A 121,896-nucleotide genomic window follows, 5' to 3' on the forward strand; every position below is an offset into this window, starting at 1 on the left:
ATTTTTATTAAGTTTTTACACTTTTAAAAACAAATCATATATACAATTTTTGCAGTAATTTGTGGCATTGACTTTTCCATTTTCATTTACATACATACATACATACATACATACATACATACATATATATACATATATACATACATACATACATATAAAATTTATATTTACATTTTGCATTATCTTTTATTCCTATTATCTAACCAAACATACCATTTTTCCCAGACTGTATAATATACTTTGTCTTCCTTCTCCTGCAATTCCATTGTAAGTTTATTCATTTCTGCATAATCCATAATTTTCTTTATAATCATATTATCTGTGGGACTACTCTCTCATTTCCAGTTTTGGGCATACGTTATTCTAGCTGCTGTTAGTATATGTATTATTATATATTCAGTGTCTTTCTTATATTTGCTTCTGATTATCCCTAATAAGAACATTTCAGGCTTAAGCTCTATTTTTGAGCCAATTATTTCTTGCAACCAGATCCTTATTTTATTCCAGAATTTCTTTGCTTTAGAAGAGGACCACCACATATGAAACCTTCTGTGCATTTTTTCTAGGGTCTCAACATCTTTCTTATATCAGATTCCCTTTAAGAGGAGAAAATTCCCTTTTAATAGCAACATCAGTTGATGGTGGAGCCAAGGCAGGGGTGGGTTTCTACCGGTTCTGTCCACCTCTGTAGAACTGGTAGCTCTGAAGAACAGCAGACATAGAACCGGTTCTATGTCTGCTGACGTTTTTGCCCACCCGCCCAACTGGGCTCTTACCTGACCTTTATTTCCTGCTTTTTCAACTTCAGCTGCCGAACTTGCAGCAGGAAAAGAGGGCTGTTTCAAAGGCTGCGTCTCTGCACACAGCATGCTGATGATGATTTACAGGCATGCAGCTTACAGCGTGCAGGGATGCTCGTAAATTCCAAACTGGTAGTTAACCCTGTTGTATCCCACCCCTGAGCCAAGGACCAAGAAATAATGGGCAGTTCTCATCTGGGTGGGTTCAACTGAAGTTTGACACCATCAATCTGGGATGCTCAAAACTGGATTCCTGCTTAGTTAGACTTGATTACCTCCATGGCCCCTTTTGACTCTAAATAAAGGGGACTCTTAAACCCTTTCCCTCCCTCCACCCCATACAGACAGTACACAGTGAAAAGAAAAGAACCATTTTAATCATTCAATGGCCCAGGTGCCCTCTTCTAATGCTAGGATCCTACAAAAAATAATTTCTAATGGGACAATCAAGGGTTGAACTAAATGCAGCGCCATCTAGGTAATCCTCGACTTACAAGCACAATTGAGTCTCCCCCCCAAAAAAATTGGTTATAAAGCAAGACAGTTTTGCCCCATTGTTCCACATTTCATGCCCCAGCTGTTAAGTGAATCAATCCAATGGTTCAGTTAGCAACCCGGTTGTTAAATGAATCTGGCTCCTCCATAGACTTTGCTTGTCAGAAGGTCACTAAAGGGGGATCGACATGATGCTGAGATGCAGCAACGGTCATAAATATGAGCCAATTGCCGAGTGTCTGGATTTTGATCCTTCGACTACAGGGGATGCTGTAAACCAAGGTCCTTCCAACTTAACAGCTTTAAGACTTGTGGACTTCAACTCCCAGAATTCCTGAGCTAACATGACTGGAGGAGGAATTCTGGGAGTTGAAGTCCACAAGTCTTAAAGCTGTCAAGTTTGAAGGCCCCTGCTATAAACAGTCGTCACTGTGGAAATCGGTCATAAGTTACTTTTTTCAGTGCCGTAGTAATTTCGAACAGTCACTAAATATCACTAAATTCAAGGGTTTTCATTAAGGCTGCCCTAAGCCACTGACACTGCATTTAAGGAAGGGGCAGGAATGACAAGTCCAGGCTCCTTCCGATTCCTTCTTAGTTCTAGGTTGCTTCTCTCCTTGATTGGTTTCCACCCATTGCTTCTTGTCCTGCCTTCAGGTGCTTTGGAGAATAGTTTGACCTCCCCTCTTTTTTGTGGCAGCACCTCAAATATTGGAACACTGCTACCCTGTCACCCCTCATCCTTATTTTCATTAAACTAGATGTACCCAATTCCTGCAACCATTCTTCATAGGTTTTAACTCCAGTCCCCTAATCCTCTTTGTTGCTCTTCTTCTCTGCACTCTTTCCCAAGTCTGAACAACCTTTTTATATCGTGGAGACCAAAACCGGATGCAGTGTTCCAAGTGTGGCCTTCCCAAGGCATTATAAAGTAGTATTAACACTGCACGTAATCTAGATTCTATCTCTCTTTTAATGCAGCCTAGGACTGTGTTGGCTTTTTTGGCTGCTGCTGCACACTGCTGGCTCATATTCAAGTGATTGCTCACAAGGACTCCAAGATCCCTCTCACAGTTACTACTGTTGAGCCAGGTACCACCTATTCTATCCTTGGACATTTGGTTTTTCTTGCTTAAATGTAAAACTTTACGTTTCTCTCCATTGGATTTAATGGCTATTGTAATAACACAATTCCTGAGGGTTACATTGGACCTTTTGACTTCCCACAGCCTCTGCTTTCCTCTGAGCCGACTCACTATTTGGGAAAGAAATTCTGTGGTACTAATTGGGGAACCTTATGGAAGAGTCAGGAAATTTATCCTTAATTCTATGTTGGGTCTCTCTTCAATTAATGTCCATCCGTTGCTTTGTAACAGACTTAACAGATTAACAGAGTTGGAAGGGACCTTGTAGGTCATCCAGTCCAACCCCCACCCAAGCAGGAAGCCCTACACACCATTTCTGACAAATGGCAGTCTAATCTCTTCTTGAAAGCCTCCAGCGATGAAGCTCCCACAACTTCTGAAGGCCACTTCTGTTCCATTGGTTGATTGTTCTCACTGTCAGAAAATTTCTCCTTATTTCCAGGTTAAATCTCTCCTTGTTCAGTTTCCATCTATTATTCCTTGCATGGCCTACAGGTGCTTTAGAAAATGGCTTAACCCCTTCCTCTCTGTGGCAGCTCCTCAAATATTGGAAGATCACTATCATGTCTCCCCTGGTCCACCTCTTCACTAGACTAGCCAGGCCCAGTTCCTGCAACCATTCATTGTGTATCTTAGCCTCCAGTCCCCTCATCATCCTGGTTGCTCTTCTCTGTACTTTTTCTAGAGTCTCAACATCTTTTTGATAGTGTGGTGACCAAAACTGGATGCAGTACTCTAGCTGCTACTGCTATTGAGCCTGGTTTCACCCAGTCTATATGGCTCCTTTTGGTTTTTCTTGCCTAAGTGGAGGACTTTACTTTTCTCTACATTGAATTTCATTTTGTTAGATACGGCCCAGTGTTCTAGTCTGTCAAGATCCACCTGGATCTTGAGCCTATCTTCTTGGGTGTTAGCTATTCCTGCCAGCTTAGTATCATCTGCAAATTTGGTAAGTTCCCCTTCTATTCCCTCATCAAGGTTCCCTTAGATATTGGAACCCTGCTATCATGTCGTTGACTTCTTTTCATGAAATTAGACATACGCAATTCCAGCAAGATGCCAGGCTGCCAGTTTGCCATGGTTGCATAACGCTGAAAGGCGGGCCTGCCCCCCATGTTCACCAAGCCGGAGGTGGTGTGTGTGTGTGTATGTGGAGTTTACCCAGCCACAGAGTGCAGCAGCACTTTCTGTTCCTCTACAGGGAGAAAGAGATCTCGCCAGGCACACCACCAGCAGTTAGGTAATCGGAAACCTTTGTTTCCGCCAATTGCCACATTGGGGCACTATATAAGGGAACACATTGTTGTGGAGGTGACCAACGATCCAGCCGCAAAAGATGCAACGCTGACAAGAGAATTGATGTTTCTCTTTCTCTTGCACATGCACCACAAACACACACACACACACACATACACACTCACATACATACACACACTCCCATGCTTCATCACGAGGGACAGATCGTGGCTTGGTGGCTTTTGACCCCAGGTGCCTTTCACACGGAGAGGGGGTGGGGAGGTAACGATCTCCAGTTGGCACCCTCTCCCATCCGTGTCCAGAGCAGGCCAGAGGGAAATCTCTTCTCCTTCAAGATGAAAAGTTGAGATAGCCTTTTTTTTTTGGGGGGTGTTGCAGTCTTCCCTCCAGAATTGTAGAGCAGGGGTCCTCAGTGTTGGAATAACTCTCTCACCCTGGTACCTGGGGCTGCATGGGTGTCATGGCCTTTGCCACCACTGTCCACCCTTCAGGAATAATTAGATTTGTTTTCCTGTCCCTCTGCACAAATGTCACCTTGTTCTCCTGAGGAGAAAGCAAACTCCGCAAGGAAAGAAGGACATTGGGAATCTCTCTGCCTCTCTGTCTCTCTCTCTCACCCACCCACATACACACACACACATCTCCCCCCCATATCAATATCTATCATCTGTCTGTCTGTCTGTCTCTATTTCTCTATCTATCTGTATCTATCTATCTATCTATCTATCTATCTATCTATCTATCTAGCCATCCATCTAATTTATCTATCTCTATTTCTATATCTCTATCTGTATCTATATCTTTCATCTATCTGTCTGTCTGTCTATCTATCTATCTGTATCTATCTATCCATCTCTATAGGCTGTCTATCTATCATTTATGTATGTATGTATGTATGTATGTATGTATGTATGTATCTATCTATCTATCTATCTATCTATCTATCTATCCATCCATCCATCCATCCATCCATCCATCCATCCATCCATCCATCTATGTCTATAATCTATCTAGCCTGCCTGCCTGCCTGCCTGCCTGCCTGCCTATCTATCTATCTATCTATCTATCTATCTATCTATCTATCTATCTATCTATCTATCTATCTATCTATCTATCCATCCATCTAATTTATCTATCTCTATTTCTATATCTCTATCTGTATCTATATCTTTCATCTATCTGGCTGTCTATCTATCATGTATGTATGTATGTATGTATGTATCTATCTATCTATCTATCTATCTATCTATCTATCCATCGATCCATCGATCCATCCATCCATCCATCCATCCATCCATCTATCCATCCATGTCTATAATCTATCTTGCCTGCCTGCCTGCCTGCCTGCCTGCCTGCCTGCCTGCCTGCCTGCCTGCCTGCCTCTATCTATCTATCTATCTATCTATCTATCTATCTATCTATCTATCTATCTATCTATCTATCTATCTATCTAATTCAATTTCTATAGCTGTCCATCTGTCAAAGACTGTGGGTGGCTTACAATTCAAAAACTGTATATTACAATTAAAATACTGAAAGCATTTTAAAACAATAAAAAAATAGAAACATCCAAAATAAATATACCTAACAGGCAAGATGCTTGGCAATACAGTCAGGAAATGGGCCCATTGACACACTCAGCACCCCATCCATGGGAAGATAACCACATGCAAAAGGTCTTCACAGAGAAAAGGAATGAGGTGGATAACCTAGAGGGAGGGCAGGTTAGGGAGACTAGCAATAGACTACATTCCAATAAGATGTTGGCTCGATCATAGTTTCCTGAATCATGGTATTGGAAGGTGCCATCTGGGCTGTTGTATTCAACTCATGCAGGAATCCATATTAAAGCATGTTTTATATCAGGGGTCTTCAAACTTAACAGCTTTAAGACTTATGGACTTCAACTTGCAGAATTCTTCCTCCAGTCATGTTAGCTCAGGAATTCTGGGAGTTGAAGTCTGAAGACCCTTGTCTTATATAGATGTCCAGCAAAGGAGAAACCACTCTCCTTGGCCTCACCCCACACCACTCTCTCCATTTTACATCAAAACACAACAAATCAAATCTGATCTCCTTTCCCTCCCTGCAAAAAATATATAAACAGAAGTTTACTGAAAACAGCCCGCCTCTCCAACAAGTTGGCCTACCTACTGGCATGACCATTGTCCTACCCATCTCTCCTCCCTGAGATTGTATCAGGAAACTATTTATTTATTTATTTGATTTGTCAATCGCTTACAAGATAATAGGTATAAGTAAAAACATAGTTATGAATACATGAAATGGGTACATATAAGAAAAATAAAAGAAACAATAGGACAAGGACAGTAGGCACATTGGTGCGCTTATGCATGCCCCTGACAGGCCTCTTAGGAAAGGGGTGAGGTCAATAGTAGACAGCCTAAAGTTAAAGTTTTGGGGGTTTGGGGAAGAAACCACAGAGTCAGGTAGAGTATTCCAGATATTGATCACTCTGTTGCTGAAGTCGTATTTCCTGCAATCAAGTTTGGTGTGAATAACCTTGAGTTTGTATCTATTGTTTGCTCTAGTGTTGTTATGGTTGAAGCTGAAGTATTCATTGACAGGTAGGACATTGCGATGTATGATTTTATATATCATTCTTAGATCAGACCGAAGACAGCGTAATTCAAGGTTTTCTAGGTCTAGAATTTCAAGTCTGGTGACATAAGGTATTCTACAATGAGTAGAGGAGTGGAGAACTCTTCTTGTGAAATATTTCTGGACTTTCTCAACTGTGCTAATATCAGATACGTAATGCGGGTTCCAGACTGATGAGCTGTATTCGAGCATTGGTCTAGCAAATGTTTTATATAACTAGGAAATGGGAGATGTAGAGCAAATTACAGAGGAAGAAATAGCCACTTCTGCGGTGCCACCAATGGCAGAAACAGGAAGATGGGACCCAAGCAGTGGTAGCATTCTACTGGTTCGGCCCAGTTCACATGAACCGGTCGTAAATAATGTTACCAGTTTGGGTGAATCAGTAGTAACGAAATGCTATTGGTTTGGTCAAACTGGTATTTCCAATTATCAGCTTTGCTGCGTGATTTAGATTAGCTAGAAAGCAGGAAATCATCTAATTTCTTGCTTTCTAGCTAATCTAAATCGCACACCGCAGCTAATCTCCTTCTCGCTGTTGTACTTTCCTTGCCTGGGGGCTTCCCTGAGGCCCAGTAGGCAAAAAAAAAACAACAGGGACTGGAGGGGGGGTGTGCTGTGAAAGCGGGGAGAAAACCCACATAGCCATGCCCACCCAGTCACATGACCACTTGGCCATGCCCACATAGCCACGCCCACAGACCCAGGGGTAAAAAAAATTGAATCCCACCAATGGACCAAAGGTATTGGCAAACACCTAGCAACAATGCCAACTGAATATGGAGAACCTAAATCTGGTTTGTGAGTGGAGAGGAACTCACACATGGGAATTGCCCCTATTCTCCATTGTCTGAAAAACATAACATACAGGTAATCCTTGACTTAACGACTGGATGCTTACTGACCATTAGAAGTTACAATGGACCCCCCCCCCCCTCAAAAGCTACTTAAGGTTTGAAAGTTATGGCCACTCCAGTGCCCCTGCAGTCATTCAGCCTTATGACTGACTGCAGGGGTGCAGCAGTGGGCTCCCCCACCTATCTTCCCCCCACCCCACCCCACTCTGCCAGATCCTGGCAAACCTTGGATCCAGTGGTGGGATTCTAATTTTTTTTTACCAATGGTTCTGTGGGCATGGTTTGGTGGGCTTGGCTTGGTGGGCCTGGCAGGGGAAGGTTATTGCAAAATCCCCATTCCCTCCCCACCCCACTAACCTGCTTTCCAGCTCCGTTCTCCTGTGCAGGACAACAAAAAAAGACTCAGCCGATCACCTGGCACTCAATGGGAGGCAGAGAATAGATGGGGGCGGGGCCAGTCAGAGGTGGTATTTGCTGGTTCTATGAACTACTCAAAATTTCCGCTACCGGTTCTCCAGAACCGGTCAGAACCTGCTGAGGTTCTGCTTGGGTCTACTTGTAGGTCAAGAACTCTTCACCAGCTCCGCCTGGGGACCAGCAGAGAATTGGATGGTTATGTGAAATGCTATTTTTCTGGCTCATGGATATGAGATAAGTGTCCAAAGGAGAAAGCTGGGGATACTTAAAGGTCATATATGGCAGTCACTTTTTGTTCTAATGGCTAGGGCATGGGACTAGAAACCAAGAAAGTGTGAGTTCCAGTTCTGCCTTAGATACAAAACCAGCTGTGGAACCATGGGCCAGTCCCTTTCTCTCAGCCCTAAGAAGGAGGCAATGGCAAATCCCTTCTGAAAAACCTTGCTAAGAAAACCGCAGGGACTTCTTCAGGCAGTCTCCATGAATTGGGTACAATTGAAGAGAAGTGGGGGGGGGGGCAAGATCATATATATTGTAAAACGCTTCACTTGGAAACTATTTGGATTAGATTAGATTAGATTAAATCAGATTAGATTGGATTCTTGCCAACAAAAGTGCTTATAGTCAAGGCTATGGTTTTCCCAGTTGCAATGTATGGCTGTGAAAGTTGGACCATAAGAAAGGTTGAGCGCCAAAGACTGGAGGCCTTTAAACTCTGGTGCTGGAGAAGACTCCTGCGAGTCCCTTGGACTGCAAGGCGATCCAACCGGTCCATCCTGGAGGAGATCAACCCTGGCTGCTCTTTAGAAGGCCAGATCCTGAAGATGAAACTCAAAGGCTTTGGCCACCTCATGAGAAGGAAGGACTCCCTGGAGAAGAGCCTAATGCTGGGAACGATTGAGGGCAAAAGAAGAAGGGGACGACAGAGAATGAGGTGGCTGGGTGGAGTCACTGAAGCAGTCAGCGTGAGCTTAAATGGACTCTGGAGGATGGTAGAGGACAGAAAGGCCTGGAGGAACGTTGTCTATGGGGTCGCGATGGGTTGGGCATGACTAACAACAATATTAGATTAGATTAGATTGCTCTTTTTCCTTGAAAATATATATAGTTAGTCCTTGACTTATGACCCATGACCTGGATTTGAAGTTCTGATAGTTCCCCGCCCCCCCCCAAACTTCTGGTTGCTTAGCAAATGACCTGCATTTTATGATGGTTTTGCTGAAAACCAGAAGTTACATCGGGTTTTTGGCAAACCGCAACCATAGCAAACTATTGGCTTAATGACAGTGAATTTGCTTAAAAAGCACAGTGATTTGCTTAGTGAGCACTGCAAAAGATGTCGTAAAATTGGGTCAGTCACCGACCAACTCGCTTTATGGCTACCACCAGTTATGACTATGGTGGGGCAGGCTTCCTTATGGTCGTAACTCAAGGATTATCTGTATACACTGCATCTGATTAGTAATTGAATTCTGGTTAGTAACTGATACCCTCACACTTCTCCCATGACAAACTTGACAAAAGATGAGCCATGGTAATCCCACCGTCACTGTCTGAAACCCCCTCCCACTACACTCCAACAGGCTGAGGTAACTATCAGAGGGGTTCCTTGATGTTAAAACCAGCGCTGAAATCAACAGAGCTTTTCCCCCTTACCACCATTTCAGCCTCTTCAATTTGCTGGTTTCTGCTGCCATCTACTGCCTCTCTTGTTTTCCAGAGACTAATGTGTGAACACATTAAACACCCCGAATTTCTATGTAATATTGCATATCTGGATTGCAGAAAGCTGATCATCCCCTAGGTGGCAGCAAGGACAAACAGAAAGCTCTAGCTTGTGGTTGCCACCTGTTGGACATCTGGATTTTTGCAGGCTAGATGCATTTATTTATTTAAATAGAGATGTTATTGCTATTGTTAATGTTTGAATAATATTGTCAATGATACCTCCTTCCCTGCTGCACGATGCTATTCCCGGCCGAGATATTTAGCCTCATCTCCGGATGGACATTTTTAGTGGTTAGAGTAAGTTCAGGATGCTTTTGGGGAGGAAGGGGTCAGGCACACCTTGGGAATTTGTGACCACTATGACAATCATGGGCTTATCCCCAAGACATCAGGGGCCCACTCTCCTAATCTAGGAATGGCAGTTCTTGTTCATCAGACAGAGTTTCGTAAAGCTTGTTCCACAAGCAATCGCTGTGAGTCAAGAAGATTTTGAAGTCATAAGAGTAGCTCTGCTGATGGTCATTCATGACTTGGTCACCTCTCAACTGGACAATTGCAATGTGTTCCAAATGGTCACTGACCTTGGAGATCTCTTGGAAGCTGCAAATAATTCATCATGCAGAATCCTGAACTGTTCTAGGTGCCTCTTTCCTTTCATATTGACCCATATACATTCTAGAGGGGTTTTCTCTTTGATCATGTACAATTCTGTAGATATGTCATGGAGTTACATATGGTGCAACTCCACCTTCTCTTTTTGTAGATCTGTTTCTTCTTGAACAATTTGTATCCATCCATCAATACATTCCAGTCATGGGGTTTCATCCCACCAGGTTTCCGTAATGACAACTATGTCATACCTACCCCCATGTACTATTGCTTCTAGTACACCCTGTTTGTTCCCCAAGCTTTGAACACTTGTATATAAGTACTTAAGATTGTTATGCCTGTCGCTGGGCATGTTTTGTGTATCTCCTTCTAGTTGTTGAGTTTTCCCAAAGCACCTGAGAGCAAGACAAGAAGTAAGGGTGGAAACTAATCAAGGAGAGAAGCAACCTAGAACTAAGGAGAAATTTCCTTACAATTAGAACAATTAACCAGTGGAACAACTTGCCTCCAGAAGTTGTGAATGCTCCAACGCTGGAAGTTTTAAAGAAGAGATTGGACAACCATTTGTCTGAAAAGATATTGGTTTCCTGCCTAAGCAGCGGGTTGGACTAGAAGACCTCCAAGGTCCCTTCCAACTCTTGTTATTCTATTCTATTCCATTATTTTTCCTCATCTCTCCCTACCTCATTGTTAGATATGTTGTCTTGGGATTTATGATTGGTTTTGTGTTCTAAAGATTCTAAAGGTTGGTCATCTTCCCCCACCCCTCTCAATTTTAGTTTAAAATCCTTCTGATGAGTTGAACCAGTCTTTTTCCAGGTACATTGTCCCATGTTTTCATGAGGTACAACCCAAGTCTTGCCAAGAGTCCTTCGTGGAGTCCATGGTTCCTCTTGTTGGGATAATGTACATCTTAGGAATTGCACTGGTTATCAGTTGACTTCCAGGTGCAATTCAAGATGTTCCTTCTGTTCCTTTTAGAACTCTACTGGGTAACTTTGGGATCTCCTGCTCCCAATAGTATCTGCCTGTCCAATGAGATCTAAAAGGAAGATCCCCATCAAGGATCATTAAAGTTGGCCTTTGCCATAACTGCCATGGAAAAAGTCTCTCATGTTCGCACCAATCCTCTTGACGTTTAAAAAATACTCTGAGGCCTAACTTATAGGTAGCTTTTAGGATCTCGTTAAAGAGTTGACATCCATTCATTACATTAAGTGATGATTAGCTTTTTAGTATAAATATTATATTCCTTAACATAATGTAATGTGATTGGGTAATTTACACTGTAATATTGTAACACCCAGTGTTGTTGTCCTTTTAAGCTATTTATTGGATTGGAGTGTATTCAGCTTAGAGAAGCTGTAACTGAGGCATTCCACAATAAACCTGAGTAATAAATAATAAACACCAAATCCAGATTCACACACTTTACTGAAATTTCACATGATTGGTCTGATTTTGGCTTAAGGGCTTTGTGAATCTAGATCCATGTTTCAAAACCTTGGCAACTTTTAAGTTATGCAGATTTCGACTCCTAGAAATCTTCAGCCAGCTGGAACATGCTAGATTAGGACTTAAAGAACCTGCAACCCAGTGGTGGTGTTCAGCCGGTTCACACTGGTTTGGGCAATCCGGTTGTTAAATTACCCATCCCCTGCTATCCAAGTGGATCCTGGGTGCTGCCCTGCACTGCAATGGAGAAACGGGCAATAGAGCAACCAGCGTGAGGGAAAGAGACGGCCACTTTATTTCTTTCTTCTCCTTGTTCCTCCTCCTCCCCTCATGCTGACCACTCCATTGCCCATTGCTCCATTGCAGCGCAGTGCCCAGGATCCACTTTGATAGCAGGAAGGGTGTGTGGTAATTTAACAACCGGTTCACCCAGGGCCAGATTGGCCATCACAAACCAGTGGTTAAATTATTTGAATCCCACCACTGCTGCAACCCAGCCTATGGAGTTTGTTGAACAAACTGTGGTTAAGGAAAACTTGGTTTCTTTGAGCTTGTCTATTCACAGGGATCAAAAGAAAAGTTTTATTTCTGTGTTGTGTTAGGTTTTTCTGTAGGATCTCCTAACCACCAATGGGAATAGCCAGTTTCTTTCTATGCTGAGTCTCATTTAGGTCACGTCATGCGAAGGAATTCACTGGAGAGAAAAATATATGCTTAGAAGAGTTAGTGGTAAATGGAAACCTGGCCATCAAAGTACACAGTAGCTGGGTGCCATCAAAGCTGACACCAGCCAGAGCACAGTGCAAGATATGGAGAGACCTGGTCCATAGAATCACCAAGAGTTGGGACAACTAAATGGATAACTTCAACCTCTTTTTTTTCCAGCAAAGAAAAGCTGGTTTCATACAACCCATTACTTCTTAATCCAAGTTAAGTGAACACAGTTTCTGAGTTTTGGCCAACATACATTGCCGAAAACCCATATATTCTATGATGTCTTAATCAGGGATGGACTGCTAGGGGTTCACAGAGGTTTGCGAGAGCCCCTAGCTAAGATTCTGTGCAGTTCAGAAACCCACCAAATCCCACTCCTGGCTGGCCCCACCCACTTTCCCCTCTCTTCCCAGGAGGCCCCACACAGCCCATTTTGGATGCAGGTAAGTGCAGGGTGCACACAGAGGTTTAAGGAGGGTGAAAAACAGGCCTCTCAGAAATTCAGGAAGGCTGGAAATGGGCCCGTTTCCAGCTTCCAGAGTCCCTATGGAGCTTGGGGAGGCCGTTTTCACCCTCCCAGAGGCTCAAGGAAAGCCTCCGGAGTCTGGGGAAGGCAAAAAGCGCCCCCAAACCATGGTGCAGGAGGCCGACTAGGCCACACCCACCATGGCCACGCCCACCCAGAAACCAGTCAGAGAACCCTTTGCTAAAAAAAATTTGAAGCCCACCTCTGCTCTTAATGTGATGAGTTTCCAAGAAAACAACTGGTGTTTCCCACAATACATGATATTGCTTAATGCCATTTCAGTCTAGCTTGGCATTTGATGTGCTGTTGCTTTGTGTACAATGCTTCTTTCTCTGGTTTTCTTCTAGTTTAACTTTAATTATACGTGCTCGTTGTAAATTTACTTGGAGGGAATTCTTCTTCCGCTCACCACTTGTAAAGTGAATTTATTTATCCTATTCACAAGATTTTTTTTTAATTCCCTTCTTCATGCCCAGCTGCTGCTTTAAACTTCTGCTGGGGAGGCTGTTGAATGTGCTCTTTCCTTAGCCAAAAATGACAAGGATCTTCCTGTGCACATGACAAAGATCGAAAGTTATGGAGGAAGCTGTTCCGTGTTTAAAATCCTTAAAAGTTTAAAAAAAAATGGATGCAGGGTAAAGGGATAATAAAAAAAGGAATGTGGGTTCATTTAAAACAAAATTCAAAGGGGCCCCTTAACAGCAAATAGCCATATAATTGTCGTATGTATTCTATTAACTGTGTATAGCTCTTCTTATCTCCAAAGGTCATACACTCATTCCACAAAATGATAAAGGAACACGGTGAGCGCCATCTAGTGTATTTATCTAATACTTTGGCAGAGTTGGGATTAAGAAAGCCACACAAACTTCATTTTTAATGACTTTTTTTTTTTAAAGTACTGATGGATAACACCAGTGTTCTAAGAAACAATGGCATTATAAGTAAAAGAACATGGTAGAGAGATGCATCCTAGAGACTTCTGAACACTATGCCAGGTGGTATATGTAGCTACTGATCCAGTTCTACAGAGGAATTATTGAGTCTGTCATTTGCACCTTTGTAACTGTCTGGTTGGGTCCTGCAACCCAACAGGACAGACACAAACTCCAGAGAGTAATTAGGACTACAGAAAAAACAATTACTATCCACCTGCCTTCAATCAAGGACCTGTCTACTGCACAAGTCAAAAAGAGGGCTGTGAAAATATTTATAGACCCCTCACATCCCGGACATCAACTGTTTCAACTCCTTCCCTCAAAACAACGCTATAGAGCACTGCACACCAGAACAACTAGACACAAGGACAGTTTTTCCAGAAAGCCATCACTCTGCTAAACAAGTAATTCCCTCAACACTGTCTAACTGTTAATCTTCTCATTGCTCCTTATCACCCATCCCCTCTCACTTGTGACTGTAGGACTGTAACTTGTCGCTTGCATCTTTACGATCTATATTGACTGTTTCCTAGTATGATTTGATTGCTTATTGAACTGTATGACTATCATTAAGTGTTGTACCTTATGATTCTTAACTTTTGATGAATGTATCATTTTCTGTTACCTATACTGAGAGCATTTGCATTAAGACAAATTCCTTCTGTGTCCAATCGCACTTGGCCAAGAAAGAATTCTATTCTATTCTATTCTATTCTATTCTATTCTATTCTATTCTATTCTATTCTATTCTATTCTGTTCTGTTCTGTTCTGTTCTGTTCTGTTTTGTTCTACTCTACTCTACTCTACTCTACTCTACTCTACTCTACTCTACTCTACTCTATTTTATTCTATATGCATCTAAAATGTATAGGGTTATCCCTAAGAAGCATGATAGTCTGTAGAGATTCTCAGTCATCCAGGTCATGGTTGTCCCAAAGGTGCTTTTTCAGGAGGCAATTGGACTTTCTTTTTTTTTCTTTGAAAACATTTTGCTTTTCATCCAAGAAGCTTCTTCAGCTGTGACAGGACAGTGGATCAATCCTTCCATTCCCCACAATCCTGTGAGAGCTGAAGAAACTTCTTGGATGAGAAGCAAAACGTCTTCAAAGAAAAAACAAGGAAGTCCAGTTACCTCTTGAAAAAAGCAGCTTTGGGAAAAGAGTCGTGATAATTAAATGTTCTCAGAAGAATTCTGAAGAATATTCAAGTTGACTGTGAGGAATTAATGAAGAATATCCCAAAGGTGCTTTTTCAAGAGGCTACTGGACTTTCTGGTTTTTCTTTGAAGACATTTCGCTTCTCAGTCAAGAAGCTTCTTCAGCTCTGAGAAGCCAAACGTCTTCAAGAAAAACCAGAAAGTCCATTTGCCTCTTGAAAAAGTATCTTTGGGACATCCATGACCTGGATGATTGAGAATCCCCTGAACTGAAGAATATGAAGAATTCTGAAGAATAAAAGAGTTGACCATGATTTTCATACCAGCTTCTGAAATCCAGAAAGGAATCTCCAGCAGAGGTGGTATTCAGCAGGCTCTGACCAGTTCTGGAGAACCAGTAGCGGAAATTTTGAGTAGTTCAGAGAACCGACAAATACCACCTCTGACTGGCCCCGCCCCCATCTATTCTCTGCCTCCCAAGTCCCAGCTGATCATCTGGGTCTTCTTTGGTTGCCCTGCACAGAAGAACGGAGCTGGAAAGCAGGTTAGTGGGGTGGGGAGGGAATGGGGATTTTGCAGTATCCTTCCCTCAGGAGTAGGGAAGGAATGGAGATTTTACAGTATCCTTCCCCTGTCATGCCCACAAAGCCATGCCACGCTCACAAAGTCATGCCCAGAGAATTGGTAATAACAAAAAAATAATCCCACCGCTGATCTACAGTAGCTAACTTAGATCATAAGATAAAGAGTTGATAGAGCTTGATATGTCTAGCTTCTCAGAGAGGAATCAAAGGGGACATAATAGCCATATTCTGGTGCTTGAGGGGATGTCACGGAGAGGCATTGACTTATTCTCTAGAGGACCAGAGGACAGGACAAGAAGTAATGGATGGAAGCTTGTTAAAGAGAGATCCAGCTTAGAAGGGAGGAGTAATTTTCTGACAATGAGAACAATTAATCCATGAAACCTTGCCTCCTGGAATGCTCCATCGCTGGAAGTTTTCAAGAAAAAAAAATGGACTTCCATTTGTCTGGGATGGTATAAGGACTCCTGCCTTGTGGAATCACAGGAAATCAAAATTAGTTACATGGTGGTGAGAACTGTAAAACTTCAGCCAAAAGTATCACACACACACACACACACACACAGTTCCCTGCAGATATGGAATTCCCACCCTCCAACAAATGTTCTCTGAAAGCCGAATGCCTGGGGATCATCAGCCATGAATGGAGGTGAAGTCTACATGTCCCAGGCAGGAGAATGGTGACATTTTACATGCTAGAGAAATCTAACAGCCTGTAATACCGGAAGTGACAAAATGAGCCTATAATCCGACCTGAAAAGCCCTGCAGAGGCTTTTTCCAAGTCTCTGGGAGGCCAAAAAGGCCTCGAACCAGCCGAAAAATCGGTTGTGAGGTGCAGTGAAGGTAAGGGGGGGGATTGCATGTGTATGTGCAGGGGGCATTGCATTCTGGGTGCAGGCATGCAAGTGCATGCATGCCGGCGCACGCAATTTTTGGCACAGGAGCCCAAAAAGGTTAGCCATCACTGTCCTAGGTCCTTGACAGAGTGAGGGTCTATGAGGTCATTTCCGCCCAACTTGTGTTTGGTGTTCTGATTTTTGTTGCCAATGTGTAAGACAGAGCATTTGTGGGTTGAGATTTGAAGTTGCCAATTTTTCAACCCTTCTGACACGTAGTCAAGGTTGCTTTGTAAGGCAGCAGTATTGTCAGTGGTGTTAAATAGTTTTACATCATCCGCAAAGAGGACACAGTTGCTTATAATATGATGTATATTTGTACTTGCCCAATATCAGGGCAGAGTCCCAACCAGGAGGTGCATCTGTGCTTGTCCACAACCAGGATATGCATCTATAGAGGTTGTCCTCAACTTACGGCCACAATGGAGCCCCAAATTTATGGCGTTGGGTGAAAGAACCTTGTTAAGTGAGTTTTGCTCTGTTTTACCACCTTTCTTGTCATGGTTGTTAAGTGAATCAGCCTTCCAGCAATCCTCCATTCCAACCAGTAACTCCGAGACAGACATCTTTCAAAAGTTCCTTTATTTGAATAGTAACTGGCACATCTGTGGAATCCTGAATCTGAAAGTTTTGGGCTTCCTTGCAAAAGTCAAAACGACAAATCCATCCCCCATTAGCCATCACCACATCACATGGCTCAATCACCATCCGTCCTAAAGTAAGATTCCCAGTTCATTAGGCGCCACACTCAGTGACCTTGAACCAAACAAAAGAATTTTATTTTGTCTAACTAGATATACACAAATGAATTCCCCCCCTCCCACTTTCTCAGGCTCAATGGTGGCAGCGAGGGAGCATCGAAGCTATTGAGACTTCCAAGACTGACGCACTATAATCGTTAAATCAGTCACACATGGTTGTTAAATGAATCTGGCTCCCCCATTGGCTTTGCTTGTTAGGAAGTCGCAAAAGGGAATCACGAGATTCTCCCGGGACACTGCAATGGTCGTAAATACATGCTAGTTGCTGAGCCTCTGAATTTTGATCATGTGACCATGGGGATGCTTCAACGGTTGTGTGAACAATGGTTCTAAATCACTTTTTTTTTTGCAGTGAACATTGTGACTTTGAACGGTCTAAATGAATGTAAGTCGAGGACTACCTGTCGTTGCCCAGCAGGGTGGCTACCTGTTACTTTTTGCACCAAAATACCGTGTGGCTGTTGGAATTTGAAGAGTCCCGTTCTCCAACAGTCCCCTTCGGAAGGTACCTTTGACAAGTTGGAAAAACTCAGAAACCCTTGCAGATGATACTATAATTAAAAAAAAACATTCTGGAATGTGCAGAGATGGATAGGTCACCCCTAAAAATTAAAGGAAAAGAAGATTCGGACTATTCCATAACATGTGAACTATTCTATAAGTGGTTAAATGTCAGGTATTGAGGTTAGAGGAGTGGAATTAGGTGAAATATGGTTTATAGGAGAAAGAAAACCAGACGAGTAAATATTTCTGATGGTTATATATAATCGATACTATAATGGAAGATAATATATGTTATAATATGATTGATGCTATTGCATATTAATTTATGTATTACTGCATATTTGTTTATATATACATATAGAGAGAGATGATCATAATGACTATGATGATGTTTGTATGTTAACACCTTGGACACCTAGAGAGCACACTGCTCAACATAGAAAGGAAATGTATGATATAAAATAATAAAAAATATTTTTTTTAAAAAGATTGAGCTGTTGATTTTCTGCTGGATGAAGCAGCAAAAAAGATATTGGAGGGCAACCTTTTTTCTAAACATAGAATAGAATTCTTTCTTTGTCAAGTGTGATTAGACACAAAAGGAATTTGTCTTTGGTGCAAATGCTCTCAGTGTACATAAAAGAAAAGACACATTTGTCAGGAGTCAAGAATCATAAGGTACAACACTTAATAATAAGGTACACTAAGCTATCAAATCATACTAGGAAACAGTCAATAAAAACTGTTAAGATACAAGCAACACAGTTACAGTCATACAGTCATAAGTGGGAGGAGATGGGTGAGAGGAAGGATGGGAGTATTAATAGTTATAATAATATTACTGCAGACTTAGTAAATAGTTGCATATTTACTATCCAATAATTTAGTAGAGTGATGGTGTTTGGGGAAAAAACTGTCCTTGTGTCTAGTTGTTCTGGTGTGCGGTGCTCTATAGCATCGTTTTGAGGGAAGAAGTTGAAATAGTTTATGTCCAGGATGTGAGGGGTCTGTAGATATTTCCACAGCCCTCTTTTTGACTCATGGAGTACAGGGGTCCTCAAAGGAAGACAGGTTGGTATCAATTGTTTTTTCTGCGGTCCTAATTATCCTCTGAAGTGTTGGGTTGCAGAACCAAACCAGACAGTTATAGAGGTGCAGATGACAGACTCAATAATTCCTCTGCAGAACTGGATCAGCAGCTCCTTGGGCAGTTTGAGTTTTCTGAGTTGGCGCAGAAAGAACATTCTTCGTTGTGCTTTTTTGATGACGTTTTTGAAGTTAGGTGTCCATTTTAGGTCTTGTGATATGAAAGAACCTAGAAACTTAAAGGTCTCTACTGTTTTTTCTAAACATGAGTTTTCAAAAAGGAGCAGTATAAAGGAAAATCAGGAGTAGCGGCAACCTACTCTTGGCCCCTAACCAAAAATGGACAATCCCTTCTGTCTTCTAAAGATAATGGCTTCTTCCAAGAACCACATTCTTATCAGGGAGTATCTTGGGTTGACACAATAGGGAAGGGGACAGGGCAGTGTCATCAACTTCAGCATCGGGGCAGATTTGGTGGGGGTTTGCAAGAAGCCAGCCCTGGAGTCCTGCTAGGAAGTGCCAGACCCTCCCTTAACCCTTCCCAGCACTGACGGTGTTAGCTAGTTCAAGGAAGGAAAGGTCTGCAAGAAAACAACCAAGTTCAGACAGCATCAAATGTCAGAGCATTTGCAGTGTGACCACCATTATGAGCAAAACACAGCACACAGAGACTTAGACTTTTAACAGCGGTGCTTTATTTACAACAGTGTTACATACAGAAATGTACGTGGTAGGCAAAATACCTTTACAAGCAAGCTTTCTTCTTAACTCTGCTTGGAGAACTTCTGCAATGAATACTGGACACTGGACACAAGAAGAGAGAACCACTCCCTCTAATGCAATATATAACCACCTCTTCTTAAAGGGATAGAATCCATCTCCAGCCTTAAAGTGAAATATCCATGCTATGTTGAATCATTCTTATTACATCAGCCACATCTGGCAGCTCTTCACTGCTGGTTGGCTCTTAAATCCCAAGACCTTAACGTCAAGGACTCTTCATTTCAACTCCGAGCTATAAATATTCTCTTTTATTGGTAACTCCCTTTAACAGCTCTACTTTCTGCAACTAGGAAGTGGCCTTGCTAAACTAGGTGAAGAGGACAATGTATGGGCTGTAAAAGCTTGAGGAAACCCAGTTCAAGTCCAGACTGAGCCACAGAAGCTCACTGGACACCATGGGACCATTTGTCTGGCCCTCTCCAAGCCCATTCTACCTTAGAGAGTGGTTATTCTGGGGGTAACATGGAGAGGTACCTCAAATGAATGTTAGGAATGTAAATGCAAAGAAAGGACTTTTTGCCATCTATGGTGGACGTGTGATAAAGTAAAGAAATATTGGCGTAGGATTCATATCTTAATACAGAAAATTCTTCAAGTGAATATAGAAAGAAAACTTTTCTTTGGGTTTTAATGGAACAAGACTTGGGGGGAAAAAAACCAGAACTCTTGATGTTGCGTATCAGAGGTGGTATTCAGCAGGTTCTGACCAGTTCTGGAGAACCAGTAGTGGAAATTTTGAGTAGTTCAGAGAACCAGCAAATACCACCACTGACTGGCCCCACCCCCATCTATTCCCTGCTTCCCGAGTCCCAGCTGATTGGTTGGGTCTTCTTTGGTTGCCCTGCACAGGAGAAAGGAGCTGGAAAGCAGGTTAGCGGGGTGGGGAGGAAATGGGGATTTTGCAGTGCCCTTCCCCTGCCACGCCCACCAAGCCTACCAAGCACAGAACCGGTAGTAAAAAAAATTTGAATCCCCTCACTGCCTCCAATCCTTTGGCCACCAGGGACCGGTTCCATGGAGAGAGGTTTTACCGCAGACTAGAGAGGACGCGGCTTCACATGTTGCCGGCATCCCAAGGATGGGGCTTCGCTTATTGGCATGGCCCAGTTTCTGGCAGGTTGCGGCCCGGTGCCGATCTCCGTGAACCAGGAGTTGGGGACCCCTGCTCTAAATCTCTCAGGAAAAGTGGGACTTTATGCTTATGGAAGTCTATATGTCACTTAGGTGAGATGACCAGGATAGGAAGGGAGGGAGGGAGAGAGGGGTAGGGAAGGGATTTATTATGTATTTATGTGTTAAATTTATTTGCCGCCCATCTCGTTTCAGACAACTCTAGGTGGCAAATACATTTAATAAATAAATAAATAAGCCTATATGTCACTTAGGTGAGATGAACAGGATAGGGAGGGAGGGGAAGGGATTTATTATGTATTTATGTATTAAATTTATTTGCCCCCCATCTCGTTTCAATCAACTCTGGGTGGCAAAAAAAAATGTAATAAACAAATAAGAAATTCACTCATTCATTTATGCATTCATTCATTTATTTGATCAATCATTCCTTCATTGAATATAGATCTTGACTTACAACTATTCATTTTAGTGACCATTCCAAATTAGAAAGGCACTTGAAAAAGGTGGCTTATGATCGGACCTTGCACCATCGTAGCAACGTTTTATTCTGTCCCTCCTTTTTGCTTCCTTTCTTTCACGATTCTATTCTACCATTTCTTTGAGATTAATGTAACTCTTGTCCTGCAGCGAGTTATCCTGAGGCGAGATGGCCGTGGGGAGTTGTCCTGCAGCAAATGGGTCATGGCGAGTTGGCTGTGGTGAATTGCCATAGATCACAGATGTCAAAATCAAGACCCCCTCAGGCTGGATCCGGCCCATTGGGTGCTTAGATCTGACCCGCAGAGGCATCCTGGAAACAGCAAAGGATCGGTCCCTGGTGCCTCAGCCGGCAGTGGCCTCCTTCAGCCCTCTGCCAACAAAAATGGAGCTCGGGAGACCGTGTGCGATTCCCCCAGGCCCTATTTTCCACCACGGCAGCCTCTTGCAGCACTCTGCCAGCGAAAATGGGCCCTCTTTTCTCTGGCAGAGGGCTACAGGAGGCCACCACAGCCAAAAATGGGCCCAGGAGGCCACAAGCGCCACCCCCGCAGCTCCATTTTGGTTGGCAGAGGGCTGCAGGAGAGAGTCACGGACAAACTCAGGGCTCCCATTTGGACTGGCAGAGGGCTAGCAAAACAAACTAAAAAGAAAACAAAAGGAGTAACATGTCCTTCTTTTGCAAGTGAGCCTGCAAGAAGGGACAGGAAAGTAGAAAGGGAAAGAGGAAAGACAAAGAGAAAGAAGGGGAAGTTGGGAAGAGAGCAAGGAAGGAAAAATAAGGGAAGAGGGAAGAAAGGAGAACACAGAGGGAAAGGGAAGGAAGGAAGGAAGGAAGGAAGGAAGGAAGGAAGGAAGGAAGGAAGGAAGGAAGGAAGGAAGGAAGATTATAAGGAGAGCGAAGGAGGGTCTGAGGGAAATCCTGTCTTAACACTTGGCCACCACAGGTGCCCCCGACATGAATGACATCGAGCTGGCCACGCCCACCCTGGTCACACCCACCCTAGACACACCCCAGCCACACCCACCCCAGCCCCCTGAAGTGAAACACAACCCTGAGGCGGTCCTCAATGAAAGAGTTTGACACCCCTGCTACAGACCCTCCCAGGAATGGGCTAAAGTGAGTTGTCCTTTAATGCGCAAAATGGACGAACGCCATGATTTCTGTATTGTTTGCAGGAAGGACCTTGGGGGGTCCTCAAAGAATTGACCTTTTTAAAGGTTAGGGAAAAATAGAAACGAGAGGTCTGGAGGGAGGGGAAAGAGAAGTTGTTGCTCTCAGGACTCGGGAGAACATTTATTAATTCGTCTGGGCAAAATTTTCAAAGGCTGCTGTTCACGTCTCCGAAAATGGATGGAGGACCAAACAAACAAAAAAAAAAAGGTGGTTGATGTAAGGAAAGGCTAATCTGGAGCAAGGGAGGAGGGAGGAGAAGCGGGCAGGCGAAACCCCCTCGCAATTCTGCCTGGCAACATTCATCGCACACACACACACACACACACACACACATCTCGAGGGTCTGCCTTTTCAAAGCTGGCAGCCTTTCAGCGTTTTCGTGTGCCAAATCTCCAGGCGATACCATTAGCCTACTTTCAAAACTGCCACAGCCTTCAAAATCCCTGGAAACAGCCTTTGCGTCAAAGCTTTCTAGGAGACTCAGCAGTTCAACGACTCGGAAAGCAGGCGAGGGGCAGCGAGGGTAGCGGAGCAGGATGGCTGCTGTTTCAGCACAAAAAAAACTTACTTGCGGGTGGGGAGGAGGGTTTAGGTTGCTTTTTTTGGGGGGGGGGGGGTGTCCCAATCCGCCCTTTAAATAAAAGAGGACACCCCGGGCATTATCTGAATGGTGTCAAATGCTTCTGTGCACAGAAAGGAGATCAAATGAGTATTGTAACTAGCTCACAGCTCCCGCCGTTTAAGACACTGCAATGCTGCTGCTGGAACCATGGTTAAATCGTGGGTGACTGAATGGGGAACATATTAAGCTACTTTGCCAGTGGCCGGATGGCCCTTAACAAGCCACATTCTATCCCTGATGATCTCGGGAAACACCTTCAAACTTTGTCATAATAGAAGTCTTGATATGTACAACTATTTGACGGTCTGGATATCTTCTGGAACAGATGGGGATTGAAATGCAAAATCTCTTTAGGTAGTCCTCACCTTACAACAGTGATTGGAGCCAGAATTTCGGGTGCTAAGCAAGTTAAGTAGTCATGGCTGATTTTTACGACCTTTTTTTTTTTGCTACAGTTGTTAAAAGCAACTCACTGTAGTTCTTGAGTGAATCTTGTGGCTTTAAAGCAAATCTGGTTTTCCCTATTGATTCGATTTGCCTGAATTGGATCCTATGACTGTGGGGATCCTGTAATGGTTAGAAGTGTGAGGAGCAGTCCTAAGTTTCCCTTTTTTCTGTATTGTTGTAACCTTAACAGTCACTAAATGAATGGTTGTAAATCAACCTATAAGGACTACCTATTACAAACTCCCCTTTTGAGACCCTGTCATCCCTTAAAGTAGGGCCGATTGGACAGAGCTGAGAGTTGACTGGCCGAATGCCCTTCCTGATGCCTCTATGGAGTTCACAGTAGATTGTTTGTTTTTTTTTTACATTACGCCCTAGGAGAGAAATATCTGTTCTCTAGGATTGAACACTCACTCATCCAAGAGGGAGGAGTGTCTTGTCCACTAGCCCAGCACACCGCTCCTATAAAGACCACCTAAAAAGGGCGCTAAACTTTGCTTTAGAGTATCATCCCTGAACAAAAGCCCACTTTTCCTGCTGAGTCAAAAACTGGCCAGTTGTTGCAAGTTACAAATAACCTGTTGCATGTCTACGATGGTTTTCTCCAAGTTGACGAAATGTAGGCATGTCCAGCAGATACACTCCCCAGCCAGTAAAGGGTGGGGTAGATGGCTTTAAGGCGATTGTGTCATGCAACAAATTCAGGATTTCTTCCTGCGAAAGGACTTGCAAAAAACATTGGATTTCTCTCCCACATATCCACACAAAACCTGTTTCAATTGAATTCCAACCACCCACTTCATTCCTCACATGAATGCCTTTTCTTTATTTTTATTTTTAAAACCTTCCTTGGAAGGAGCAAGTTAACAAAGGTTACTTTCCTAGGGAGATTCATGCAAAATGCAGTTAATTCCACCATTTGACCAAGCAAAATATATTCTTAGGAGAGGGAAGCAAAACTATTTTACTACTTAGGAGAAAGGGTGAGCATGAACTGATAGCCTAGAGGGGACATGTTTAGTAACTTCTCACTAGTGACATTCCATAAAGAATTGATCATATGGAGTCGGTGTTAATCACAACTGTTTCAGAGGTGGTATTCAGGAGGTACAGACCAGTTCTGGAGAACCAGTAGCGGCCATTTTGAGTAGTTCAGAGAACCGGCAAATCCCACCTCTGACTGGCCCTGCCCCCATCTATTCTCCGCCTCCCGAGTCCCAGCTGATTGGCTGGATCTTCTTTGGTTGCCCTGCATAGGAGAACGGAGCTGGAAAGCAGGTTAGTGGGGTGGGGAGGGAATGGGGATTTTACTGTATCCTTCCCCTGCCACACCCACAGAACTGGTAGTAAAAATGTTTGAATTCCACCACACACACACACACACACACACACAGAGAGAGAGAGAGAGAGTAGAGTGGGCAGAAAGCGAAATCTTGTGTCAGGAAGTTGCTCAGGCCTACCTGGAATCTTAAAAAATGGGATGGTTGTTTTAAAATTGACTGGTCAATTTAGGGCAAGGTTTGCTATTTTGTACACACAGCACGGAAACCAAAACATGTTGCCTGTAACCAGAGCACCTCTTTCCAGAGCAACAGCCTAAACCAAACCTAAAAGCCACACGATGACTTGTTTTTTGTTTTTGTTTAAATCCTTCTTCAATAACAAAAACAGGGTGATTCTTGTGGGAAAACAGAACTCGGGGGAAAAATTAAGTCAAAATTCCATAAATTCCACCTTAAAGCTAACCAGGCTGCCTCTGGAAAGAGAATTTATTACCGTACGTAACTGTTTCTCAGGAAGTGGATTAAAAGCGTCTTAATCGGATGAAGTTATGCCGGTATTGACTCATGACTTATGGTCGAGAGAGGTTAAAATTGGTTTTTCTCTAGCCAAGGGAACAACTAAAATTAATCTTGCTAAAATACTATTAAAATGAAACAAACATAATGTTCTTCTTCTTCTTTTTCTTCAGCGTTTGTCTCGCGCTCGGGCGAGGTCCGCTAATGTCCTTGAGTACTGCTTCCACACCTCTCTGTCTGCCACGTGTGTCGGGTCTGCCTTCGCGATCTCTAGATCGGCCTTGATCGTGTCCATCCAGCGTTGTTTAGGTCTACCACGCGGTCTCACTCCTCCGACAGTCACCTTCATTACAGATTTGATGATGGATTCTTCCTTGGGCGGCTCACGTGGCGAACCATCGTAGCCGGGACTGCCTCATGACCGTGGGGATGGGCACGACGTTGAACCGTCTCACGCACTTCTTCGTTCCTGACGCGATCGAGTAGGGTGAGGCCTACCGACCATCGGAGCATTCGCATCTCCATTATCTGGAGTCTGCTTTCGACTTCTTTAGTCGTCGGCCAGCACTCTGCGCCGTATATGGCCACGGGGCGCACCACAGAGTTATAGATTTTCGCCTTCAGGCGCATCGGCATCTTCTTGTCACAGAGGACGCCCGTGACGGACTTCCATTTGCCCCACGCTGCATTGATCCTGGCTGCCACCTCAGTTTGTAGTAGGCCTTCTTCCCCAAGAGTAGTTCCCAGGTACTTGAAGGTGGAGGCGCGTGGTAGCTCCTGCCCGTTCACGTGGATGGAGCCTGTCATTTCATTGTCAGTGGTCAGGTATTCGGACTTCTTTAGGTTCAGCCGGAGCCCAAACTGCTCGAGGCGGTCGTGCCACTGTTGGACTCGGTGCTCTAGTTCAGCCTTGCACAGGTTGGCCAGGAACACAAACATAATGTTAAAAAGTTATATTTATGGAGTTACTTACCGAGCATGAATCAAATGGAATAGAATATGAATGACCTGGAAGGGACTTTGGAGGTCTTCTACTCCAGCCCGCTGGTCTGGCAGGAGACCTCATACCGTTCCAAAGTGACTGTCCAGTCTCTTAAAAACCTCCAGTGATGAAGCACCCACAACTTCTGGAGGCAAGCTGTCCCGTGCTTAATTGTCCTCCCTGTGATGAAGTTTCTCCTTAATTCCAGGTTGCTTTTCTCCTTGATTAATTTCCAACCACTGTTTCTTGATCTGCCCTCCGGTGCTTTGGAAAAATAAATTGACTCCCTCCTCTTTGGGGCAACCCTTCAAATACTGGAATATTGCTATCGTGTCACCCCTAATTCTTCTTTTCTCTAGATTAGCCAAATCCAAATCCTGCAGCCCTTCTTCATACTTTTTTAGTCTCCAGGCCTTGGATCATCTTAGTTACTCTTCTCTGAACTTTTTCCAAAGTCTCAATATCTTTTGGGTAGCATGGTGACCACAAATTGGTTGATCTAAATTATATCGAAGTAACCAAAATAACTTCACAATCCCCAAAGCATGTCACAATGTTTGGAAGTTGAAAAGCTGAAAAATTTGACACGCTCCATAAAGAAAAAGAGCTGGTTAATTAAGACTAACTCAGTCCTTTGGTTTCAGGGGAATGTAGCTACGCTTAACTTAAGTTTGATCAAAAGTAGGAAGGAAGTCAGACAAAGCATACTGATCTGAGAGCAATTGGAAAAGTGCGAAGGAACTAAGAATTAAAATCACCTGAAGTCTTTATATACTTGCTTTATAAAATTTTAGTAAGCCCACACCTGGAATACTGTGAGTCCTTGGCTTACAACAGTATATTTAACGACTGTTCAAAGTTACCACAGCACTGAAAAAGGTGTCATATGACTGTATTTCCACAGGTACAACCGTTGCAGCAACCCCACGATCAAAATTTCAGTTGCTTGGCAATTGGTTCACATTTATGACGGTTGCAGAGTCCCCAAACCATCTTTTGCAACCTTCTGACAAGCAAAGTCCATGGGGAAGCCAGATTCACTTAACAACCGGGTGACTAATTTTTCAACTGCAGTGATTCGCTTAACAACTGGGGCAAGAAAGGTCGGAAAAATGGGGCAAAACTCACTTAACAAATGTCTCACACTTAGCAACAGAGGCTTTGGGGTCTTAAGTCCAGCGCTACCTGTATTCTTTTTTAACCCATTTTCTCCAGGCACCGATTAATTATAGGCCCCTCTTCAATGACTGAAACAAACCACGCTTAGAAAAACGAAAGCTGATTTTTATTGTTTCCACAGCCAATCCTTTGACACAAACATGCATACGTAATTTGGCTACGCACACACCAATTTTTTTTTTGAAAAACATTAGTTATTAAACATACAACGTACATCCTTACAAAAATGAGTCGAAATGCAAACTTAACTTTTTTAAAAAAAAAACAAATGAACGGTTTTTACTAGTTTCTTTCTTTTTTTAAAAAAAAAAATCTTTGTGTTGGGTACCATGTGTACAAACACAGTTAATTTAAACAAGTCTGCTCTTTTTTTTTTGTTTTTTTTAAAGTTTTCCTCCCGGTTGCACATAAGAAAAGCTGCAATAGAAAATGAAGTCACTGAGGATTTTTCTTTTTTCTTTCTTTTTCTTTTTTTTTAAATAGCAGTAATAGGCAGTTTTGCCATGCACGAGAAGCAATATTAAATATTAGTTTTTCAAAAACAAAAAGGAAAACAAAAAACCACGTTTAAAAATATTTAGTTCAAGTCACAGAACTTTCTCTCATACAGAGAAATCCATAACGCAATGCAGAAATTAGCTGCCACGTACAATGGCGACTCTGAAAAGTAAAAAACAAACAAAAACAAAACAAAAAATTTTTTACCTTCCAGAGATGATACATTTCATTGATTTTGGCACAGAAAAGAAGTTATCAGCTTACCCAAGGACAAGAACGTGAATTTTTTTTTTTTTAATGGAAGAGAGGACACGGGAAAAGAAAGTCAAAAGCAAGACTGAACAAGATAGTAGTTGCAATCACTTTTTTTTTCAAAAAAAATCTGTGCATCTCAGTCATTGCAGAATACTGTTTACAGCAGGAACACACCTTGCAGGTAACTGTTATTGCAACATAGATTTAATTTGCTTGGAGGTAGTCTCATCGTTCAAATGTTTTGTTGTGTACCTGTTGAGGAAAGAAGAACATGTTAAGTTGATGCATTGCATACTCAGATCAAGTATGGTTTATAGTGCCGAGACAGCTATAGCAACAGCAGTTAGATTTATATATGCTTCATAGTGTTTTACATCACTCTCTGAACAGTTGAACAGATAAATATCAGCCTATTACCCTCAACAATCTGGGTCCTTGTTTTTCAGACCTCGGGAGGATGGAAAGCTGAGCAATATTGCATTCTAACGCTATGTAACCACCATGATGCTAAATAGTGCACTGTCTGTCTATCCATCTCTCTTCTCTCTCTTTCTATCAATCATATTCTTCCTCTGTCTCTCTCATCAGCCCATCCCTCTCACCAAAGGGACTCTGGGCAGTGTACAAATAAGATTTTAAAACATAAAACTGTACATAAACTTTTAAAAAGAGGAAATTAAAATTCCACATTAAAAAGTTGATTAAAAGGCAGGAATTCTGGAACAACGTATATTAGAGAGAGAGAGAGAGAGAGAGAGAGAGAGAGAGAGAGAGAGAGAGAGAGAGAGAGAGAAAGAAAGAAAGAAAGAAAGAAAGAAAGAGGAAGGAAGGAAGGAAGGAAGGAAGGAAGGAAGGAAGGAAGGAAAGGAAGGAAGGAAGGAAGGAAGGAAGGAAGAAAGAAAGAAAGAAAGAAAGAAAGAAAGAAAGAAAGAAAGAAAGAAAGAAAGGGAGGGAGGGAGGGAGAAATGAGGAAAGAGGGAGAGAGGGAGAGAGAGAAAGAAAGAGAGAAAGAAAAGAAAAGAAAAGAAAAGAAAAGAAAAGAAAAGAAAAGAAAAGAAAAGAAAAGTGCTGGAACAGCCAAGTCAACACTCAGATCTAAAGCTCACTGAGGGGTTATTTAAAATGGGTTATAATGCAATAAACCCCTCAAACATTTTTTTCGCACAGCTGGGGGGGTGGGGAATGGGGGGTCTGGAGAAATGGGGCAAATTCTTTTTAGTTGACAGTTATAAGAAATGTCTACTTGAGATTACTTCTGTCCAAGGGGCAAAACCAGGTATTAGAGCTAGGGTAAATTTTTTCCCACAGACCAAAAAAATGTTATATAGGTAGTCCTTGATTTACAACCGTAGCTGAGCTTGCAATTTTGGTCATAAGTCATAATGGTCATAAGCCATGCTTGATTGTATAACCTTTTTTTGCAGTGATTGTTAAGTGAACATTGCAGCCATTAAACGAACACGATTCGTTAAGCAAATCCACTATCCACTATGGGGTGTTTTTTTGCCAGAAACCAGTATTATATGACCGTTTCTGGGGGGGAAACCCACCATTATAAATCGTAAAAAAAGCAGCTTTTCAGGTCCATCATAACTTTGAACTGTCACCTACAGTAGCATCGTAAGTCATGGACTACCTGTATCTATTAGTTTTGTTCTTTTTGTTGAATAAACGATGGCAAAGTGAATTTTTCATAGGATCTTTATCTTTCTATTTAAATGAATTGAAAAGATTGATATATTCACGTTTTAAAAGAAAAACCCCTTTACATGGCATGTGCTTGGAAACTTATCTTTTTCACATGACGGCATCGGATTAAATTAGCTTTTACTACACAAAATGCTCCTATCATATTAAAACTTGGGTCTTTCGCATTTGCGCAGTTTCAAGTTTTTAAGAGTGCTTTGTCCCTGAGCTTCAGGCGATGTGTTTGCGCTGTTCAGTGGTGCGTTTCAAACATTTTTACCACCGGTTCGGTGGGTGTGGCTTGGTGGGCGCACTTTGCATGCGCGCACACACACTTTGCGTGTGCACACGCACCAAAAACGCACTTTGCGCAGGCGCAGAGGCTTTCTGATTCATCTCCTGCAATCCTGCACTCTCTGTTTCTTCAGCAGCTGCCGCGTGGCAATCTGCTATGCCGCGCAAAGCAGCCACGCTCCAAAAGCAGGGGATAAAGGTGATCATCGCCACTACCGGCTCGGCAGAACCAGAATACCGCCACTGGCGCCGTTGCTTAAACCAGCAAATGAAAGAAGTTGGAGGACTTGCTAATTCTTACAAGCCTGTTTCTCCAAAGCAAGAGAGCCACAGCTAGCAACTCTGGGATTCAAACAGAAGAGGCATTCACTCTACGTTAAGATGATTTTTTTAAAAAAAAAACACACACACACACAACACCAAACACAGCAATTGTGCTTAATATGAGAGGGCTTGTGAGGTACCTGAGAGCATTTAGAAGACCTTCTACACTGTTGGGAGGCTGGTCTTTGAGGACTTTGATGCATCCTTTCATCTAGAGTGCCATAAAACAGGAGAAAAACAAAAGATAGTATTTCAACGAATGTCTAGACGTGATGCAGTAATTCCGTACCTATAAATTCAGCGAACTGATTCATGCAAAGACCTTTTTATTGGATATTTTAGGAAATATCCAAACTTGACGTCAGTGTAAGTCACCTAAATTCATAAAATGACAACTTAATAATAATTTTTTTAAAAAATCTGCCACCACAAAAAAAAAAAAAAATTCAAAGGAACTGTAGCATACATTTTCTCAAGCTCTATCTAGTTGTGAACTTGACGAGACCCATACGTGTAAACCAATCCCAAATTGTTCTATCTATTGTCTAAATTATTAATTTTTCTAAATTATCCCATCTGTTTTTTTAAAGCAGTATTTTGAATGCCACATCACCCATGTGTTGTTAGGAGAAAAAAAAAAATGAAGGACAGCAAAAAAGCCCAAATACAGTTACATAAAGAATTAAATTTTATGAAGACAGAGAGCAATAAAGAATACACAGAGGAAATAGGAAATAGCACACAAAGGAGAATCCAGACTAGTACCTTGAAACAGTAGAGACGGAGTTGTGAAAATAAAAACTCAAAATCATTTGAGGCCAGTACTGAACATTTAAGAATAACAGAAAGGGCTGTTTTGGTTATGTTCAAAGTAAAAGGGGGAAAAATCAATGTATCAACTTATTCAGTGAAGAAGGGTGGAAGAAACAGAGTTTATTTCCTGTTTTCATTCCGTCTTCTCTAACCAACTCTACCTGTTCCACCAGGAGATTGTGAAGAAAAGGAGGAAGGGATGAGAATAAAACTTGAGATTGATAAAATTATGGACATAGAATAACTCTTTGAGTGAGTTTAAATTTCCAGGGCCAGATAAATCACATTCCATAATACTGAAGAAACCACCTGATGGGCTGGCCAAATATTTGGGTATTATCATTATTATTATTATTAGACTCCCTGGAGAACGGAAATCTCCTTATCTCCAGACAGAGGAGAAAAGAAGACCAAAGAGGCAGAAAACTATAGATCTGTCATTCTGATACCAATGCCTTGGGGGATGCTACAGTAATAGATCTGTTTGTAAGCTCTTTTGAAAATAATGAAGCCACCATGGATTTGTCAAGAACAATTCTTGCCACATCATCCCCTTTTTTTAAAAAAAATCCCATTTTTGATCAAATAGCTTCCCTAATGAATTATGGGGAAGTTGCAGAGTAAATATTGATTAGCAACCCCACTTGGTTTCTGCCTCCAAGTTGATGAGGTGGGTATAATTATTGATCTAGCTACTACTCATCCATTTAATTAGAATGCTCTCCAGCCCACACTTAATTAGCTTGCTAAGCAGCCATGTTGTAGGAATTTGGACTGAAGTGGTGTACAGAATATGCCTCCCGTTTGCAGCCAATACAAAATTGGATGGGAGACTTAATATCATCTTAGGAGAGAGAAGTTAAGTTTAAAATGAGTTGATAGGCTGGAAAAAAATGACCTGAGTATAGTTCTGTGAAAAAAGTACAGATAGTCCTCAACTTACAACAGTTCATTTGGTGACCATTCAAAGTTATAACGGCACTGGGGAAAAAAGTGACTTATGACTGTTTTTCACACTTACAACCATTGCAGCATCCCCACAGTCACGTGATCAAAATTCAGGTGCCTGGTAATTGGCTAATATTTAAGATGGTTACAGTAAAACCATAAAGGTCGTAAAACGGGGCAAAACTCACTTAACAACTGTCTCGCTTAGCGACAGAAATTTTGGGCTCAACTGTTGATCATAAACCGAGGACTATTTGTACTTGCTTGACCCTTTCAGATTTTTTCTAAAGGTTCTCATTCAGTGGCAAAAATGTGCAAAGCTTCCCAAAATCTGAAAGGAAAGAAGTATTGTTTCACTCAAGTATAACAGAAACAGCTTCAGAATGGGAGAAAATATGGACTGTAAATTATCAGCTAACAATATCTTCGGCATATAAAGAAAGTCTGTACAAAATGTTTTACAGATGGTATCTGGCCCCAACAAGATTGGCAAAAATATACCCCAATGTAAGCCCAAAATATTGCAAATGCCAAAAAGTTGACGGGTACATTTTACCATATGTGGTGGCTATGTCCCCGAGACCGGGACATTCTGGACTCAAATTAAAAATTGGCTACAGGAGATCATTAGCTACCAAACTGAACTCAGATCAGAAACCCTTCTCTTAGGAATTATTAAAGATCGAATTCCAAAAAACCCAAAATATTTGATGTTACATATCTTAACAGCTACCAGAATAGCATATGCACAAGTATGGAAAACACCTAATATCCCTAGTGAGGAATTAATATTACAAAAAATAACGGAAAGTGCTGAAATGAATATGCACACATTGAAATTGAAAGGAAAAGAAGACTATTTCTTAATTTGGAATAAATGGTATGATTGGGTAACAAAACAGAAATAAGATAGGAAATTAATCTGTAAGAGACCTCAACAAAATGAACTGTAAATATGTAGAATATATAAGAATATAAGAATAATAATTGTGGATAAAGTTATTAATCAATGTTAGATAAATGTAAATATAATGTGTTAAGCTTTATAAGATAAGAACCTATATAGATGTCAAAAAATGCTGTTGAAATGATTATTTTGAATTGTAATAATGGAAACTTAATAAAAATATATTTTAAAAAAGATTGAAACAGCTTCAGAGAGGAAGCAAACTCCAAATGTACTAGGACGGGACATTTAGGGGAAAGATCATGGAGAAGTCCTAGGTTGCAAGCTGAATTTGTAACCGTAGCCTGGTGTTGCAATGAAAAACACTTATTAGGCTGACACAACAGAAACATCATTGCCAAATCACGGGAAGTAATTGTTCCCCTTTGTTCTGCTTCAGTCAGATCCTGCTGGGCTGGATGACCAGGGGAGGATAAATCTTAGAGAGAATGAAAGAAGCGTGCAGGGTTACTCTTCAGAAAAAAATATCTGAGGGCCACAGGACAGCTCTCTTCAGTTGAAGTCTTAAAGTTGTGAAGGTTGGATACCCTGGCCTAAATAGTCCTTCCAATGTAAGAATTAGCCCTTTTTGTTGGGTATAATACCAGAAAGCTATGACAAAGGGACTATATATTTAATATTACATGTATTGACTGCAGCGAGAATTGTGTATTTGCACAATATTGGAATTATATTTTCAGATGAAAACATAATTCGGAAAATATTGGATTGTGCAGAGATAGACAGACTGACATTGAAAATAAAAGATAAAGGAGATACAGTGTATTAACGTGAATAGGTTTTATCAATTGTTGGAGATAAGAGGTAGACATTAGATGAAGAAAGAGCATTGTCACGTTCAAGTAAAACATTGTTTATAGGCACGCTGATATAATCAATAGGATTACAAATAAGCTAATATCTTTATAAATATGGTTAGAATTATTTTGTTGTGCTATTAGTATTCCTATCAGTAAATATGTTACTATTTATTTATTTTTTCCTTTTGTAAAATGGTATGCCCGGACAATACACGGTATTCAAAATAGGTAAAGGTTCCCCTCGCATATACGTGCTAGTCGTTTCTGGGACTAAGGGGCAGTGCTCATCTCTGTTACAAAGCCGAAGAGCCAGCGCTGTCCGAAGACGTCTCCATGGTCATGTGGCCGGCATGACTAAATGCCGAAGGTGCACGGAACGCTGTTACCTTCCCTCCAATGTGGTCCCTATTTTTCTACTTGCATTTTACATGCTTTTGAACTGCTATATTGGCAGAAGCTGGGACAAGCAACGGAGCTTACTCCATTACGTGGCGCTAGGGATTCAAACCGCCAAACTGCCAACCTTTCTGATTGACAAGCTCAGCGGTCTTAGCCACCAAGCCACTGTGTCCCTCTATTCAAAATACTTATATATAAATAAAAAAAAACCTTGACATATCAATCTATAATTAACCCTTTGTGCTCTCCAATTGTTCCCTCCCCCCACCAAAAAAAAAAAAAAAAAAAATCCAGTCAGCAATGAAAAGGAATATTTCGACTATCCAAAGACAGAACTTACATCAATTTTCGAAGTTTTTGCAAAAGCACCCACTGGATGCACATGGTCGTAGAGGATTATAACACCCACCATTACCCTCAGGCAGAAGGACACGGTCTCCTCGTTTGTGAACCTGCTTCTGTACTCCCTGGAGCAACAACAGACGACATAAAGAGACACTGGATTACCAAAAGCTGAAGCAACGTACTTTTAGCAAACTTGCAAGTTCAGCTCAATAACTTCCCAAAATATGCCATGTGTGACTGTAAGATTGAAGAGTCTTAAATTAAGTTTATCAATTGTAAAATTCAACTACGGTCCTTCTTGGATGGATCCAGCAGTTCTTATGAAAGCCCTGACTCGACTCCTGAACTTTTATTTTTTTTAAATTTATTTAGTCATATATTGCCTCTTATTGTTTTTTTGAAAACAACTCAAAATGAGGAACATATCTAATATTCCTTCTTTCTCTTATTTTTTCCACAACAACCACCCTGTAAGATGGGTTAGGCTGAGAGAGAGTGGTTGGCTCAAAATCACCCATCTAATGTTGGCCTGGAACTCACGGTCTCTTGGGGATTGGCCCCAAATCAACCAGCTGGTTTTCATGCCTAAGGTGGGACTAGAACTCACAGTCTCCATAAGATTGGCCCAAAATCACCCAGCCAGCTTTCATGCCTAAGGTAGAACTAGAACTCACAGTCTCCCGGTAATTGGTGCAAAATCAACCAGCTGGCTTTCATGCCTAAAGCAAAAGTAGAACTCACGGTCTCCTGGTTTCTAGCCTGGTGCTTTAACCACTAGACAACTGTCTCTTCTTAATTTTGATATTGTTCTCAAAGGAGAAGGTTGCCTTTATATATATAACAGCTTTACACAGACTGTACTGTAGGCAAAATAGACAGCTCTCATACTTTTTTTTTTTAACTATGTAGGAGGTGAAAACATGTAGGAAACTACCGGACACCTTGGAACGCATCTCCAGTGTTGAAATATTTAACAGTATTCCCACAAGAAATAAACTGTAGAGTTTCCCTCAAAACGTAAGAGAATATTAAAACTGAAAGTGCCAAGATCTCTTGAAGAAGAACGTAATTCCACCTGCTCTTTAAGCGGAGTATGAGGTCTACTGTAAGAAGATGGGAAACAGTCCTTATTTCCCCCTATGGTCATCACCTGATGAGACAGGGCAGAGGCAAAAATGTATTTTATGGTTCTATTTTGTCACCTCTCAGGCCTCACCAGGATTCCCCTTTGCAGAACTGTTATAAGGGAGACTGAGACTGAGACTGAGGATAAGATTAAGAGGATATATCCCTGCTCCGTGCTAGGATTCCTGCCTCTGGCAAAACCTCCTGCGGAACGGTGTGCTTAGAGCTCAAAGCATTGTTAGAGACCCCACGCACCCACTTCATGGTCTGTTTCAGTTGCTCTCCTCTGGGAAGGGGTTTCAAAGTGTTTCTAGCAGGACTATCAGGTTCTAGAGCAGCTTTCTTCCCCGGGCCGTTCATCTGGGTAAACACGCAAGATTCGTTTCTCTCGCCACGTATGGACATGCATACATCCGAACTAAACTGTGCCGTTTCTCTGCGTCATATATGTGGGTGTATGCATAATTTTGTATTTATTTATTTATTTATTTTGTCGTTGTTTATGTAGGGTATATTGGAGGTGGTGACCCTTTGAGAGATATACGCAATGAAATTTCGTTTTATTGTAGGCCGATTAGTGTACATTTATAGTGAGTTATTCTACTCTATCCTAACCCCTGTCCTCTTAACACACTACTTGGATAAACAGGTCAAACTAAAAGAAGGAGCAACATGTCTGTGACCCAGCATTTTGGAAAATGTGAGGTTTATATAAAACCACGGGAGAAAGAGGCCCAAATACTGACAATATACCAAATACTATCGTTGTCGTCCCCCCGCCCTCATCTCTCTCTCTCTCTCACAATCACTAATCTCTTTCTCTCTCTCTCAATCTCAATCGCTCTCAATCTCTCTCTCTCCCACCCCCACCCTTCTCTCCTATGGCTGGGAAAAGATCTGCCACACAACTCCACCTCCACCACCACCCCATTCCTACCCTAAAAGCAACTTCTGAGCTGAAAGGACTTTTCTGGAGAGAAGAGGAAGTTAACTTAAGGAAAGTAGGTTCTCGGCCTTTGTTCTACATATGTTGCAATAACCTCAGCTGTTGGGAAAGGGATGGGGGGAGAAGGCCACTCTGCAATATTCTGTCATTTTAGAAAGGTTCTGGCTGGTTTAACATGAGTGCAGTGCTCTGTGTGTGTGTGTGTGTGTGTGTGTGTGTGTGTGTGTGTGTACCAGAATAAATTGATTGGCTGACTTCATTTCTTCCTTCCTATACCAATGTTAATTTCTTTCAGTCTTTTACAATTTTATTTGTACCAATAAATTAATCGTAATGAGGATGACCCTCACCTATTGAAAAAAAACCCCGTCATTTAGGTTAATTGAAAATGCACAAAATACTATTCTTTGTCAAGCAAGGAAGTTAAAATGGGGCAGGGAAGCAGGGGAGGTCCCCAGATGTGTATTTAAGGCTATAAAAGGTATTAATGTTAACTTTTGTCAAGAGATTCTTCTAAATCTTTCCAGGAATAAAAAGCCAACATGTTTCCACGTTTGTTAAAATCAAAGTTGGCTCTATCCTTTTGTGTAAGGTAGTCCTCGGGTTATGACCATCACAGTGATCTCTCGTGAGGGTCATACATGCGATCATACAACCAGTATACCAGTAGTCCTTGACTTGCAATCACAACGGAGCCCAACATTTCTGCTGCTAAGTGAATTTTGCCTCGTTTTATGACCTTTCCGGCCCCATTTGTAAAGTGAATGACTGGAGTTGTTAAGCGAGTCACACGGTTGTTACGTGAATACGGCTTCCCGGTTGACTTTTGCTTGTCATAAGGTCGCAAAAGGGGATCGCATGACCCCTGGGGACGCTTGCGACCGTCATAAATGTGAACCAGTTGCCCAGCGTCCAAATTTTGATCACGTGACTTCAGGGACATCGCGACGTGTGAAAAACAGTTGTCGGTCAACTTTTTTCCGAGTCGTCACTGAGTGGACTGCTGTAAGTTGAGGACAACCTGTATTTGACAATGAGGGTATCTGAAGGGGTGGTTCTACTCACGGGGTTTCCAGCATGACTCTGCAAACGCTGGCCATGGTGCTTAAGCAATCTGTGGTGTTTTCTATAGGCAAATTCTTGTTCTGTTGAACGGATGGATCAGGAAGAAAAAGTCAGTGAAATGTGATCGGGAGAGCATCGTTTTTTGTTCCCCCTTTCCTAATGGTGCCCTGTAATAATAGTACTTACGGTAAGGACGGCAGAGCAGTTATTTGAGCCATTTCTCCAAATTCTAAACCGTGCAAGGCACGTAGGGCGAATATTCAGAGATTCTGCAGCTTAACGGGTGTGTATTTTACCTGGAGCTGCCCTTAAAGAGCACCCCAAAAGCTTCCTGTGGCACAAAATGCATTGTGCCAGCAGAAAACGCACAGACAGTCGCACCTTGGCTCTGTCACACCTTGCAGTGGTTGGCAGTTGGCTGGTAGGTGCAGTTCAAGGCCTTACTGCTTTGACTTTTGAAAGCCCTATTAAAGCCATAGGACCTTATCTGAGAGACCCTGTCAACTGGCATATGCGGCAAACGAAAACTCCTGAGACATTATTTTATCAAGAGGATAACTTTGCTGAGAGATCCATATAGGCACAGTAGAAGCAAAGCCAGTTCGGAAGTTTTCACGCGAAAGACTGCATTGTGAAAATCCCCGTATTTCCCTCCCTCTGGGCCATTGTAGCTGCCCCCAATGCAGTGCAATCTCTTTGTTTTGCAAAACAGTCAGCTTGGCTCAGAATGCTCTCATCGTTCGACCTTGAAGTGTCGAGATTCTCCCAGGGCACAGATGGTGCACACGAATTCTTCAATTCTCCCCCTAGCCACTCTTACATACCAATCTTCCTTTGGGAAGCCATGGTGAACTTGCAAAGTCATGGTATCAGGCTAAATAAGGTTGAGGGCTTCTGGGTGCCTCTCTGGTTGTTTTCTTGAGGACATTTCATTGCTCAAATTAGGCAACATCATTAATGCTAGACTTAGCACTGATTATGTTCCTTAGCTGGGTAATGAAACGTCTGTAAGAAAACAACCAAGCTCGGAAAGCACCCTCATTCAATCCTGTTAATAGTATTCTCATTTATCGTTATCTTGAGGTTCTTTTTTATGTTTTCATTTCTGTTCTTATTTATTTTTGATGTTCTTTTAAAAATTGTGATATGGCTTTGTTGTTCTGCTTGTAAAGCCGCCCAGAGTAATTTTTATGAAATGGGCAGCTACACAAATTTGCGAAATAAATAAAATCCCCTGAACAACTTTACGCAGTTCTTGCTGTCCGGGAAGAACAATTCATAATACTGACAAGGCTTGACCCTTCCTCTCCATTGAAACCCCAAAATAAAATTTATGTGAATCTGTCACAAAAGGCACAATCGTTTTCCAGAACAATCTGTGTTAACAGTTAACGGAAATTAATTCATGCACATACCTCTGAAACAAATTTCGTTGTGGCATCACTTAAGGTTTTCAACATTGGTGTCGCTTCAGCGTAAAATAAGGACATTCTGTTGGCCAATTCATTGTTTACTTCGTTTTCCCCTTCTGCCTACCAAAAGTGAAAGTAAACGTTTGCATGATTAAATGGGTCAAGGAGAAAAGAACACAGGGAATCATTTTCTTCTATTCTATTTAGAAGTTCACCTACTGGGACATTGTTGATTCTCATACGACTTAAGGTTCTTCTGTAATAACTGAAATCATTCTGAATTGCAGGATTTGTCATCTTAAAAAAAAAAAAGAGAGAGATACAAGGTCAAGACACCAAGAACACCTCATGACAAAATTACATACAAGCCTGGGCAACTCAGTTTCTGATACCCCAAAAGGACACCCACAGAACCTCCATGAAATATTGAAAAAAAATTAATTGCCAAATCTTGTGAATCAGGATCTTCATTTGAAAATACATGACATTGGAGGGGAGAATATGCCAGTTCTTGAAGCAGAGGAATCCTAAAATCAAATTTAATATTTGGGGAACGCGTGAGATTTTCTACCCTTTTCTACTTTCTTACCTTCTTATAGATAATTTGTATCCCTATCCATCATGAACACTGTTAAGTACTGGTGACTCACAATCCAATTATCATGATTTTATTAGGTGAAATGTCAACTGCTGCCTTAATTTGTTCAAAAGAGGGCTGAATTTCTAAGTTGTAAAAGGCGGAGAAATTAAGACATATTTATTTGATTTTTAAAAAATCCTGCCTTTATTGCTTAATAGGTAACTCAAGGCAGTGAACATACGTGATGCTCTTTGCTCCTCCTATTTTCCCAACAATAACCACCCTATGAGATAGGCTGGACTGAAAGTGACCGACTCAAATTCCCCCACCCAGCTTTCAAGTCTAAGGCAGGGCTATAACTCACAGCCTTCTAGTTTGGCCCAAACTCCCCAGCCAGCCTATATGCCTAATTAATAGATATAAATAAAATGGCATTTCAAGGCCAAGCCACTTCAGTAGCATTGATGATCATGGTTCAGAACCTGATCACCTATAAATCTTAATCAACTGGACTATTAGAGATACTCCAAAATATAAATGAGCCAAAATAGTGAGTCTGTGACATAATAATCAGCATTACCAGATTTCTTCCTCTTCCTCTGAAGATTTTCCATAGATTGCACTGAAGTGAGGGACAGAATGGCAAAACTAGAATGGCTGATTCGGGTCTCTTATTTATATCCTTAAGGTTAGCTATTTATATTCTTAATGTGGATTAATAATCCGGCTCCTCTAACAAAAAGGTTGACCAGTAAACATGCATGGTTGAAAAGAATCTGTTAGAAATCTATTATTCCTGCAAAAGATGGAACTAGGAAGAAACACATCTCTAAGTACCTCCTTATTTGTTTTAAACACAGTCTGAAAGGAGACCAAACCTCAGTGTCAATAATGTGACTTGGTGATCCGCCAACTGTTCAGGAATTACTCCGTTGTATTTACCTTCAGTTCGTCAAACCGAAGCGTGAAATGAAGGATTTCTGCAAACTGTTTAGCAAGAGCCTGCTCTCGCTCCAGATGCTGTGTAGGAGAATACGGAGTGCTAGTCAGGGCCCCGAGGAGACCTCGTAAAGCAGATTCTATTTTGAGGGTGGAAAAAAGAAAGACAGGCATAGATCAAACGCTGGGGACGTGTTGGAATATCTTGGCATAATTCACAGTTACAAAAACAGGGTGCAGTTCAAGTGTGACAAAATCCTAGGTGTTGGTGTGTTGACTCTAAACAGTCGAGTTTAACCTGGCTCCGAAAGAAAAGAAAAGAAAAGAAAAAACAAACAAGTTCTTGCCTAACTACAGATCCATTGAAAATTTACAACTCAAAACACCACCAGCGGCAAGTTGCCAAAATCATGTAGGGGTGTGATATTGTTCTTAAAAGTCATCTCCATCTGTCATGCTAAAATGGATTGAGGGGTTTTGCAGTTGCTAATCTAAGCTTGTTGTGAAGTGGAAATACAGGAAGTTTGCTAATGGAATAAAATAAATACTCTGAACTATTGCGGGCATCAATGAGCCAACCGTCTTACCTAGCCTCTGAGAAAATTCATAGAATTTCTTTAGTTTGCCCACTAGGGGGACAACTGCACCCCACGCCTTCTCTTGCAGTCTCTCGTCGGTGGGATGCTGTATTGCCTGAAAAAAATTAAAACGTATATTTCATAAAAATAGGAGTTCCCCCCCTTTACCCCTACCCTTTCTGCAATATTATCTTTTTATTATTGATTGATTGATTGATTAGCCTTTAGGCCACAACATCGTACAAGGTTCAAACATGTATTACCAATAAAATCCTATACAAACAATTTAAAATCAGAGTAAGATAAAATACAATAATTTAATAAATATGTAAAATGGAGTAAAATGACATAAAATTATATTTCTGTATCCCGCCCTGCAATCTACCCCAATCTTTAATATTATCTAATGACAAAGTAGAGGCATCATTTTGTATGCTGTTTAACGTTCTGGGGAAAGACAGAGGCACAGGATCTAAACGTTTTCACTATATACCTTAGGCTATGAGGTCAATAGCAACACTATGAGGATCACCTTTTGTAACAAATGTGTGATGCAAAGACAAACTGGCAATCAGTGTGTGTTTACAATGGTTGCAGTGCTCCATGTTCATGTGATCTCCACTTTGCAACCTTCACAGCAGACTTCTGATTTGCAAAGCCGATGGGGAAGACCAGCAGGACATTGTCAGTTGCACTTAGGTGACATCATGCTTAATGACTACGGGCAACCTACTTAATGACCATAGCCAGAACTGATGGACTGCTGTTATTAAGTTGGGAATGGTCACATGATTCCTCACTTTACAATTGTACATGCCATATGGCCAGGAGTTTGATCCTGACCTGCTTAAGGTTGACTCAGCATTCCATTCTTCAGAGGTTGTTAAAATGAGGACCCAGGTTGTTGGGGGAAATGTGCTGACTCTGTAAACTGCTTAGAGATGGCTGAAAAGCACAGTGAAGCGGTATATAAGTCTAAGTGCTATTGCTACCATGTTTCCCCGAAAATAAGACCTAAACAGCAAATAAGCCCTAGCATTTTTCAGGATGCTGGTAATGTAAGCCGTACCCCAAAATAAGACCCAGTTAAGATCATCAGACAGATGGATGCATTTAATACCGTATTTCCCCCAAAGGCCTATCAGGAAAATAAGACTTAATGTGTCTTTTGGAGCAAAAATTAATAAGACCCGGTCTTATTTTCAGGGAAATACAGTATTAGTGACAGAATTGCCAGTCCCAAGGGCACTCTTTGATCCACATAATCATGGATCAAAAAGTGGGTGAAAGGAGATGCCTTAAATAAAAGATATCCTTCAAGGGAGCAGTGTGGGGGTAACACAACGAATGAGAAATAGATGTAATTTGTTTGTAAGCCATTGATTACTTACATGGAAAAGTATAAAGCAAACCCTCTGGATGATTTCTAAAGACATGCTTGATTAAGACCAGGGTTCTTTTTTTCAAACTTGGCAACTTTTAAGATGGGTGGATTCCAACTCCCCAAATTCCCCAGCCAGCATAAGGCTGGCTGAAGTCCACCCAGAGTTGCCAACACTGTATTGGAAAACATTAATCAAGACTCTTGACCCATTGAGTATACTTGTAAATATTATGTTACGGCTAGTTAAACAAACATTTTATACCATTTTCTCACTTAAGATATCAAGAGGCCTTCACGGATCAAAAGGAAGCTTGTGGGCGCTAGGCTTTTAGAACAGGATTCCTGAATTGAATATCTGATGAAGTTTTACCTCTCGTATTTCATGTCCAGCTCCTCTGTAGGACTGTAAGTCTTCCAGGATTCCTTCTGCATCCTTTAACACTACATTTACCTGATTGTAAATTTCCTTTTCTGATTCTGTAGGTTGAGCATCTACACATAGGAGAGAATATCAGGTTGCGTATGCAGTTATCCCCTTTACTAATAAAAATATTATGTCCACATTTTACTCCTAATTCTGTTACAACTTTAGTGGAATATTTTTACACTATGACATTTGATGAACATTTATTTGTCATAAAGATAATGTCTGCGTGGCTTAACTTTATTTATTTATATTTATCAATCAGTGGATCTTTTTTAACTGTTACATTGATAGTAGCCCTGTTTTATGTTTATTGGATCTGGTTTTATCAATTCAATTTCATATATCATTGCAAGAACCTCGCAGATTAAAGTAGTTCAACTTCATTTTCAGGCAGTATGTTCTTATGCTATGTCTCCACCACCAAATATAAAAATATTATCACTGTTCTAAAGGGATGTAGTTATATTATAGTTTCAAAATCAGCATCCTATGAAATTTTAGGTACCATTCTGAATGATTCTAAGAGGCTAATAAAAAGAGATACTACAACTATCATAAAGCCACGTAGGCATAGAACATATTCTAATTTTATTTATAAATTTTTTTACTCAAAATCAGGAACATTTAACACGTTTCTCTATGTTCTAGCATTGCTTTTGGAAAATTAGAAGGCACTGAACTGTATACGACTTTGGATGTGAAAGTGAGGGGAAAGCATTCTACAGTGAATGGGAATAACAATGAAGCACCTCATTAAAGTAGCTGCATCTTGTTCCAGTGTCACACGGCTGCCTTTGCAGTGTAATCTGATAAAGATGGATATAGTTTAAGGAAGCCTTAATGAGGAGAATTTCTAAATGGAAATGCTCATTATAGTCTTAATCAGGAGAGTTACACACAGACATTTTGTTTGCCCATCCAGAAAATGAAGTTGCTGCAAAGCACCTGGATGGGCAAGCAAAACAACTATGAGCTGTGGTGGCGCGGTGGCTAGAATGTAGTACTTTGCAGGCTACTTCTGCTGCCTGCCGGCTGCCTGCAATTTGGCAGTTCAAATCTGACCAGGCTCAGGGTTGACTCTCCTTCCATCCTTCCAAGGTCAGTAAAATGAGGACACAGATTATTGGGGGCAAGAGGCTGACTCTGTAAACTGCTTAGAGAGGACTGAAAAACACTATGAAATGGTATATAAATCTCTTGCTATCTGTGTGTAACTCTATTGATTAAGACTATAGTGAGCATTTCCACATAGAAGTTTTCTTTATTAAGGCTGTGCAGCCCTTCAAATTCAAAGGAGAAAAGACTCTTTGGAGCACGCAGTGGTACACTCCATCTCACAATCAGGAGGCTGTGAGTTTGATCCTAGGTAGAGGCAGATATTTTCTCTCTCTGGGCACAATGAGAATATATCTGCTGAACAAAACTCCACATTGGCAACAGGAAGGGCATCCGGCCATTAAACACACTACTAGCTCCATTCAGTTGCCCAAATTCCACCCTCAAGGGATTATGGAGTTGTTAAAAGATGATGCTAACAAAGTGGTACACTCATATCACTAAGTCAGGGGTCCCCAAAATTGGCAACTTTAAGACTTGTGCATTTCAACTCCCAGAATTAAGCATAGCTGGCTGAGGAATTATGGGAGTTGAAGTCCATAAGTCTTAAAGTTGCCAAGTTTGGAGACTTCTGAACTAGGCGATAACTCCTTAAACTACATCCATCTTTATCGGATTGCATGGCAAAGGCAGCTGTGTGGCCCTGGGGGAAAATGCAGCTACTTTAATGAGGTGTTTCATTGTTATTCCCATTCGCTGCAGAATACTTTTTTCCTTTCACGTGCAAAGTATTATACAGCTCAGCACCTTCTAATTTTCAAAAAGCACTGCTAGAGAAGCCTCTTAATCTTTTGTTTCATTCAAATTGGAAAACTGTGATTATTCAAAAGAAACCAGTTTCACAATAAGCTTTAGGGCCCTCTTTTCTTTTGAAGTTGGTTTCCCGGTTCTGATAAAATAGGACACAATGGAGACTTGCTAGCTTTGCAAGTTCCGCTCCGGTAGAGTTGAGTACAAGTGGCGGGCACCAACAAAATACTTAAAACATATTTATTATAACCTATAATTAATTTTACACTATAGCCCCTTTTTTCCTAAATGGATATTGTTGTCTCAAGTGAATATTCCTAACACGTGCTCATATTTTTTCATCCTTGTGTAACCCACTCTCATATAAATTAGCCAATAAAACGGACCTTAATTTATGGTTCAGGCATTGTCTAATAAGCTGCTTTTACAGAAATGCATAAAACAAACAGCCAGGGCTTATGATACGTAAGTTGAAAACAGTTCTCACTTTCAAAATCCAGGAAAAAGTTTGGTCCCTGTTCAAGGTCTGTGCATGTCAAAACTTTAAGAAGGTTCCCCATGTTAAGATGCCTGTTGAGACAAAAACACATGTTTTCTTTAGGAAAGCGCTGAAAAGTTAAGAGGTAGGGGGAGATGTATAGATCGATATAACTTGGGGAGCTTTCACTTCCTGTCAAGGATCAGCAGAGTGGACATATCCCTCCCAAATTCCCAATGTTCTATAAATGACAATTGGCTCTTCCATAACAAATGAAAGACACAAGACCCCCATTCTTTATCCACGAAAGCCACAGACCACACAGCTATCCAAGTACGATTATACAACTCTTTGTAGATTTAATGGATGCCTAGAATTGAAAGAGGCTCTTTGGACCACTGAATCCAGTCCCCTTGTCAGTAAGCAAATGTATATTTTCGCTCTGCCTACAGCTTATAGATTTGGCAGATCTGCATCCAGGTCTTCCTTTCTCTGCTGCTTTTACATCATATTAACAGCAAATTCTCATAATCCTTTAAAATAGGGCCGAGCAAGTTAATGCCCTTAAAATGCTTTGCAGTATGACTTCCCAAAGCAACTGATGGGAACTCTAATTCAGAGCATCCAAAAAGCAGAAAAGTTGCTTATTCCCCAATCTACATCATCACAGCATGTATTCAGCATAACTACACAGTTATAATTTTTCTTCAATGTTAAGCCTTTCTCATATTTGGCTTCTTTGAACTATCTATAGAAAGGGATATCAAGTTTATGATTACTTACTTACTTACATATTAATAACCAATATATACATTGAGGAGGAAAATATTTGTTTCTTTAATGCAGAGAAGTAAGGTATCTAATACAATATAAAGAAAAACCTATAACATTTCCAAAATGATGTTTCTCCAATCATTTTACCACTGAACCGGAGCTGAATGGCAATATTTCCTTCTCACCAACTGGCTTTAATAATGTTCTGCTGCCCAGAAAGTATTTATCATTTATTGAGAAATACTAAGTACAATCCAGTTTAGTCAGCAGCTCGTTGTACATTTCACTTCTGAAATTGCTTTCCTTCACCCACAAAAGGTAGGTTTATTTTTCACAGCAAGCTGTGCTAAGGAAAGCTATAGGATTAAGATGGATGACACCCCTGAAATGCTTCCTTTTAGGTCTAAAGAATCTTAAATGCCGACAATTTAACAAGATGTCAAGCCCATGCTTTAAGGTATCATGTTGAGACAAACGATATTCTGGGAAAATCGGCAGCCTGGAACTAGGATGGTGCAGGAAACCATCTGTTGAAAAAGCAATTATTGGTGCATGAATGAGGAAAATCTTGCTTCCCCACAGTTCTGGGGCAGTCTGCATGCATTAAGATTTAAAAAGCGGGAGGATGAGTCTCTAAAGCTTTCCTATATGAACTCTTAAGGTCAAAACAGACTTGGGTGATTAATAAACTAGTTGCTACCTGAAATTAAAATCTTTCAACATCATGGAGCAAGGATATAGAATTAAACCTCCGATTCATTAGAATTCCTTTTCTCTGAACTAACTACTCACCAGTTCCCACAGCTTATGATGCAACCACAGTAACCATAATGTGATATTGATTTATGGGGCAAAGGGAGAGAGAATCCCCAGTATAGCAATACACAAGCACTTCTAGCGGGCTTCTATATTAATAGAGCTCTCTATATTTATAAACTACGGTCAGACATAAATGCAAAGGGGAGGGAAACACATCTCCCCATCAGCCCTACAAAAAAAACTACCATCGCTGAATGTTACTTACTGCCTGCTATTATTGAGCAGCCATTCTTTCAAGCTGCAACAGGTGTAGCAACGGGAGGAGGAGGAATTCAGCAGCTCAACTGAGAAATCGATAATTGTACCTGCCTTCTGCCTTTCGGCTTTTACCATTCTAGCTGGCACTGAAAGGAAAACCAACCACTTCTGCCTGTTTTATAGTATTGTTAACTACTGCAGGAAGTTACAGAGAGCTACCGTGGTTCCCCCAAAATAAGAGCAGGTCTTATATTAATTTTTGCTCCAAAAGAAGCACTAGGGCTTATTTTCAGGTGAAGTCTTATTTGGGGGGAAATATGGTACTAAATGCATCTGTCTGGCTGGGACTTATTTTTGGGGTAGGGATTATGAGCATCCTGAAAAATCATGCTAGGGCTTATTTTCCAGTTGGCTCTTATTTTAGGGGAAACACGATGTATAATGCAGAAGTCCTTGACCCACAACCATTCATCCAGTGACCATTCAGGATTACAACAGCATTGCAAAAAGTGGCATAAATTATGACCATTGCAGACCATTCCCCCATGGTCATGGGATCATAATTTGGGTGCTTGGCATGTGGCATGTGTTTATAGCCGTTGAGGTGCCCTTGGGGGTTCGTGTGATTTTCTTCTGTGACTTTCTGACAAGCAAAGTCAATGGGGAAGACAACCATATATATTAACTTAACAACTGTAAATATTCACTTAACAACTGTGGCAAGAAAGATTGTAAAATGGGGCAAAACTCACTTAATAACAGTCTTGCTTAGCCATGGAAGTTTGGGACTCAATTGTGATCATTAATTTGAAGCCTACCTGTATTAGGAAAGCATACCAGAGAATTTTCACCTCCTCCAACCCTTTCCCATTTTTTTTTAGGCTGCATTGATAATTTAAAGCCAATTTTGGAAGGTTTCAAGTTAACAAAACTTGGAAGGGGAAGACATTAGGTTGAATGCTACAAGTACAAAAAGTGCTCCTTTGGACTCTAAAGTAAGAAGAGATAAATATAAATTCACTCTTGGCATTACATCATCTGGCAATGTCCACTAAATGTACAATTTAAAACTGAAATCTGTTAAAATGGATTTACTATAGGTTGCTGCCCCTCTAGAGTTAGGAATGTTTGCCCATATATCCAGAGGATTTGAAATGTTTTCAGTTTAGCGAAATAAAGTTATGATCCTTAGGGATCCTGAGTGTTCCAAATTTCTAGTCCTCTACACATGTAGGATTTAGATGGTAGTTCCTCCGTCCTATTTAAAAAAAAAAGGACTGGATGCCGAATCTGGTACTAGATGTCAGTGAATTGGAAGAATCGTGAGTGTGGGCCTTCTAGACAGAAAGGGAAGCCAGGGGTGCTCACTCTGAGAATTCGTCACAGTTTTGTTTGGCCTTACATACTTTCGCTCGCCCTCGCAACAGCAACGGGATAGAAATATATGATTGGCTTCAACTGGAAGTAACAATCTGCAGTCCTTCAGTGCCTTGGAGACACTCCCAGAGCCTCGCTGCAAAGGGCACGGAGGCAACATAACCTTGGAAAATCAGATTAAGAGAGTTGGAAGGGACCTTGTATTGTAGGTCATCTAGTCCAACCCCCTGCCCAAGCAGGAGGCCCTACATCATGTGTGACAACTGGCAGTCTAATCTCTTCTTAAAAGCTTCCAGTGATGAAGCTCCCACAACTTCCAACGGCAAGCTGTTCCATTGGTTGATGGCTCTCACTGCCAGAAAAAATTCTCCTTATTTCTAGGTTGTATCTCTCTCCTTGGTCAGTTTTGATCCATTGTTCCTTGTCTGGCCTTCAGATGCTTTGGAGAACAGCTTGACCCCCCCTTCCTCTCTGTGGCAGCCCCTCAAATATTAGAACACTGCTACTATACTCAGGGCAATGGTCATTGATTGACAGAAGGCAGAATATATGAACGCTGTAACTTTGGTTCGACAAAAATATAACAATTTTCCTCTTAAGAATGAGACAGTATTCATCTACTTTAATGCTTTCCAATTTATCTATTTTTAGGCACTAATTCTCATTATCAGATGCTGTCTGACGGGAGATATTTAGAGACCGAAATGCCAATGATTGTGTGATTCATACCATTGGTTGGTCCAGATTTATACACCAAGATATTAGCCAACTCTGCTTCCGGCCCCTATAAAAACAGACACCAGGAATCAGTGGGAAATACTATTTCCAGCTTGACCTACTTTTGCAAAATTAGACACACGGAACGCTGCATTTGATTACAATGACTCGGCCCATTATAGCCTTATGGGATTGTCTGATGCAAGGGGCCATGTCAAAATCAGACAGGCAGAAAGCTGGGGCACATTTTCTAAACAAGACTTGCACGCATGGCCTTCATGCTGGATGCATCTGACACATTTTAGTTTGGGCTTAATTCAGAGGAAAACGCAATGGAATTACAAGATGTAATACCAATTCTGAAGCATCAGAGATAACTCCCCTAGGGGCAAGAGTACATTAATAACTACTCTGTCCCCGATACGTGGCTTGGTGAATGATAACAACCCCTCCTCCAATTTCAATACTTTTGGGAAGAAAACCCCCCAAGATAAAGAATTCTTCTTCAAAGGCTCAAAAAATAACAAACTGCAAAGCTATTATACTTTTCATTTGGAGAACCACTATTGGAAGGTAGTAGGGCCGCTTTTCTATAAACCGAGCATATGCACACAGACCGCTCTATTTTTCCCTAAATGAAATTCAAAACACAAGAGATTGAAAGCTGACATTTGTATCCTGCAGGATATACAATAGGGATAATGAAGCTGAAGTTGCAATGTGGAAGGACTTAATACGAATGAACGGAAGAGCCTGCCAAATGTTTAAATCACAGAAACCAACCGTGATCATGCATCAGTTCCCGTAATTTCTGATAATGGGTAAACAATGCACACAATAAAACTATATACGTGTTTTGATGTATCAATGGCATCCATCCATACAACCAGCCAATCAGGGGTGGGTTTCTACTGGTTCTGTGTACCTCTATAGAACTGGTAGCTCTGAAGAGCAGCAGACATAGAACCGGTTCTAGGTCTGCTGATGTTTTTGCTCACCTGGGCTCTTACCTGACCTTTATTTCCTGATTTTTTTCAACTTCAGCTGCCACGCGAGTCACGGCTGCAGTTAAAAAAGCAGGAAAAAAGGCCTTTTTGAAAGGCTGCTTCTCTGCATGCAGCATGTTGGTGACGATTTACAGGCGTCCGCCCGGCAGCGTGCAGGGAAGCACATCGTAAATCACCGTGTAAATGACCGAACTGGTAGTTAACCCTGTCGGATCCCACCCCTGCAACCAATGGCATTGAATGCATGTAGCCCTTGATTTAGGACTACAATTGAATGTCAGATGTGAAGAAGCTTCTTGGATGAGAAGCAAAATGTCTTCACAAAGAAAAACAAGGAAGTCCCAGTTGCCTCCTGAAAAAGCCCCTTTGGGACACCCATGACCTGGATGACTGAGAATCTCCACAGACTTTTAGCTATACGGTTTGGGATAAACACCCTTGGAATGGTGTGTGAGTAGGAATGGATTTCCAGAGGGGGAAAAAAAAATTGCAGACTACAGGAACCATTTTCACTACTCAGGTGACCCTAAAGACACAGATAAAAGTGCTTCAATGAACCTGTAAAAGGATGCTGATGACCAGCTGTCTGCAAGGAATATAAATCCTTCCATTCCCCCACAGTCCTGTCAGAGCCGAAGAAGCTTCATGGATGAGAAGCAAAATGTCTTCCAAAGAAAAACAAGGAAGTCCAGTTGACTCCTGGAAATAGCACCTTTGGTACAATTGAATCCAAACTTTCCACTGCTAAGCAAGACAGTTGTTAGATGAGTTTTCCCTATAAAATGTATTGAGCATAATAAAGGAGAATATTTGTAGCTCGAGGTTGACATGAGGGGATCCTCAGTGCTCTATGAGCTCGCTTGTTTTCTTGCACATGTTTCATGACCCAAACTAGGTAACAACATTGGTGCTGGTAAGGAATGCAGTCTGTTGTCAGTTTATATTCTAGTGCAGTGCTGGCTAACCTTTTCAGCAACAAGGGCCCAAAGTGCGCGCACATCCCCAAAATGCAACGAGCCTGTGTGCCCCGCGCAGCCACCCCACTCACCATGCATGCGTGCACAACCCCCCCGCCCCATTGTACATTCATGCACGACGCTGTGTGCGCCCTGCCCCCTGTGTGTGTGCGTTTGCCCCCCGCATACCCCCATGCATGCGCAGCAGAGACCCCAAAACCAGCTGGCTATCGGGAGGTGCGCACGCACATGCACGGCGGAGCTGAGCTGGGGCGGCGGCTCACATGCCCAGAGTGCCACCTCTGACGTGCATGCCATAGGTTTGCCATCCTGGTTCTAGTGGCTTGCCCGTCACTGTTGGTGGGGGTGGACCTAGAGATGAAGCATTCAGATCGGCGTAGATCAGGGGTTTCGAACTCAAGGGCCGGAGACCAAATCTGGCTCACGGGGTGCTTAGATCTGCCTGGTTGGGCCACTGTAGAAACAGCAAAGGACCGGCCCGCGGTGCCTCTGCCAGCAAAAATGGAGCTCTGGAAGGCCGTGCACAGCTCTCCCAGACTCTGTTTGGGGCTGTGACGGCCTCCTGCATCCCTCTGCCAACGAAAAAGGAGACCGGGGGAAGCTGCCCACGGCCCGCCTAAGCTGTTTTCACTGGCAGAGGGCTGCGGGAGGCTGTCGCAGCCAAAAACAGAGCCTCGATGAGTGATGTCAAGCTGGGCATGCCCACCCCAGTCACACACACACCCCCTGCCCCACCCCCAAGGTCAAACACAACCCTGATGCGGCCTTCAATGAAATCGAGTTTGACACTCTTGGCGTAGATTAACTCCAAGGTTAACATCAGACCGACAATCAAGAAACCCCAACTAAGAAACTGCCAGAGAAGCCAACAGCAAACAGCCCAACCAAAGAATCTCTGAGACCATCCCCACCTACACTGACGGCCAAGCCAACTGAATATGAATTGACAGCAAACTGTGCTCTTTACTAGCACTGATGATGCTACCTAGTTTGGGTAATGAAATGTTTGCAAGAAAACGAACAAGCTCAGGGAGCACCCTCATCTATTGAGCATTTTGGAAGAAAATATTGTTTGCAAATATTGTTTGCTCAACTCCCTAAAGAATCTTCGTGCTCTTAATACTTCTTGAAAGGTTTAAAAGCCATACTCAACGTTTGGAGAGTATCAAAGAGGCGGGCTGATGCACTTCCTTTTCACTCACTTTTGAAACTAGTAACCAACCACAAACACAGGTGAGCATTTCCTCTTAGTGAACAGCACATAAAAACCTAACAGCCATTCTGCACCGTACAACCCTCCCTTGAAGAAGTCAGCCGTTAGAATTTGAATTGCAGACACACACACACACACACACACACACACACACAATGTGGAACCAGCCATTGGCCTGAAGCTACTTTGCCAGCTCTTGCAGAAATATGAATTCCAAAATCAAACACAACAATAGCCCACTGCCTACTGTGGAAGATGAATTTGCCAAATTCTTTCTGCCGCTACAGTCAGTCCTCGACTTACGATCCATAACTGAGCCCAGAATTACAGTGGTAAGTCACGGTGGCCGTTGAAGCAAATTACCACATGACTGGGAGCCGACTTTTAAGATTTTATCTGTGGCGGTTGTTTAAGCGAATGGGCCAGATAAGAGAATGTGGGGATCAAATCCTTTATATTCAGTGCGCTTTTTTTTTTTTTAACCAGAAACTAGACCCAATCACCCGAAATTGGCACAACTACATTGTCCCAAAAGTGCGTTTTTGAGGAGGCAACTGGACTTTCTTCAAAGAAAAAACAAGATAAGTACAATTGCCCCCTGAAAGAAAGCACCTTTGGGACAACCATGACCTGGATGACGGAGAATCTCTATATACTTTTAGCTATACCACTTGGGATGACCCCCTTTGAATGGTGTGGAAAAAAGGAATTGATTTCCAGAGAAAAATTGCAGACTGCAGGAACCAGGAGCACCACTCAGGTGACCCTGAGGTCACAGGTAAACCTCCAAGTGCTTCAGCGACCCTCTCAAAGGATGCAAATGACCAGCTGTCTGCAAGGAATAGAAATCCTTCCCTTCCCCACTATCCTGTCAGAGCTGAAGAAGCTTCTTGGATAAGAAGTGAAACGTCTTCAAAAGAAAAAATAAGAAAGTCCAGTTGCCTCCTGAAAAAAAAAACACTTTGGGGACAACCATGACCTGGATGACTGAGAATCTCTACAGACTTCAAAACCACATCGAAAATTGTGGTTGTGTGATTGTGGGATGCTGAAAAACAGCCATAAGCCAACCCAGTTGCCAAGCACCCAAAATGCAACCACGTGCCCATAAGGGGTGGATGTTGGAACTCTGGAACTGCGTCATAAGTGCCTTTTTGGAGATCTACTGTAACTTCGACCAGTCACTAGATGTTAAGCAAGGACTATCCATATTTGTTTCCTAATTGGCAGAGACCATCTATATACATTTTCACAGACTTACCGGTTTAACGCTCTCAGTTCTTTGATAAGGGAAGTAGAACTATCAGTACTGTGATATAATTTCATACACCAATCTATGTAGAACACTAAACTCCAATTCCCCACCCCCCGCAATCATTCCAAAGAGTTAAAAACGAAAAAGAAAATTAGACACGATTGTCTCTTCCTAAAATCAATATAAATTAAGCTACTGCAAGAAATACTGTTTAGGTCATAAGTTCCAGACATATTCATGGCTGCAAGGAAAATGGGAATAGTTGAACAAACATTGGGTGTCAGAGGCAAGATATAACAAATGTTTTGAGCCATCTTGTGCTACATCCTTTCTTATTCTCTTTTCTACTGCTGACATCTAGTGGCAAAATTTAAGTATGCGGCTTCAGATTGGTGCAAGAAGCTAATGACTATAGAATATGTTCATTAATAGGGCTGTTTGAAGATATTAAAAGCAACCGTCTAAGAGGTCAATTCTCTTCAGGGTGAATAAAGCATTAATGTTTTTTGAATATGAATGGCAATAAAAGCAATTGAAGTAAACACAAAGCAGGAACTTTATCAATAACAGACAAGAGTTTATTTAGAGAGATTTTAAAATACCCACAAATCACAGTTCATTTTCTGTTCCTTCCAATATTCTCTAATAGAAAGGATAACTAGCTAGCTACACCTATAGCATTTTTTAAAATTATTCTGCCATCAATGACATTTGCATTTGGACTTGGGGTGACATGATAGCAGTTTTTCAGTATATGGGGGAATGCCACAAAGAAGAGGGGGTCAGCTTATTTTGCAAAGCACCAGAAGGAAAGACAGAAGGGATGGAAACTAATCAAGGAGAGAAGCAATCTGGAATTAAGGATAAATTTCTTAACAATGAGAACAATTAACCAGTGGGACAGATTTCCTTCAGAAGTTGTAGGGGCTTCATCACTGGAGGGTTTTAAGAAAAGACTGGACAGCCACCTATCTGAAATGGTATGAGCAAGGGGTTGGATTAGAAGCTCTAATCTATTCTATATAGGATTCATTTTTACCAGCATGTCAACTGTATCATAAAATGCAAACTACGCTGCATCACATTTAGGTAAATAGGATTTACAGCAATTCCTAATATTTGTGAGAAATCATATGTGATATGTTACGGTCAGCATCTTTTGCTTTTTTAAAAATGCATTACAATAAATAACTAAATACTTAAGAGTCATGGAGAGTTCATTATTCTGTGTGGTAAGAGCTGTAGGGAAAACCATGTAAAAGAAAATAGCACATTAAAAATGGAAAAGGTGTTTTATCTATTCATTCATTTATTTATTAAGAAAAGGTTCTTAGGCATTAACGTTGTATTATGTGTCACTTAAGAAAGAACGATCCTGCATTATTAACTGTTTTAAAATCAGCTTCCAGATACCATCCCCAAACCAAATTTAGGTAACAATTGTCACTGCAAAAACGAAACAAAGAACAAGGGTGGTTCAGCAAGGGTGGCGAGAGCAACAAGCATCTACAGTGTTAACAAAACAACATTCTCACCTTCAGCCAGTGCTGCTCTGTTTTTGTTCCCAATCTAAAAATATAAAAAGAGGAAATGAAACCATGTCCAGTCAGTTTTCAACTAACACTTCATCTGTTTTTTCCCCCAAACAGAACGTATTTTTAGTCACACCCAAGTCCCCTTAGCAAATACACTAAGGTCTAACGGAAGCTTACAGCAAGTTCTATGTATCAAATATTATTAGCACATTTTCTATACTCAATGTATTCAATGTCCTAAATATAATTGCACATACAGTCAAAATATTAAAAACAGGAGTAGATTTTTGCAGATTTTTCTCCCTCGAAAGAATACCAGTCTGGCTGTGGAGGGGTGACCGTGTTATTAGTGCTTATCCGCCAGCATAATTCTGATTTGGAATGCATTTGGATGTAATCTAATCATGCAATTACCGAGCTTAAGCAGAAGGTCTTAATGCTGATACCATCAACACTTGGTTGGTCACATATCAGGATGTGAAACCAGCATATGAAATAAGGATGCAAATAAAGGCTAAGTCATTTCTCCTCTTTCTCCAGCTTCACTGTCTGCAATATGACAGAGACTCTGCCGACATGTAGGGCACCTGTTATTTTTCACACTGTTCAAGTTTAGTATACATCATGGAGACTTTAAATGGAACACGAAAAAGTATGGCTGAGAGGTATAAATCAGCTCATAACATGACAAGATAACTATTTATACAGATGTCCTAAGCACATGGAGAGGCGGCCATCTAAAACATCTCACTGCACATGATCTAATATATACTATATGAAGAACCACAGGGGTAGTTTATGTCTGGGAGAACTGATGTATAGCAAAAGTGGATTAAATAGACAAACCATTAGTACGTGCAGCTGGAACATCACATAGTAAGCTCTGAATTTCAGAGCCATACAATATGGCCAAGAATCTTATTATCTATCCTGCAAGGGAACTTGGACTGAAACCTGCTTGTTGGTCCTTCATATTTATTTCGTGACAAAAAGAGAATCCGAATCCATTCAAATTTTCCCTCAGTAATTGCAACGTATCGACACTAGAAAGAACGTTGAGGCAGTAATTGAGTATGCCAAACATTAAGATTTAAGGAAGAGGTATAAAAAGCACTGGATATTTCTTTAATCCAAGAGGAAATATTCCTATATATTAGCTGGTATGTTAAAAAGCCATAATTGCTTTTAAAGGGTTTAAGTACCATCCTATTTTTTAAAAAAGTTTCTATTTAGTTTCAATTTTCCTATTTAAGTTTAGGACCTGTTTTAAATGTAAGGCATTTAGAAAAGATTTATAGATTAACTTTAATCCTTACCATAGCTATCAAGAAAGAGATTGATGAGGTGGCCCCAAGAAGAGATTACTTTCAACTACCTCCAAACATTTGTTGTCCTACCTGCCATAAGAAAGGTATCTGGATGGAACATTCTATATATTATCAAGGAGTTCTCCTTGACAAAATGTACTATCAGGTTGACCGTATCTGGCTCTACCACCTCATGCAATTTCAGATCTGGCACTGACACTTGGAAAACCATGGTTGTCTTGATGGATGGACCATTCAGAATGATTTCCAAGGGGCTTTGATATCACTGACCATGCTGTTCTTTAAATCTCAGCCATGACAGGTCTTGTATATGTGCTTTACTTAACCCAAATGAGTTTTTTCAAGAGGCAACTGGACTTTCCGTTTTTTTTCTTCTTTGAAGATGTTTTGCTTCTCATCCAAGAAGCTTCTGCATGAACCGAAGAAGTTTCTTGAATGAGAAGTGAAACAGATTCAAAGAAAAAGCTGCCTCTTGAAAAAGCACCTTTGGGACAACCATGACTTGAATGACTGAGAATCTCCATATAGACGTGTTTTACTTAAATGTTAGATAAGCTGCCTGGTCTTGGTGACTCCAAACAGCCTGCCTTAGAGCCTTCCAGATATAGTCGCAATTCCAACATTAATCATAAACAGTGACCAGGGATATGGCCTTCTTCAATTTCCCAGTCCAGGATTCTCAGCCCTGAGATTTATTTGATGACAGTCTTCTGAAACAGTGAAGACTACCTGGTCTCCCTCCATCACACCTGTTATGGAGAGCACAGTGGGGATGAGAGGGAAGATGCAAATTTGGGATTGGACCTCGATAGAGATATTATATTTATTTATGCAAGCATTATGGTGTAGGCCTAGGAATATTCAGGTTGAAAAAGTCCAATGATAGACATGGAAACTCACTGAATGAAGTGAGTGGCATTAGGCTAGCTATTACACAGGATTGTTTTTGTGGGAAATACATATTTATGAACACATCGATCCGGAGCTTTGTTATCAGCTACAGAGGCCTTCAGGAAAGCCTTGCCAGCAGCAGAAGAAATGGGCTGACAAAACAGATGTCAGGATGTGCAAGGCCTGGCTACACCTGTCCAAAGGTAATTAGTAGGGCAGCTCCACCCCCCACATCCTCACCCTAGCTTAATTTTTACCCTTGTACTCTGGAGTGGGCGGGATCTTAATTAGGGCTTATTTTAGGGGGGTAGGGCTTATATTGGGCGCACATGTAAAAATCAAGTTAGGACTTACTTTCAGGATAGTTCCTATTTTCAGGGAAACAGGGTATCAGCCTTCTGAACTGAATCCCGGACACAGAACATCTGGTCTTATTTTTTTTTTTTGAATCTTTTCTATTTCAAAGTGAAGAGTAAGAGATACTCCAGATGGTTTCTCCTCCCGCCTATTATGCATCTCAGATCATTTTAAAGCATTTCAGAATCCAAACCACAATGGCTCATCATATATTAAGCAAGAAATCAGTTAAAATCTCCACTGCTGCTTGCAACTGGGAAACTGAGAACCGAGACCTGTTGGATAAATCCCTGCCCTCATGAGGATTGGTGGATGAATCCAATGTTGCTGACCCTTCATGAGGCCTCAGTGCGAATTATAGTCTCAATTATCTAAATCTGTCAACTGCGCACTCAGGTGCCTAGAATTCCTCATTTTAGCTTGCTCAGTTTTTAACTTAAAAGTCATTGGCAACGCAACATATGCTTTGCCACAGATAAGTGAACACACAAGAAACAAAGCTGCACACACCATCATATATTCCCCTACTCTATACAGCTGGCAGCCCAATTAGACATATTTGCTGAATTCAAAGACCACTAACCAACAGGCACACATCAAACGTCCACACATTTTTTATTTTATCAGAATGTTCCAGGAAATACTAAATCACATTCTGCTAGATCGTTGCTATACCTTTATAATAGAATCCCTTCACTGCACCTGTGAAAATTATAAATAATAACAATGCTCCTACAGACACACAGAAAATGTATTTCAGAAACCCCTGCTGTTTGGAGAAGTCAGCTTTCTCCAACATGGAAGAAAAAGTCATAACAGGTACTTAGCCCGTAAAAGTATTAATTAATTCAGTCTTCGAGTTAGTGTCTGCCAGGTATCTGGAGATGTGACAGTCCAAGAAAAAAAAAAATCAGAAAACTATCTTTTTTCCAAACTCTTCCTTTACTTTTAATTTTTATTAGTATTTTTTCTTTACATCAGAGGCAAAACACATCCCTGTACAGTACTGCTATCCAGTTTAATGTTCCAAATGGATTTCTTCAAAGCTACGTGAAAGACAAGTCACTGTGTGAGAAGAATAAAAATTCTATACATGGAAGACAATCTATAGAGAGCAGCTCCCAAATGCAAGGGCAGGAATCTATTTTTAGGGTTGTTTCCATCTGCTGACTTTTGATCCAGAAATTGGGGGATCTGCTCTTTCCCCGTGGAAGCAGGACAGATATTGGCAGCAGGATTTATATAACTCTACCTGTAGTGCAGGGCTGAGCAAGCTTTTGCTGACAAAGAGCCATATTTAACATCTTTTGTATGGCTGGAGCTCACAGTGAGTGGTTTCATGATGTCAGGTGGGTGGAAATAAGATTTTATGGCAATCGGTGAGAGGAGTTTTGAAGTGTCTCTTTATTAAACAATACCAAGCCAATTCCAGGACTGATCTCAAGAGTTTCTGAGCAGCTTTTTTCTTCAGAGCTGCAAATAAAGTCATGGTTTTTATGATACAACTTTGGTTCTAAGTATCTTCTAGGCCTGCAAAAAATAAACGAGGCTGTAGACTTCATGTGGCCTTGGGAGCCTCAGACTGCTCACATATATTATCAGTGATGCTTAAAAATAAGTAGTGCAGGCATCATATAGTGCGTTTTTCCTATAAAGGTAGGCCTCGACGTACGGCCACATTTTAGGCCAAAATCTATATTGCTAAGTGAGAAATTTGTTCAACGACTTTTGCCCCATTTTACAACATTTCTTTCTCTAGCTGTTAAGTGAATCACTGCAGTTGATAAAGTTAGTCACCTGGTTAAGTGAATCTGGCTTCCCCATTGACTTTCCTTGTTGAAAGGTTGCAAAAGGGGATCCTGTGACCTTGAGACACAGCAACGGTCATAAATATGAATCGGTTGCCGAACATCTGAATGTTGATCTCATGATCATGGGGATGCTGCCGAGGTCGTAACTGTGAAAAGCAGTCGTAAGTCACATTTTTCAGTGCCGTTGTAACTTTGAACGGTCACTAAATGAAAAGTGAATAGTTGTAAGTCAAGGATTACCTATACTCAGTAGTGGGATTCAAAAATTGTTACTACCGGTTCTGTAGGCGTGGCTTGGTGGGTGTGGCAGGGGAAGGATATACTGCAAAATCCCCACCCCACTAACCTGCTTTGCTTTCCAGCTCCGTTCTCCTGTGCAGGGCAACCAAAGAAGACCCAGCCAATCAGATGGGACTCAGGAGGCAGAGAATAGATGGGGGCAGAGCCAGTCAGAGGCGGTATTCCAAACTACTCAAAATCTCCGCAACCAGTTCTCCGGAACTGGTCAGAACCTGCTGGATACCACCTCTGCCTAGACTGCTCAAATGCCAAAGAGTTCTGATAAGCAAACAAGGAACTATGTGCAGGCATTGCAATAGGCTGAGGGAAAGGATGTCCCAGAGGCCGTGTCTTTATGGAAGTCCACTGCAAATTGACTGTTTTTGAGTCATTACCGTAATTCCGCCTCCATTAACTCTGCTTCGGGTTTTTTTTTTTTTTTAAAGCCTTAATTTGCAAAACATCTAGAAAAGTGTGTCACCTTTTAAGAATTTGAGATGGGTTATTGCAATGTTGCGACCTCTAATATTGGATGTAGGTTCAGGTAAATTAAGCGATGTTCTTGACATTTATTCCTGTTGCTTAGGAATAAATATTGTTCACTTTATTTATTGAATTTTTACCTGGCTTCCAGCAAAAGTAGTAGTTCACAGATTAAAAAAAAACAAATGAACAGAAAAAAATGATTAAAACAAAGAACAAAAGACAGCTCAAACCAGACAACCACCAAAGCCAACTTAGAATGTTGAGAAGTTTTGATCTTTACTTCATAGAATTATATTTTTAATGTGATTTATGGATGTCAAATATGCCTGGTAGCTTTGTAAGCTGCCTGTAAGACTCTAGTCATTTAAGATGCCTGTGCTGTGGCCCAACAGCGGCCAGTGAAGCTGGCAGCAGATTCAGACAGTGAGAAGGTTGGGGAGAAACATGGGCCAGCCCTGGAGTCTGGGGAAGGCTCTGACGAGTACTCTGTGTCAGAGGTAGAGAAGGGGCCAGGGCCATCTGACAGTTATCAGCTGCCTGTAGAGTCAGATATCAGTGAGGCAGAAGAACAGCTGGAGCCTGTTTCCAGTGTGTGCATGCACAGAGCTGCCAGAAGAAGGGAACAACTGAGGAACAAGGACAGACTTGGGAGTAAAGCCACAGGTGGACGATGAATGGCCCCTCCCCTAGGGAATAAAAGAGGCGCAAAAGAGGAGTGGGGTTTGGCAGGAGACAATTAGTTCATTCCGGCATGCTTGCCAAGTATTGCGGCATCTGAATGATATCGGCTTGACCATTCTCCAAGCCTGATAAAGGCTTGATAAAGCCTGATAAAGGCCTGACCATTCTCCAAGCCTGATAAAGGCTTGATAAAGCCTGATAAAGGCCTGACCATTCTCCAAGCCTGATAAAGACTGTTGGCCAGGACTTTGTTGGAGTGGAAATTCATTGTAGATTAAATAAAAGGGATTCACCGGGACGAAGAGTCGGCTTTGTGCTGTTGGGGAAGCCTAGGTCAGAATAGCTTGTAAGACCAGTAAGTAAATAAAATCTGTTAAAGAGATCCACTGGCCGCTTGCTTTTAAATGATCATTTTCAACTACAATCAATTGACAGCAAGTAATTTCTGAAAACAAGAAACACAACTGTTATTCATATGTAGAGAACTGAGTAAGTACCTTGGTTCCTATGGGTCCAATCAGAAAAATTTCACACGAAGCCACTCAAAGATACATTTGGTCCAAAAAGAGGACCCTTCCCCGAATTAGGTTTACAAATAATCCTCAACTTACCACAGTTCATTTAGTGACCGTCAGAGTTACAGCAGCACTGGAAAAAGTGACTTTATGACCGTTTTTCAAAGTTTAAACCTTTGCAGCATCCCCACAATCATGTGCTGAAAATTCAGAGGCTTGGCAACTGGTTCATTCTTATGACCGTTGCTGTGTTCCAAGGTCATGTAACAACTTTTTGCGACCTTCTGACAAGTAAAGTCAATGGCGCAGCCAGATTCACTTAGTAACTTATCAACTGCTGTGATTCACTTAACGACTGTGACAAGAAAGGTCATAAAGCGGGGCAAGACTCACTCAATGAATGTCTCACTGAACAACAGAAATTTTGGGCACAATTGTGGTCGTACGTTGAGGACTACCATATTTGAAAAGCAAGAACCAGCATGTGTATCCTCATCTGCCTTATCCTTACATATCCTGGGAGAGCCATTCTACAAATGCTTCTTTGCTACCCCGACAAGAGGCAGTCTTAACCTACCACATACACACAAGCCTATTTGGAGAAAAACACTAGGAACTGTTCGACCAAATCTTACATTTACTCATTTCTTTTCCCTTTGCCGTTGCTTCCTCTTTCTGCAAACCAAAGTAGCAGAGCTGAAAATTACCCTTTAAGGCAAATTTCCAGGGGCAATGCAAACCCCTAGGTTTTTTCTTCAGATGCAATAATGTAAAACAGCCAATGCTGTGCTGTGGCAAAGTCAGAAACCACAACAGTGAGGCGGAGGGGGAAATGGACATTGAAAACACTTGAGTCATATGTGGCCAGTGAGATCTTGCACTGCCATAAACTGCTTTGCCTGTGGGGGAAAACCCCACTATATCCTGTAGGTCTCCCAGAGTGGAAGGTAATATTCTCTTCAACTTTGGGGAAGTCACATTTCCAGATATATGCTCAGCTATTCATCAAGTGGCAACACTGCATTTGGTTTGCAGTATAAACAAGTATTCACTTATCAAAATTATCCTCAAGTTAGATCTAGTTATCTAATATTCCTAAACTAGAACAGAATGCAACCGTTCAGCCAATAATTAAACTATATATTAAAAGGAAGTCCTGCATAGGCAAACAACTCTAATTTAATCGTTCATGCATCTCAAAAAAAGAATTGGAAGGAGATAAGCTGGAAGAAGATTTCTATTGACAAGGCAAATAGAATTGTGTAGAATTGGTGTAGCCTGATTTTTTTTTCCTCCCCCTTTTCAAGAAGGAACAATCCTGCTTTCTAATGCAGCGGTCCTCAATGTTCCCAGGTCTCTGGACCAGCCCGGGAGGGATGGGTGGGAGGAAAGAGGGGATCATTTAATGTGTACATGCGCCACTTGCACAAATGAAGTTTTGTGTGCTTGCACCCTCGCCTGCTACTTGTGCGGCCCAGTTCCTAACGGGCCGTGGCCTGACACCAGGTTGCACATTGGGGGTTGGGAGCCCCTGTACTAATGGGAATGGAAGTCTATATACTAGGTTTAATCTGTAACTTTAATCAGTATTTGAAGTCTGTCACACAGGTTTTTTTTTTTTTAAAATTGATATGAACATCTTAAATATACGTACCAGGTAAACTATGTCTTGAAACTTCTGTAGACACTTACTCCTTGCACGGAAGATGCACCAGCTGTTGTATGAAGCCTGGAAAAAAAACAGAAACAGTAAAACTAAAACCATTCAGCTAAAGACCTGTCTGGTGTGTACTGTTGCTACTTCAAATAAAATATGTGAGGTGTATATGCAGATTTACAAAGTAAAATCCCCACAATTAATTGGTAGTGTAATGAGCAGACTCAATGGAGAACAGAGGTCTTCATTTCTATACTACACAAATGATAAACCCTCAAGTGATTTACATTAGGTAATGTTCTGTTTATTTTGTCAAGTGTCAAAACTGTGAAGATAATATGACCCTGATATAGATTCTGCTCTTGAAGAGTTTACGTATTTGACTGTCGTAATTACTTCTTTTCCACTACTTCTTTTTATCCAGAATGTTAAAAAGTAGTCCAGAGAGAAGGATTACTTCCTCTTTAGAGAAGTTAGGTGGAGTAGATTCACACAAGGTCACTGAACTTGAATGCTTCACAGGAAGGGAAGGGAAGTTATCTGAAATATTCATGGTCACAGTAGCTGACTCTTATTCCAATCTTTCATGGCAAATATTTTCAGGATGACAACTGTATCATGCAACCAAATCTAAAAGCAGAGATTTAAGACAATACACAGTATACTGCACAATTTCACAAGTCCCACTTCTTCCTCTACAATTGGCGTTCCCAGTTTGCCATGATAAATGCGCAAAGACAATAACAATTTTAAAAAACTAAAGAAAACTGGATCTTTAAAGAAAAAAAATAACACAAGCTTACCTTAAATTTATAATACAGGACACCAGGGACTTGCTATGTGAATGAGAAATCTGTATTTTCTGCCATGTTACCTTTACTACCCATACAATTCATTTAAGGCATTCACTTAATAAAATACTTAAAGTAGGAATGTCCAATCTCAGAACTTTCAGACTTGTGGACTTCAACTCCTAGAATTCTGCAGCTAGCAAGAATTATTGCAAGTTCACACATCTGGAATTGGTTCAATTTGGGAAACATTAAATTTACTCCAGTACTAATCAGAAACAAGTAACAAGCTGGCTGCTCTCAAGAGCTGTCAAAATCAACTCATGGTCAGAGAAAATGTATTCAATGCATTGGCGTGTTACTATAATGATTGCATTTACAAATAAATACATCTAGTTAACTTTTTCTTAAAGGATGTTTAAAGATGTGTTCTTGCTTGAATAACAGAGTTGGAAGGGACCTTGGAGGTCTTCTAGTCCAACCCCCTGCTTAGGCAAGAAACCCTACACCTACCCTGTTTCTCCAACAATACGGCCTCTCCCAATAGGAAGTCCCAGCATGTTTTATAGGCATGAAATGAAATTAAGCCCCTCCCCCCAAATTAAGGCCTATATTAAAACATGCAAAATGGTGGGGAATGGTGGTGGTGAGTCTTGCCGTTAGGAAGTACTTTTGTTGCACACCCGGATATGGTGCTGCCTGCATTGACCCCGATACAAAGTGCCCCACCAACGCCGAGGTCAACATCCAAGCTGTCACCGCCCGCCCGAAGATACAAGGGGGGGGGAATTAAGTGACCCCCGAAAAGACGGCTTAGCCATTTTTTCGGGGCTCAAAAAAAAATAAGACCTGGCCTTATTATATGAGAAACACGGTATTAATTTCACCTATAAAGTGATATTAACACTTGTGTTTATTTTCATGGTCACGATGTGCACTGAAGATGGTGTTTGATTTCGTTCTACAAGGTGCAGTGACAATAAAGTAAAGTAAAATTAAAATTAAATTAAATTAAATTACATCACTTCTGACAAATGGTTATCCAATTTCTTCTTAAAAATTCCCATGTTGGAGCATTCACAACTTCTGGAGGCAAGTTATTCCACTGGTTAATAATTCTAACTGTCAGGAAATTCCTCCTTAGTTCTGAGTTACTTCTCTCCTTGATTAGTTTCTACCAATTGCTTCTTGTCCCGCCCTCAGGTGCTTTGGAGCATAGCTTGACTTCCTCTTCTTTGTGGCAGCCCCTGAGATATTGGAACCCTGCTATCATGTCTCCCCTGGTCCTTTTTTTCATTAAAGAAGACATACCCAGTTCCTGCAACTGTTCTTCATATGTGTTAGCTTCCAGTCCCCTAATCATCTTTGTTGCTCTTCTCTGCATTCTTTCTAGAGTCTCAACATCCTTTCTTACATTGTGGTGACCAAAACTGGATGCAGTATTCCAAGCGTGGCCTTACCAAGGCATTATAAAGTGATATTAAACTTCATGTGATCTTGATTCTATCCTTCCATCCCGCTTAAAGATCAACATAATCCACCTTCCCCCCCACAAAAAGAAAAATTGTGATACAATATTTTATAATGCAGCATTTCACCGTAGAATCTCCCAATTCTAGAATTGTAAGGCTCCATTCTCAGTGTCATTCCTTGAGGGGAGATGAACACGTGGCCCCTCCAAATTCTGCTTCACTGCATCTTCACCGCAGTTACCAGCCCCCATTAACATGCCAGGGTCAATGATCTAAGCTTACCAATTTCTAGAGGGGCGAATATTCCCCACCCTGCCTTACGGGAACCAAGTGGTTGCCATTTGTTGGTAACCGAATCCCGCATTATTCCAGTAATGTTTGAATGATTGGAACACATGGGTGTATTACCCAAGTCAGCAAGGGCTGGGCTGGGGATACAGCCTATGAATAATAGCTGTGCAACTGCATTACTCAGCTAAAATTGTTAGCAATCCATCCCGATGAAAAGTAGCAACCGTGACAAGTGGAACGATCAATTAGGCCTTGTTTTCACCAGTGTTTAAGTCTGACACCGTTCAGTCCCGTTTGCTGGAGACTTTATTATGACATAAGCTTTCAGGAACCTGTGACCATTTTGCCAGCTGTTGCATCGGGTGTACTATGCTGAGAAAAGAGCTTATGTGCGCTAGGGGAATGCAAAACAGTTCAGGGGATCGCCGGCGGTTTCTATCAGAAGGCAAATATGACGGCACCAGATTGAGTTCTGTCTACCCTAAAATCCGTCCCTTTATATTTGGTCCTCAACTTAGAACCGTAATAGACTCTGGAATTTCCTTCGGTTGTTAAGTCAGGGTATCCATGTGCCCAACCTGATTACACAACATATTCTGGGACAGTCATTAAGCAAAATCCATGGTCTGCAAGGAGCATTTTTGTCAGGCACCAAAATAAACGCCAGTTTCCGCAAAAACCATCAAACAACCTGGTCACGTGACCAAGGGATGCCGCAAATGGCTTTAAACGCAGGCCAGGTGCTGAGAGCCGAAAAAGCATGTGACCGTGAAGGGGGGGAGGAGGAGGGGAAGAGTCACAACTTCAAACCCGATTGTATGTACCCTTTGGGGAAGAGTCTGCAGAAACCTGAAAGACTAAATGGTTGGTTGTAACTCGTAAGTCGAGGACTACCTGAAGAGTGTCCCCACCTGGTGGGATTCCACCCATCAAGATACTGCTTGAACAGTGGGTGGTTCTGCAGGACAAGGCATCTATTTGGGTGTCTCCGTAACTCCCAGAAGCAGACACTGGCAGACGAGGCAACTGATGCCCTTTCCATGGGGAACCTATTTAAGGGCAAAGATACTCCCAGGAAAAATAGGACTCCAGGGCCAGGCAACCTGAATTTGCAGTCTCAAAGGTGCTTTTTCAAGAGGCCCCTGGACTTCCTGGTTTTGCTTTGAAGACGTTTCGCTTCTCATCCAAGAAGCTTCTTCAGTTCAGTTCAGTTCCTGGATGAGAAGCGAAACGTCTTTCAAAGCAAAACCGGAAAGTCAAGTGGCCTCTTGAAAAAGCACCTTTGGGTGACTTGAGAATCTCCATGGACATCTGACTTTACAGTGGAGTGATGGAGAAACTGATGCCCCTGAGTTCCAAAACAAGCATTTGTGCTCATCAGCTACTGCGATTCAAGGTTGAAGCGTATAACCAACCTGTGCTCACAATATCCCTCCAATGGGGACTTCCTGATCACAGGAGGATGGAACAATCTTGAGACATGGGACAGCATTTGTCCGGAATGGTGAAGGATCTCCTGCTTGGGGAGGGGGTTGGACTAGAAGGCCTCCAAGGCCCCTTCCAACTCTTGTCATTTGTATTCATTGAGCAAATATTCCCTCCCAGCAGCAATTAAGTTCCAAATGGGATTCTTCCAACATTCCAAGCCCACCAATCTCAACTTGGGGCAGCAAACTAGAAAAGAGGCCCTGTTAGCTAGTAACCAACAGTGCAGAATGGCAGTTTTACATGCAAAATTTCTTGAAGTTTCACACCTGAAATGGTTCTAGATTAAATATTTTGCATACCCCCATGTTCAAATATAGATTTGGATATTGACATTTTTCCTCTTTGCATTTGATCAATATTTACAGAATATATTCAGCTCTCATTGTAGCTGTCAGACTGTGAAACATTCATCCATCCATCCATCCATCCATTTATCCATCCATCCAGGGGTGGGATTCAAATTTTTTAACAACCGGTTCTGTGGGCATGGCGTAGTTGGTGGGCGTGGCTTGGAGGTCATGTTATTGGCTGGATGTGGCCAACTCAATATCACTCATATTGAGGCATGCATCTCCTCACCTGGCCTCTCATGACTGTGGGGATGCTGCAACAGTCGTAAGTATGAAAAATGGTCATAAGTCACTTTTTTCAGTGCCATTGTAACTTTGAATGGTCATTCCACACAAGCAAAGTACCAGCAAAGGAGGGGAAAAAAACTCCAGAGATGTTCCTGAGACAGGAAGTCCAGTCCTGCAAAGAATGTAATAAGGGTTAATGGAGAGGCAGTTTCTGTAAGCAACTCCAGAATGTTTCCTTCCTGCCTTCTTTACAGGATTAGGCCAGTAATTTCTTCTAACAACTGGTTCTCCGGACTGCTTAGAATGTTAACAAGCGGTTCTAGCGAATAGGTCTGAACTGATAGAATCCCACCCCTGCATCCATCCATCCATCTTTTGTTTTGCCTGAAAAACGTATAACTGGGTTCTTAGTATCAATCTTTGTATCTTTTGTTCTATGTCTACAGCAGCAGCAGCTTTACAGCTTAAGTGCTTCTTAACAAACTATTTGGCATGCAAAAATCTATTAAAAATCTCTGAATGCACAAGCTTTTTGCAATGGAATATTTCCCATTATCCTAATGAAAGGCAGGAATGCAGAGTATTCAATATCCTTAAGAATTCCAGGTTATAATTCCTTGTTTAAAATGGCATTTCCACCCCTGAATATGTTAATTTTCTTCTGTTTAATATCTTTTCACAGTCATGTGGAGGCTTGGCGTACACGAGAGAGAAAAAGATAATAGCTTACTTCAAATGCACCTCAATTTTTGCAATCCATACTTCTGTTCTATATATTTTGTTCGTTTCAAAACCTATATATTCTTATATAGGATAAGACTGTGTTACTTTCTACATCCAGTACACAATTAACTGGGAGACCATGAGTTCTAGTCCTATATTGGGTATGAGGTGACCTTCGCTTGTTTACTGTGTCTCAACCTTAGGAAAGAATGAACACAAACACACACAAACACACACACACACACACACACACACCCATTCATATTGGGAATATGAGAATATCCTTAGTTTTTGAATATTTCTTCACAAAATGACATGAGATTTGCAGCTAACAGAAAAGCACCTTAGATATTTCAGTCCCCATCCCATTCCTAGTTCTTATCTAACAGCGAGTTAATGGAAGCCAAGCTGAAAAGCATAAACCCCACTGCGCAGTATTGATCCATAAAGATCAGTTTCAGCCAATCTCAAAATATCCCCGGATATCCAAAAGGTTTTGCAAGCAACACATCACACGGGTTTCTGAACATCTAAAGACTCACTTCCTACAGCAGCAATAGCACTTAAAACTTACATACTGCTTCACATTGCTCTGCAGAGTCAGCATATCACCCCCAACAATTTGGGTTCTCAGTTTTCTGACCTCGGAAGGATGGAAGGGTGAGTCAACCTTGAGCCCTGTCAGGATCGAACTCCTGGTAGTTGGTAGAATTAGCTTGCAATACTGCATTCTAACCACTGCGCCACAGTATCCATTTTGTCTCTTAGATATTAATTACTGTAAGTATAATTTAGAAAGGCATCTGACAATACAACGGTTTGCAATCTGATGAGAAAAGTTCATTTATGATAATAGGCACGCATCGACATGAATCTATAAGGTCAACTTTTCCAAGATGGGAACTTAAATGTCATATTATTTGTACCTGTACTTTTTATGAGGCAAACCCTGCCCTGGGGCCTGGATTCTTTGGAAGAAGATCTCAGGAGAAAATGCTTTGGGCATTGAAAATAAAAGCATTACTGATCTCTCCTGAAGGACTGCTCAAATTCATTATTGAGTTGGGCGGATCTTAACTCAATCAGTTTTCTGTCATTTGGAGCTTTGGAGCTTCAAACCAACTGTATAAACATGTATTAAACATTCTGGTAACCAAGCAGGTTTCTCAACATTGGTTGGAGTGTATGGAACACTCTCTCAATATCTTGCATTGGTTAACAGACCAGCTGCCAGATTTTACCAGTTGAAACTTGTGCAGTCTTGATAGTATGAATTACAGAAATTAGGCTGTGATATAATAGAAAATATCTGCCAAGGTTTGACCGATTTGGGAACGTTTGCAACTAGGGCAATAGCATCATTGTAAAAACTCAATACTATAATCATCTGGGAACCCAAACTCAGTTGAAAGTCAGCTGTAAATTTCTCTTTATTAAGCAGACCTACAGCTGTTTTCATAATTCTGTTGTTGGACTAGAAGACCTCCAAGGTCCCTTCCAACTCTCTTATTCTGGAACTGGATTCATACATTACACTAAAATATAAGCTTAGGGCTTGGTGTGATGCTTGAACCCCTAGCAAGGTGTGGTTTGCTTAACAAACCAAGCTGAACATTATTATGGCTTAGTTTACAAATCTGGATCAGCCAACCAGTTAGAAAGAAGTAAGATACTATAAGATGTGTAGTGTACATGCAGGATTGAGTAAGTTCTTTTGATCCAAGAATATTTTTTTTAAAGTAGATGAAACAAGGACCCAAACAAGTTCAATTTTTGGATTTTTTTTAAAAGCAGAGGAGGCATCATAGAATAGAATAGAACAGAACAGAATAGAATAGAATAGAATATAGAAGAGTGCAGAACAGAGTAGAGAAAAATAGAATAGGAATAGAATAGAATATAGAATAGATTGCAGAATAGAGAACAGAATAAGAATAGAATTGGAATAGAATACTTTGTGGACCCTTTTTGCCCCTTAAAATCATTGCAAAGAAGAGAAAAATAGAATTGAATTTTTACCATTCCTCACTCAGAGGATCACAGAATTACTACTAGTGGCATCTAAAGACATACAAGTTGTACATAACTTTTTTTTAATATGAGAAATTCTACCTTGTCGGGTTTTTTTCTTTTTAATTCGAGAGATCAGGTAAAAAGCTGCATAACTTAACTTTCTTGTAATTGGCTTGCCTTGGATATTGTCTTTGATTTCCATAGATAGCAAGGTTAATTTTCAAAGCTCTGTCTCATTTTGCTATCTCCTTAGGTCCGTCCCCCCCCAATATATATGGCCAAGGCTACATTCTACTGATGAAGCATTTTTAGAGCACCTATAAAAGCCTGATGCTGACTCAGTATGTGAGATAAGAGGACAGATGCTTACATTTCACTCGTGTGCCAAGAAATAATTGAGATGGTTTGCAGATGGAAAGTACAGCAGGACTTTACATAATGTTTTCAGTTATTTGAGCGTTAACTTTCATTCCATTTCTTAACTTCATTTTATTCACAAAATAGCTCCTGTTAGGTTTTGAACTATGTATTTAGAGCATTTTCATTTTTGTTTTCTTATGCATTTCCTACAAATGATAATGTACTGTTATTCCTGCTTTTACCACCGCCTATCCAGCCCCATCATATGTAAGGTAACTCAGAATAATAGAGTTGGAATGGACCTTAGAGGTCTTCTAGTCCAACCCCCTGCTCAGGCAGGGAACCCTATACCATTTCAGACAAACGATTGTCTAATCTCTTCTTAAATATCTCCAGCGATGGAGCATTCATAATTTCTGGAGGCAAGTGTTTCCACGGATTAATTGTTCTAATTTTCAGGAAATTCCTCCTTAATTCTAAGGGTGGTTCTCTTGATTAGCTTCCATCCATTGCTTTAGTACAATTGAAGAATTTGTACATCTTTTAATCACTAATACCAGCACAAATCTACAAGATGCAAGCTGACAAACATCCTTTGCAGCAACCAGTTTAAAGTGGGGGATAAAGTTTATTTATCAACTAAATATTTGAAGTTACACTTACCTTATAGAAAATTGAGCCCCACATTTATTGGACCTTTTCAGATAATTAACGTAATAAACCCAGTAACAGTGAAGCTTAATCTCCCTAGGCTATTGGGAAAAGTACATCGGTTTTTTCAGCATATAACCTTCTGTTTCACGTTAATTTTAATCTCATGTCTATCATAAAGCAACACATTTACTAGCATTTGCCACCGATCCCCAATCTCCTTTGTGATTCATAAACCATTGTTTTCCGTGACATGAATAATCACCTGATTGTTTACATAATCTGTGGAACTGGACTCTATATAAACAATGTACAAGTCTAACGTGTTCAGTCTGCAATTCCCATATTTATACTGATGTTAAATCTCTTGCCTTGAATCTGATCACATTCTTGAATATTCTTGGGTTTTCTCATCCCCCGTTATTTGTAACATTCAGCCTGGTGAACATTTCTGCAGGAGTTTTTAATTGCTCTTCATAAAGGTATCGGGAGGCAGTCTGGGGCAATGGTTACGGCATCAGGCTGGAAACTGGAGATTGTCAAGTTCTAGCCCCACCTTAGGCACAAAGCCAGTTGGTGACCTTGGACCAGTCAATCTTAGCTCTAGGAAGCAGGCAATAAAACTGTTTCCAAAATCTTCCCAAGTAAAGACTGCCTCTAAAGCACCCAAGTGATAAATATTTGCAAAGAGAAGTAGAATGACTGGCAAAAGAAAGCAAAGATTGTGCAATACAGGTACAATCTTACAACAGTTCATTTAGTGACCGGGTCAAAGTTACGATAGCACTGAAAAAAGTGACTTTTTCACACTTACCATCGTTGCCGTATCCCCATGATCACATGGTTAAAGTTACAACGCTTGGCAACTGACTCGTATTTATGATGGTTGCAGTGTCTCGGGATTATCTAATCCCCCTTTTGCGACCTTCTGACAAAGAAAGTCCATGGGGAAGCCAGATTCACTTCACAGCCATGTTACTAACTTAACAACTGCAGCAATTCACTTAACTGGGGCAAGAAAAGTTGTTAAAATGGGACTGTCTCACTCAGAGAAATGTTGGGCTCGATTATGGTCATAAGGCGAGGACTACCTGTAATAATAGGTGCCTTGAGTGCAATTCCAAAACTTTGGAGCACTATTTGAACAATTGATAAAATCCCTATCATTCAATTGCCGCCTGCCTGGCTCTACTCAAGGTAAGGTTTGTGCTCGGCCGAAGGGTGGGGACCAGCGGATGGGCAGGCCCATGTGGGCGGTGCAGCCTTGTGTTCCCACGTAGCCTGGATTGCTTTGGACGGGGGTGCTTTGGAGGGGACATTTCTTTGCGCACCACCAAAATTTTATCGTGGACCACCAGTGGTCTCCGGCCTACCGGTTGGCGACCACTGATCTAATGTATGCCATACTCTGCACTTCTTTGCCTCTTAATGAGTCACTTATGATTAAGTATCAGTGTAATGACTCTTTTAATATTACATGTAATCCTTGTTTTATCAGTTGTCTCATTTAGCAACCATTTGCATTTTGGGTGATGAAAAAGTACTTTTGCAGGAAGTTCTTGAATTTACAACCTATGCAGGTTCTATAAAGCATACAAAAGCTGAATTAAGATGGTAATAAGCAGCTTAATATTCCTCAATTACTGCTTTGCTTAACAACCAAGTTACTGGTCCCAAATGTGGTTGCTAAATTTTCAATTCAATGTATAGAATGTGAAGGATGTATGTTTGTGTTTATTTTCAGTCATAATGTACACTGAAGATGGTATTTAATTTCATTGTATGAGGTGCAACAACAATAAAGTAAACTAAACTAAATGAGGACGACACATAGTCCTCAACTTACAACTATAACTGTCAGTCATTTCCGCTGTATGTCATGATGTTCGTAAAGTGTGTCATTCCATTACCCTGCTTCATTTTACAACCTCCTTGGTGGTGGCTACTAAGTAAACACTGTCACTAAACGAATCCTTTGTTTGCACAGGACAGATTTTTTTTCTGGAAACTGGAAGCAAATACCAGTTTCTGGATGAAATATTGTGATTGTGGGACACCGCAAATGGCCATAAATGCTGGCTGGCTGGTGAGTGCCCAAAATATGGCAGGCAAGAGGACTTAAGGTCTGTGGTAACTTCAAATGATTGCTAAGTGACTGGTTATACATGGACAACTACCTATACCTGCATGTGAACATCTATATGCTTTAATCCAGGTGTGTCCAAGATTAAGATCTATGGACTCCGACTCCCAGAATTCCCCAGCCAGCCATAAGTCTTAAAAGTTACCAAAGTTGAACACTTCTGCTTTAATGATTGAGCAAATAATTTTGGACCGAGGGAAAAGCAACATAGAAATACCATAAGTATATTGTAACACTGCTCCTGATTGGAATCAGCTATGACTAGAGGGTGAATCCACATTGAATTTGTTCTTTTAAAAACTTAGTGCCAGACAATGAAAGGTTCTGTCCAAGGTTCAGCTGTTAAAATCTTCAGCAAATGCAAGATAATGCTCTCTCATATGGATTAGGCTGTCAAGGTTGCAGGAATGTCTGCCAGTGCCAGCAGCTATTTCGTGATTAGCTCTCTGGATATCTATTACTGTTGGCATCTTTGTGTTTGGGTATCCCGCTGAACTCATGGTGGCCGCCTCCCCTAAGACTTCTCTAGGTGTACATCGGTGCTGTAATTTTTTTTAAAAAAAGGACAAGTCCTGAAAACATGGCACATCGAAAGCTCCGCTCAGGAGCTTTGCCTGTAGATGAATAAATGCAAACTCAAAAAGCTGGTTTTGTCTCATCAAAACAAAAGCCTGAAACCGTTTCACATGGTTTGTCCATCATGGGAAACAGTGTAAGTTTTCCGCTCCTTTCTTTTCACTCGGAGGTTGGACACTAAACAGGTGAACAGAGGCATTAGGTAGCCCAAGTATCTGGTGTTCAGTACAACATGGAAGAATAGGAGGAGATTCCTTTCTTCTCTTTTAGTCAGAATAAAGCTGGAAGGGACCTTGGAGGTCTTCTAGTCCAACCCTCTACTCAAGCAGGAGACCCTGGCCTATACCATTCCAGACAGGTGGCCGTCCAGTCTCTTCTTAAAGACCTCCAGTGATGAAGCACCCACAACTTTTGAAGGCAAGCTGTCCCACTGGCGAATTGTTTCTTGTCTTTCCTTCTAAGGCTTTGGAAAATAGGCTGACACCCCGCCCCCTTTGTGGCAACCCCTGAGACATTCGAACACTGCTATTAGGTCACTCCTAGTCCTTTCTTTTCTCTAGACAAGCCAAACCCAATTCTGCAACCATTCTTCATATGCTTTTAGTCTCCAGGCTTTCATCAACTTAGTTGCTCTTCTCTGCACTTTTTCCAAAGTTTCAACATCTTTTTTTTTTTGTAACGTGATCAAAACTGGATGCAGCGTTCCAGGTGTGGCCTTACTCAGGTTTTATAAAGTCGTAGTAATACTTCACAAGATGTTGATTCTATGCCTCTGATTATGCAAACCAAATTTCCTCCTTTCATGCTACCTTTCGTGAATTAAGTACCCCGATATAAATCTACTTCGCCCTGGGGGTATGCCAATTGAGGGGAATGTGAGGAAAAGTTACTAATAGGCTGGCTCTGTAGCTTTGACCTCCTCCAAGACAACAAACAACCCTTTCAAATTAATTACCTCCTCCAAGGCAAAAGGATATCTTGGCAGAAAATAAATTCCACTGTCCATTAAGGGATTGCTTTAAAATTTACTCTCCAGGTCAGAGATTGGGGCTGAACAGCATTGTTCTTGGCTGTGGGTGAAGGTATAGGTGGCCCTCAACTTTCATCCATCCATTTAATGATGGTTCAAATAGCCTTAGAAGATCCATTCTCCAATTAGTCTTAAGATCCATTCTCAAATTTGCAACCATCACGCTATCCACACAGTGAACAGCAATGGTAAAAATGATCATAAAATCTGCGCTGGTCACATGATGACTTGCTTAATGTTTGCAGTGCTTCATGGCCGAAATTCTGGTGGTGACAATTCAGGCACTTAGCAACCAACTCACATTTATGACGGGTTGCCATGTCTTTCTGTCACATGATCATGATTTGCAACCTTCCCAGCCAGTTTCTAAGAAGCAGACTCAATTGGGGAATCCCAATTTGCTTAATGACCACATGATTCACTTAACAACCATGGTAAAAAATTACAAAAATCAGTACCAGTCACATGATGACTTGCTTAATGACTGCGGTGCTTCATGACCAAAATTCTGGTCCCAGCTGGGGTTGTAAGTTGAGGACTACTTGTAGGTAACCCATGGCAGTTGCTTGTAGAAAGTTGAGGAGCCATGGGTGAATGATAGATGAATCTCAGTGCAAGTTAGATGGGTCTGGAGTGGAATTATTATTATTATTACCTTTAATGTCAGAGTACAACATGTGTACAATGAGATTGGCTAAGCCTCCCTTCATGCACCCCCTCAACACAACTCACTATGAGGACAGAAGTCCCTAACCCAGTCCCAATCTTATTACACAGAATGAGCCTTCCCTCTTACCCTCCTCCCCTCAGGTAATGCAGAATGTAGTATTCTGAGTGCAAAATGGGCGGCTGGAAAAGTTCTAAGCTCAAAATGGAGATTTTTGGAGTTTGCAACATTCTCGTTTCCAATTTGAACCCCGACCCTAAACTGACAAATTTTTCACAAGTGGTCTTGTGGTCAAAGCAAGACACTTCTCAAAGGTCTATCCTAGTTTTGAGCCTGTATTTGCATGCTCATGTTGGAAGATCTCGCCGGTCTCTAGCCTGTGCTGTGCTTCTAACCAAGGTATATTTATTCCATAGGAAATATATTTTACAATCATAGCACCAGTGATCTTAATGAAACTGACACATCATGCGGTGTGCAAATAAAAATAAACAACTTTTAAGTGAAAGAGAAGTTTGTAAAAAAATAAAATAATATGTTCGACTGTGGCTTTCAAGACTGGAAAAGGCTACCTACCAATGTAGTGAGTAATCATCTCAAATGCGGCTGAACGTTTTTCAGGCGAGCACGAAATTTCATTGAGTAACAACTACACACCCCAGTCGGTTTGTTTCAAGATTTGACTTCGTTCAGTTAGTGCTTCCTTCCTTCTACTGGGTTGAGTCATATCCTCAGGTTTAGTTTCTTTTTAGAAAAAGGGAAACAGTAACACTAAGAGGCCACAGCTACAAACCTAGGAAGAAGCTTCTTTCCAGAGTATGGAGATAGATTAGATTAGATTAGATTAGATAGAATTATCCTTCATTTTATATTAAAATTAATGTAACATTGATAAATCAAAATTAATGTAAATGTTATTAAGGAAAGATGACAATTGTACCCCCAAATGGAAAGCACTAAACTAGGAGTAAGTAAGACACCAAAATTATATTTCTAGAACAAAGTTTTGCCAGGACAAGAACCTGTCTGTCAGTAGGTTCTCATCCACAAATTCTGCATGAATCTGACTATAAATCTGGCTTATGGGAAATATTTTAAGTTATGCAAACTTTGAACTAAATTGTCTCTTTCACAAATCCTTAATGTATTAGATTCAGTATTATCTGCCATAGGCTAAATAAATAAATAAGCATAATTTGCAAAGCAAGAACACGTTTTGAAAATAAATTCTAATACATTTTTGTGATTATCTAAAAATGTGAAAAGTTACAAAATCATCACCAGTAAGACTATATGGATTCATGTTCTACACTAAACCTTAACATTGCCTTAATGTGATGTTTAATCCCAGGTCTTTGTTTCGTAAGCCGTAATTTATGATCTAGTCCAGGATTACAAGAAAAAAATAACTGAAAGCTTTGTCAAAAATTATTTTTGAAGTTAATTTGTTTCTTTCACAATAGGTATGTGGAAATATACTTATTTTTCAGACAGATATTACTGAAAATAGAAAATACATTGTAATTATGTTAAACCCTGCATTTTAGCTATGCTACTTGTATGCATTTTAGAAAACTATCTGAATACAAGCTCACATTGTAACCTTCCATCCATCCATCCATCCATCCTCTCTTTACTTTCCTTTTTTCTAGTAGCAACGATGCGTTTTATCTGTCCAAGTATTTAAATAACTAGAAACTCATTACAATAAAAAGGGAAAATAAGTTTGAACTATTCAAATATGTATTTTCTATTTTAGAAATTTACTGTTGTTGCATTTTCTTGACAGCATGATACAGTTGGCAAACTCCTGTTTATATGGTAGAAGTTTTGGGGCCCCTTTTGGTATTATGGTATTGAAGATGAGATGGTAGAGAGAACTCTACATTTCTTTCAAAACAATATTGATCCAGGAATCCCAAAAGTGCTTTTTCAAAAGGCAATCAGACTTCAATTTTCCCCTGAAGATATTTCGCTTGTCATTCCAAGAAGCTTCTTCAGTTCTTACTGAAGATCAGTCAGAACTGAAGAAGCTTCTTGGATGAGAAGCGAAACATCTTCAAGGAAAAAACAAATTCTGGTTGCATCTTTTGAAAAAGCACCAGTGGGACAACAATGATCTGGATGACTGAAAATCTCCATACATTAATCCAGGAAAGCAGCTCTCTAAGCAATGAGCTTTCTATGCTCAATTGCATCATCTGTTGTCTTTTTTACACCTCTCAAAAAACCATTTGACATATAAAGAAAAGAGTGGGCAAGAATAACAGTTCAGTACAATTAAAAAAATACTGCTAAAAGGAAAAATCACTAAAACTACAATTTTATTGTAGGACTGTAAGGATTCTATATTTCAAAATAAATGCAAACATTTTTTGACCAAATACGTTTTCCCCAAGTTCAAAAAGCATGCCCGGATTATAATTTTGCCTATATTATTGTGATTTTACGATGAATAGAGAGAAATCAAAAGCCTCACAAAGCTCTGAAATCCTATTACGGACTTGCCCTCCTGGGCAAAATTTTGAAGAAAACATAGCACAATATCCCCTTACTGAGACAGAACCTCAAAAGTTATTTTGGTTGCATATTCTTACCTGAAATTGGCTCTCTAAATAAAACTAAGTCCTTTTTAAGAAACAAGGCTCTGCAGAAACTACAGTCATAAGATGCAGCACCAGTCATCAAAACTGCATCTCCAGATGACCAGACATTTCCACTGATCGACAAAGCTGTTAAAAAGCACGTAGTCCTTATAGCAAAATGGAACCATTGTCTTCAGCATGGGATAAGCATGTTCCATCTTTTGAGCTCCTAAAAGCAACTTTCTGGACAAATTAAATAGTCTTCGGGTTGTGATGGCAATGGGGACAAGAATTCCTGCCACTAAGCAATGCATTGCAAAGCATAACGCCATATGACCAGATCGGTTAGCGATGATGGCAATCCCAACAGTCATGGTTGCCATTGTAACCCAAGATGCACAGGTTGTAACGTGGGAAGCAGTGGGAATAGCAATAGCACTTAGACTTATATACTGCTTCGTAGTGCTTTGCAGCTCCCTCTAAGCATTTTACAGAGTCAGCATATTGCCCCCCCAAAACTGGGTCCTCATTTTACCAGAATCCCAGTTAAAGGACATGGGGGTGCCATCGGAGAGTGGAGGGGTATTATTGGGGGGGGGGGTAGGGGAGGTTGGGGGAGACCAAGGCAGGTTCTGGGAATCCCAATATTCCTCCATTGACTTTCCTTGTGGGAAACTGGCAGGGAATGTCACAGTGATAATCACCGTCCTGCATCCAAGCACCAAGGTCATGATCGCTTGATCGTGGAGTTGCAGCAATGGCTGAAATTTCAAGGACTGGTCCTTATGTCCATTTTTACGCACCGCCATAACTTTGAACAGTCACTGAACGAATGGACATAACCCAAGGACTAACTTATATAGTAATGGGATACAGAATGCTAACTTAGATGAGCTTTATTCTTTTGAACCAATAAGGCAGTCTACAACACCACTCATACCTTCCCACTTTTTAAAATGTGATTTTCCCCCTCAAGCCTACAGACTAAATATGATCATGTAGAACTATATTTATCAGTGTCTTGAGTTATACAGTAAGCCAATCCAAATGCATTGGGAAAATACAGTTGTCCATTTGGAACAGGGGTGTCAAACAATTTCGTTGAGGGCCACATCGGGGTTCTGCTTGACCTTGGAGAGGCAGGGGGGGCATGGCCAACTCGACATCACTCATGTCGCGGGTGCCTGTGGTGGCCCGAGCACTCTGCCAGTGCAAACGGGCACCCAAGCTCCATTTTCGGCTGCCTCAGCTTCCTGCAATCCTCTGCCAGCAAAAATGGAGCTCAGGAGGCCTCCCGAGCTCCATTTTCACTGGCGGACAGTCGCAGCCGAAAATGGAGTTTGGGAGCCCATTTTTGTTGGCAAAGGACCACAGGCTGGTCCTTCGCTGTTTCCAGGGCAGCCCTGCGAGTCAGATCTAAGCACTCCACGGGCTGGATTCAGCCCACGGGCCTTAGGTTTAACACCCCTAATTTAGAACATGGTTAAACAAACCATCTTGCACTGTCTCAGTTGTCCCAAAGGTGCTTTTTTTCAGGAGGCAACTGGACTTACTGTTTTTTCTTTGAAGATGTTTCGCTTCTCATCCAAGAAGCTTCTTCAGCTCTGGCTGGATGGTAGGGAATGGGAGGATTTATATTCCTTGCAGACAGCTGATCATTTGATTTGAAAGAGGCGTCAAAGAAGCCACCTGTGTCAAAATTGAACAGCTATCTCTACACAGAGGATGAGGGATACAACACCATTATCTCCAATCTACAACACAGTCCTTTCAACAGTTCTAAGAAGGCTCCACACCCATTTGCACCATTCGGGTGCCCCTGAGATGACCCAGATCAACCTCCAGGTGGCCTCAATAACTAATGCAAATGACGAGCTATCTGCAAGGAGTATAGATGCTTCCATTCCCCACCATCTAGTCAGTGCTGAGGGAGCTTCTTGGAAGAGAAGCAAAACGTCTTCAAAGAAAAAGCAGAAAGGCCAGTAGCTTCTTGAAAAAGCACCTTTGGGACAGCCATGACCTGGATGACTGAGAATCTCCATACACTGTCTAGGTTAACTCAAAATGTTAAAATAATGGGATGATTCCCACTATACGCTAAAAACATAAATTCCATTAACCCAGCCTAGTATTCTGTAAATTTCAATCCTGCTCTTATTTACTGCGGTCAATGGAACCCTTTATAAATGTCATTCATCTTCATTAGCAACATCCCTATATTTAGGATGTTTTTTCTACCAATCTCATTAACAAGGCAATACAATGTCCCAGTTCCTATTTGATAAATATAGCCTTTAATACCATTTTTTTCAACTGCCAACTGCCTACGCTTGCTTAAAACCAACAGGAGGGACGGCAAACCTTTCAGAATCAGATTCCTTCCCTCACTTCAGCTGAAATCTTCCAAGATAATAAGGGTATCACAGTCAGCTTGCAATAGAAATGGGTGTGAAGCTACCCCTGGTGAACGTGGGAGTTCTGCCTTAATGTTGCAGTAGAAATTCGCTTCAGCTGGAAGGGGAAGAATTTAGGAATCTAGTGCTGTCCACAGGGGAGCAACTCTTTGGTGACTTGTCTGTGGAGATTCTCAGTCATCCAGGTCATGGCTGTCCCAAAGGTGCTTTTTTCAGGAGGCAACTGGACTTGTTTTTTCTTTGAAGATATTTCGCTTCTCCTCCAAGAAGCTTCTTCAGCTCTGACAAGATAGCAGGGAATGGAAGGATTTATATTCCTTACAGGCAGCTAGTCAATTGCATCCTTTTTAGAGGGTCGTTCACCTGAGTAGTGCTCCTGTTTCCTGTAGTCTGCTGTTTTTCCCCTCTGGAAATCCATTCCTTTTTTCCACACCATTCCAAGGGTGTTCATCCCAAATTGTATAGCTAAAAGTCTATGGAGATTGTCAGCCATCCAGGTCATGGCTGTCCCAAAGAATGCAAATGACCAGCTGTCCGCAAGGCATATAAATCCTTCCATTCCCCATAGTAATGGGATCCTACTTTAGTTGATACCGGTTCGGTGGGTGATCGCGCATGCGTGTGCCCCTAACGCGCGCACCCCTAACAAGCCAATCAGCTGACAGGATGAAGAAATGAAAAGCTAGGAGCGACCCTCCCACGTGCTTTTCCATCTTTTATCCTCTTAGCCGATCGGAGCCTTTTTTTTTTTTTAACTGCCGGTTCAGCCAAACCGGTCCAAACCAATAGCACACCATTACTGATTCCCTGCTATCCTGTCAGAACTGAAGAAGCTTCTTGGATGAGAAGCGAAACCTCTTCAAAAGAAAAAAAAAAGCAAGAAAGTCCAGCTGCCTCCTGAAAAAAGCACCGGTGATTTCCAAATCCATTCCAATCTCCACTTTACAAGAGCTATTTCACTCTGACTCAGCAAGGCCTTTTATGTACACAGGAAGCTGCCTCAGAAGCAGCTACTTCTCTTATTTCCTAAACAAATCACTCAGCTGCCTCCACAAGCATGGAAGGAAATGCCAAAAACTGGACTTGGCAATTTCTGCCTTCAAAAAATGCCCTGTGCTACTGAAAAAGGAGCAATTTAAATACAATACGAGCCCTGAGGCAGATAATCTTTTTACCAGCTCAAGGGAGCTCATAGAGAAAAAAGCTTATCGTCAACTACAGCACTGTATGACCATAGCAATGTTTCTGTTGCTAAGTGGGACGCTTGTCGAGTGAACTTTGCCCCATTTTATGACCTTTCTTGCCACAGTTGCTAAGTGAGTCACTGCAGTTGTTCAGTTAGGAACACGGTCGTTAAGTGAAGCTGGATTCCCCATTGAGTGTGCTTGCCAGAAGGTCTCAAAAGGGGGATCACATGGCTCTGCGATCCGCATAAGTATGAGTCAGTTTCCAAGTGTCTGAATTTTGATCACGTGACCGTAGGGAGGCTGCAATGGTTGCAAGGTCGCAACTGCTTGTTTTTCAGTGCCACCGTAAGTTCGAACGGTCACGAAATGAACTGTTGTAAGTCGAGGACTAACTGTACTACTGTACATCCATGTGCAACATCAATGAGAGATATATGAGGGTGACTTCTTTTCCCAGTTGTTAGTGGTAGGGTTTGTGGGTTGTAGTGCTAGAATGATGGGTTAGATAGTTCTTTACTGTGTCTGAACAAGGTAAACAGGCGGTCCTCGATTTGCGACCACAACTGACCCTAAAATTTCTGTTGCTAAGCGAGGCATTTGTGAAGCCAGTTTTGCTTCATTTTATGACCTTCCCTTGCAAGCTGTTAAGTGAATCACTGAGGTCGTTAAGCTAGTAACATGCTTGTTAAGTGAATCTGGCTTCCCCGTTGGTTTTTGCTTGTCGGAAAAGGGGATCACATGATCCCCAGAATGCTGTGACCATCATAAATATGAGCCAATTGCCCAGCGGCAATGACCAAAAGTGTGAAAAATGCCCATTTTTTCAGTAACAGGCACGGTTGTAAGTCAAGGACTTCCTATGGTTTTCATATTTTTTTTTCACTGATAAGGAACCCCGTACATATATTCAAGCATCGGCTGAGCCTGATAATGAGATATAGTCTTTGTACTTTGAAGGCTGTTCCTGTGACTCCCAAGAAATCTTTGCAGGAAAAAAACCCACAAATATAAAATTCTATAGAAGGCAGCAATGGCAAAGGGGTTCTGCAACCTCACCTGGAATCCGTACAGATGCAAGGGACTGGACTGGAGGCCATCCTTACAAGGATGGATGGAGGGATGGATAGATGGAAGGACGGACAGACAGGATAGATAGATAGATAGATAGATAGATAGATAGAGAGAGAGAGAGAGAGAGAGAGAGAGAGAGAGAGAGAGAGAGAGAGAGAGAGAGATAAAAAAACTTTGCCACCTGTTTCCTGTTTTGTGCTTTTGTCTTGATGCACATAAAATTAAGCTGTATTTGGAAGCCACCAAAAAAGAGCCCCTTGCCACGTATCCAGATCAAAACTGATTTTTCCCATTGTAAAACATCTGGCTCATTCCAGTTGTTTGCAGTGCAAAATACAGCAGCAAGGAAGGAAGCGCAAGGCAACAGCAGCTTGACTCAATTCAGCTATTACCTATTAATGACAAAATTGTAAAAAACAAACAAACCCAGAGATATTTTACAGTTCCAAGACCAGAACACATCAGGAGGCTCCACCAGCAGCAAGGATCCTGTAGATCTCAAGCAGAACCAATACACACAATCTCCTTCACAATTTCTCTTACTATAGGTCAGGGGCCGGCAACCTTGAACACTCAAAGAGCCACAAACGTCCTAACCAGAAGCCGCCCCCCTCCCCTGGGTTCAATTCTGGAGCTGACCGGAAGTCCGGTTCCTCCACCATAGTCTCCACCTCGCGCGGCATCCTTTTTCCTCTACCTGTCCTAACCGAAAGCCCTATCAATTGTGGAGCCGACCGGAAAACCCACCCCTTGCCACAGAGTCTCCTCCTGGTGCACCATGCTTTTCCTCCCCCAACTGGAAGCTCCTCTCAAAATTGTGGTGCCAACCAGTGACAGGGAGCTGCAGCAGAGGGATGAAAGAGCCATATGTGGCTCCAGAGCCACAGGTTGCCGACCCCTGCTATAGGTAGTCCTCGACTTATAAGTTTGCTTAGTGACTGTTTGATGTTACAGTGGCACTGAAAAAAGTGACTTACAACCGTTTTTCACACTTACAACCAATGCATCATCCCCACGATCCTGTGATCAAGTCAGATGCTTGGCAACTGACTCATATTTATGACGGTTGCAGTGTCCCCGGGATCATCTTTTGCAACCTTCTGGCAAATAAAGTCAATGGGGAAGTCAGATTCACTGAACAACCAGGTCACTAACTTAAAATTTGCATTGATTTATTTAACAACTGTTGTAAAATGGGGTAAAACCCGCTAACAACTGTCTGGCTTAGTAACAGAAATGTTGGGCTCAAGTGTGGTCATAAGGTGAGGACTATCTATATTAGGTCCTTAATATAATTTTGCTACCATGGAAAACTGTTACGTCTGATCACTTCAGCACCAGGTTTTTGACAAAGCTCTCGTTAAACTTGAGTATAAATTAGACTCAGGGATATAATCTCATAAGCTGGGGGCAAAAAAGAAGTAAAATCTGTGTGATTATTAAGGCATTTAAGAGTTGCCAACCTATGCAGCAAATAAATGCTGTGGGATTGAATAAATACATTTCTCATTCAGTCATACAGGAATAAAAGAGTCACAGTAACCAATTTACAGTCAAAACTTTCCCAGCTCCTGTAAGAATTGCAAATATTTATAATTCAAGTTCAAGGTGCTTGTAATGGTATTCTAAAAATTCAAAAACCGGATTCTGAACGTACCTTTCAGGCAGCATACATTAATTCAGGAACCTGTGTGTGGATCTTAGTGCACATTAAATAGACACATGCAATGAATAGGACCCTGAGAAACATATTCGCACAACATCTCACTGTGAGAGTGCGAGGATTGTGGTAGTAAATCATGCGTTTAGCAGGAAATACAATGCAGGAAGTAGAGAGCTACTTACTGAAGATGTCTACCACCAGTGAACATTAAGTGCAATATGCACATGTAAATCTGTGCATGTATGCAATTGTGAGCTGATTAATAGATGCAGTGCTTGCATTTAAAATTTGGTCTCATAAACCAACAAGTAAATGATAGTTTCCCCTTAGCAATCACAACTGGGATCAACAATTTGGTCACTAAGCGAAGCATGCAACTGCGTTATAGAACTTATTTCAGCATTTCCTTGCCTTATAGAACTGCAAAGGTTGCAAATGCCAGAGCTGGTTGTAAAGTTAGTGTTCCAATACCATCATAATGGTGAAAGATTGCAGTCATTAAACAATTGTATTGCCAGATTGCACAGGACTTGGTCAATGACAATGAGTCTATAAGTGCTTAGTGGATTTCATTCTTGAGACTTAATCTTTTTCTTAAACTGTTCCTAGCATAAATAACATTCTGATTTACAAATGTGGCTCTTGGTTGAAAGCATTTTTCAGAAAGCAAATTCAACATCCTTGTGTAACTCACAAGGTCCTCTGAAATTGATCTGTCTGTGATAAAATGAGGATCTTAGCACAAATTCAAAAAAAGCTGGAGAGTTTTCTACAAGGACTACAAATGAAGCTAGACAGTTGCATATGCTTTGTATACTAAAAAACACATTTTTTTCAGACAGAAAACATGTTGCAAACACACACAAACAGGTACATAGATTATGATATTCAAAGGAAATTCACTACATATATAGAATTTCCCCACCTGTGAAATTTAATGCAGGATAGGGATACATTAATGCAAAAGTAAATATACAAAAGTAATTTTAAAATTGCTAGAAGGGCTGGTTCTACACCTGTCAGGCATAGAAAAATAGAATCCTTGTGCAGGGTATTCATAAAATAGTTTATTGATGCCATTTATAAAACAATATACTGCAATTAGATCTCCACATTATTTTACTCATCTACTAGGTCAACATAATCAAAAGAGGTAGGCAAAGGAATATTACTGCTATTTACTAATCATTAAAAAATAAGCATGTCCCTGGGAATCATTAAAGCACCTGGAATAGCTACTCAAAATGGCTTAATAGATAAAAAAATGGAGTATATTAATTTCCACTAAAAGAAGACTTGACAATAACAGTACTTCAATCAGCTAATTTTTATGCATAAAGTACCACTGTCTCTGATGTTTCTTATAATGATTTCAGTGTAATAATAATAATAGCAGTACACACATTTGGGGCTTTGTAAGCATGATATAATATTAAAGCCTTTCCATTTTTATTTTTTTAAAAAACCAATCCTTCATTTGGTATGCTTTTTCACAAAGAGGGAAAAAAAAGAATGATGAAAAATGAATGAATACCACATGATGGTATTAACAATTTGAAAGCAAAAATGTCAGATGTACATTATATCAGTTGTACACCGAGCAATTAAAAAGTCAAAAAATTTAGACATTTCTAAGCTGCTCATCCAGTTATGTTGATATACTGAACGATATCCATGAGTTAGTAGCAAATGGTTTCTCATCTAAAAAGTGGCACCTTAGCACAACATATCAAGATATTTTATAACTGTACGGACACAAGGAAAGCTCAAAGCACTATTATATATTCACACTTCCTTAAACAAGATAATATAAAATTAAAATCTGCAACTAAAAGCTAAACTACATAATAGCAAGGTTATACAGATGCATCTTCATTTTAATGAGCTGTTAATAAATCTAGGTGTATTTCAGACTTCTAATTAACTTGCTCTTCCAATAAATCGCTGTTCCAATTAAGCTTAATTTCTGAAAGATAATAGCAGAGACAGAAATCGAACTGCAAATTATTGATTGATAATATAGTTACCATGGTCATCAGGAGGGATCTTTGTTTGAAGATTAGCTATAGAATAAATTAGCGCTACCAAGATTATGTACAATAAAACAAATAGGAAGACAGAAAAATGAAGGATTAAACTCTCCCTGATTCAAATATAACTCAGTAATACCTTTAAAAACCACCGTGTTAACTATCAACATTATGACCATGAAACAAGCATCAAAAGACTGCTACTCTGAAGCTAGGTAAATTTACATTTGGAGTTAAGTTCTATCAGCTTGATTTCCAAATCCATCATGTTCAATCGCAGAACTGTACAAGAGAAAATTGAATGAATACTTCTGGAACTTTGTGCAAGAGTTTTTAATTATATCTTGAGCCCACTTCAGGATTTTATTATCTCTGCTAAGTTATTTAATATCTTGATGAAACCACTGAAGAGGGGTCATAGGTCATAAATACACAAATGACTCCCAGATTTCTCTTTTATCTTGAGGAAACAGCTGTGGTTCTATTTTAGCTGAACCCAGTTTCTGGATGGAGTTGATGAGGACAAATTGAGAGCATCATAAGCAAGCTAAGTCAATGGGTCAGTGGGTCAGCTGCTAAAATGAATGGCATTCAGATGAAATTATGAAAGGTCAGTGTGCCCAGTGAAAAACCTTACCTGTGAGGAAGATTAATGGATCTAGTGCTCGCTTCAATGGCTTTCAAGTATCTGTTATTGTGCGCAGCTTAGTAATATTTGTACCATTAGACATGTTTTTGTAACCTCTCACCTGTGTTAGTGCAATATATCACATGTTGGAATATCTTTAAATAAAGTTCAGAAATCATAGTTTGCCTAATAAAGGGCTGCAAGATTACTACCTAGCATTGGGGGCTATGACCATATTACGTCCGTTTTTAGTAACCATTTCAAGCTACAATGGCACTGAAAAAAAGAGACTTGATGACCATTTCATACACTTACTACCATTGCAGCATTCCCCAAGGTCATATGATCAAATTCTGGATGCTTGGCAACTGGTTCATATTTATGACATTTGCAATGTCCTGGGGAACCACATGATTAAGTGTCATTTTTCTCACTGCTCTTTTGGGAGTGTGTTAGGTACCTCATTTCTCATGAAGTACATTTAGAGGGACGCAACTTGCACATTCTCAAAATGTAGCATCTAAAATTTACATGGTGTGTTATGGGCAATATAATTTTTCCAAACTGCAGCGTATAAGTGATATTATATAAAATACAGGTGTTTCACCCCCCACCCACCCCAAAAAAGAGACTAGTATTCAAGAAATTGTAGGGGGGAAATTGATTAATGCATGTTTAAATTGAGCACAAGTTAGAAAATGAATGCAAAGGGAACTAACATGACCAGGAAACCCATGTAAAATTTACCATATAATGTTACACTACAAATGCTTTTCAGGGCAGTGTAAGAATAACAGGCATCCTTTCACTATCACTATCTGACAAACAGAAGTATATTGTCTCTAATATCCAATTATTACAAGTTTATTCCATGAAGATTTTTGTCACTTTAGAGTCTCCAAAAAAAGCAAATATCCTATCGTGGGGTACTGTAATTCATGGAGGGATAAACAGATTGAGAAATTAATTCTATATTCTAAATAAGATACATGCTGTTGTCATTTAATAAAGATAATTAGCATGTTCAAGGCAGAGGTTTTAGATATACTCTTCATCGCTCATTTAATACTCAATGTGATATTGTTTGGTGCATTAAATTGGACATATTTAAGATACCCATTTGAAAAAACAAGGCAAAAAGCAAGCATGACATGAGATACAGAAAACTAACATGCAACTTTAAGGAAATGGAGCAAATAGCCTTGAAACAAGACCAGAGATCTATATATGCAAAGGAAAATAAGGTATGATATGTGGGATATAGAAGTCAGATCTGCAGAAGTTTGTATCATATGCAAATGTACTCTCAGATTGGTCCATGTGATGAGTTTATCCACAATGATTTCATTTTTCTGGTCACAAAGATTCAGTTCACACAACACCCTGGGCTAAAATGGGGTTAGCTAATCTGCAAGATCTTATAGGTTCACAATCACTTGCAAGTAAGTAGGAGTAGTGGTACCAACAAGAAAGATGATATAGAAAAGTGAAAGGAAAGATGGACAGAAATGACTATGTCCTGTAATAAAACTTAAGCAAAACTAGAGTTCTCAATTGATGAGAGAAACTATGCAACAATTAGAAAAATGTGAACCACAACATAGTTGTTGGCTTGAGAATTTGCAGAATGACAACTACTCCAATCTGTAATTTTCATTCATTCATTCATTCATTCATTCATTTTGTACAGCCTCCCATCCTGATAAATGACTCTAGGTGGCAAAGAAGTTAAATAAATTAAAATAATTCCAATTGCAGATGTAAACATTGAAATACACACCAGCCAAGAAAGATATCACAATCCACAGTGGTTAATACAGCCAGGAGACAGATGCTTCATACACTAAGGTTGGGACACAAAAGTAGTTTTTAAGTCTTATGAAAGACCACCAGGGTGATAATGAGTGCAAGTCAAGATATAATCTGGTGTTAAGTTTTTTAGAGCCATAAACGCCATTAGGTAAATACAAGTATGTTTACTTGTTCACCATCAGTTGCTAACTGAAGCAGTACAGTTGCTTTATGTGCAAAGGTGAATGCAGCACCTGGCCATTATATTCTGTGCTAATGGCAGATTTCTGATCAAATGAAAGGATAGCTCTAGGTAAAACCCATTACAGCAGTAGTCCTCGACTTATGACCACAACAGAACCCAACATTTCTGTTGCTAAGCCATACATTTAAGTGGATGTTAGCCCATTGTATGACCTTTCCTGCTACAGCTCTAAAGCAAATCACGGCAGCCATAAAGTCAGCAACACCAATAACCGTGTGACTAACTGAAGAACTGCAGCGGTTGCCTTGACCGCTGTGGCAACACTGCCTTAACCCACAGTCTCACCAAAAAGAGCAACTTATGACCATTTTCCACACTTATGACCAATGCACCATCCCCATGTGGATTTACATCCGAATGCTTGACAACTGACTCACTCGCCCTTTTCCAGTCAATGAGGAAAGCCAGATTCCCTTGTGACTAACTTAACTGCAGGGATTCCCTTAAAAACATTGGCAAGAAAAGGCGTGGTCCCCTGGGGCGAATTAACGAGCTGCTGCTCACTTAGCGACCTAAATCCTGGGCTCCGTCGCGGTCGTAAGTCGGGGACTACCCGTAAACGGGGCGCCAGGGATTCAAGTGGGCGGGGAGGGGGGGATGCGCTGAAAACACAGACACACAAACACACACACACAGAAACACACCCGTTTTGGGAAAGAGGCCAAGCGAGGCATCCACGAGGAGGAAGAGCAGCAAACAGAAACCACGTGGAAGGAAGAGAGGGGGAGGGAGGGGCCAAGGAGCGGTTTCCAAGGAAACCGCGCGTGAGGGGCTCGCGCTGAGGGGCGGGGCCGCCAGGCAGGGGGAAAGGGCGGGGCCGGCCCATGTGCCGCGCGGGAGGGCCGAGCGCCTCTGCAGACGGGAGCCTGAGATATGGGGGGGGCAAAGCGCGCGCGCGCGGGGAAAAGGTTTTTTTTTTTCCCCTTTCGCCTTCCCTTTTGAAGCGAGGCCTCTCCCGCCCTCCACCCTCGGTTTTTCCTCCGGCGCCTACTCACCGCACTATCCCCCCCCTCCCCGAAGCTGAGGGGAGGGACTCAGGTGGGCAAAAGCGGAGCCGCCCGCACTTGACCAGGCAAGACGGGGTGTGGAGACGAGGACGGCCACCGCCGGGCGTGCGTGCGTGCGTCACGCGTGCGCGTCAACGAGCCGGATACTGTATATACCGGGAGGCGCGCAGCGCAGCTGCCCGGGGGAGACAGGGTGGCGTGCGGCAGGGTGGTTGTGGCGGCGGTGGCGCCTGTTGGAAACACTGCGCATGCGTCAGAGCCGGCAAAAAAAAAAAAAAAAAAAAAAAGAGGAAGGTGGGGGATAGAGAGAAAATCCGAGTTTCTCTGTGCCTCCATCAGGGTGAAAAGTGGAGTCGGGCGGGCGCAAAAAAAAAAAAAAAAAGACCACGGGGGAAAATCGCGTGGCTTGTGGTTCCTCGGGCTCTCGGGTTTGCGACACTTCAGGTCCAAGTGGAGAAGGACACGGGAATCTTTTTTTTTTTTTGAGCGGGATCGGGCAGAGTTCCTGTCCCTCAAAAAAAGCCAAGACTAAGTGGCAATGGGTTTTTTTTTGTGGGGGGTGTCAATTGAAGGGAAAAAATGTTATCAACCCTTGAAAACACAAGAGATGCTTCCTCCAGATCCTATGAAAAGGAAGGACTCTGGAGAATCCTGGACCTGATCCATAGTTTGCTTTAACCACAGCTTGTTGAATAAACCATGGCTTGTTGAATGCTTATTGCATGTATTGCCTATACATGCAATAAACATAAACCAGAATTGAGATAGATAGATAGATAGATAGATAGATAGATAGATAGATAGATAGATAGATAGATAGATAGATAGATAGATATTGAGAGAGAGAGAGTGTGTCATTTACAACTCCTAGCAACCACATTCTCTCTTTTTATTTCCCAGGATGATCTATCCTTAGCCTATTTCTTCAGACCTTCCAACAGTATCTGCAGTTTCACAAGGGTTGCCAGATTTGGCAAGATTTCAAAATTGTGCAATAGGGCGACTTTTCCCAATTAATGCTGAAGTACCGCAGACAGTGGAGGCAGCTTGCAGAGGCACTGATGTCCGAAGGTAGTCCTCGGCTTATGACCACAACTGAGCCCAGAATTTATGCTGCTAAGGGAGAAATGATGCCCCATTTTACGACTTTTCTTGACACAGTCGTTAAGTGAAGCAGGGCAGTTATTAAATCAGTAAAATGGTCCTGGGATCATGTGATTTCCCCCTTTTTACGACCTTGACTTTGCTTGTCAGGAGGTCGTAAAAAGGGGGAAATCACATGATCCCAGGACACTGCAACGGTCATTAATATGACCCAGTTGTCAAGCATCCGGATGTAAATCACGTGATCACGGGGAATGCTGCAGTGGCCATAAGTGTGAAAAATTCTCACGGTCACACGATTTACATTCGGGTGCTTGGGAACTGATTCGTGTTTATGACAGTCACAGCTTCCCGAGTTCATGTGATTTCGAACTTTTAACAAGCAAAGTCAATAGGGAAGCCAGATTCACTTAAGAACTGTGTGATTTAACAACTGCAGCGATTAACAAATGTGGAAAGAAAAGTTGTAAAATAGGGCAAAACTCACTTAAAACTTATTTTTCACTTAGGGTTCTGACCTAGGCTTCCCCCAAACCTCTAAGCCGACTCTTTGTCCTGGCAAAACCCCTTTTATTAAACGAAGGTGAATTTCTTGCATTCACATTTAGCCAAAGGCCCGGCAAACACTTTCAAGGGTCTAATTAGGAGCACAGACCTTATCTAGGTTGGAAAGCTGCCAAGTAAATATTTTCAAATGCAGTGCTGACAAGGAAGGGCCTGGCACAGAGACTCTGAGATGCACAGACAGATCTTCACAACGATGGAACAAATGAACAAATGGTTTCCTGCAAAAGCCCTTTTATTCCTCTTTTAATCCCTATGGGAGGGGCCATTCATCGTCCACCTGTGGCCTTACTCCCAGGTCGACCCTTCGTTCATAATTGTCCTTTACTTTTGGCAGCTCTGCGCATGTGCAGGCTGGGAACCGACTCCAGCTGCTTCCCCGCCTCACTGCTGTCCAACTCTGAAGGCAGCTGATGACTGCCAGCCTGCTCTGGCCCTATTTCTGCCTCTGATGCAGAGCCTTCGTCCGAGCCTTCCTCAGTGTCCAGGACTGGCCCAGGTTCCTCCCTAAACCTCCTCACTGTCCGACTCTGCTGCCAGCTCCGCTAGCCGCCAATTGGGCCACAACATAAATTCTAGGCTCAGTTGTGGTTGTAATCTGGCTTCCGTGTTGACATCGCTTATCAGAAGATCGTAAAATACGATCACATGATCCTGGAACACTATGCAACCATTTTAAATAGGAACCATTTGTCAAGCCTCTGAATGTAAATCATGTGACCCTATGGGAGTTGCAATAGTCAAAATGGTCATAAGACACTTTTTTTCAGTGCCGTTGTAACTTTGAATGATTCCTAAATGACCTGTCATAAGTCAAGGACTACCTGTAGTAGGATGGGTTAACTCCACTTCTGAATAAAGATAGCCACTATTAAAACAACACCCATAAAGAATTCGGCTGTTGCTTTAGGCAGTAAAATATATGAGTAACCCTCAACTTACGACCACAATCGAGCCCGAGACATTTCTTAAGTGAGCTTCGCCCAGTTTTACAACTTCACAGTTGTTGACTTTGCCAGAAGTCAGAAGGTCCCAAAGAAGACCCTGGGACACTGCAACCATCACAAGTATGAGTCAGTGGCCAAACCGCCTGAATTTTGATCACGTAACCATGGGGATACTGCCATGGCTGTAAGTGTGAAAAATGGTTATGTGGCTTTTTTTCAGCACCGTTGGAACTTCTAACGGTCACTAAATGAACTGTTGTAAATCCAGGATTACCTTTTATTGGTGCGGCCCTATTCCACAGTGAGCAACAGCTGTTACGGCTTCTTGCGCCAACTCAGAAAGCTAAAACTGCCCAAGGAGCTGCTGATCCAGTTCTATAGAGGAATTACTGGGTCTGTCATCTGCACCTCTATAACTGTCTGGTTTGGTCCTACAACCCAACAGGACAGACACAAACTTCAGAGAGTAATTAGGACCACTGAAAAAAGAATTACTACCAACCTGCCTTCCATGGAGGACCTGCATGAGTCAAAAAGAGAGCTGTGGAAATATTTACAGACCTCTCACATCCCAGACATAAACTGTTTCAACTCCTGCCCTCAAAACGACGCCATAGAGCACTGCACACCAGAACAACTAGGCACAAGGACAGTTTTTCCCAAATGCCATCACTCTGCTAAACAAATAATTCCCTCAACATTGTTCAAGTATTACAAAGTCTGCACTACTATTACTGTTAATCTTCTCATCACTCCTTATCACCCATCCCCTCCCACCTGTGACTGTATGACTGTAACTTTGTCGCTTGTATCCTAACAATTGATATTGACTGTTTCCTAGAATGATTCAATTGCTTATTGTACACTATGACTATCATTAAGTGTTGTACCTTATGATACTTGACTGTTGACAAATGTATCTTTTCTTTTATGTACACTGAGAGCATTTGTACTAAGACAAATTCCTTGTGTGTCCAATCACACTTGGCCAATAAAAAATTCTATTCTATTCCCTACACAACGATGCAATGGGTCTTCCGTTAACACCGAGAGCTCCTCACCAACACACTCTGCCACAGTCTCGCCTTAGGGCTTAATCAGATTAGTATCCCAAACCCCAGTGGGGTTTTATTCCTCTGAATGGCACCGTCACAACATTGTTATTAGACGCGACAGCAGCAAAGAGCCTCAGGTCAGCCTCAGACAGAGGTTCTCATTGGCCAGATGGCCCTGCAGGTGGAGGGGTGGGGGAAACCGGGGTTGTCTCCCAACATGCCAGGAGGACTTGAGTTTGAAAGGAACTTAAACAGAAAAGAGGATTTCTGAATCTTAAAAAAAATACGTCAAGCTTTAGACAGAGGCCATCAGCTGTTCTTCTGCATTGCCAGTGCATTAATTCCACCCTACTGGATGATGGGCTTAGTCTTGGTTGCAGACATGAGTGTAAAAAAAATGATCAGGGACTTAAGAGGAAGACCCCGAGCCAATGGGGTCTCATCGCACATCTCATGAAGTTGACTGTGCCTTTATTTAAAAAAAACCCCAAATTATAAACAACTAGACGCAAAGACAATTTTTTCCTGCATGCCATTCACTCTGCTAAACAACTAATTCCCCCACATTGTCAAACTATTTAGTAAGACTGTATTAGTAACCCAACAAGACAGACACAGACTTCAGAGAGTAATTAGGACTGCAGAAAAAACAATTGCTATCAACCTGCCTTCAATTGAGGACCTGTGTACTGCACGAGTCAAAAAGAGGGCTGTGAAAATATTTACAGACCCCTCACATCCCGGACATAAACTATTTCAAGTCCTTCCCTCAAAATGATGCTATAGAGCACTGCACACCAGAACAAATAGACACAAGGACAGTTTTTCCCTGAACGCCATCACTCTGCTAAATAACACTGTCCCAACTATTTACAAAGTCTGCACTACTATTACTATTAATCTCATCACTGCTTATCACCCATCCCCTCCCACTTGTGACTGTAAGACTGTAACTTTGTTGCTTGTACGTTGACTGTTTCCTAGTATGATTTGATTGCTTATTATACCCTATGACTATTAAGTGTTGTACCTGATGATTCTTGATGAATGTATCTTTTCTTTTACGTACACTGAGAGCATTTGCACCAAGACAAATTCCTTGTGTGTCCAACCACACTTGGCCAATAAAGAATTCTATTCTATTCTATTCTATTCTATTCTATTCTATTCTATTCTATTCTATTCTATTCTATTCTATTCTATTCTATTCTATTCTAATCTTTCCTGTTACCTATCTCCTTTTCTAGTTATCACTATAGCTTTGTTGCTTGTATCTTTACGATTTATATTGTTTTTAATTTAGTTTCCTAATACGATTTATGTTGATTGCTTATTTAGTATCCTGCGGCTATCACTAAGTGTTGTATCTTATGATTCATGATGAATGCATTTTTATGATGCATTTATGATCATGATTTATCACTTATAGCTTTTGTGTACAATGAGAGCTTATGCGCTGAAGATAGATTCCTTGTGTGTCCAATCCTCCTTGGCCAATGAAGAATTTTATTCTATCAGAATAGAGTTGGAAGGGATCTTGGAAGTCTTCTGCTGATTGGCCCATGCTCAAGCCGGAGACCTTATACCAACTACTCCTAGATCAGAGAAGAAATCTCAATTGGACCTTCTCCAAGACCATCTTCTGGACAGAGAAGACTGAATAAGGATAACCTAGTAAAAGTCTGTCTCCGTTGACTCAGCCCAAGGGTTCAGTGGTACAGATAGTTCTCAACTTATGACTGTAAATGAAGCCTGGAATTACGATTGTAAGCCATGCCAGTCATTAAACAGCTCACATTGTAACTCTGCCTGATTTGAAGACCTTTTTTGAGGTGCATGTTAAGCGAAGGTCACTCCTTAAGCAAATCCATGGTCCACAATGGATGTTCGTTTGTTTGTTTTTGCTGGAAACTGGAATTAAATGCTAATTTCCAGGAAAAACGTAAATCACTGTCACATTGACCACAGGATGCTGGGATGCTGTAAGCAGTTGTAAATGTGAGCCGGTTACCAAACACTCAAAATGCTATTGCATGGGGTGAAGTTTGGTGCTGTTAGAAGCCCAAATTTGGCTCATTAAGTAGCCCTGGGAAGGCCCATCGTAACTTTGAACAGTTGCTAAGTGACTGGTCATAAGTCAAGAACTACCTCTAACCATTTCATTCCCTTTTTTGTCCCTGTAACCTGACAATTAGAACACTCACAGTCCATAAATGAGTGGCTGAAACACAAAATTAAAAATTAAAGGGCATAAGGCTCATGAATGTGGCTTTATCTGGAGATTAACTGGGCACAAACATGCAACTGTCTGACACCTAGTCAAGAACAACCTTGGGCTGTATGGAAATTGCTAACAAGACTGCATACCAAAGTAGGAAGATCAAACAACAATCTAAGAAAAAAAAGGTTTTCTTTTGAAGGTACTCTGTGTATTTTGAAGGTACTCTGTGAACGTGGAGAGCAATCCACCTCACATATGCGATGCTGCATACAATGTCCTTCAACATGTACGGAGGAAGATGGAGATTCTCAAGTCATCCAGGTCATGGTTGTCCCAAAGGTGCTTTTTCGAGAGGCAACTGAACTTTCTGGTTTTTGTCTGAAGACGTGTTGCTTCTCATCCAAGAAGCTTCTTCAGCTCTGACTGGATGGTGAGGAATGGAAGGATCTGTACTCCTTGAAGAGAGCTTGTCATTTGCATTTAGAGAATCATTGAGGCCATTTGGAGGTTTATCTGTCCTCAGGGCCACCTGAGCCATGCAAATGGGTGTGGATAAACCTCCAAGTGGCCTCAATGACTCTGAAAGGATGCAAATGACCAGCTGTCTGCAAGGAGTATAAATCCATCCATTCCACACCATCCTGTCAGAGTTGAAGAAGCTTCTTGGTTGAGAAGTGAAATGTCTTCCAACAAAAAGCAGAAAGTCCAGTTGTCTCTTGAAAAAAACACCCTTGGGATGTACGGAGGAAGACTTCATGCTGGCGAGAGATATTGTCGACGTGTTCCAATACCATTCTAACCCTATTCATAAATATTTTAAATGTATAATAAATAAATCATAGCAATATATTATACCTGTTATATCTGCTCAGAGTTGAATGCTATGTCTGTAATTTGGAGGTGCTTTTGACACCAATAAAGAAGCTGGAAATTTTGTTGCCACTTTCATTCATTAGAGGCTGGCAACATTATTGCTGCTGTTTGATACAGCATTAGCAAAACCTTAATGAAAATGTGTTTATCGATGTGCCGAGATGGACAGACTTATGAGAAAACTCAAAGGTAAAGAGGAGTTTGAGTTTTATGAGGTTTGGGAAATGTTATATCTATGGTTAAGATAAGAGAAATAAGATGTCATATGGAGAAGAATTGTAACTATTGTACTTAAGTATGCAAGTAATGCTTGACACAGAACTGTTAAAATGTAAACCTTATATGTATTTTGAAAATAAATAAAATTTTAAAAATTTTGCTCTCAGGTTACATTTATAGTGCCTTGCCCTATCAGTGTTGGTGGCAGTGCTCTTGGAGGTTCTTTGGTTTGGGGTGTTTACCTTTAGCTTATCTGGCCGTTCCTTGATTGGGGTATTGTTTATGTCTTGATGGTTGGTCTGATGTTAATCCTGATGTTAATCTATGCTCCTTTTGGTGTTGATTGCTGGTGAGGAGGCATTTTGGTCCTTTTGTTTCCTTTTTAGCTTGTCAATTGCAGTGTATGTAGTTGTTTATGTCCATTTATCAATGTGTCAAAGTGCCAGGTTTATAACAGAGTTGGGAGGGACCTTGGAGGTCTTCTAGTCCACCCCCTGCTCAGGCAGGAAACTCTATACCAGGGGTGTCAAACTCACATCGTCACAGCGGTGTCACGTGACGTATTGGGACGTGTTTCCCCCTTCGCTAAACCGGGCGTGGGCATGGCCAGTGTGTAACACATCTGGCCCATGGACCAGGAGTTTGACAGCCCTGCCCTACACCATTCCAGACACATGGCTGTCCAGTCTCTTCTTTAAAAACCTCCAGTGATGGAGCACCCACAACTTCTGAAGATAAGCTGTTTCCACTGGTTAATTGTCCTCACTGTTAGGAAATTTCTCCTTAAATCTAGGTTGCTTCTCTCCTTGATCGATTTCCATCCATTGTTCCTTGCCCTGCCTTCAAGAGCTTTGGAGAATTGATCTCCTCTTCTTTGTGGCAGCCCTTCAAATATTGAAAGACTGCTATCGTATTGTCCTTCTCTTGGTTAGACCAGATATATCCACCTCCAGCAACCGTTCTTCAAATGTTTTAGCCTCCAAACACTTAACCATCTTCGTTGCCCTTTCTAGAGTCTCAACATCTTTTTTATATCATGGTGACCAAAACTGGATGTCATATTCCAAGTGTGGCCTTACCTTATAAAGTAGTAATAACACTTCGTGTGATCTTGATTCTATCCAGTGGTAGGGTTCAAATAATTGAACAACCGGTTCTCTGCCCTAATGATTTCTTCCAACAACCAGTTCACCAAACTGCTCAGAAAGTTAACAACCGGTTCTCCTGAAGTGGTGTGAACTGGCTGAATCCCACCACAGATTCTATCCCTCTGTAAATACAGCCAAGGATTGTGTTGCCTTGTTTGGCTATTGCCGCACACTGCTGGCTCATATTTAAGTGACTGTCCACTAGGACTCCAAGATCCTCCTCACAATTAGTTCCAAGTAAAGAATAGAATAGGGATAGGGAAGAATAGGATAGGATAGGATAAGATAGGAAAGGATAGGTTAGGATAGGATAGGATAGGATAGGATAGGATAGGAGAATTGGAAGGGAACTTAGAGGTCTTCTAGTCCAACCCCCTGCTTAGGCAGAAAACCCTACATCAATTCAGACAAATGGCTATCCAATCTCTTCTTAAAAACTTCCAGTAAGGGCTGGTTTGCTGGACATCCTGCCAAGCTGTCCCCCCTGTAGTTGCACCAGTGAGAATGGGCACAAATTTGGTAAATAAAATCAATAAACAAACTGCAAAATTATTTCTGTACTGGGATTGCCCTTATCAGATAGAGCTTGGAAATCTTCAGAGTAAAATGTTTGAGCAGAGACGTTTTAAAAGATCTTGCTGCAGGCTCATGACATGCTGAATACGGATAACTTTACCATAGTTCTCACAAACTAATTTTGAGAGAGAGCGGGTAGGCATTCCGGTTCTTCTTTTTGTCACTTCTTTCCCTTTGGCAGGAACGTTTCCTGCAAGCTTGGAGACTGAATTACGCATGCAATGCTTTCAAAGCAATGCAGCATTGTCTTTAAAATGCTGAAAGTGCTTTTCTTCTTCTTTTTTTTTTTTTTTTGCAAAGACCCAAGGTTTCACTGTAATTTAAAATTTCCTCTGTTCTCTAAGTTGGGCAACGTCTCCGGGACTGCAGCACTCAAATTGGACAACTTAAAACAGCCAGACCTTAAGCCTTACAAATGTGCCAGATTTCAACTTCTAGAACCCCTGATGGGAAAATCATTCAGTTGGAAAATGTTTTCTTTTTTAGAAGTTGTACAGCTATTTCTACCATCACAGATACACCGAGGTGATACTGGCAATATGTCTATGGAGATTCTCAGTCATCCAGGTGATGGTTGTTCCAAAGGTGCTTTTTTCAAGAGGCTACTGGACTATGGCTTTTCTTTGAAGATATTTCGCTTCTCTTCCAAGAAGCTTCTTCAGTTTTGGACTGTTCATACACTAACATCATTCAAAATGTATTCAAAATGGACCATAATTAATGCATAAATGTGTGTGTGTGTGTGTCTGTCTGTCTGTCTGTATGTGTATATATACATATATATAGCATATGTATCAGTGGTGGGATTCACATTTTTTTACTACCGATTCTGTGGGCGTGGCTTGGTGGGCATGGCAGGGGGAGGATCCTGTAAAAATCTCCAGTCAGAGGTAGGATTTGATTTGCTGGTTCTCCAAACTACTCAAAATTTCCACTACCGGTTCTCCAGAACTGGTCAGAACCTGCTGAATACCACCTGATACGTACACCGTCTGTGCATATGTGTTTGGAGATTGTGTGTGTGTGTGCATGTATGTGTACATACATACACACATCCAAACACATATGCACAAACGTGTGTGTGTATACACACTCTCACACTCTCACACATACATAAATACATACATACAGTATATGCTCTCTCACACACACAAAATAAAATGTATTTTCTTTTGAGAGTGGGTATCAGAATTTCATTTTTTAATATGTGCTAGTGTGCGTTCACAGAAAAAATAGTGACAATAAAGGTTATCTTATTTTACCCCAAAATATCAATGTTCTCAATCATCCAGGTCATGGTAGTCCCAAAGGTACTGAAGAAGAACTGAAGAAGCTTCTTGGGTGAGAAGCGAAATGTCTTCAAGGAAAAGCAAAGTCCTGATGCCTTTTGAAAAAAACACCTTTAGGATATTGACGGTATGTTGACTAGTGCCTGATTATGATAAAGCAATTCTTTAAACAGCTCAAGGAAATCGCCTCAGCTAGCAAGTCAGAGAGATTTGACAGTTAATAGCAACAGCACTTTGACTTATATACTGCTTTACAGCGCTTTTACAGCCCTCTCTAAGCGGTTTACAGAGTCAGCCTATTACCCCCAACGATCTGGGTCCTCGTTTTACCCACCTCGGAAGGATGGAAGGTTGAGTCAACCTGGAGCCTGGTGGGATTAGAACTGCCAAATTGCAGGCAGCCAGCAGTCAGTAGAAGTAGCCTGCAGTACTACATTCTAACCACTGCGCCACTGCTAAACAATAGCGCCATTTACTAGGCTCTTGCAGCCTAAAGTCAAATAAGGTTTAAGAATTCAGCAGGCCAGCTGGCCAGAAAGCAAACCCTTGTTGGTGACTGCCCGGACTGATTCATATTATTTTTCTTCCTCTCCTCTCAACTTCCCCCTCGTCTTCTAATGGGAAAATAATGGAGCCGAGTTCCTTGCCCTACCACATTTATTCTACATTCCAAAAGATAAAATGGGGACAAAAAGGTAATGCTTTCTGCCAGGCAAGTGTGATTAGGGAATTAAGGACCGCTATAAAGCACTCTTTCTAAGTGGGGCACCCTTTAGGTCTGCTGCTATTCCATCTCTGGAGTTACCTCTCTTTCATCCAGGGGGTGCATGGGGTTGAGGACAGAATCTAAACATTATTTATTCCAAAAGAGATGCTTCCCGAACTTGCAGCCAGCCCACAGAATACAGTTTGGCCAGGTTTTCACCATGTGTGATACTAAAAAACAACTCAAAATCGCCCCGTAGGAGTTAGTATAACGTGGGAAAATAGGGACGATATTTATTGAACAAGTTTTAATGAAATCAACGTTAACTTAAGAGTGATTTGTGAACAGGGATGAGTGCAGTACCTCAGTTAAACATCCCGCTTTCCCGAATACTCTAATAATCCCTTCTTCCCTTCTTCCATTTTGTTCCTATCAATGGACAGCAAGGTTTCTGTGTCACACGGAGCATTCTGAGAATAATGTTGATATCGGAACGTCTAGGATTTCCAAACCAGGCTTGAATTACCCAAGTGCCATTGATAGTGCCATTTGGGAAACCCGAAGAACTGCATCCAGTGGTGGGCACTCATTTCAAGCTGGTGGGTTTGGAATTTGGGGAATTGGCAAAGCTCTAATCTTTATCTCCTCCGTTAGCATTCCTTCCTTCCCTCTCTCCCTTTTCCTTCCTCCCTCACTCCCTCATTTTCCCTCCTACCTCTATCCGTTTTCCTTCTTCCTTCCTTCTTTTCCTTCTTCTTTCCTTCTTCCCACCTTTCCTCCCTCATTTACCTCCTCCCCTCCTTGTTTCCTTCCTTTCTTCATCCCATCCCATCCCATCGTTCTCCCCCTCCCTCATTTTCCTTCCTTCCTTCCATCCATCTGTCCTCCCTACTTTTCCTTCCTTCCTTTTCCTCCCTCCTCATTTACCTCCCTCCCTCATTTTCCTTCCTTCCATCCATCCATCCACCCTCCCTACTTTTCCTTCCTTCCTTCCTTTTCCTCCCTCCCTCATTTACCTCCTCCCTCATTTTCCTTCCTTCCATCCATCCATCCATCCTACGTACTTTTCCTTCCTTCGTTTTCCTCCCTCCCTCATTTACCTTTCTCCCTCCCTCATTTTCCTTCCTTCCTTCCATCCTCCATGTCTTTCCTTCCTTCCTTCCTTCCTTCTCTCCCTCTCCCTCCCCAGGCAGAGAGAAGCCTCTTCAAATATGGCTGCAAACACATTCCTTTATCCACAAATAAGTGAAGATCATGGTGTACTTATTATTAGCCTTCACTTTGCAAAATCCCAAAGTCTGCCAGACATGATACCAAAAAAAAAAGAAAAGAAAAGAAAAGCTACCACCTTGACTTGTTTGGTCCACCCCCAGAATAAACCCCTTGCCAACATCCCATTGACAACCAACACTGTTGGTGCATTTTCATCAAATACACCCACTTCTACCACAGGTTATGCAGAAAGGGAACAAGCCCGTTTCCTAAAACTGGAAACTTTTTGTTCCACTTCCTATCACTTTGTGTCATACAGCTTAAAAAAAAAAAAAAAGAACAGGGAACTAAAGTCACACGTTGACAGCAGGGGAAACTTCCAGTTAACGTGGTCTGGAATAATCATCTGGTTCCTCGTTTGGAGAAATAAGATTTCTGTCTTAAAATATAACTCCAACTGATGATGTGGAATAGCTAAGACATGGTGTGAAGGACATCTGGGAGATTACAGAACAAAGCAAGGCACAGAAGTTTCCCAAAGAAGCCACTAGCAGGTTGAGGATAATGGGATTTGTAATCCACACCTTAAATTGGTGTGTCAACCCACATTCCCTTCTTGGTACGTCAACCCACATTCAGAGCTATGATTTGTGCCCCTGCTTTGAAGTGTCCACACACAACCCATTAACAGCCTTGCCGACTGCAGGAGCTGGGAATTATAGTTGAGTAGCATTTCAGGCACTTCTGTCTTAAAATATAACTCAAACTGATGATGTGGAATACTAAGATGTGGTGTGAAGGATGTCTGGGTGATTACAGAACAATGCAAGGTAAGGAACATTCCCCAAAGAAGCCAAACAAGGAGGCTGGGGAGAATGGGAATTGTAATCCACACATTAAATTGGTGCAAACTCTGAGCAGGATTACAACATACCGACTTCTTTCTAGGTGGGTCAACCCACATTCAGAGCTATGATTTGTCCCATGCTTTGAAATATACACACCCACCCCTTGCCGACTGCAGACACTGGAAATTGTACTTCAGTAGCATTTCAGGTGCTAATCTCCATTCCTGCTTTATTTGCCCTGCGGAATTCCCCAGGACAAGATACAACAGTCCAGATTTAAGCTGAACTTGCTTCTCCTACAATTGCCTCAACTGTAGAGAAAAGTAAAGTCCCACACTTAGGCAAGAAAAACCAAAAGTACACATATAGACTGGGTAAAACCAGGCTCAATAGCAGTAACTGTGAGAGAGAACTTGGAGTCTTAGTGGACAACCAGCTAAATAGGAGCCAGCGGTGTGCAGCAGTAGCCAAAAAAGCTAATGCAATCCTAAATTGCATTAACAGAGGGATACAATCGAGATCAAGTGAGGTGCTAATACCACTCTGTAACGCCTTAGTAAGACCACACCTAGAGCATTGCATCCAGTTTTGATCACCACACTATAAAAAGGATGCTGAGACTCTAGAAAGTGTGCACAGAAGAGCAACCAGGATGATTAGGGGACTGGAGACTAAAACATATGAAGAACGGTTACAGGAACTGGGCTTGGCTAGTCTAGTGAAGAGAAGGACCAGGGGAGACACAAAAGCAGTCTTCCAGTATTTGAGGGGCTGCCACAGAGAGGAAGGGGTCAAACTATTTTCCAAAGCACCTGAAGGCCAGACAAGGAATAATCGATGGAAACTGAACAAGGAGAGATTCTACCTGGAAATTAGGAGAAACTTTGTGATTGTGAGAACAATCAACTAATAGAACAGCTTGCCCTTGGAAATTGTGGGAGCGCCATCACTTAAGACTTTCAAGAAGAGATTGGATTTCCATCTGTCAGAAATGGTGTAGGGTCTCCTGCTTGGGCAGGGGGTTAGACTAGATGACCTACAAGGTCCCTTCCAACTCTGATTATCTGTTATCTGTTATCTGCCTTGGCTTCACCATTTCCTATGGCCTGCTTGCACAAGGTATGGAAGCAAACGGAGGGGAAAAAAATATGGGGTGATTGAAGGCACCCAATGTGTAGCCGCTCTAGCCAGGAGAAGGAACTTGAAAAGAAAGGCAAACCCCAGAAAGCAGCTGCAGAGGTGGCTGGAATGCCACCCCCAAGGCTCTTCCCAATAATAGCAATATGAATAATATTTAGGCAGGTCTGGGATAATTTGCCACAGCCATCTCACCTTGGCCATCTTGCCATGGGACAGTTCAACAGGGAATAACTCAAGAGAGGGACAAGTGAATTGCAGCAGGCCTTGTCTTGCTTTAGGTTTGAATCTTCTCAAGATAGAAGTTCTCAAGGCTGTCATGCCCCTGTTGGAATCTGAGAGGAGGAAGAGGAACATCTGACAGGGAATGGGAGTGTGGCTCTGTTGGCTGTGGAGGAAACTGGGGAAGGGCAAAGTCCGGCTGGGCAGAGCAGGGAAAAGGGAGAACAAGGGAGAGGGAGTTCAGAGGAAGAGCTAGGCCCCACCCTTCTTCATCCTAGGGCATGCAGGGAGGAACGGAGAAGGAAGCAACCTGGGTTCCATGGCTTACGGGGGAGGAAAGGGCCCTGGTTCCCTTCATTAGCCACAGCTGGGAAGAAAGCTCAAAAGAAATACATGCTGAGTCCGGCAGCTGCTGGGAGCAAACGTGAGTTTATCTTGTGTTGACTTTGGTTATCTGTGTTCCTGGCATCTGGCGTTCCTGGCGTCCCAACCACGTTGACTTATTGCTTTGCCTTCACGTCTGGAATTCCTTCTCCTGCTCAGCTGGACTAATTACCACATTTTGCCTTGATTGGCCTTATAGTTACAGTTTTTGTTGACAACATTTTGGATTTGATTCTCTGCAGCCAAAGGCTGTTCCTGGGAGAGTTTTTCTCCAGCCAGAAGGTAACCAGGACATTGGGGTCAAATCAAGGGACTCCTACTGACTATCTGACTGTGTTGCCTTTGTGCCACGCCCTGGGTCATCACAGCTGGCATGAGCTGCAATTCTACTTCTCTCTCTCTTGAGTTATCCTGTACTGAATTGTCCCTTGTTGGGTTGACACACTGTGTGACAGCCAGGGATTACAGGCTAAAACATATAAAGAATGGTTGCAGGAATTGAAAGGTACCTCAAATGAATCTTGGGAATGTAAATGCAAAGAAGGGACTTTTTGTCATCTATGGTGGACGTATGATAAAGCCAAGAAATATTGGAGTAGTTCATCCCTTAATACATAAAGATTCTTAGTAAACATAGAAAGAAAAGCAGAGATTTTCTTTTGGGTTTAATGGAACAAGAGTTGAGGGGAAAAATGGAACTCTGAAGTTGTCTATGTTGACGGCAGCAAGACTACTCTAACACACAGAAATGGAAGGTCACCTCAATCCCCACCATGGACAAATGGCTGAAAAAACTGATGGAGTTAGCAGAGAAGTCTAAATTGACCTTTATTTCTATTTGGAAACCACTTCTGGACTTTGTGCTTGAGGTGGGAAAAAAATGAAACTTTGATTTGGGGTTTTACCTATTAGATAGATCTGCTGTTATAGAAATGGCTAGTTTCTATTATTGTGAAAAAGTAAAAAGTTGAGGGTGGATGTTAATGCCTTATTTTATTGCACCAAAAGAAGTGAGAAGTCAATGCCTTTTTTTTTTCTTTTTCCCTTGCTTTCCCCCACTATCCACTTCCCTTTTTCCCACCCTAATTTCCCTAATATTTATTTTTGTATTCCCTTCACAAGTCAGATTAGAAATTAGTAAAAACTATAAATGCCAACCACGAAATCGCCTAGAGGCTACAATTCAGCCTATGACAGATGCACCCTTCGATAAGCGAGCAGGCGAGACAGGAAATCTTGGGCCCAGCATCTGCTCTGACATAAAGAGGATAATCTGCATTTTATTCAAATGAAATCTAACCAGCTCAGCCTACGATAAAAGCGACTAGGCATGTGGCCGGATGGTAACACTTGGATTATTGCAGCCGGCTTCTTAAAGATGTCTGTAACAGAAGAAAAACTTTGGCTTAAAGTCTCTAATAAACTGGGCTAATCAGTGCCGCTTAATAGATTTAAGGTAGCACGTGACAAACAACAAGTTCAATTAAAAATTCAGGTCAAAATTCCCTTGCCAAATTATGTTTTCACGTTAAGCGTCCTCTGAAAAACTAGGTGAAACCTAAAACTCTTGTCCATGGTTTCCGAGAGCATAATAAATTTGCAAAACATTTTACAATCTTGTTTTTGTTTTCCATTCTGGTTTTCATTCCAAGATCAGATAAATAGGGGACATAAAACAAGAGCTAGTAGAATTGTTTGCATTTCTGTCTCTGTCTCTCTCCCTCTCCCTCTGTCTCTCTCTCTCTCTCCCCCTTTCTTTCACTCTCTCTCCCCTTTTGCAATATCTGTATTAAATCTCAGAGGCAAACATTAAAACTAGCAAACTAGCATAAAAGGGAAGAGGAAGGGGAATAGTATAACAAAAGTGACAAAAAGTACAACAAACCAATTTATAACAATGATAACCTGGAACTTTCTTAAGTCCAGAGATGATAACAATTCAACAACCTCTACATTTCAGCAAACAATACCAAATGTCTTCAAATACTAATAATCAAGCTTCTGTAATACCCATACTCATAAAATAGTCTTCTCTTGATTTTAATCTTACAGATGATAAATTGGGAAACGATAGTTATATTTTAAAAGCTGCGATAATTTCTCTTAATTCGATCCAATCTAGGTTGTCGAATCCCAAAGTCAAAAACTGATTCCCCTCCTTGTTTTGTAAGAAATTGAACAGTGGTCTTCAAGGGCTTTAGGTCAAAGCAAAACAAAACACTGAATTTGCCACTCTAAGAGCCAAAAATAAAGTGGCAAGAATCTGTCAGCTATGAATCCCATGCGGAAGGTTGTGGGTCTGTCAGATTTGACCTTCGAACCCAGGGTGGGCTTCAAAAATTTTAGCAAAGGGTTCTCTGCATGGTTGCTGGGTGGGCGTGGCCTAGTCGGCCTCCTGCACTACAGCGGGACGGGGGCATTTTTGACCTCCCCGGGCTCCGGAGGCTTTCCCCGAGCCTCCAGGAGGGCAAAACGGCCTCTCTAGGCTCTGGAGGCTCTCTGGAAGCCATTTCCGCCCTTCTTGAACTTCCTGGAGGTCCAGTTTTCACCCTTCCCGAGCCTTCATATGCCCCCTGCATCCAAAACAGGCCATGTGGGGACTCGCCAGGAGTGGGATTTGAGGGTTCTCCAAACTGCATAGAATCTTAGATAGGGGCTCTCCTGAATCCCTGCAAGCTCCCAGCAGCCCAACCCTGCTTAGAACTGCAATAATATAATGGATTTAGAGATTGAAACTCAAATTGGTTCCTAAAAATACAGGTGCCTGAAGGTTTTAAGACCAGCTAAGAGAGATACAGTAAAACAAAAAGTTCTTTAAAAGTTTCTGCTTCTGGATGGAGAGGAATGGGTGAAGAAGCTGGAACATAGAAGTCTGAGAAAATAGCATTGTGAGAGGAACGGAGATCCCTTGCGAAGTCTCCTCACTGATGTTCTTGCATTCTTATAATCCTGACGAAAACATTGTTAAATGAAGCGAAATAGATCACACTGTGGTTTAGGTAAAACTCAAAATGGAGCTAGCAAGCTGGTTTACCCTCTAAAATCTGCAGGTAATCCTCGATTTACGACTGCAATTGAGCCCCAAATTTCCATCGCTAAGTGAAACAGTCATGAATTTTTTCCCCCATCTTACGACCTTTCTTGCCACAGTTGCTAAGCGAATCACTGCAGTGGTGAAGCTAGTAACATGGGTGTTCAGTGAATCTGCCTTCGCCGTTGACTGAAGATCACAAAAGATGACTCCCGGGGGCACTACAACTGTCATAAATATGAGTCAGATGCCAAGGGTTTGAATTTTGATCACATGACCACAGGGATGCTGCAATGCTCATTGCATGAAAAAGGTCATGTTACTTTTTCCAGTTTTGTTGTAACTTCAAACAGTCACTAAATGAACTGTCGACAAATATCTGTATTTTGCACAGAAACCGTAATTGTGCTAACAGAAAAAAAAATGTAGCTCAGGGTTGAACTGTGTGAGTTCATGTTCTCTGAGCTTGGTGATTTTCTTGAAGACAGTTCATTACCCAACTAGGTAACATTACAGATTAACAGAGTTGGAAGGGACCTTGTAGCTCATTTAGTCCAACCCCACCACCCAAGCAGGAGACCCTACACCATTTCTGACAGGTGGCAGTTCAATCTCTTCTTGAAAGCTTCTAGTGATAAAGCTCCCACAACTTCTGAAGGCAAGTTCTGTTCCATTGGCTGATCGTTCTCACTGTCAGAACGTTTCTACTTATTTCCAGGTTGAATCTCTCCTTGTTCAGTTTCCAAGCATTATTCCTTGTCTGGCCTTCAGGTGCTTTGGAAAATAGCTTGACCCCCTCCTCTCTCTGGCAGCCCCTCAAATATTGGAAGACTGCTGTCCTGTCTCCCCTGGTCCTTCTCTTCTCTAGACTAGCCAAGCCCAGTTCCTGTAACCGTTTTTCGTATGTTTTAGTCTCCAGTCCCCTAATCCTCCTGGTTGCTCTTCTCTATACTTTTTCTAGAGTCTCAACATCTTTTTTGTAATGTGGTGACCAAAACTGGATGCAATACTCTAAGTGTGGTCTTACTAAGGCTTTATAGGGTGGTATTAATACTTCTGTTGAACTTGACTGTATGCTTCTATAATACAACTTAGGATTGCATCAGCTTTCTTGGCTGCTGCTGCACATTGCTGGCTGATATTTAGCTGGTTGTCAACTAAGACTCCAAGATCCCTGTCACATTTACTGCTATTGAGCCTGGTTTCACCCAGTCTATATGTGTACTTTTGGTTTTTCTTGCCTAAGTGTAGGACTTTACTTTTCTCTACATTGAATTTCATTTTGTTAGAAAGGGCCCATCATTATCAGTGCCAACAACTATTGATATTACCTAGTTAGGTAACAAAATCTATGCAAGAAAATAACCAAGCTCAGAGAGCACCAAGGACTCCAAGCCCCATTTGGCTAAATCCAACCTCCCTGCTTAGGGCATGCAAACGAATTGCATTATAGCTTAGGGCACAATATGAAGCCACCCAGTGTCATTTACCGTGTTGTGTTCCTTTTTGGAGCTAAAATACACCTACAGGAAATGCATTTGTACCCAGTTCCCTCAGCTTTCAGAAAGGCTGATTTAAAGTCTGCAAAAGTCATGCTAAGTTCTTTTTTTTTCCTTTCTCCGTTGTGTTCATGCCTCTTTTAGTGCCTCGATCTTAAAGTCTTAACTTTTCTTATTGAACCAGCCCCACTCATGCGGAGAGATCTTAAGAAGAGGTGGTATTCAGCAGGTTCTGACCACTTCTGGAGAACCAATAGTGGAAATTTTAAGTAGTTCGGAGAACCGGCAAATACCAACCTCTGACTGGCCCCACCAACCCCATCTATTCTCTGCCTCCCCAGTTCCAGCTGATCGGCTGGGTCTCCTTTGGTTGCCCTGCACAGGAGAATGGAGCTGGAAAGCAGGTCAATGGGGTGGGGAGGAAATGGGATTTTACAGTATCCTTCCCCTGCCATGCCCACCAAGCCAAGCCATGCCCACAGAACCAGTAGTAAAATTTTTGAATCCCACCACCGATCTTGAGCTATATTGAACACACTCTTATCGGACTCATTTATTGAGAAAAAGAAGTGGCAGATTGTGTTTTCCACCCTATTCCTCATGACTGAAAACAAGATGACGGAAGTTTTTGTGCTGGAATGTGGTCGTACGTCTAACAAGGTCTCTTTAAGGCAGGGTATTTTCAAACTAGGCCACTTTAAAAGGGATGGATTTTAACTTCCAGAATTCCCCAGTTAGCCATGTTGGATGAAAAGCCCTCAGGGAGTCAGGAGTTCTGTCCACACATCTCCAGATCTGCCTGTGTTTGCCCCATTAAAACTAGGTTATTCTTTCATAGTTTTCAAGGCTACCTTGAAAAACCTGGCCTATTTTGGCCAATAGGTCAATATTTTGACCACCGGCACTGCCAAAGCCTGCTTTATCCTTAAGCATTTTCACACTGTTTTACACAAGCCATGATCTCCCATCCAGATACCCAGCTTGCACACCAACAAACTTCCCCCCTGCCACGCCCACCAAGCCACACCCACAGAACTGGTAGTAAAAAAATTTGAATCCCACCACTGCCTAGGTGGTCTTCTAGTCCAGCCCTCTGTGATGACCTGGGCTGTGGCACAAAGATAACAAAGTCACCAAAGTAGATAAATTCCCTTTAATGCCTCCAACTTGGCCCCCAATGTCCAATTATCCTCAGCTGGAGATCAAATTCTTCCAAAAAGACAGTCTACAAAGGGAAGTAATGCAGTCCGAACCCAAAGTGAAGATAATTAGAAATAAAACAACAACACAAACCACGCTGAAGTAATTAACACGACAGGCCAGGATGATCAATTGAAGACTTCCAAAAGATAACGCAGCACAAACAGTTGAGAGGATGCCAAAACCCAGATAAGCCTGACAAAGATAATGCATGCTTTGCTTCCAGCAACTTTGCCATGCGCAGTTTGCCTTTTTAAACAGTCTTCCCAGCTGCAGGCCATGAAGGGGATCAAGGTCCTTTCCTCTCCCGTAAGCCACGTTGCTCCCTTCTTGGTTCTTGTGTGCGCCCATCAGAATGCATGACCAAAAGTACAGAGCTCACAATGCAGATTTCAGTACAGGTAACCCTCGACTTACAACATTTAGTGAACAGTTTAAAGTTAAAATGGCGCCGATTTTCACACCTCTGGCTGTTGCAGCATTCCCATGGTCACGTGATCAAAATTCAGATGCTTGGCCACAGATGCTATTTACGACATTTGCATCCCCAGGATCAGAGATTCACTTTTAACAACCAGGTTATTTAACAACTGCAGTAATTCTAGGCGGGAATCTAATCTTGTACTTAAAAGCAAAACCAATTTATAGGTATTCCTTAACAATTTGTCACTAAGTAACCGATCCACCTACCTGGAAAAGGGACTCATGGCCCAGATTCGAAGAGATGGCCAGGTATTACTTAGTAGAGAAACATGAAAGATGGGCAGAAATGTTCAGGAAATGCTTTTGAAATTCAGCTGCCCCTAGAAGTCCTTTCATTATGGCTTCATCCCCTTTTTCTCCAATAGAAAAATCACTTAATATGATTTGAATGAGTGAATGAATGAATGAATGAATGAATTCTTTATTGGCCAAATGTGATTGGACACACAAGGAATTTGTCTTGGTGCAAATGCTCTCAGTGTACATAAAAAGAAAAGATACATCCGTCAAGAATCACAAGGTAACAGCGCTTAATATAGTCATAGGGTACAAATAAGCAATCGAATCATACTAGGAAACAGTCCATATAAATCATAAGGATACAAGCGACAAAGTTACAGTCAGACAGTCACAAGTGGGAAGGGATGGGTGATAGGAGGGATGAGAAGATTAATAGTGATAGTAATATATTTCTTGAAATCTTGCCTGATGAAAAAATATATTTATGTTCAAAAATCTAGGCAGATTTTAAAGTGCATTGCCCTGGCAATAAATCTGGTTGCACTTTGGCCAAACCTGTAGAGGTAGCCCCTTGACTTACCACATTTGTTTAGTGATCATTGGCACCAAAGGTGCTTCTTTTTCAAGAGGCGTGGACTTCCAGGTGATCTTAAGGTAAAGGTAAAGGTTCCCCTCGCACATATGTGCTAGTCATTTCTGGCTGTAGGGGGCAGTGCTCATCTCCGTTACAAAGCTGAAGAGCCAGCGCTGTCCGAAAACGTCTCCGTGGTCATGTGGCTGGCAGGACTGAACGACGAAGGTGCACGAAATGCTGTTACCTTCCCACCAAAGTGGTTCCTATTTTTCTACTTGTATTTTTTACATGCTTTTGAACTGCTAGGTTGGCAGGAGCTGGGACAAGTAACGGGAGCTCACTCCGTTACACGGCGCTAGGGATTCGAACTGCCGACCTTTCTGATCGACAAGCTCAGCGTCTTAGCCACTGGCCTTATCCAAGTGACTTTAACGACCTGCTAAAAGGATGCAAATAACCAGCTGTCTCCTTCCATTTCCCCCACCATCCAGTCAGAACTGGAGAAGCTTCTTGGATGAGAAGTGAAATATCTTCAAAGAAAAGAAAAAAAAAAGAAAGGAAAAACCAGAAAATCCAGTTGCCTCTTGACAACCATGACCCGGATCAGTGATCAGTGGCCGGGGACCACTGGTGGTCCGCGAGAAAATTTGGGTGATCCGCAGAGAAATGTCCCCCCCCCCCACAAAGCAATTAATCCAGGCTGGATGGGAACACAAGGCTACACCGCCCACCTGCTGGCCCACACCGTTCGGATGAGCGCAAACCTTACCTTGAGGAAAGCCACTGGAAGGGGAGGGAAATCCGCCCCATGGTGGCTTGCTGACATTGGAGGGAAAGTCAGTCCCATATTCCAGAGCTGCAGTAGTCACAGGATTGGCCCTTTGGTCATCCCGGAGCAGCTCCTCCGTCCATGGCAGGCCGGTGCACCCGAGTGGAGGAGCAGCTGCTCTGGGATGACCAAAGGGTCAGTCCTGTGACTACTGCAGTTCTGGAATATGGGGCTGACTTTCCCACCAATGTCAGCAAGCCACAGTCAGTCAACATTTGTATTAGTGGTCCACAGGTCCAAAAGGTTGGCGACCCCTGTCCCCTGGATGACTGAGAATCTCCAAAGACATTGACCATTTGAAGTTACAAGGGCACTGCAAAAAGCGACTTATGGCCACCAGAGCATCCCCATGGACATGTGATCAAAATTCATCACGATGGTTGCAGTGTCCTGGGGTCATGTGATCATCGTCTGAGCCCTCCCCAGCCAGCTTCCGACAAGCAAAGTCCCTGGGAGAAGCCTGCTTTTACAACCGGGCGGTTCATTTAATGACTGTTACAAAAAAAAAACCCACCCCCAAAACAACCCAGTCATACAATCAGGAACAGCTTGCTTAACTGCCGCTTTGTTTAAGCGATGGAAATTCTGCTCCCAGTTGTGATGGCAAGCCAAGGATTAGGGTAAGCAACTGGAAGCCGGTGTTTCTACAGAATTCTGACTACTAAAAGGAGGATCCAGATTGTTGGGGACGAGAGGCTGACTCTGTAAACGGCTTAGATTGGGCTGTAAAGCAGGGGTCTCCAACCTTGGTCATTTTTAGCCTGGAGGATTTCAACTCCCAGCTTAAAGTTGCCAAGGTTGGAGACCCAGATTGTGGTAAAGCATTGCTGTAAAAGCACCCTGAAGCGGTATGTAAGTCTTAGTTGCCCTTGCTACTTCTGGTTATTCAAACAAGTGAAGGCTGAGCACCGGGGTGTCTCCATATAGATTTCTAAGGAAAAAAAAAATACCAAAGCTAGTTTCTCCTTATAGGGTTTCCTTCTTTATTTTATTTTATTTTTATTTGTCCAAGGCTTACAAAATATATCAGAAATAAGAATAAACATAAGTATAAACCCATGAAACGGGTACTTATAATTGGGGACAACAGGACAGGGATGGTAGGCACGATTGTGGGTGCTTATGCATGGCTTCTTGACCCCCAGAGTTGGACTAGAAGATCTCCCACCCTGCTATTCTATGTTGTATTTACCGTACAGCCATAGCATTCTCTGACCACCCTCCACCCAAATCCTAACCGGATCCAAGGCTGTTCATCTTCCCAACCCTACCCAACCCAGCTCGGTTGGTAAATATGGAGCCCACCCACCATTTTCTCCGTTTGGAAGGCATCTATTTTTTGCCCACCCCACCCCACCCCCTCCACAACTACAGGGCTAGATCCACACAATCCTTATAAGACCCCCCCATGCGGCTGCTTCCTTGTGTGCTTTGGGCTTTGTCACGTTAAAAACAACCCAAATTGCATCACCACCACAATTCTACACACCGGATCCGATTGCGGAAAAGAGGCGGCGGGGAAGGTGGGGGGGGGGGGCGGGCAACAACGCGGGGAATTGGGGGGTGGGGTGGTGGTAGAATCAAACCTCCCTCTGCAGATTTAAACACACACACACACACACACACACACACACACCCAAACCCCCCCCCAAAAAATCCCCAGATCTCCTCTCTCCCTTTGGCCATGGGGGGGATCCTTCCTCTCCACTCGCACCCGAGCGAGATCTGCGAGAAATTTCCCACGCCCCGTGAGAGAGATGATGGACCCTCCACGGGTGGGGTTGCGACCCACCCACCCCCCACCCAAAACCCCACCCCACTCCTTGTCTTCATTCGCGCGGAACGAGCCGCCTTTACTCAACGTTTGCGCTCGGTTCCGAGCCTCCCTCCGCAACACGGAGAAACACACACACACACAACACAACACACATTCACACACACCCTCACCGGACCCGGCGACCCTTGGGAGCAATCAAGCCCACCGCGCGTGGATCGCAGGCAGACGGGCAAGGAACGTCCGTCCTCTCTTTACTCCGCCCCGCAGCGGCGCGCAGAAGGGGGACTCGCAAGGCGCCGGCGGATCGGATCGGAGCGAGGCGCGGCGCAGCGCAGCGCGGCACTGGGATGGTGGAGCTCGGGCTCGGCGCATTGGTGGCCCAGGCGGGCAATCGGGGCCAGCCCGAGCCCCATTCCAAAGAGCGGGGACGGGGACGGGGGGGGCTTCCCTTCCTCCAGAGCGGGGATGGGACACCCAAAGCCCCCCAAGGGGGTGGGAGGTCCCTCTTGGAGGAGAAAGACGGCTCCCCTTTGGATCTCTCGCTCTCTCTCCCTCTCCCCTCCCCTCCCTCTTTGCAAAGGCGCCTAGTCGCCCCAAATGTCCATTTCTGGATCTCTCCATCTCTCCCTTCTCTTTAAGGAGGGCAAAAGAAGAAGAAGAAGAAAAGAAAAAGAAAAAGCAAGCAAGCAAGGGGAGGGGGCGTCCCGTATATAGGCATGCCCACCCCGATCCCCGCCTCCGCCCCACTGCAGTGGGTTTCCCCCGAGGGTCGTTCTCAGCCCCCAAAAGCCACGGGAAGCCCCCTCGGGTCGGATCAGCATCGGATTCCAAACGCCGGGAAAGCCACTCACCGTTCGCTGGTTCTGGTGCTGGTGCTGCTGGGCGCCGATCCCTCCGCTCCAAGGTTCGGCGAAAAAAGCAGGCGGGTTATTGCTGGAGACCCCCGCCTCGCGCACACACACACACACGCGCGCGCCGCCGCCGCCACCCCCAGGAGGGGAAAAAAAAAAACCCAAAATGCAAAAAAAGGAAAAAAAAAAGGGAAGCAGATTCCTTGCAGCCTCTTTCGAAGGCAGCGGCGCTTCCGGGTTGGTGGACGACCCAACGTCACTTGCTACAGGTTTACAAGGAAGAGGTGGCGGCGGCGGCGGCGGCGAGTAGCAGGCGCGCGCGCGAGACAGCTATAAAAGGAAGGGAATCGGGGAAAGGAGGGAGGGCGGGGAAGAAAATGGGGAGGGGGAGAGACGGGGGGAGAGAGAGAGGGGTGGGAGGGAAAGAAAAAAGGAAGGAAGAAGGAAAGAAAGAGAAGGAAAGACAGAGAGAGAGAGAGAGAGAGAGGGAAAGACACACAGACAGACAAACAGAAAGCAAGAAAGAAAAAGAAGGAAGGAAAGAAAGAAAAAAAGACAGACAAACAGAAAGGAAGGAAGGAAGGAAGGAAGGAAGGAAGGAAGGAAGGAAGAAAGAAAGAAAGGAAAGGAAAGACAAACGGACAAACAGAAAGAGAGAGGGAAAGAAAAAGAAAGAAAAAAGGGAGGGAAGGAAAGAGACGGACGGACAAATAGAAAGGAAAGAGAAAGAAAGAAAAAGAACGAAAGAAAGAAAGAGAGGAAGAAAGAAAGAAAGAAAGAAAGAAAGAAAGAAAGAAAGAAAGAAAGAAAGAAAAGAGCTACTCCCCCCCGATCCCGATAGCTTAACTGCCCCATCCCCCGATATCTTAGATTCCGCCTACCCTCTGCAAAAACGCCAGGTAAATCGTATTTTATTTTATTTATTTTTCGTAGAGGAGGGAACCGAATCCGGAGCGACGCTTGCACGATTGGCGTCCCTGCAGATCATGGGTATCTAGCAGCGCCAGGTCCCGCGAAGGTTTTGCAGCGGGCGCCAAACGGTGCGCACGTGTGTGTGTGCGCGTGTGTGTGCGCGTGTGTGTTGGCTGGGCGCTGGTTCCGAGCGAAAGGGGCTCGCCTCGCCTCGCCCCACGTGACAGTCCGAAATAGGGAGCCAAGCTTAGAACGAGCTCTTTCGTTCGCATGGTGTAGAAAGGTGGTTTAGGTCAGGAGACCTGAACTGATCTGGGATAGGTATGTTGTATGACAGGGGTGGTGGTGGCAACCTCCGGTCCGTGGACTGGCACCGATCCGCTGCATATCAGAAACCGGGCCGGGCAAACATGCGAAGCCCCCCTTCCGTGGGATGCAGGCAGCACAACGAAACCACGGTCCCCCCAGTCCACGGGAGAAACCTGTCTCCACGGAACCCGGTCCCTGGTACCCAACAAGTTGGGGGCTGCTGTTGTATGTGTTGTAAAAGGATCCCTTAGCCAACTGCATGAATCCAGGCATCGTTCTAGAGTAGACCAGTGTTCTTTTTAAGCCTTAGCAACTGAAAAGATAGTTGGACTTCAATTCCCATAATTCCCCGATCAGGGCGCTGAGGTTAGCGTCAATCAAAGTTGGGTTTCTTTTTTTATTGATCTAATGAAACATGAAGTGTGGATGCCATTTCTAGAATTGGAGCTATCCGATCTACCCTGCAAGAATTCAGATGACAGCTAGAAGGCCAAAGTCCTGGTACTCTTTGCTGCCCTCTAGTGCTCCTAACAAGCTTTTGAACCCCGGGTTTACTTACAATACAGGTATCCTTAGTGATGCTTTTGGCTTTCCCCACCCCCCAAAAAACAAAAGCAAAATACCTTTTCTTTCTCTCTCTCGAAATTATTAGACTTATTTGCCTTCCAGCACACCCAAACCAAGAGATTCGCTCCTATGTTGCCATGTGATTAAACGGAGACCTTGAGAAAAGCTAGTTAAATTGCATTAAGGTCTGACATACCCATCCATATGTTTATGGTGGTTTCTCTCTTTTGTTGTTGTAGGAAGAGGACTTTTTGAAGGAGTGAAAATTATAAAAAAAAAAAAAAAAGTTCATATCAGTTCTGCAGAACCTCACAGTATTCTCTCATGCAGTAGTCGCACAATACATCTGTCCATTTGTCCAGTTGGCGAATCCAGAACAAGAAACTCCCGGGACATTATTTTACATTATTTTTATATACTTTATTGAATAAACCACGTTGGCACCAGAAGAAGCGAAACCAGCTCTGGGCTTCCCTTGCAAAAGCACATGCAGTTCATTCCCCTCCCCCGCTTTCCCCACGGACCACCCACAGTCTATTACATTCACCAATCACTTTTGTTCATTTTGTTATGGGAACCAGCTGGCCATGCTGCTTGGGGTGTCCTTGAGCGGGGAGCAGTGTCTCACAGGAACCAAGGATGCTTGGATGCCATTCCCCACCCACCATTCTTGCCTTCCATTGTCTAACACCACCCTTTTTTCTTTGTCAAGCCGCAAGTGAAGCAAAATATAGGTGTGTAGGAAGTTAGCACCCACCCCCCTCCTAGAAAAATGAAATATCCCAGGAAATATGAAAAAGGCAGAATACTTCCCCTAAAAAGAGACGTAGGAACTCAGAAGCAGAAACTCACCTCAGAAGCAGAAGCCTCTGTTAATGGGCGGGCCATTAAGGCCTGGGTGTTCTACATAACAAAGGCCTCTACCCATCTCACCACAGGGCCTAGGAAGATTGCATCAGCCAGCACTCAGGTGAAGCCATGGGGTCCAAACAAAGACTACAAAGTTAGCTAAGACCCCGCCCCTGGGAGTCTGACAGCCAATGGGATACATTTCTTACACAGGAACAGGAAACACTAAGGTGGGGGCCCAATGGAGGGTATATAACTAAGGGTCTCTCAGCATCTTGCCCCTTCTTTTCCCTCACCCAACATCTTGAAGCATGTGATCGTCCTTTTCACTTTGGAACTGCAAGCCACATGATCCTGCCCACCATTAAACCATCTTTCCAAAGAGCCTCCATGTTTCCAGGGTCTTCTTCCCCACTTGGAACTGAACTCAACAGGTGAAAGTGTGAGTCAGTCTTGACAACATCAAGCTAAGATGTAATTAGCCACAAATAGGCAGCCATATTCTAGTCTAATGTGCCACATGAAGTTTTTGAGTGACCTAAAAACATAGGAGGAAGAAGGAGTCTATGTTAGGTTACGTTAACCATGATTCAGATGATAAAAATCATGGTTTTGCCAACACTACCAACCAGGTGTTGTGGACTGCCAGCGGCTGGCGAACTTAGCAGTAGAGTCGGACAATAGTGAGGAGGTTGGGGAGGAACCTGGGCCATTCCTGGAGGCTGAGGAAGGCTCAGATGAGGGCTCTGCATCAGAGGCAGAGATGGGGGCCAGGGCAGGCTGGCAGTCATCAGCTGCCTTTGGGTTCAGACAGCAGTGAGGCGGGGGAGTTTCTGGAAGCGGTTCCCAGTCTGCGCATGCGTAGAACTGCCAAAAGAAAGGCACAATTGAGAACTCAGGGTTGACATGGGAGTAAGGCCACAGGTGGATGATGAATGGTCCCTCCCATCAGGATGAAAAGAGAAGCAAAAGGGGAGGGGGCTTTTACAGGAAACAACTTGCTCGTTCCTTTGTTCCAGCCTCGTGAGGATTTCATCTGTATAACCCAGCCCTTCCCTGCCACCACTGAGTGTGGAACTATTTACCGGGCAGCATTCCAGGAATGATAAAGGTCTGAGCTAATTAGTATACCTTCACAAGACTGTTTGCCAAGCTGTTGGCTGACTGTGAATGAAATAAATTCACATTAATGTAATAAAAGAGGTTTTTGTCAAGGACTCAGAATTGACTAGTGCTTTTTTGAGGAGGCCTAGGACAGAATACCAGGTTTAATGAGTTGTATGTGAACCCAAGTAGTTCATCCGGCTCCTGCATTTTTCCTGGGCAGCAAAGGTGACTAACAAGCAAGTATTGGAGAACCATGACACCAGACATATCACTAGAAGACAAAATCATGAAAGTGCATCTCACTTAACTTTGTTCATATCATATAGGGGAATTCACTGGAGAAATCAATTATGTTGCAGGATCCAATCTGGGTTGGTCACTAGGACCAGTTTTTCCCAGAGGTGCTTTTTTTCAGGAGGCAACTGGACTTGTTTTTTCTTTGAAGACGTTTAGATTCTCATCCAAGAAGCCTCTTTAGCTCTGACAGGATGGTGAGGAAATGGAAGGATTTATGCCCTTGCAGACAGCTGGTCATTTGCATCTTTTCTGAGGGTCGTTGAAGCACTTGGAGATTTATCTGTGTCCTCACCTGAGTAGTGCTCTTGGTTCCTATAGTCTGCATTTTTTTCTGGAAATCTGTAGTAGCAAGAGAGATCCTGTAGATGGCGCAAGCAGCAAACTGCTGTGTCTAATACAGGGGCCTCTTTGCATGATCTCACTCCCTACTATCTTGGGCTGGAAAGTCCTGGACTTATATGTGATCTCACCTTACTAACATCACCACTATTCTTAAGGATTGGTTGAGGGGATTCACCAATCCAAATGCAGTATCTAGGTTGCCTTTGTCTACTTGTAAAAACCCTATAAAATGTAATAAACGCTGCCCGGGCAGTCAGACATCTTAGCACCCTGCACAATGACTGGTCTTTGAACTCCATTAGAAATCCATTCCTATTCCCACACCCTTCGACACCATTCAATGATAAACCTCCAAGTGCTTCAATGACCCTCTAAAAAGATGCAAATAACCAGCTGTCTGCAAGGAATATAACCAGTGCCTTCAAAAGTTGTGAGTGCTCCATCACTGGAGGCTTTTAAGAAGAGACTGGACACGGTCTCCTGCTTGAGCAGGGGGTTGGACGAGAAGACCTCCAAGGTCCCTTCCAGCTCTGTCATTCTGTTATTCCTACAGAGGTTTGTTCTGTTCCTTTCGATCCAGATTTCTGGAGAGTTAAGATTTGGTGGGTCCATTCAGTACAGGAGGAGAGAGCATGCTGTGAACAAAAAGTTAGAATATGGCAAGTGTTCCACTTTGCATATTTTCTCTTTATTATTTTGACGTTGCCAGGTGTTGAAATTTAAGAGCTGACCAGTTGCTGTAAGGCTGATGCAATGTAAGGCTGATGCAATGAGGTTGAATCAGCATTGGTATTGCTTTCTTAAAGCTATGTATGGGTCCACAGAAGTCCTTACCTGTTTAAGAGGTGCCTATATAAAGGCAGCCATTAGAGGGCATGTTCTCTTTGGGTCCTGTATCCATTGCAGAGCTCTTCGTGTAGAGTTACCAAGATTGATTGCTTATCAGGTATTTGCCTACCACGTATATTTCTGTATATGTCTTGTATATAAACCGCTATTAAATGTCTAAGTCTCCGTGTGCTGTGTTTTGCTCCTGGATTGTCTCATAATAGTAGTCACACTACTATTACGACAGCTTATATTTGGGGTAGGTTTATTTTGACACTCTTGATCTTTAATTGCCGAAGGTCTTCAGAAATCGGAGCATGCAAATAATAATATTACACTTGCAGAGCCAGTTTGGTTATTGTAAAGGCGGCAGGCTAGAAGCTGTGAGACTAAGAATTCTAGTTCTGTGTTTGACGCAAAGCCAGCTGGGTCATCTTTGGCCAGTCACTCTCTCTTAGCCCTAGAAGGAGACAATGGTAAGCTACTTTCCCCCCTCCCACCCCTCAAAAGAAGTGTCTTGCCAAGAAAACTACAAAGACTAGTTCAGGCAGTTGCCAGATGTTAAAAATTGTTTTCCGAAGCACCAGAAGACAAGAAGCACTGCATGAAAACTAATCAAGGAGAGATGCAACCTGGAACTAAGGAGAAACTTCGTGACAGGGAGGACAATCGATCAGTGAAATGGCTTGCCTTTAAAAGTTCTGGGTGCTCCAACACTGGAGGCTTTTAAAAAGAGACTGGATAGCCACTTGTCTGAAATGGTATAGGGTCTCCTGCTTGAGCAGGGGGTTAGATTAGACCAGCGTTTGCCAACTGGTGGGACGCAAGAAAATTTCCGTGGGCTGCAGAGAAATCTCACCCCCAGAGCACCCCCCGAAAGCAATTAATCCAGGCTGCACAGAAACACAAGGCTGCTCAGCCCACATGGCCCGTGGGAACCCTCCCCGCCCACTCACACCTTACCCGGCAAACTTGCCTGAAAGGTTGCCATTTTTCCTTTTTCCGACCATCATCTGTTCTGCTGTGCCGGGAGATTCAGATTAGCTAGGAAGCAGGAAATGGTTGGATTTCTTGCTTTCTAGCTAAGCACAGCGAACCTCCCTTAGGACTGAAG

The 121,896-nt window shown here is 42.1% G+C and overlaps 1 protein-coding gene across 8 annotated transcripts; it reads right to left on the minus strand.

Annotated features, from left to right (window-relative positions):
• Window positions 1-27,236: 27,236 nt before the first annotated feature.
• Window positions 27,237-115,905, minus strand: CYRIB (CYFIP related Rac1 interactor B). Of its 8 annotated transcripts, none has more exons than XM_087931711.1 (13): window positions 115,572-115,905; window positions 63,156-63,230; window positions 55,154-55,187; window positions 45,291-45,373; window positions 42,881-43,002; window positions 41,136-41,241; window positions 40,552-40,688; window positions 39,249-39,326; window positions 39,033-39,149; window positions 37,618-37,697; window positions 34,477-34,603; window positions 30,346-30,420; window positions 27,237-28,153 (listed from the first exon to the last, which is right to left on the minus strand). In XM_087931711.1, the coding sequence occupies exons 4-13, from the start codon at window positions 45,361-45,363 to the stop codon at window positions 28,094-28,096; spliced, it is 975 nt and encodes a 324-aa protein (XP_087787837.1). In that variant the 5' UTR covers window positions 45,364-45,373; window positions 55,154-55,187; window positions 63,156-63,230; window positions 115,572-115,905; the 3' UTR covers window positions 27,237-28,093. The 8 variants fall into 8 exon arrangements, with proteins under 8 accessions (XP_087787837.1, XP_087787838.1, XP_087787836.1 ...); XM_087931712.1 differs by lacking the exon at window positions 115,572-115,905 and adding an exon at window positions 112,524-112,645; XM_087931710.1 differs by lacking the exon at window positions 115,572-115,905 and adding an exon at window positions 90,571-90,831.
• Window positions 115,906-121,896: the final 5,991 nt, after the last annotated feature.

This window comes from Pseudonaja textilis, chromosome 3, assembly GCF_049901715.1.
Source record: "Pseudonaja textilis isolate UNSWEBS1 chromosome 3, rPseTex1.2, whole genome shotgun sequence".
In the NCBI taxonomy this organism is placed as follows: Eukaryota; Metazoa; Chordata; class Lepidosauria; order Squamata; family Elapidae; genus Pseudonaja; species Pseudonaja textilis.

What these genes read in the sequence shown, in the direction of transcription:
- CYRIB (XM_087931711.1), bottom strand. Translation starts at nt 45,363, where the DNA reads ATGGGGAACCTTCTTAAAGTTTTGACATGCACAGACCTTGAACAGGGA. An exon ending in CTTTTTCCTGGATTTTGAAA is followed by an intron (nt 43,003 to 45,290) that starts GTGAGAACTGTT and finishes TCCTATGTGTAG; the next exon opens with ATGCTCAACCTACAGAATCA. An exon ending in CAACGAAATTTGTTTCAGAG is followed by an intron (nt 37,698 to 39,032) that starts GTATGTGCATGA and finishes TCCGTTCAACAG; the next exon opens with AACAAGAATTTGCCTATAGA.